Consider the following 144179-nt stretch of genomic DNA (forward strand, 5'->3'; position numbering starts at 1 on the left):
TGGTCAACTATTCAAAGCTCTCATTGATGGAAGGAGGTTTTGGCTCAAAATCTCACAATACATGGCCCCATTCATTCTTTCCTTAACACGGATCAATCGTCCTGTCCCCTTGGCAGAAAAACAGCCCCAAAGCATGATGTTTCCACCCCCATGCTTCACAGTAGGTGTGGTGTTCTTGGGATGCAACTCTGTATTCTTCTTCCTCCAAACACGCCGAGTTGACTTAATACCAACATGGATACATGGATGATACAGCAGAGGATTGGGAGAATGTCATGTGGTCAGATGAAACCAAAATAGAACTTTTTGTTATAAACTCAACTCATCGTGTTTGGAGGAAGAAGAATACTGATTTGCATCCCAAGAACACCAAACCTACTGTGAAGCATGGGGGTGGAAACATCATGCTTTGGGGCTGTTTTCTGTTAAATGGACAGGACGATTGATCCGTGTTATGGAAAGAATGAATGGGGCCATGTATCGTGAGATTTTGAGCAATAACCTCCTTCCATCAGTGAGAGCTTTGAATGGTTGACCAAATACTTATTTTCCACCATCATTTACAAATAAATTCTTTAAAATTCCTACAATGTGAATTCCTGGATGTTTTTTTCACATTCTGTCTTTCACAGTTGAAGTGTACCTATGATGAAAATTACAGACCTCTGTCATCATTTTAAGTGGGAGAACTTGCACAATCGGTGGCTGAATAAATACTTTTTTGCCCCACTGTACATCCAACAATACATTAGTACGCTGTACACTGTTGAGGCGATTCAATGGCCAGTAGTACACAAGTGTGTTTCAGTATAGCATTTCTCCAGCCGTGGTCATGTGGCAACATAAACTATGGTATTTTTAGGGGTATTTATTAAAGTTGGACTAAGTAGGACATCACCAAAAGCCTTAATGGGAAACGCACAGCCCGCCACTGTTAGATGATATTAAAGTTGAAAGGATATGCAACATGTATTTTATTTTTTTGTCAAAATGGAAATAATGCATTTAGTAATAAAATATGAAGTACTTTATTCACGCATTGATGATGTGGTAGGCTAGATCTGGCCCCCGGGCTTCGAGTTTGACATGTATTTTTCCTTTTAATATTCGCAAACGTTTTATTTTGAAATCCGGATGGAACACATCACACGCTTACATGTAGGGCAACTTGACAGCGCTGTTGAGAAGGCTCAGGAGGAGAATTGTTAGGAAGACGAAGGCTGCGGGGCGACACGTTCACGCCATCCTCGCGTAACTTGCCGCAGATGTTGATCGACTACTAAAAAAAAAAAAAAGGCGAATCGATCGAGCGGGAGGAGGAACGCTGCATGACCTTGCTCTGAATGTCACCATAAACTGACAAAAAAGAAGAGAAAAGATCGCCATCGTCAAGGTAATGAGCACCGTCACTGAGATGAGTGTCGCTATTATGTCAAGTGCTGCACCAGGTAATCATGTCGATATTGTAACGATGTTTTACACCACAATTGATGAAACAGCTGCTCTTAGAGCATACATTCGAGGTGAAGGCCGCGTATTGCTTATTAGTGTGGGTTGGTAAGAGTCACGTTGCCTCCATAGGATGTGAAACCGCATGAAATCGCTCTATAATGGAAATATCGGCCATTTGCGGTGCATTGTGGGTAATAGTTAAGGCGATGGACGGTGGATGCCGCAGCAGGAGAGACTGGTGGGTGTCACCTTCTTTTTAGCAACGTTCAATCCACTCCAGAGTTGTTCAATGGTAATAAGGCACCGACTCGACCCCATCTGAGTTAAGCACCATTGCATCTGCTGATAATAGTGGTGGTCGTTTTCTGTCCCCCACACCCCTCCCCAAAAAAAGTGCTGACACATGCACTGTGTCTGCACATGCTCCCTAGCTGCCATTGTGCGCATCCAAGCCCATGTAGAGCATCCATTCTGTGGCCGCACTCCGTCTCTTATGTGGCTTTCATGCGGCCCACTACCCTAAGATGTATTCTCAAGGAACAATATGGGTTATACTTGTATAGCGCTTTTCTACCTTCAAGGTACTCAAAGCGCTTTGACACTACTTCCACATTCACCCATTTACACACACATTCACACACTGATGGCGGGAGCTGCCATGCAAGGCCCTAACCACAACCCATCAGGAGAAAGGGTGAAGTGTCTTGCTCAAGGACACAACGGACGTGACAAGCTTGGGAGAAGGTGGGGATTGAACCAGGAACCCTCAGGTTGCACGGCCACTCTCCCAACCGCGCCACGCAATCCGCCCAATACTATGGGAATTAATCTTTGATATATTTTTAAAGGAGTGTGGTCCCCAACCACCGGTCCATGGACCGGTACCGGTCAGTGACGCATTTTCTACCGGGCCACAGAAAAACATTAAAATAAATAATAAAAAACTACTAAGTGACCTTGTGGTTAGAGTGTCCGCCCTGAGATCGGTAGGTTGTGAGTTCAAACCCCGGCCGAGTCGTACCAAAGACTACATAAATGGGACCCATTACCTCCCTGCTTCGCACTCAGCATCAAGGGTTGGAATTGGGGGTTAAATCACCAAAAATGATTCCCGGGTGTGCGACCACTGCTGCTCACTGCTCCCCTCGCCTCCCAGAGTGTGATCAAGGGTGATGGGTCAAATGCAGAGAATAATATTGGCACATCTAGTGTGTGTGTGACAATCATTGGTACTTTAACTTTATTTTCTCCACCTTAACTGTGGCCTGTCCCACTAGACCAGGGGTCGACAACCTTTACCACTCAAAGAGCCATTTTGACCCGTTTCACAAATTAAAAGAAAACAATGGGAGCCAAAAAACTCTTTTGAAATTTAAAATGAAATAAGACTGCATGCGGAGTTGTTGTTTTTTGCGTTGTGCTATGTATAAACCAGGGGTGTCAGACATGCGGCCCGCATCTTATTATTAAAATGTAATGTTAGAGTGGCCCGCGATATTTATATGGACGCCGCTTGACAACATCACACTTGCCAACCCTCCCAAATTTACCGGGAGGCTCCTGAATTTTGGAGCAATTATTTTTGCGAATGTCTACTGGGTTTCACCCAAACAATAATAATAAAGGAGTCCTATAAACTTGCTGCCTTTAATGCCCTCCACAACATTAACGAACAGTTTGCCAGCCCAATCACATGATGTATGTGGCTTCTGCAGACGCACTTGAACGACTGCAAGGCACACTTGTTCAACAGCCATACAGGTTACATTGAGAGTTGTGATATAAACAATTTTAACACTCTTACTAATATGCGCCACACTGTGAACCAACACCAAACAAGAATGACAAACACATTTCGGAAGAACATCTGCACTGTAACACAACATAAATACAACAGAATAAATACCCCAAATCCCATGCATCCCTAACTATTCCAGGCTACATTATACACCCCCGCTAGCACCAATCCCCCCTCCGTGCGTTGGTTGAGGTGGGCGGGGTTTGGTGCTAGCGGGGGTGTATAATGTTGCCCGGAAAAGTTAGGGATGCATGGGATTCTGGGTATTAGTTCTATTGTGTTTATGTTGTGTTATAGTGCAGATGTTTTCCAGAAATGTGTTTGTCATTCTTGTTTGGTGTGGGTTCACGGTGCGGCACATATTAGTAAGAGTATTAAAGTTGTTTGTATCACAACCCTCATTGAAACCTGTACGGCTGTTGAACAAGTATGCCTTACAATCACTTACTGTGTGTGAGATAACAGAGATTGCATACTACATGTCACCAGTCGGCACACAGATAGTATGGTGTAAAATCGGGCTCGATGAGATGTTTAGGAGGACATTAAAAGCATTGCCAACACGGCACCCCCTCAATATATTAACCCGGGTGAATGTCAGAGAATTTTTACCCTGAGTGATATCTGTGAGAGGCTCTAAAATCCGGAAATCTCCCGGAATAATCGGGGGAGTCGGCAATTATGCAACTGAGCCACATCAGAGTGATCAAAGAGCCGCATGCGGCTCAGGAGCCACAGGTTACCGACCCCAATTAGCTGGTTTATAGATGTACAATAAAACTCCTCATAGGAAGTTGTTATATTTCTTATAACTGTGTGACATGATACAATGCACATTAATGAACATATCAAATATAAAAGTGACAGATTGTAGCCAAAGGCTGATTTCCATCTGCATCTCATTGCAAGAAAACAATCTCCCACTAATTCAGCATTATAGTTACTTGTATTTTTCATGCACTTATTTTTGCTGTATTTATCTGGCACAAGTGGAAAGCTGGTCCCTGAAAATAATGCCTACATTAAACTGGTTCGTGGAGCGAAAAAAGGTTGGGGACCACTGCTTTAAAGTAGTCAGTGTACCGCTTGTATCGCAGTGTAGACTATTCAAATGAAACAGCCCAACACAAAGCCATTGCTGTTTGAATAGCATGGCAACACGATTGACTAATCAAGGTGATTTTTAAGTACTGAGAGTGCATGAGTGCTGCCGGCACTGGAGAGCTGTGGTTTATTGAGGCAAACATGTACTGTGACATATATGAAGCAGAACATGAAACCCTCCCTTTTGGAAATTAGGCCGCATGGTAGGGCTGGGCGATACATAGAGTTTGTTGGATATATTGATATATGTATAAAAAGATATGAATTAAGGAAATATCGTAATATCGATATAATTTATGTCATGTTAAAATGGCCAAACACCGTTTCTTTGTTGTGTTCCTTGTTCTCCCTTGATTCCCCCTCCCTCACGACATTCTATGGGCTACTAAACCCCTTCCGTCTCCTTCCAAGACGTGCTTGCACGTATAAGAACATTCATTGTTAAGTTGCTACTGGGGAAGGAGACGGCACGGCAACGGGATGTCAAGTTCAATAGGTTTATTAAATACTTGATGAATACGTGGAGTGTGTATGCTACTATGTGTCTGCATGAATGACTATGTGTTGAATTACCATATGGTTTGTTGAGGTGCGTGTTGGATGTTCAGCGTCCTAATCCGAGTGGGGAAGAAGCCAGGGGAAGTCCAAGGTCCAAGCGGGGGTCAAAGGCAGGAGAGGGGGTCCGAAAGTCCAAAGTTAGGTCGAGGATCCAGGAAGGCAAACAGGTCCAGGAGGGAAACAGCAGTGGTGATACGAGCACTGTGGGAAGAGCGGGAGAAACAGGGATCAGGAGAACAAAAAGGCAACAAGGAAAAACAGGCAACGAGCAGGATCAGGCGGTCTATCAGATACGTGCAGCTTACGGGTAGTAGATTACATTCCCACGTCAAAGAGTCAGCGTCGACCGTTCTTATACTGCCGTCCTTCATCCATGCCAGGTGTGTCAGTCGTTGATTGCCGCAAGCTGCGGCGGGGAGTGGGCGCGGTCTTCCTAATGAGCGTCGGGGCGTGTCTGGTGTCTCCAGAGGTGCTTCTGCGTGCTCCAACAGCAGAGGGCAGCACAGAGTGTGTGTGTGACACAACAGTGCCCCCCCCCCCCCTTATGCGAGGCCCCTGACGAGCGTCGAAGAGCTCCAGGGTTGGCCCGATAGAACTCCTTTAGAAATTCGGGGTCAGCAAGGTAGGAAGCAGGAACCCAAGACCTATCCTCGGGTCCATATCCCTCCCAGTCTACCAAATACACTAAACCCCTCCCCTGTCGGCGGACCCCGAGGATCTCCATTGTCCAACATTCTAGGAGGAGGAGGAATGGGGTTGGGGGATGAAAGTGGGGAACAAGCAACAGGTTTAATCTGAGATACGTGGACTACGGGGTGTCGTTTAACAGACGGTGGTAAAGATAATTTGACTGCAACGGGATTGATGATGGTCTCAATGGTGAAGGGTCCTACAAAACGAGGAGCGAGTTTCCGGGATGGTACCTGTAGGTGAAGGTCCTTGGTACGTAGAAGTACTCTTTGGCCCGGAGAGTAAACAGGGGCTGGAATGCGTCGCCGGTTGGCACTGTTGCACATCTTTTCAGATGATCTTAGAAGAGACGCCCGGGCAGCCTTCCACACCTGATGGTATTTCTTGATGTGTTTGCGAGAGGATGACCCAGATGCTTCAATCTCCTGTTGGGGAAACATAGGGGGTTGATACCCAAGGGAGCATTCAAATGGTGATAACCCTGTAGCTGAACTCTTCATGGAGTTATAGGCAAACTTGACCCAAGGAAGAAACTTGCTCCATGAAGAAGGTTGTCGAGCAGAAATGCAGCGCAGCATGGTCTCCACACTCTGGTTCGCTCTCTCAGCCTGACCATTACTCTGCGGATGATAGCCAGAAGTGAGACTGACTGTGGCCCCAATACCCTTGCAGAAGGTCTGCCACACCCTGGATGTGAACTGGGGTCCACGGTCCGAGACAATGTCCACCGGGATGCCATGTTGTTTTACTATATGGTTGGTCAGGAGGTCAGCAGTTTCAGAGGAAGATGGAAGTTTGGGAAGTGGGACAAAATGTGCAGCTTTTGAGAATCGTTCAATAAAGGTGAGTATTACGGTATTACCGTGGGATGAGGGAAAACCAGTAACGAAATCCAAAGAAATGTGAGACAATGGACGACGGGGGACGGGAAGAGGACACAGGACTCCTGCCGGTGGTCTGTGGGACGGTTTATTCCGTGCACAAGTATGGCATCGGCGATAAACTCACGAGTATCCTTGGCCATGGACAGCCACCAGAATCGCCGGCGGATGAAGGAAAGTGTGCGTTGAAAACCAGGATGGCAAGAGAACACACTGGAATGTCCCCACTCCAAAACTTGAGGACGTAGATCCCGATGGACGAAAAGTCTGTTGGGAGGTCCGCCACCTGGCCCCGGTTTCTTTATTAACGCGTCTTGCATAAGAGCCTCTACTTTCCAAGTGACCATGCCAATAATCCTGGAAGGAGGAAAGATGGTTTCTTCTTTAAGTGTCTTGTCAGTGGTTTCTTCCGAGAACTGGCGAGAGAGTGCATCAGCCTTGGTGTTAAGAGATCCAGGTCTAAAAGAGAGAACAAAGTTGAAGCGACCAAAAAACTGGGACCATCGGGCCTGACGATCATTAAGCCTCTTGGCGGCACGGACATGGAGAAGATTACGGTGATCAGTAAGAACTTGAAATTGAAATTTAGCACCCTCTAACCAATGTCTCCATTCCTTTAGAGCCTCGTAAACAGCAAGCAACTCCCGATTACCAGCATCGTAATTGCGCTCCGCAGGAGATAAGCGTCTCGAAAAGAATGCACAGGGGTGGATCTTGTTGTCCTGCTTGGAGCGTTGCGAAAGTACTGCGCCAACTCCCGAATCAGAAGCATCTACCTCAACTATGAATGGGCAGTCTTGATCAGGGTACACCAGGATGGGTGCAGAGCTGAAGCTCCTCTTCAGGCACCAGAATGCCATACCTGCTTCCTGGTTCCACTGAAAGGGTACATTGGTGGAAGTGAGTGCATGAAGTGGTGCGGCCAACTTACTGAAGTCCTTGATAAATCATCTGTAGAATCCAGCGAAGCCCAAAAACCGACTTAACTCGGTCCGGGTAGAGGCCACTCCACTACAGCCTTCAGCTTCTTGGGGTCAGCTTTGACATGTCCCTTTTCAATGACAAATCCAAGATATTCAACAGAAGACGAATGAAACTCAAATTTATCTGCTTTGACGAAGAGTCGGTTCTCTAGTAATCTTTGAAGAACAAGACAGACGTGTCGTTGATATTCCTGAAGGTCTTTTGAGAAAATTAATATGTCGTCAAGGTAAACCACAACAAATTTATCGATCATATCCCTGGGCTTCACGGTGGCAGAGGGGTTAGTGTGTCTGCCTCACAATACGAAGGTCCTGCAGTCCTGGGTTCAAATCCAGGCTGAGGATCTTTCTGTGTGGAGTTTGCATGTCCTCCCCGTGAATGCGTGGGTTCCCTCCGGGTACTCCGGCCTCCTCCCACTTCCAAAGACATGCACCTGGGGATAGGTTGATTGGAAACACTAAATTGGCCCTAGTGTGTGAATGTGAGTGTGAATGTTGTCTGTCTTTCTGTGTTGGCCCTGCGATGAGGTGGCGACTTGTCCAGGGTGTACCCCGCCTTCCGCCCGATTGTAGCTGAGATAGGCGCCAGCGCCCCCCGCAACCCCGTAAGGGAATAAGCGGTAGAAAATGGATGGATGGATATCCCTGAGAACATCGTTAATCAGGGTTTGGAAAACAGCGGGGGCATTGGTCAAACCAAAAGGCATCACCCTAGATTCAAAGTGTCCAAGGTGAGTGTTGAATGCCGTCTTCCACTCATCTCCCTCCCTGATGCGAACCAGATAAGCATTACGGAGATCTAATTTCGTGAAAATGGTGGCGGGAGTGAGTGGTTCGAAGGAAGAGTTAAGTAGAGGTAAGGGATATCTATTCCTAACAGTTATGCAATTTAGTTGACGGTAATCAATGCAAGGACGAAGTGACCCGTCCTTCTTGCTAACAAAAAAAAACCCAGCAGCAACCGGGGACTTAGGTCTCATGATTCCAGAGGCAAGGGATTCAGAAATGTAGTCCTCCATGGCCTGTTTTCAGGTAGAGATAAGTTGTACAATCGGCTGCCAGGAAGAACTGCATTAGGGATGAGATCCATAGAGCATTCATAAGGCCTGTGAGGAGGGAGAGACATTGCTTTGTCCTTGCTGAACACGGCTGCTAAGTCGTGGTATGCACTGGGAACTCGGGAAAGGTCCACCGGAAGTGACACTGGTCTTGGTTTATCAGGGTGAATGATTGCAGATTTGAGACAATTAGAGTAGCAGTGGTTGCTCCAGGCCAGAATTTTGCCCGTGGCCCAAGAGATGTGAGGGTCATGCTGGATTAGCCAAGACCGGGCTAGGACGAGAGGGGCTACCGGAGCGTCCAAAACTCAGAAGCTGATGATTTCTGTATGGTTGCCAGAGAGGGTGAGAGACAAAGGTTTAGTACGGTGCTTAATAGGCCCCAAAGGATGGCCATCAAGGGCTTGGGCGGACACAAAATTTTCAAGTGGTATTAATGGTATACCCTTTTCTTGGGCATACCCAAGGTCAATGAAGCTCTCGTCGGCTCCGGAGTTCAGATATGCGTCCACGAACAATGTCCTAACTTCCCAAGTCAGTCTTGCTGGAAACAGAATACTAGGCTTCTTACGAGAAGGAGTTGTGGGGACAGAAGTATGTCTCACCAAGATCCCCTTGACTGATGAGCCTGATCCTTCTGGCCAAAAGGTGCAGTTACGTATGTGATGATCTGCCCGGCCACAATAAAGGCAGAGGTGAAGTTGGAACCTCCGTTCCCGTTCCTCGAAGGTAAGTTGGGACCTGCCAATTTGCATAGGATCAGAAGGTGTGGTTAGAACTGGACCAACTGCGCCAGACTGTTTGTTGAGGGTTTGGTTGGAATAGCGAGAGTGTTTGGCTGAAGAAGGGCTGCCATAGTCGCTCCTCCTCTCTGATTCCCGTTCAAGAAGGTGTTGGTCAAATAACAAAGCTAGCTCAATGAGGTCCTGACAAGTAGGTCTGTCCCGTAACAAACCATCCTTAATGGTTTCATTAAGTCCCCTTCTATATGCGTTCAGAAGTGCCTTGTCCTCCCATCCACTCTCCGCTGCCAGGGTTCGAAACGCCAATGTATATGTAGCCACAGAGCGGAAGCCCTGTCGAATAGAATGGAGTTTGGAGGCCGCATCTCCGCCATCAGCGGGATGATCAAAGACCGCCAAAAATTATTTACGAAAAGCGGCGTAATTTGTGTTTAATCCCAAAGTTTTGCTGAGCGCTGACGTAGCCCATTTCAGCGCAGGCCCCGAGAGTAAAGAAAACAAAAAGGCAATTTTAGCACCATCGTTAGAATATCTTGAGGGTTGGTGTAAAAAAATTAACTCACACTGTACCAGGAAGCCACGACAAAGTTCAAAATTCCCCTCAAAGTTCTTAGGGTTGGCAATCCTAGGTTCACGGAGTGGTGTAGCTTCCCTAGTGGCGAGTGTAATGGGTGCACTAACAACTGGTGTGGAGGGTGTCACCTGACCACTGCTGAAGTTGTCCAATCTGGCCAATAGACTGGAAAATGCAACGTCCAACTTGTCTTCCAGTGTGGAAAAACGATCCTGATGTTGATGCAGGACAGTTTGGATGGTGGACAGGTCGGCAACTAGGGAGGTCCGGGCCCGAGGTCTGGCCGAAGAATTAGGGGTGCCGTCTGGTTCCATCTTGGTGGGAACGTACTGTTAAGTTGCTACTGGGGAAGGAGACGGCATGGCAACGGGATGTCAAGTTCAATAGGTTTATTAAATACGTGGAGTGTGTATGCTACTATGTGTCTGCATGAATGACTGTGCGGAATTACCATATGTAAATACCATGAGGTTTGTTGAGGTGCGTGTTGGATGTTCAGCGTCCTAATCCGAGTGGGGAAGAAGCCAGGGGAAGTCCAAGGTCCAAGCGGGGGTCAAAGGCAGGAGAGGGGGTCCGAAAGTCCAAAGTTAGGTCGAGGATCCAGGAAGGCAAACAGGTCCAGGAGGGAAACAGCAGTGGTGATACGAGCACTGTGGGAAGAGCGGGAGAAACAGGGATCAGGAGAACTAAAAGGCAACAAGGAAAAACAGGCAACGAGCAGGATCAGGCGGTCTATCAGATACGTGCAGTTTACGGGTAGTAGATTACGTTCCCACGTCGAAGAGTCAGCGTCGACCGTTCTTATACTGCCGTCCTTCATCCATGCCAGGTGTGTCAGTCGTTGATTGCCGCAAGCTGCGGCGGAGAGTGGGCGCGGTCTTCCTAACGAGCGTCGGGGCGTGTCTGGTGTCTCCAGAGGTGCTTCTGCGTGCTCCAACAGCAGAGGGCAGCACAGAGTGTGTGTGTGACACAACATTCATGATTGGTTGGTTGTTTACTATGATGAGTCATGATTGGTTGAGATTAAGGCAAAACATTAGGGACAGGCCAATCAGAGGCAAGATAAGGCGGGTCATGGAACCAAGAAGATAAATCACAACAGACTTCCCAAATAAGACAAGAGAGTCGTAGAAGACCAGGTGGTATATTCAAGCGGGCGATTTATATATTAAATAAACTATTGGAAGATGGCAGTGGGATTCTCTTCTTTATATTTTTCTTTATATTTTTCTTTTAGCGATGTAGACTATGTCCAGGAAACCCACAATGCGTCTACTTGGCCACATTTGGACAAATGTATGCGTCTGGATATTTGTTGTGATCAGCCATTTATACATTATTAGCCGTGTGGGGAAAATGAATCTAGGTGGATATGCAAGGTGTACACTGCATCCAGTGTGGTGCTGTCCCTTGAGAAGATACAATGAAATGGTTACTGAAATGTGAGGTGTACTCACTTTTGTGGGATATAGTTGTGAAATATTATATTCATATTAGGTATGCTCAACACAATAATAATAATAATAATACTTTAGCTGGATTGATTTAAAGGTCAGTCACAAAGCTGTTTTCTTTAATTCAGGTCACCGGACATGGAGATCGTCACACACTTGATTAATGACACAATAGAATTCTACAAGTGGACCTTAACCATCGCAGGTAAATACATTTGTGTGTTTGACATCCACATATATATTTTGTTTTTGTTTTCTGCTGTCACTGCTACTGCCAGTTAAGTACTCAAGACAGCAACAAACCCCAGAGGAGTGGTTCCCATAAGAAACAAAACAGAATACTCTTTCCCAGGGTCTCGGCACTGTCTTTACACTCACTTTCTTCCTTCTTCCCATGTTTAAAATACAAAGTTATGTCTATCTCTCGCTATAGGCTAGTGATAAATAAATGATAAATGGGTAATACTTGTAAAGCGCTTTTCTACCTTCAAGGTACTCAAAGTGCTTTGACATTATTTCCACATTCACCCATTTACACACACATTCACACACTGGTGGCGAGAGCTGCCATGCAAGGCCCTAACCACAACCCATCAGGAGCAAGGGTGAAGTGTCTAGCTCTAGGACACAGTGGACGTGACAAAGTTGGTAGAAGGCGGGGATTGAACCAAGAACCCTCAGGTTGCTGGCATGGCCACTCTCCCAACCGCACCATGCCGTGCAAGGGAGTAATACGGGATGTTTTGGTTGGATCTAACGGGGTTCACTGTGACATTCTGTACCACAACTAGCGGTGGGGAGGCTCGTAACTTAAATTTTTGCTCGCAACCTAAAGCATATATTATATACTGTGGTCGGCAGAATTGTCCATGAGCAGTTCGTCCAGTGTACTCCTGTCCCTCACTGACACAAACGCCTGTGCGTGTCAACAGTTTGGCCGGCTTTCCCGATCAGTTTGTCGATCCGGTTTTAGTCCTTTTTGCTGGTGCTGCTCCCCCAATAAACCACTGCAAAGTACAGGGCACTGGCCACAACAGAGTGAAAAAACGATCTCCTACAGCTTGCTGCACACATTAAAGGACCTAAGCTACCTCAGCAAAAAGAGTCTGCTCATGCTCATGCTCTTGTAGACAGCTTTGCTGTTGTTCTTCCAGTCCAGTCTGCTGTTCAAGTGGACTCCCAGGTACTTTCACTGATTACCATAATTTCAAATGTTCATATTTTTACTACCCTAGATGTAATGATAACTTTGTGGCAGTCAGTGGACAACCATTGAGGCTGATCTTTGGCTGTGATTTTTTTTTGTTAAATGACAGCACATCCCTGTCCATGTAAACAAGAAAGGGATGATATGGGTGTTGCAGGCCCTAGCAGTGACACATTTGATTGATTACACAGCTGAAGTGCGTATTAAAGCGCTGCTCTGCGAAAATGTGATTGTCAAAAATAACAATTTTGTTGCAGGGCTGCGCATAATGCGTTGGGACTTCTTGCGCATTTACATCGCAACATCCTGGAGGGTCCGCTAAATTTTTGATACATATAGTAAAGCTGGATTGTCACAACTTTTAATATGACAACAATCCATTGAAAGAGTACACCCATAGAACAAAACATCCACAGTTAATCATTTGATGCTTGTTGTTCTGAGGTCCTGTGAAGAACACTGAGATCTCAGGTCTTGCATGAAGGTCCAATGTCAGGGTTCGGCAACCTTTACCACCCAAAGAGCCATTTTGACCCGTTTCACAAAATAAAGAAAACAATGGGAGCCACAAAACTCTTTCGAAATTTAAAATGAAATAACACTGCATACAGAGTTTTTTTTTTGCTTTGTGCTATGTATTAACCAGGGGTCTCAGACTCGCGGCCCGTACCTTAATATGAAAATGTAATGTTAGTGCGGCCCGCGAGTTTTAAATTAATGCCGTCTGACAGCATCACACTTGCCAAACCTCCCAAACAATCCGGGAGACTCCCGGATTTCAGAGCAACTATTCTCACGAATGTCTGCTGATTTTCGCCCTTCCACATTAATACGGGGGTGATATGAAGGCGCTGCCTCTACATCATGTAAAAATATCTAGCACAGCCCAGCCACGAGTTGTATGTGGTTTCAATAGACAAACTTAGACGACTGTAATGCATACTTGTTTTAAAGGACTATAAAAGCTTTGCCATCAGGGCACGCCCTCTATATTATCGACAAGATGAAAATCGAAGAATGTTGGCCCCGGGTGATTTCTGAGAGAGGCATTAAACTCTGGAAATCTCTCTGGATAATCGGGGGGGGGGTCGGAAATTATGCAGCTGACCCACATTAGAGTGATCAAAGAGCCGCAAGCGGCTCCGGAGCCGCGGGTTGCCGACCCCTGTCCTATGTGATGTTACACATGACAGTGTTTCAATCTTAGTTCTGTGCAACCTTTGGCACATTCTTCTCTCCAAAATTTTAGTTGGGATTCCAAATAAAAACTGTAGTCTGCAGCTCAATACTTAAATTAGGCTATAACCGTGTTTCTGCAGGTCATTAATGGCCATGTAACATCTGTCCAACAGACAAACGAGTGGAGAAATGGCCGCTAATGGACAACCCCCTACCCACGTTGGCCATCAGTACATCTTACCTCCTGTTTCTCTGGCTGGGCCCCAAATACATGAAAAACAGGGAGCCTTTCCAGCTCCGCAAAACCCTCATTGTCTACAACTTCAGCATGGTCTTCCTTAATTTCTTCATCTTCAAAGAGGTAAAGGGGCCAGGTCTTCCTCCCATTGTGCACACTAATGTCATCATCTCCTTCAGTCCTGTGTTGGATGAATCTTATTTGAGTCTGTCCATCTGGATGTTGTGTCGTCACCTCATTTTGTATATCTGACATTTCCTGTTTTAATCATCCAGCAGATATGTACTCAACGTATACACCTTTTTTTTTTAGCTGTTTATGGCAGCCCGGGCGGCAAGATACAGTTACATCTGTCAATCAGTGGACTACTCGGATGACCCCAATGAAGTCAGAGTGAGTGCAAGAAGCAACTGAATTGTACGGGACTGATGTACTAAAGGTTTGCGCAGTTAAATAATGTGCAAACTTGATAATGAACGCATAGCCGATGTACTAAGCTCGTACGCAGAGGATTGCGTCTCTGAAATGAGCAGAATAGAGAGTGCAATCCATTTAGCGTGCCTGATTGTTAGAACGCCCACAATACTGGGAAGAGGAGATGCGAATATAATCATATAGCGCTTACAGTATTATTTATCAAGTTAAAAACTGTTTTGCGCCTATATTAGGTACTTCGGCATGTGAACATTAACTGGCTGTGAGAAAGGATGCGATCAAATTGCAAAGACAGACTATGGACAGAGAATCCTCCGTTCTTCATATGTCTGTCAGCATATTTGGACTTTTATAAATAAAAATTAGCAGACATCGTGTCTATTCAACAAAATCCTTTGAGAATTGTGTAGCTGCCGGTAGACTTAAGGGACCATTTAGGTAAAACCAACTTTTGTTACCTATTGGGGCCTATTTTTGTGTATTTGTTGTCTCGAAAATTTGAAATTAAACCATGGAGGCATGGTAGTTATATTTATAAACCAATCTCGCCTTCCTTCATAGTTCCTCGAAACGAGCTGTTCGGAATTTGAGTATCTAGTGAAGTATTTGTCGGCAGTTACGTCAGCAGATAACTCCATATATGGTAAAGTTTTACCCGAAAATCTTAGCGCCAGTTTGCCATTGTAGTCCAATAAAGTAGTCAATAGGTTCCTTCCTTTTCTCTATCCTCTCGTTGTGGGGCAGACTGGCTCGTACATGCACATGCATCTTCCGCTGTTGCCATTTCTAATACAAATTAGAAACAGTTCAAACGTATATCTGTCAATAAACTTCAAATAGAAGAGCTAAAAACTACAACATGGCTGGCGGGGAGAAGATGCAATCAAAATGGAGCCCAATATGATCTATCAAACATAATATATGCAACATTTTGACAAATAACCACCATTACATGTTATGTAGACCACAAGGAAGTGTTTTAAAATCATAATATGACCCCTCTACAGGGGAACTGCCATTTTTTGGAATATTGCCTATTGTTCACAACCATTATGAAACCCATGACGATGGATGGATTTAAAAAAAAAAAAGCATTCTAACTTGTCAACAAACGTAAATAAAAGTCTGCTTATAGCAGAGCCAATGAGAGGTCCTGTATTGTGCCCATAAAATCCAATAAATAACCAGTCAAAAATAACCAGCAATACTCCATTTACATTTCGTGACTTGAATATTAACCAAGTAATAGTGACATTGTTATTATAAGCGCTAACACAGACAAACTATTTATAGCATTGCTGTGATAACAAGCTTGTGTACAATTTCCACATGATCGACTGGCGAGGTGTTTCCTCGCTTCCTTGCTCCCTGGAAGTTCATTGTGGATCATAAATCATGCCTCTCACCTGGAAAGTAGTTGGCTGAGGATGTACTCCTACAAGTTGGTACACTTTGGCAGCGATTTAGGACCGGAACTGGCGAGAACGACACAAAAAGACACTTGGTCCCAGAGTGCACCGTCAGCGTGCTACAACTAGCTTCTGTTGTGTAGACCTCACTTCTACAGTATATTGCCCGGAAAAGGTGGTGTATGCTGCATATTCCAAAACATAACAGGTTGACCAGTGGGGCATATGATTTCATGAATGTGAAAGGAAATGAGTGTCTCCTTGGTCACAGCTGTTATAAATGCAAAGAATGTATTCAAATTGGGCAGTCTGCCCTACTTTTTTACTTGTTATCAATTGTACATGCAGTCTTAGTAGATCACCTGTATCAGACGCAATAGTACATAGGCCCTATGTGATGTAAAACAATGTATGGAACAAGTTCAGATAATGTCACTTAAGTTTGCTTCATAATTAGTATATCCGGTATCTCTGTTAAGTTCTCTCAGAGTGGTGTTGGCTTTTTCTCTCTATGCTTGTATTGGCATCTGGAATAGGCTCCAGCTCACCTGTGACCCCAATGAGGCAAGCAGTATGGAAAATGGATGAATGGATGTGGAAGATTTTCAACAAGTAAAAGTGGTTGTAACTGACTACTAAAAATAACAATATTTTAGAAACTCAATCTACTGTTCTTAGTTTTGACTCTATTGGGCTCCTGTCAGAAAGGTTCAAGAAGTGGTGTCGTATTACAATTTCCTGCTCCTTTATGTTGTCTGGTTCCATGACGTTATTTACACACCTGAAACCAAAGACACCAAGGGTCAGCTGGTCTCAGGTGATCTGGCTGTTAAGACTAAAGTTAAGACAGCATACATGTCGTAAAGGATACACTATAGAGATATTCGGGAAACCTAGATCAGAATGGTTATTCTACTCAATACTGAGCAAATAGTCTGAATACTTATGACCATGTGATATTTCAGTTGTTCTTTTTTAACAAATTTGCAAACATTTTTTCTGTTAAGATAGGGTGCTGAGTTTACATTATTGAGAAATAAAATGAACTTATTTGATTTTAGCAAATGGCTTGGAAGACAAGAGTCCAAAATGTCAGGGTTCAGTGCACACTCACCTGCCGCGAACAATCCATGAGTGAATAATTAACTGATGATTGAAAAGTGTCTCAAAATGTTTGTCAAATTACAAATATACACTTTAAACAAAGTCTTGTTGTGCTTGTGCAATGACAATAAAGACCTACCTACCATAAATATAAAGGATGTATCTGCACTATACCCCTGTCTTCAGGTTGCAGGAGCGTTGTGGTGGTATTTCGTCTCCAAAGGCATCGAGTACCTGGACACTGTATTCTTTATTCTGAGGAAAAAGTTCAACCAGGTCACTTTCCTGCACGTCTACCATCACTGCACCATGTTCACGCTCTGGTGGATCGGCATCAAATGGGTGGCAGGAGGACAGTGTGAGTGGCTCATGTTACAAAACACCTCATTTTGCCCCGTCTTTCTCGCCACAATATTTACACTTTCATATTTTGATAATTCTTTCTTGATTAAAAGAAAACAATTGTCATATCTAATGTCTGTATATTGGTTTTGCTTACAAAATTGCAGTCTGGCATTATGGAATACACAGTCAGAGACCAAACTAATATCAATTGTTTGATTCCCACAGCCTTCTTTGGTGCACACATGAACGCAGCAATCCACGTCTTAATGTACCTTTACTATGGCCTGGCTTCTTGTGGTCCCAAGATTCAAAAGTATCTGTGGTGGAAGAAGTACCTGACTATCATACAGATGGTAAATCAATTACTATTTTTACCTCAACCAAAGAAGTCTTAAGTTGTTTGTGCGTGTGCTTGCAAGGTAACTCATTCTCACAAAGGTTTGTGCAGAATTGATAAATGGACAGTTTTACATTTTAGGTTAGATCGTGTACCTTTTGTTCTACTTTGATTAGTGTTGATAACTCATCAGCCTTTATTTATATCTGTGTTGAGCTTTTTAGTAAGCCCTAGCCACTTTTAATTAGGGTTTTTGCACATTTTTCACGATCCAATTGAAATACTTTTAAGATCTAGTTAAGGCCCTTTAAATGGACAAAATAAAAATATATCTTGAATGCACACATTTAGGGAACAATAGAGTGCCTTAGCCAATTGTGCAAACTGCTTGGACAAACCATGTCTTGTGTTTTGGGCCTGCAGTTGCCCTCTGCACCTCAAATGAAAGGAACATGGGACCAGATAAATAGAGGGCAAAGAAATAAGTCACTGATTGGTCAAGGCAAAAAAAAATATTTGATAACCAAACACTGATTTATTCGCTGGCGAGGGTTACTATGATTGATGTACGGCTATTTTTAGCTCATTCATTTGTCTCATTGTGTTTTGGGACTTTAAAACCCATGTCAGTTAGCCTCATAGCAAAAAATAAGGTGCACAGAAATGTCCTATTTCTTCTTTTAATACAGTTAAACAATGTAATGCACATTTTATTCTTACTATTTGTAATATTGTTTCTCTATCAGTAAAAAGGGATTTCACCTGGAAGATATTCAGAGCCTGCAAAGTTTTATAAATTGTTATGATAATGGTAAATACTAAATTTTATTGTCACCAAAGCATGAAAATATGGCACTACCTGATGGAATAGTTACAATGAAAACAAAAGCCAAATTATAATAAAAACATGTACACAGTATTTCAGAATTATTTGTGTAAATTTGAAATATTCTGATCCAATCTAACTGCTGTCAGCGATTGTTTTCCAAGTTACCCCCGGTTGACTTCTAAAAAGTATATAGTATAATAAGCCAGAGGTAAGGCAAACAACACCGTTGGTCTGATGAGATGTGTGAGTGACAAGTGTGAGTAGGAGTGTGAAGGGGGGCTTGGGCTGCGCACCTGTCGTCTGATCTCGAAGCCGGTCCTGGCACACCCCGTTTCGATACAGGTCTGCAGGCCACGCCCCCCTTCACAGGGGTCTTTGTAGGTTCACAGAGCGGGTGGGATAACTAGGAAATTGGGGTGGAGAAAGCAAAACACTACCTACCACACAGACAGAAAAGCAAACCCAAATAAGCAACCACAGGTTGCAAAGCCACCACCCCGACAAAATTTGCATGCAATTTTGAAAAAAAAATAACAAGCCCACAATTGCTAATTGTAGAGGACTTTGCAGCACTGTTTGATGTATCTGTTTTTCACTCTAAAACCGCCACACCTCCGCTAGTCGCCTTCTAATTCACCCCAAAAAGGTCCTGTTGTGAATTCACTAGTATTATTGTTGGTTTAGTGCAGGAACTGTTCCGTTTAATATTTTTGCAACAGATACCTGGCCGGGCAGCTAATGGGTCCTTTGGAAGCCATATTGAGCCGTTTCCAGAAATCAGTTAATTACATTTTTCCTCAATACGTTACTGTCATTACCCGACAGGGACTGGAAGACGCAATCAATGCACACAGGCATAAAGTCTATGTCACATCCTGTCAACTTGTTTTATGGCAAATCTGTTCATTCACTTTTATCATGGTTTCTTTTTTTGTAGTCTTTATTTTAATAACAGTGTCATATTCACAACACTGATCATTTAAAAGTATACATTTAAAAAAGAAATGACGCAGTGGGATTCAGCTGAGATGGGCTGCAGCACATCCCGCGACCCCGTAAGGCAGTGGTTCTCAAATGGGGGTACGTGTACCCCTGGGGGTACTTGAAGGTATGCCAAGGGGTACCCGAGATTTTTTTTTATCCATCCATTTTCTACCGCTTATTCCCTTTCGGGGTCATGGGGGGCGCTGGCGCCTATCTCAGCTACAATCGGGCGGAAGGCGGGGTACAGATTTTTTAAATATTAAAAAAATGGCAACTATTCAAAAGTCCTTTATAAATATATTTATTGAATAATACTTCAACAAAATATGAATGTAAGTTCATAAACTGTGAAAAGAAATAAAACAATGCATTATTCAGTGTTGACAGCTAGATTTTTTTTGTGGACATGTTCCATAAATATTGATGTTAAAGATTTTTTTTTATGTGAATAAATGTTTAGAATTAAGTTCATGAATCAGATGGATCTCTATTACAATCCCCAAAGAGGGCACTTAAAGTTGATGATTACTTCTATGTGTAGAAATCTTTATTTATGATTGAATCACGTGTTTATTTTTCAACAAGTTTTTTGTTATTTTTATATCTTTTTTTCCAAATAGTTCAAGAAAGACCACCACAAATGAGCAATATTTTGCACTGTTATACAATTTAATAAATCAGAAACTGATGACATCGTGCTGCATTTTAGTTATTTCTCTTTTTTTCAACCAAAAATGCTTTGCTCTGATTAGGGGGTACTTGAATTAAAAACATGTTCACAGGGGGTAGATCACATGAAAAAGGTTGAGAACCACTGCCGTAAGGGATACGCGGTAGGAAATGGATGGATGGATGGAGTCAGTGGCGCCCCCATGTGTCATTCTTTGCAATGATAGAAGAGTGAAAGATTTTGTGGCGAAATACTACCTGATTTTTCTAACCCTTTTTCATTTGTATGTTGTCGTTCCCTTTTACTACTAGATAAAATTATTTTTATACAAAACATTGATAAAACAGCATGAGACATCGTGCTGTTTCGACAAATCTATTCTTAAAAGTAAGCAATCTTTGCACATGCGCGGACCAATCGAAGTCCTGCCAGTTACGTACAACTAATAAAATTGCGGTTACGAAAATACTAAAATACGGATGTAGACACATTACTACCTCGGTCCAACATCAAATTTCTGACATGCTTTTCGACATTCCGAGTAAGACTTTTTAAGGCTTTGATAACCAAAAGTTATTTTTAAAAGTTTAAAAAACGTTTTATTGATCTGCGGGGACCCTGTTAATTAGAGCTGTGAATCTTCTGGTGTCCCACGATTTGATTCAATATCGATTCTTGTGGTCGCGATTCGATTATATATCGATTTTTTCGATTCAACGCGATTCTCGATTCAAAAATGATATTTTTCCGATTCAAAACGATTCTGTATTCATTCAATACATAGGATTTCAGCAGGATCTACCCCAGTCTGCTGACATGCTAGCAGAGTAGTAGATTTTTTTTTTAAAAGCTTTTATAATTGTAAAGGACAATAATATATCAACTGATTGCAATAATGTAAATTTGTTTTAACTATTAAACAAACCAAAAATATGACTTGTTTTATCTTTATGAAAACATTGGAGACAGTGTGTTGTCAAGCTTATGTTTATTTTTATAAATGTCTAATGATAATGTCAATGAGTGATTTTTAATCACTGCTATGCTGAAATTATAACTAATATTGATACTGTTGTGAATAATATAAATTTTTGTTTCACTACTTTTGGTTTGTTTTGTATCGTGTTTGTGTCTCCTTTCAATTGCTCCGCTTATTGCAGTTCTGAGTGTTGCTGGGTCAGATTTGGTTTTGGAATTGGATTGCATTGTTATGGTATTGCTGTGTAGTGGTTTGCTGGATTGATTTTTAAAAAAAATAATTAAAAAATCGATTTAAAAAAATATGAGAATCGATTCTGAATCTGATTTTTTCCCACACCCCTACTGTTAATGTCGCCACATATACCCCGACTTGACTAAGTTGGACATACGTTTTCTGTAACCCTGCCAAGAGACATGGTTTTGTCCGTGTTTTCGCAGGACACTTTTATTTATTTGTTTATTCACATAATATAAACAGTACAAAAGGTAACATTGTAAAAAAACAACAGAAAATTAATGAGCAACGAAAAAAACGTACTAAGAAATAAGTGCAGGTGAGAAAAGAAACCCAAAAAGGCTTATGCAAGGTTCTCACCTAAAGCAGTAAATTAACAAAGAAAAGTAAACATAGTATATAGAAAAAATAAGATAACAAGTAGAGTACATTGTGTGGACTGAGTCCAGGTGTGTGTATGTGTGTGAGAGGAAGTATAGGGATACCTTATAAGGTAGAAACAGATGGAGAATGTTGATTCATCAGGCTTGCCCTTAATCTATGTTTAAAGTTAGTGAGTGAAGATGAGGAGTTAGCAATACATAGATGAGTATTCCAAAGTAAAGGACTTCTGTGTTTGATGGAAAACTGGCTAAGAGTGATACGGCTAAAGATAGGACAGAGATTGTCAGTTTGCCTAGTATTATGATAATGAACTTGCGAATTGGTCTTAAAATAATCTTTGAAAGGTGTAAGAGAATGCATCACTTCAAAGACGTAGTGCAAGCTGATGTTTTATGTGTGCGTGTGTATCCTAGGTCCAGTTTCATGTCACTATTGGCCACACCGCCCTGTCCCTTTACGTCAACTGCGACTTCCCCCACTGGATGCACTACTCCCTCATCTGCTACGCCATCACCTTCATCATCCTCTTCGGCAACTTCTATTACCAGACCTACCGCCGCCAGCAACCCAGGCGTGACACCTCCTTTTCCAAAGCCAGCAAGGCCATCTCTAACGGGGCCCTCAATGGACTCAGCAAGGCCGCCAACGGTGCAGTGACGGCGGGGAGCAAAGACGACAAAGCCCAGGAAAACAGCGCCAGGAGAAAGAGGAAAGGAAGAGCAAAAAGAGATTAAATGATGAAGGGTAACGTTGACGTGCTTTGATTTATTGGATTTTAGTAGAAGAGGAAGGATGGATGGGGTCGAGTACGATGTATTTATTTAAAGCCATGATCTGAGTTGATGTAGATATATGATGAGACCAACTGGTGTTTGAGAGAGCGTCACGCAGAGGTCACTCGGTTCACAAAAAAGGCCAATCTAAGAATTACTGCTTTTAATTGAGTTGCCAAGCGGTGTAAATCAGCTGAGAAATTAACATCAAATTCTCCAGATATTTCTGGAAAGGAAAAGATTTACTGAGACAGGAACACATACTGTATGTAAGCCAGGGTTTCCCAACCTTTACTGAACCGAGGCCCACATTTTACAGGAGAAAAATAGACCAAAATGGCAACAGATATCGGCTACACAGGAAGCGGAAGTGCATTTGGCCTATTACGATACTCGCTGGACTAGCCAGATGAACAAAAATACATTATTTGCAGTAAAAATATAGTAACTACTAATTCGGTGAAATAAAGCATTTTTCCGCGGCGCCCCTGATGATCTCGGTGCGGGGTTGCACGGTGGTTGGGAATCACTGCCAGAAACAAATAATCACGTCTCTTTAATTTCCAACTGGCTCATCCACATGTATTAAGCTGATCTTCTTGTTGTTTGTTAGTCATACAGTTGAGATTTTGTATGATAATCCTGGAGCAACAACAACCGCTCTTTACACGACATAGTTGTCAGTCCCTCCAGAAATTCTCTTGCCAATTCACGCAAACTATGCGCGGCCTGGCATTTTTGTCCAATGTTAGTAACTTCTCCCGCCCATTTTAGCCAATAAGTGTCATTTTGGCCAATAGAATTTGTGTCTGAGTGGTACGTCAACTGTCTTATCAAAACAAATATTGGTTTCTTGTGTAGACGAAGCCGGAACAGCAACCTGTAACAATATTTTAACTCTTTATTGCTTAACATAGTCCTTCACAAATAGAGGGGTGGAAAACATGCTTTTTTAGCCATACCAGAATAAGATGAAGCGTATATGTAACCACAGTGGAAGAGGGGGTGTGTTGTTTCCTTTAATGTTAATAAGCTTTCCATGTTATGCAGAGGTATAGCTATAACAATTTTAAAGACAAATTATACTATTTATAGTCGCGGTGGAGAGTGGTGGGGGGCGCAAAATATTTTCTTCTTCCAAAGGGGAGTGTAACAGAAAATAATTGAGAAACACTAACCAAATAATTGTTGTCCACCTACATAGCTAAGATCTAATTACGACTCCTGTCTACTGTGCTAAAGCAATGTAGTGTATACTGTAAACATTTTCTTCATAGATTACTTGTATTAGCTAAGGGTTTATTTCTCCAGGGAAAGACAATGAAGAACAGATTTTAATTTGAAAAGGTGACCGAGCAAAGAGGTCGCTTTTACATGTCAGAGATACTGAAGTGTGACGATGAAACGAGACAAACCCTTTTCAAGCATAAAACATTGAGACGATGACAGAGCAGACAGCGGCCAGTAATGAAGCCTTTGGTGGTGTTTATTTATGTATTTTATTCATGTTTCTTACTCTCATTATTAGTTATATTTAGTTAAAACAGTACAGTAATTTGACAATGAGCTCTGAGTGTTTGCTTTTACTACCATCTAGTGTACTTGTAAGTCAGTGTGGTATAAAACAAGTAAAGCATCAATAAATAATTTGTTTTCCAATTTTTGTAGAAGAGGACTACTTAACATTGATTATAGATTCATTAAAATCAAAGGTTGATTCAATATTATTGAAAAATACAGCTCAAAACAAGGTAACTTTCTAAAAAAAAGCTGCAGAGAATTCATGCATTTTAGGCCGCAACAATCAGAAAAAAACCCCGCAAAATCCTGGAGGGACTGATTTATGTTTTCAATGTGCTGTATGTCATCTCAATGTTTGTCTTTGCAATGATTCACTTAGTAGCAAAGATGAAGGAAAGCAGTTCAAAGTGGCGAGTTGTAAGTGACAATAGGAATCATTTCTAATCCTTTTGGACTTGGATGTGATTATTCCGGTAAATATGGACAGGTCACAAAGTGATATAACAGTGTAATATATTCTATTTCTGTATGCACTCTAGGTTTTGTATGTCTCTACTTGTGTGTCATGTTGCAATGTGGACCTGATATGTCATTCTCCAAATACCCCCATATGTCGACTGTAAAATATTTTTGTGCCTGTCTTTTTCTATTTCAATGAACATGATATTGTCCGAGGTCATCACTTGCCTCACACCCTGGTGAAAATGTGTGCTCAACCAAACTGTTATTGCTTTAAATGTATGCAAAGCTAGCTCACTATTTATTTTGAATCCACTCTTAAATTTCTACTTTTCTTATTTTTTTGTTTACAATCTTTGTCTATGTCTCGTGCTGCCTTGAATGTAAAGACGCCATGAAACCAATAACTGATTGAAAAAAATAATTGATATAAAACAAACAGGGCTGTTGAACCTGCTACAGTGTACAACTGCTTTGTCTGTAGTATATGAAATGTAAATCCATGTAATTATCCGATTTTTCACCCACAGCTGCATTTGTTTTGTTTTTTATTGGTTGTTTTGATATATTTTTGCTTGATAAACGCTTATCTTTTTTATGATCTGTTTTAGAATGCTTGTCGTGGATTTGTGTTGTACATATTACATTGTGATCTTTTGTACTCTAGCATTTAAGAGCGCTCCCGGCTTGTTGGCTTGGACATTTAAATGTCCACATTGCTTATGTGATTTTTAAAAAATATATCGTTGAATTGAAGTCTCTTAAAATTAAACTAAATGCCTGAATAAAGTTTGACTTCATTTTTTTTTTACAATGCATTGTATCATGTAATAAATGCATACCAACCCATTTAGAACAATAAGAAACTAATACAGTACATTATAGCCACATACTCATGGGACACTAGGGGGCGTCATTACCCACAATTTGTATTCATTATTTGAATTATGGAATTACTCCTCAAAATCAACAATTAAAATACAATCACATTAAAATCAATCAAGTGTTTTAATTCCATACAAAATGGTTACCTTCCTGAATAGTTTAGCAGAATCTTACTATACTCTACATGTTTAACCCTCTTAAATATACAACTTACTTGTTTTTAATAAATGTTCAAGGTGATTCTATGAGACAATAGAAGCAAAACCTTTAAAATATTAATGTTTAAAAGACTGGTCAATCCCTGTAAAAAAAATCTCCATCCAGTTTGACAGCTTTTTAACAAAGGTTTCCATGGTAACTATACACAGCAGCTGCTGAACCCTCCCACACCCTCACCCTGCCAACTCCTCCCATGACCACTCTTTCAGCCCCTTCCCCCCAATGTTTCATTGAACCAGCTGAGGTCTGCTTGTGTTTGTACGTGTACGTGTGTGTGTTTTTTAAGATTTCCTCATAATGAGTGGGAGGTATCCTTCAGCAGTGTTACAACATTAGTTTTTATGTTTTTCTTCAACTTTGGTTCATAGTGCCAGCTTTGTAACAATTTGACCACTGCACCCAACCCATCAAAGCAGTAAACACTGTAAGAACATCCATCCATTTTTCTACCGCCTGTCCCTCTCAAGTGGCGGGGGGTGCCGGAGCCTATCGCAGCTGCACTCGGGCGAAATGCGGGGTACACCCTGGACAAGTCGCCACCTCATCGCAGGGCCAACACAGATAGGGGGACGTCGGTAGAGTGGCTGTGCCAGCAATCTGAGGGTTACTGGTTCAATCCCCACCTTCTACCATCCTAGTCATGTCCGTTGTGTCCTTGGGCAAGACACTTCACCCTTGCTCCTGATGGGTGCTGGTTAGCGCCTTGCATGGCAGCTCCCGCCGTCAGTGTGTGAATATGCGCATGTGGAAATACTGTGAAAGCGCCTTGGGCTCCTTAAAAAGGGGTAGAAAAGTGCTATACAAGTACAACCCATTTACCATTTACCATGGACAGACAACATTTACACTCGTCATCGTAAAGATAACATTTGTCCACCAAGAAAAACAATATTTATGTCTCATGGCTGAATTATTGTGTAGCTAGAGCCAATAAGTGTGCAACCTTTGGCAGGTATCCAAGTAAAGGTCATGTGTAAATAAATAGCAGAATGCAGTGTTAGGTAATGAAAAATAGTCTTTTTGAAGAACTTTCTTTTTTTTAAGAGAAATCAAGGAAAGGAACACACTATTTATATATAGAGAACAAATAAATGGGATATAACTGCTATGATATCAAAAGGGGTAGGATTAAATAAGTTCTGCTTCTTCCTACTCTTTTTCAGATATGATGTGATGAAACAACTGGAAATATCTGATGCATTGGACTTGTATTTTATGCATGTTTGAAATAAACTGAAACTGAAATATACAGATATGGAAGACAGACATCTATCAGTGTTGTTACCTTGCATGGTTCTTAGAAGACTCCACAATGCAGACATCTGTCATCTATTATCAAGCAGCCCATGAGTGAATGGTCCTCGGGCTAAAATAGATTGGAAGGTTGAGGGGAGGGGCATCTATGGTTCTGTAAAAAAGGAGAGCACAAACTTTAAGAAAACACATCAATTCAGTTTATAGCTGAATGATTTCAACATTGTGTTGTCGAGTTTTTGTAATTGAAAGCAGGCTTTGTATTAGCTGAGACTGAGGCTTTTTGCAAGCTCATTCTCCTTCAGGAGATGGAACAATCATGGCCCTCTTTGTCATACAGTATTTTGGTTTGAAACTAAAGTACATTAGTTACAAAGCAAAATAGCTAGTCAGTTGGATATGTGTATGAAATAGTTCATGAAAGACAGGCCTTAGCTGCTCCTCTGGAACTATTCCCTAACAGATCAAGAAAATTCCTGCAAACAACATTTGGCAGGCTGAATCTCAAGTGACATGTCCCTATTATGAGTCTCCTGTTAAGGTTTATTCTGCACTGCATTGCTGTTGCATCAGGATTTTGTTGGACTGGAAAAGAATAGAATACAATCTCTCATAACTATTTCACAATCCAAATCCAGAATGCAAAACCAGTGAATTTGGCATGTTGTGTAAATGATTAATAAAAACAGAATACAATTATATGCAAATCATTTTCAACTTATATTCAATTGAATAGACTGCAAAGCATACTTGCCAACCCTCCTGTTTTTTCCGGGAGACTCCCGAAATTCAGGGCCTCTCTCGAAATCCTCCCGGGACAAATTTTCTCCCGAAAATCTCCCGAAATTCAGGCGGAGCCGCAGGCCACGCCCCCTCCAGCTACGTGCGGACCTGAGTGACGTGTGTAAAGAGCGTGTCTGCCCAATGACGTTATAGCTGTAGAATTATCGAGGGCGAGTTCTTGGTTTCTTCCATCCATCCATCTTCTTCCGCTTATCAGAGGTCGGGTCGCGGGGGCAGCAGCCTAAGCAGGGAAGGCCAGACTTCCCTCTCCCTAGCCACTTTGTCTAGCTCTTCCCGGGAGATCCCGAGCCGTTCCCTGGCCAGCCGGGAGACAAAGTCTTCCCAACGTGTCCTGGGTCTTCCCCGTGGCCTCCTACCGGTTGGATGTGCCCTAAACACCTCCCTGGGGTGGCGTTTGGGTGGCATCCTGACCAGATGCCCAAGCCACCTCATCTGGCTCCTCTCGATGTGGAGGAGCAGCGGCTTTACTTTGAATTCCTCCCGGATGGCAGAGCTTCTCACCCTATCTCCAAGGGAGAGCCCCGCCACCCGGCGGAGGAAACTCATTTCGGCCACTTGTACCCATGATCTTATTCTTTCGGTTATGACCCAAAGCACATGACCATAGGTGAGAATGGGAACGTAGATCGACCGGTAAATTGAGAGCTTTGCCTTCCGGCTCAGCTCCTTCTTCACCACAACGGATCGGTACAACGTCCGCATTACAAAATACGCCGCACCGATCCGCCAGTCGATCTCACGATTCACTGTTCCCCCACTCGTGAACAAGACTCGTAGGTACTTGAACTCTTCCACTTGGGGCAGAGTCTTGGTTTCTTATGTGGGTTTATTGTTAGGCAGTTTCATTACCGTCCTCCCAGCGCAGTAACAACACACAACAACAGCAGTCTACTGTAAGGCAGTTCATCTGCCGCAAACAGCATGTGACACTCTCAAACAGGACAATACTGCCATCTACTGTACATGCACCACAACACCTCCGGGCAACTTCAACTCTTTACTAATCCTCCTCCATTCACATCCCATCTCCCCGGATTGTAAATAACCTAATGTAAATAATCAAATGTATTTCTAACGTATATACTTGTTCTTATGCTATGTGAACTCACTATGTTCTCTGCTGGCTGTACATATCCTACTAAGTAAGACCTACACTGTTTCAATTTCCATTTCTCTGTTGATGCAATTGTTGATGACTGAAGTACTGATATCAACCACAGCTCCTCATCCCACCCCCTGGATTGTAAATAATTCAATGTATATACTATGATGATTAACTTGTGTGATGACTGTATTATGCTGATAGTATATATTTGTACCGTGAATTGATTAACGTGGACCCCGACGTAAACAAGTTGAAAAACTTATTGCGGTGTTACCATTTAGTGGTCAATTGTACAGAATATGTACTGTACTGTGCAATCTACTAATAAAAGTTTCAATCAATCAATCAATCAATCATGCATATGTAACAATATCACCTAAGGCTTTTAGAAAGTGCAGTGCACAACTGTGCACACAACAGCTGTAAATATACTCCTCCCCTCTTAACCAAGCCCCAAACCACGCCTTTGTTCCCAAAATGGTGACCTTCGCCCCATCCTTGTTTGTGAATGACTGAGCATTTCATGGTAGCTGCTTTCATACCCAATCATGGCACCCACCTGTTCCCAATGAGCCTGTTCACCTGTGGGATGTTCCAAATAAGTGTTTAACGAGAATTCCTCAACTTTGTCTGTCTTTTTTGCCACTTGTGCCAGCTTTTTGGAAACATGTTGCAGGCATCAAATACCAAAAGGGCTAATATTTGCAAAAAATAACAAAGTTTACCAGTTTGGACGTTCGGTATCTTGTCTTTGCAGTCTATTCAATTGAATATAGGTTGAAAAGGATTTGCAAATCATTGTATTCTGTTTTTATTTACGGTTTGCACAACGTGCCAACTTCACTGGTTTTGGGTTTTGTAGGAGAGAAAAGCAACATTTGCTAATTTTACTGTTTTCATCATGTTTGGTTTTGTTTAAATAGATATTTTTTTTGATCATACAATTTTAAGTAAAAATACCTGTACAGTCATAGTGCTGTTGAAAAAAGTATTACCAAAGCTCCTTATGTAAGACAAAAAAACATTTTCTTTTTTTTCCATACAAACTCACTCGTGAATAAAAACAAGCAAAAGTCAGTGAGCAATGGAGCCTATGGGAGTCGCTCCATTCTGCCAATAAAGTGCTCTAAAAACATCCAAAACCTCTATCAGTGTTTTATATACATGCTGTAAATATGTAATGTAGTAACAGGCACATAACATATCATCATACTATGTAAAAAGTAAAATAGTTTGCTCATTTTAAGCATATGGTGGCGCATTAATTTCAAAGACACATTACAACATTTGTTTTTCCCTTCAACAACAACAACAACACAACTACTACTCATGGGAGAATTTGTAAGAAAAATACAAAGACTACTTTGGGACAAATGTTGTTCTGGAACCTTATATGTTTGAGCCTAAGAAGGACGATCTATAAGTTTAACAAGCTTTGTGCTAAACAAATCCAGCTTTAGTGAAACACTATAGCGTCATGTAGCTGTATTGCTAAGTGCTAAACAAGAAATACAAACTACGAACAAAATAAAAACAATTAGGGCCTGATTCACTAAAGGTTTGCATGTACTAAAACACGTGCAAACTTGATAGCACACGCAACGCTGATTTACTAAACATGTGCAAAGTAAATTGCGTCTGTCAGGTGAGCAGAAATAGGCGTGCAATCCAATATATTAATATGCAAAATATATGCTGACCATCAAAATGCCCACAACACTGTGACGAGAAGATGCAAATATTATTTTTTAGCACGAGCACAGTGATTTATCAACAGCGATCACCATTTTACAAGCACTACTTCGATTTTTTTTTAGCACGTATCAGAGGCAAGTGCAAACTCACAGCTCCGCACACGGCTTCAGGATCACACGATTGACAGACGAGAATCTTCCATCCTACGTGTGTGTCAACATTTTGGATGGTCGGAAATGAAAACTATTAGACATATTGTCTATTCAGCAACATTGTTTTATATCTAATAGCTGCTGGAGGACTTAAGGGGATGATTAAAACACATTTAATAGATGCGTTTTGGTGTCCTTTAGTATTTTTCAATGACGTTTGTTTTTGTTTTTTTTAACATTGAATAGATATATATATTAATAAAATATGTATTTTATAAAAAAACAACTTATTTATTAAGTGTGTATTTTTTAAGTCTTTAGTAATGTACAGCCTCTCTCCAAAGAGGGCACTTTTAGCTGTAAAAAAAAAGGAGTAGTTTCTTAGTGGACGCACTGCAGGACTGCTTATTAAAGGTCCATAAAAAGTGGTACATGTCTACTGCATGTTTGAAAACATTCACAAAACGCCACAGTTAGGAGCATGATAACCTGAATGTGCAGTAATTGAGTGTCTCTGTCGTGATGTCCCGTATAGCACACGCAAAATCATCGTTTACAATTGTATACATACTGTGGTGTTAGTAAATCGCACGCAACAAGCCAATTAATAGTACACATTATTGTATAGATCGCAAACAAGGTATTTGGCTCTAATTAAATCAGGCCCTTACTGTAAAATGCTGACTGATGAGATATATACAACTTCCCGTTTGGATGAAGAATTAGTCATAATCCTCACGCAGGTTTAAAAATTTGCATCTTTTTGTGTCTTTCTCGCCATCTCCGGGTAGAAGTTAAATGTCAAAGTTGACCAACTTCTTGGATGATGGCCACATCCTCATGCTATCCAGGTGAGAAGCATGATTTATAATCCAGATTTAACTTTCACCAACTCAGAGGCGACGCAGCAACTCACCTGTTTAATATGTCAATATAGCAGCAAAGGATAGTTTGGCTCTCTGTGATCGCAGAGCCGCTAGAAATATTTTGTCTGCGTTAGCACTTATGACAACAATATTGCTAATACTTGGTTAATATGCAAGTCACGAGATGTGAATGAAGTATTGTTGGTGCTTTTTGGATGTCTTTTTAGAAGGCTTTATGGGTGGAATTAGCTGCACTGTTAGCCACCTCGTACTTGTTATATTTTTATGACTTAAAATGCAAAAAAAAGAAAGACCTATGTGTTCTTGTCTTACATAGGGATTGTGAGCAAAGTGCAGTTTGCCTTCAAGGGATCTCATTAAAATGCCTCATAAATTGATGAGGACTGCAGTCCTGACTGATAGATAGATCACTTCCACCTTGACAGTCACGATAGACACAAGGCAGTATTATGTATAAAAAATGAATGTCAAGTGTGATAAGATAACCGTCTGATTTTGGAGCAAAAATGTCCAGAAAGAGCGCATTAAAAGGGACAGACACAGTGTGTTTCCTGTACCCTTTTAGTCCAACCAATGAGAGCAGCCCTCGCAGCGATGATGTAATGTCATGAATATGCAAGAGTAGTGGAGAATGGGAGGCTGTGGAGTCGGCGCCCCCTCTTGCCTTCATCACCACCACCCTTCAGCATCCGACTATAAAGGTAAGAAAAGGACATTTAGATGCTGTTCATTATATCCTATGATGTCAAAGAGGGTGTGACAATTTCTAAAAGGAGATAGACTTAATATTATGATGGGCTGTATAGACTGTCTGGCCTCCAAGGTTGACTTACTGTTGCTTTTCACAATGGGTCATCTAAAAGACAGCCTATGGAACTGGCTGCTCTGTTTTTGCATGGAATTAGGTAGGGACAGTTATTAACATTGTGGTTGAAAAAATTGATTGTTGACACTTTATATATATATATTTATATATATATATACATATATATATAAATATAAAACAGTCATACTTTGATAGGTCATCTTTGAGTAACAATGAGTCATCATGCATGTAAGAAGAGAGATGGCTGACAGGAAATGGGTTCAGCTGGTATACTTGATATATAATGTAGTTTAGTTAGCATGTACGGTTTGAAGACAAGGGGACATATGTATTAGTATCAAGTGTTTAATTACTATTTTTGCTTATGGACACCTTTTTACGATAAGTGGTCTAATTGGCTGAGCTGCAGCTGATCCCACGCGCATCTCATCAAAGTGGGAATAACACTGGATGTAAAATATACCATTTGTCTGAGTCAGGTTTTGTCAAGAGATAAGACTGACTGTAAAGCTTACCTACACATTCAGCATGAAGCTGCAGGGTGATGTTGTGTTGCAGTTGCAGTTGCAGGGAGGGGATGATGATGTTGCCGAGGATGCGCTGATCCTCTGACACCATGATGCAGCCATCACCCACTGCCGACAATAGCAGCCGGAAGCAGCCGCGCTCCTCCTCCCCGGCCGGCCTCAAAGACGGCGGGTGTAAAGCGACACAGAAAGGGAGCAGCCCTTCAAAGCCTGTCGCCTCAAAGCAAGCAGCAGCGGGGGGAGGGGGAGGGAGAAGCAGCCAAGGACATTCTCCTGTGTCCACCGGCCGGGAGCGGCAGGCCGGGGCGGTTCCTGCAGCTAAAGGCGCGGCTGCTAACCAGGCTGCAGGTGCTGAAAGCCCCACGTTGAGCCGGGCGGCGGCAGACAGAAGCGCCGTCCAGACATCTGGTGACTCCCCACACCCTGATGCCTCCTCCCCCTCCAGGGGCGATCCAAACAGAGTAGTGTCAGACCAGCCCTGCGCATCCAAATCCCCGAAATTGAGGAGCAAAAACACAAGAGGAGGGGAAGCCTCTGCAGCGACGGGTGGGGGTAAGAAGAGCTCCAAGAGCACAGTCGGCTGCGGACCTGGTTTCTGGAAGGAGGGGTGCTTGCAATCAGAGCTGATTCAGTATCACCTGAATAAAAGCTTAGGGAAGAAAGGGACAAAGATGCAGACGACACCAGCCTCGCCCCCTGCCTTGGAGCTGTCTCCTGAGCCCCAGTGTCCACAACAAGCCCCCCAGCAGGACCAGACACTACTGGAGGAGATAGACCGACTTGAGGATGAAAATGACGATCTCAAGGTAAACTATTTACATTTTGCGATAATGACGCTTCCTGCATGTGACGTTACTGCACCTGTTAAAGTCGCAAAGGTTAGTCAATCATTTCCTTTGTTTCGCAAGACCGAAATCGAGGAGATGCGAGCAGAGATGGATGAGATGCGAGACACCTTCTACGAGGAGGACGCCTGCCAGCTACAAGATATGCGCAGGGAGCTGGAGAGGGCCAACAAGAACTGTAGAATACTCCAATATCGCCTGAAGAAGGCGGAAAGGAAAAGGATTCGCTTCACAGAGAGTGGCCAAGTGGATGGAGAGCTGCTCAGAAGTCTTGAGCAAGACCTAAAGGTGAACTTTATTACATACTGATTATTACTTGTTTAGGCTCCGATATGAATACCATTCTTTTAAATCGTCACACTTTAACCAGGTGGCAAAAGATGTGTCTGTGCGTTTGCACCATGAACTGGAGAACGTGGAGGAGAAGAGGACAAAGACAGAAGAGGAGAATGAGCAGTTGAGACAGAAGCTGATAGAAGTCGAAATCACCAAACAAGCTCTTCAAAATGAGCTAGAGAAAGCAAAAGAGGTGAGGGGGCTCAAGTACAGCAGGTGTAAATTCAAATAATGGCCTTCCTTCAACAGTCATGTTAAGGGAGTGATCATCTACGAGACAGTGCCTATTGTCATCGGGTATTAATCTACACTGAACAAATATATACAGTATGAGCAACACTTTTGTTCTTACTCCCATTGTTGATGAGTTGAACTCAATGATCTAAAACTTTTACTAAATACACAAAATACTTATTCCTCTCAAATATAGTTCACAAATTGGTCTAAACCTGTGTTAGTGAGCATTTCTTCTTTGCCAAGATAATCCATCCCACTTTACAGGTGTGGCATATCAAGATGCTAATTAAACTGCAGATTATTGCACAGGTGTGCCTTAGATTGCCCACAATAAAAGGCCACTCTGAAATGTGGAGTTTCATCACACAGCACAATGCCACAGATGTCGCACGTTTTGAGGGAGCGTGCAGATGGGATGTTGACCGCAGGAATGTCCACCGGAGCTGTTGCCCGTGAATTGAATGTTCTTTTCTCTATTATAAGCCGTCTTTAAAGGTGTTTCAGACAATTTGGCAGGACATTCAACAGGCCTTTCAACCTCTGACCATGTGTAACTACACCAGCCCAGGACCTTCACGTCGAACAAGTGCACCTCCATGATCGTCTGAGACCAGCCACCCAGACAGCTGCTGCAACAATTGGTTCGCATAACCAAAAAACCTCTGCACAAACAGTGAGAAATTGTCTCAGGGAAGCTCATCTGGATGCTCATCATCCTCATCGGGGTCTTAACCTGACTGCGGTTAGTTGTTGTAACCGACTTGAGTGGGTAAATGCTCACATTCAATGGCATCTGGTATGTCGAGAGGTGCTCTCTTCAAGGATGGATCCCGATTTTCACTGTTCAGATGGCAGACAGCGTGTGTGACATTGTGTGGGAGAGCGATTTGCTGATGTCAATGTTGGGAATTGAGTGGCCCATGGTGTTGGGTTTAGGGTATGGGCAGTCGTATGTTATGGACATCGAACATAAGTGCATTTTATTGATGGCATTTTGAATGCACAGAGATACTGCAACAAGATCCTGAGGCCCATTGTGGTGCCATTCCTGAGACCATCACCTCATGTTGCAGCATGACAATGCACGGCCCCATGTTGCAAGGATCTCTACAAAATACCTAGAAGCTGAAAACATCCCAGTTCTTGATTGATTGATACTTTTATTAGTAGATTGCACAGTACAGTACATATTCCGTACAATTGACCACTAAATGGTAACACCCGAATAAGTTTTTCAACTTGTTTAAGTCGGGGTCCACGTTAATCAATTCATGGTAAATTGCATGGCCAGCATTTTCACCAGACATGTCACCCATTGAGCATGTTTGGGATGCTGTGGATCGGCGTATAAGACAACGTGTTCCCTTTCCTGCCAATATCCTGTAACTTCAGCCATTGAAGAGGAGTGGTCCAACATTCCACAGGCCACAACAACCTGATCAACTCTATGCCAAGGAGATGTGTTGCACTGCGTGAGGCAAATGGTAGTCACACCAGATACTGACTACTTTTTTTACCCCTCCGGTCCCCTAATAAAGCAAAACTGCCCATTTCAGGGTGGCCTTTTATTGTGGGCAGCCTAAAGCTGCCCACAATAAATCAGCATCTTAATATGCCACACCTGTGAAATGGAATGGATTATTTTGGCAAAGAAGAAGTGCTCACTAACAGAGATATAGACAGACTTGTGAACAGTATTTGAGAGGAATAGGTCTTTTGTGTGTATAGTAAAAGTTTTAGATGTTTGAGTTCAACTCATGAAAAATAGGAGCAAAAAACAACAGTGGTGCGTTTATATTTTTGTTCCGTATAATTTTATTATTCATAAAGTCTAATTTCTTTAAGCTTGGTAATGTTTTTGTGTGTTTCTGCATATGAGTTATTCTGTTGTCCATTGAGTCCTTCATGGCAGCGAAAACAGCAATGATGATGAGGGTAATGATGATGGTATGGATGATGTACCCTCTTTTTATCTTTAGCTTTCACTGAAAAGAAAGGGAAGTAAAGACGGCCAGAAAGAGAAAAAGGCTCCGCAGACTCCATTTGAGGTGGGTCAATTAGTTGTTGGGTATCCGCAGGGAAAGTAAGACCATTATAATACAACCAAACACATATTAAGGTAAAACAAATTAAAGTAAAAGAACACCATCTTTCCCTGTTATAGGAAGAACATGAAGATCTGAAGTGTCAGCTTGCCTTCATCAAGGAGGAGGCTGTCTTGATGAGAAAAAAGATGGCAAAGATAGACAAGGAGAAGGATCGTCTTGAGCAAGAGTTGCAAAAGTACCGCTCATTCTACGGAGACGTGGACAGCCCTCTGCCCAAAGGTGAAGCAGGAGGTCCTCCCACCACGCGCGAGTCTGAACTGAAGCTTCGTTTGCGTTTGGTGGAGGAGGAAGCTAACATCCTGGGGAGGAAGATTGTGGAGCTAGAGGTAGAGAACAGGGGACTGAAGGCCGAGCTGGATGACATGAGAGAGGACAGGTGATTCATGTTCTAACGAAATGGCAAAGCATTACTAATCTATAAACAATTTTGAATGGGGCTGTGAGATGTAGGTCAATCCCAACAGTTTTGAGCACTTGCTTGTGTTTTCTTCCAGCATGGCGGCTGCAGGACTGAATGGGGATGGCAGTGGAGGTCAACAGTGCAGGGAGCAGGGTGAAGTTCTCTCGGAGCTGAGGCAGCAGCTGCAACTGGTGGAGGATGAAGCAGAACTTTTGCGCAGAAATTTAGCAGATGTGGAAGAGGAAAACAAAAAGGTAAATAATCATTTAGCAGTCCTACAAAGATTAACGTCAGCCGCTTTTTGCGCTGTTCATGGAGGGAATGAAAAATGTGCTGTAATATGTTATGTCTATGACAGTTTTGACAGTCAGCTGTTAATTTTGGTTGCAAGAGTTTGACTTTGAGTCACTACAATAACAGCTATTTGTGTCTCATAGATAAAGTATTTTAAACGATGCAAACTATTTATATTATCACCGTTAAGATGTGTCGTTTCACTGTCTGTGGCTATTGAACTGGTAGACCGGGGACCAAATCTGCCCTGGGCATGACACCAGACCGGCCCCGGAGTTCAATTCACATCTTGGGAGAAAATTTAACAGTTTTGCAGCAAATTCCTAAAAACAGTAGACTGCTCTTGTTGTATAAAAGAACATGGCCCAATGTAAACACTTTGGAAGATTTCTGCACTTACATTTTAACCTCCAAAAGGAGCGGAGGGCGCAGATGGTAGAGCTGATGTGCCAGCAACTTCAGGATTCCAGGTTTGATTGTAACTTCCGCCTTCCTTGTTGAGTCGTTGTGTCCTTGGGGAAGAAACTATACCCTTGCTCCTGATAGGTCATAATTAGGGCCTTGCATGTAGCTTCCACCATCAGTGAGTGAGTGTGAATGAGGAAATGTGATGTATTAATGTAAAGTGCTTTGGGTATCATTCCAGGTATAGTAAAGCGCTTTTATTTTTGCATAGTATAGTACAGTGGCGAATGCTGGTCTCTCAAGGAGGGGAAGCTCAATTTAGGCCTACATCATAAAATGTGTTGGTTTATTTATACATAAATTCTACCCTCCGTTCCTTTTTAAGAAAGTGATCTGTAACCCTTTCGTACCAAGAAGGCGTCTTTTCCTGGGATTTGACAAGTGTCCTCTCAATGACCAGCAGAGCTAGGCTGCTTAAACTGCCTCGGCCCATGGTGTTGTGGGTGTAAGACTTGAGCCGCTTTAAACAAGAGAAACTCCTCTCTACACCTACAGATGTAGCTCCAATCGTTGCCACTAATGACAATAGTTTGTGCATCTGTGTGCATTATAAATGTATGTTTGTTGTTCAATAAAAAAATAATTATAACATTCAAATTATCTGCAATTACGTTCAATGCTACGTAGCTAGCTCGGACTGGCGCGAGGCTAGTGCGAAGTGTGTCCGCCTGTTATTGCTTTGAGACGATGGAGGGGCTCAGCAGCCCCCGCTGCTTGGCAGGGACAGAAACTGCAGAGTGAAAGAAGTCAGTCTCCAAACATAAAAAAAACACCATAAATAGAAGCTCTATTTGTCCTTTGTCGTTTTTAACAACGGAAATGTCGCTAAGAGGATCAGGAAAGTCTCCGGTTCAACTCAGAACAACAGAATAAATATTGAAAAATGCTCCCATGGACGTTTACAATACAAGATCGTTGATTCGCTCATTACACTGTCAATCAAAAAGGGAATCAGCCTTAGACAGATCATCCCATCATCATGCAGAAGTTCAGCGTCCGGGCCAGCCGTGGCCAGCCCACTGCCCCATAGACCCCCAGAGATGCTGAGCGCCCGATGGGAGGGACAAAGCCCAGCATTTATCCAATGACTCGTCTCGTTTTGCTGCTGAACTCTGTGGACGACCAGTGTCTACACTGTTTAAAGCACTATTTAAAGCACTGTGAAGCTGTGGGAATGAGAGAGAGGAAAGCCACGTCGTTACCAGTGATAAGAAGCTGATTCTGGACAAAAGAGCGCATTGTAGCGCATATTTAGTAAATAACATGTACACACAAAACTTTATATTTAATCACTTATTTATTGCCATTTTAGGGGAAACTGAGCTTCCCTTGCATTCTTAGAGCAATCACCTCTTTCACGGTTATTTTTTCTGAAATGTGTAATTCTGACAAAGAAGATTTCGGTTCCCAAAATAAAGAATAATAATGATAATATAAGTCCAGACCCCAAGTCCTTAGCTTTCTGGAAATGTGGCCTCTAAAATAATTTAGGTGAATAGCTCTGCTATACGCAGATCACACACTGTGCCTCGGGCTCCACGATCCGTGGGTGGCCCAGTTTGTGGGAAGGAGCACATATAAAATGTCAATTATTGAATGATTGGACGCTTTATATTAAATTTACCGCAAACATATTCCTTGCCCCTTCCTGCTCTGTTACTGTTATGAATATAATGGCAAATTTCCAAATATGTTTTAAGTTCCTCTGTGGTGATTGATCATTGATAGTCCTTGCCTGGTAAAAAATCATGTATAAATTATTTAACTATATTTCTCATGAATTGGTTTTAGTACAGAACATGCATCAAATTGAATTCATGATATACAAAAATGGATACACATTAGAGATGCGCGGTTTGCGGTCTCATCCACGGAGTGGGGCGGGTGGCGGATGAACCATCCGGAAATATTTGATGAACATGGTTCTGGGATCGGTATCCTTTGCCATTCAAAGAGCCATTTAAGACCCGTGTCAAAAAGCGAAGAAGACAATAAGAGACCCTATTATTCTCTAGAATGACTGCCGGTAGTCACCCAGATAATAAGTATTAGGGCGTGCTGTGAAGCCATTGACTTTGTCGCCTTCTACAGCATATACGATCTGCTTGTCAGTCCAGCAACATGTTGTGTGTGGCTTCCGCGGCCACACGCACACGACTGCAAGGCATACTGGGTGACACAGAGTACACTAATGGTTGTGATATAAACAATTTTAACACTCTTAGTAATATGCGCCACGCTGTGGAGCCACACAATACAAGATTGACAAACACATTTCGGGAGAACATCCTCACAGTAACACAACATAAACGCAACACAACAAATACCCAGAATCCTTTGTATCTATGATGATTCTTGACTATTTTATACACCCCGCTAGCAGCAAAATGCAGTTTGGTGCCCCAATTTAGCCTGCTTGACTAAGGTTGTATGTCCTCTAACTAAACATGGACACTGCTGTTTGTGGTTAGGTGACAAATGAGCTGAACAAACTGAAGTACAAGGCTGGATCCCATGAAGCTGGCTCAAGACACGGAGGTTTGTTTTACCTTTTTGAAGTCACTTGAAAACAATGTTCATACATGTGTCAACTGATGAAAAGTGTGCCCTATAAGGAGTAGCGCATTAAAGTCTCATTTGCAGAGGTGTCCCACTTTTCACTTGTTTCAAAACCCCAGGAGGAGCTGACCTTGCTAAAGTGGAGGTCCTCCAGGAGGAGCTTAAGGCAGCCCGTCTGCAGATCAATGAGCTGAGTGGAAAAGTGTTGCAGCTCCAGTATGAGAATCGAGTGCTGCTATCCAACATGCAGCGCTACGACCTGGCTTCCCACCTGGGCATCCGAGGCAGCCCGCGAGACAGTGATGCGGAAAGTGATGGAGGGCGGGACGATGACACCCCCTCAGCCTCGGCCTCCTCTCCTCGCTTGCTTCCGCCCCACCGTAAAAGGGAGGGCCCAATTGGAGGTGAGAGTGACCCGGATGAAGTGAGGAACATCCGTTGCCTTACTCCAACACGCTCCCTTTACTCGCCTGTGGAGAGCCGTTTTTTATCCAGAAGCCTGAAGGAACGGCAGCAAATGATAGACATCCGAATCGAGGCCGAAAGGCTGTGCCGGACCATCGACAGGCTCATCGCTGACACCAGCACCATCATTGCCGAGGCTCGGGTTTATGTTACGAATGGTGAGCTGTATGCCAGGCTGGATGATGACGAGGAAGGCGGCAGGTATGTAAGAGGTGAAGGTGGCTATAAGTGACCCCACAGGGTGACTCCGACTGTTAAAAACTTACCATTTGTTTCTCAGAATCCGAGAACATGAGCTGCTCTATCGCATTAACGCACAGATGAAAGCCTTTAGAAAGGAGCTACAGGGCTTCATTGACCGGCTTGATGTTCCCAAACAAGATGACAAACAACCAGAGGAACCTCTATCTGTAAGTTTGTTCCCACCCATGAAGCACTGTGCAAAGGTCCTAGGTCATCATTACTTTGGTTGATTTAGCAAAGTCAATAATCACATACTGGGGTACTTCAGTTTATCTGCCCAACATACTGTGTATGGTTTGGTCAAAAAGGTCATAACGGTCTCCAAAAAGTCTCAGTTTTAATGCAGTTAAACAAGCTTTGAGCATTTTTCTTTTTAATAAAGCTGTAAAAGATTCCAATATGGAACCAGATAAAGTTGCTGTCTACAGTAATAATCCAATTAAAGTCAACAAGAACCTAATAATCCATTTTACCAGAGTGTCACTAAACACACCACACTGCCAAACATCAATCCATCCATCTTCTACCGCTTGTCGCTTTCGGTGTCGCGGGGGGTGCTGGAGCCAATCAAACAGTCAAGGGTTCACTGCAAAAAGTGAAATCTAAGTAAGATGAAATATCTCAAATAAGGGTGATATTTGCTTATTTTCTGTCCGATAAGAAAATTCTTCTCACTAAGCAGATTTTATGTTAGAGTGTTTTACTTGTTTTAAGGGTTTTGGTCCTAAATGATCTCAGTAAGATATTACAGCTTGTTGCTGAGATTTTATGACCTATATTGAGTAAAACATGTTTGAAACGAGAATATCAACTGTTGCAAAGCTGTGTCATCAACACTATCAAGTTTATAACTATACTTTTTAAAAGTAACAATTTCTTACTTCACGCATAAAAAAAATAAATCATGATGGGATGAGCGCATATCATTATGTCAAGATATTTTTCAACATCCATGCAACCATCCATTTTCTACCACTTATTCCCTTCGGGGTCGCGGAGCCTATTGAGCAAAAAGGTCTCTCTTTTTTTTTTTCTTACCAAGAAAAGTGCACTTGTTATTAGTGAGAATGTACTTATTTTAAGGTATTTTTGGATTCATTGAGGTTAGCTAATTTTACTTGTTTTGCAAAGTCTTAAACAAGCCGAATTTTCTTGTTCTATTGGCAGATAATTTTGCTTGGTTCAAATATAATACCCCCAATTTTTTTTTCTTTGTTTTTGAACACTGACTTTTTGCAGTCCTTGATTGATTGAAACTTTTTATAGTAGATTGCACAGTACAGTACATATTCTGTGCAACTGACCACTAAATGGTAACACCCGAATAAGTTTTTCAACTTGTTTAAGTCGGGGTCCACGTAAATCAATTCACCGTAATATTTAGCTTGCCGGCTATCCTTCATAGTTTTGTAGAGAGTCTGATCACCTTGATGGTGCTAAGAGAGCTACAAGCAAGACAAAAGCATGACGTTTTGTGCTGTAAGAAATATCACGCATGTCTGTGATTGCATCTATCCATGTAAACAAAGTCATGTGAGAACACAGCTGTGTGTTCTTGGATATACTGGAACAGGCTATATTTCCATGAACTAAGGGGAAAAATCTAACTAATCGACAAAGCAGTTTTCCGTCGGTCAAAATCTCTAAGTAAAAATAGAGCACCAAAAGTAGATGTTAGTTTTTAGTCAAAAAAAGGGACTGAAAGGATTGGAGGTATCTAAAAAAAATAAAACATTCTCAACAACAATTTAAAGATAGAACAAAAACGATATTATTTAAGAAAAATATATACAGTATTGTAATACTATACTTATTAATAACAGATAACAGATTTGTTGTAAATGTATGTTCACATCCTTTTTTAAAGAATATATACATCATAGCAAATCATGCGATGACATCATATCAACCACACCCCTAACCACGACCCCACCGCCACAGGTATTTTGCCAATTTAGGGGGAACCCTGGCATTAACAAAGTAAAAATTACATTAAAAATTACATCTAACATTATGATCATGGTTTGTCAGAGATGTTTTGTAATGTTATTCTGTGATATTTGCACTTAAAGAAATGCTAGTCTATCAGTTGAGGAATATGGGGGCGGGTGGATTTTTCTGGCTGGCAGAAATATTGTCTAAATAATTCTAAAACATGCTCTGGTGGAGTCCTCAATTACAGAATGTTTAGCGGGCTCAATATCAAATGTTATTATTAATAGAGAAGGTTGAAACATTGACTTGCAGCAAAATGAAGCCACTCCCCCCTAAAAATAATCTGTCTCGGGTACACTTATTACTGTTGAAAAATTAGACCTATTTGCGATTAATCGCGATTAATTTGGAGTTAACTATAAACAATTAAGTGAATAATCGCGATACATTGTAATTGTTTGACAGCCCTGGTATGTATACATTATAGTGTGAAGCCCACTTCACATAAGTAGCACTTTATTTTATTGATCAACAGCAGCCCTTTTCAATTCTTTGTTTGTCATGAAGGCATCAGGGACATAATTGTTTTTTCTTTTTATTTCTGTTACAAACTTCTTAATCTCTTTGCCTTCAGTAGCTCAGTGCACGTGAATCCTACATACTTACTACTTCAACTGGGTGCAACAGGGAGCCTGTTGATTAGATTAAGTGCTGAGGCCACCAAGCTACAGGCTTGTATATCGTTCTAACAGGAATACTAGAGCGTGGAGACAAATGATAAACATCTCTCCTGCTGCTCCCGACCCACTAATTGGGAAACATTGACCTATGGAGTAAATTAAATGGAGTCAAAATAGTTTATTTAAAAAATGTCATTGAAACAGGAAACCTAGAGGTGGCCTATGACTTTAGCACAGTATTGTTCATCATTTTTGTTGTATGTCTTATGCTAACTACTTGTCAATTTGCTCCTTCTACCCATTTTATTTCACTCATCAAGATGTTTCAGCCCATTATTTTGCTGATCCTCATTCTCGTTCTGTTCTCCTCACTCTCCTATGCCACCATTTTTAAACTTGTGTTTCTTTTCACCCTTTTCTTTGTTCTGTAGGGCTCAAAATGTATACGTTGTGCATCTTTTTTACCCCCCATTTATTCAATCATTTTATTATTATTTTGAACATATTACACAAGGTCACTCAAGGTACAAAACATGATCATTTATCAAGTACGACACAGTCCCCTCATCAATTCAGATGCTTTCACCTTACGCTGGGGCACAACTACCTTTGGGAGAAAGTAAAACGCCAGGTGAGTATATCCTGAATTGTCATTAACTTTAAACATAAGATAGCATGTGTAGGTGTGGGGAAAATCACAAGACTACTTCATCTCTACAGAACTGTTTCATGAGGGGTTCCCTCAATCATCAAATTTAAAATCTCCTGATGATTGAGGGAACCCCTCATGAAACAGTTCTGTAGAGATGAAGTAGTCTTGCGATTTTTCCCACGCCTATATATTGCGCTCTACCACGGTATCGAGCAATATTCTCTGGATAATCCCATCAAGACATAAGATAGCATGTGTATACTTTGACAAATTATCCATGCCTATGATCTGATGTGCCACAGTAAATTATTCTAACTCACCTGCATTGTCCGAAAATGATTATCCATCTTTTTACGACGGATGTATTTTTCTTATTAATCTATGCCAATGGTGTATAGTTACAGAGCGAATAATTAAGTGTTTGAGATCAGGGGGAAAAAATCCCACATCACCACATACTACGAAACACAAAACTCTAGACTTGCAACGGGGAAGAGCGTGCGGGCATCCGGTCCGAAGCTGCAGCTGCCAGGGGCGCTGCTTTGTTGTCATTCATACCGCACGGGGTGAAGGGGCGAAGGTTTGACATGTGGAGGGTGGGGTACGTGGTGTGTGGCATGTATTTTCTGTGGATGCGCGTGTGTGTACCTAAACCTGAAGAATCGCATAACAACAAAAGTCAAGAAACAACAGCTGTACGTCCATGAAAGATGAGGGAGAAATTTAGAGCTTCTTCTCTGCGCTGTCCCTTGTGGGAGTCTCATAGCAATGACTTTGGCAAGCCGTTCCAGCAAGAAACATAATCCAAATTAAAATGCTTGTGTTTGAGCAAGCAAAAACAAATTAAAACGTTTAATTTTTTGGGGTCCTCAAATTGATCATAACTTTGCCTTGTAAAGCAGTCAGCTTGTCCAGGATGTTATCCAGTTTGCGATTTGTTTTAGAAAACACCAAAGTCTGAGTGTCCACTGCTCTGCCCATCTTTCATTCATTTGTGGCAGCTTTGGGGTACCTTGACTGGCTGGTAACATCTTCCGAATATGTAGCTACACCAAGGCAACGCTTACTCTAATCATCAGATGTCCTGTTATCATGATTCCAAATAGGTAGATGTCTTCAACATCCTTGACTGAAAGAATCGACAGGCACACAACCCTTCACTTCTCCCAATAGTCAAACGTTACGCCAGGACAGGCGGGTTCCCCCTAACCCAAACTTTTCGTTGAGAAGATCTTGTCAATTTCATTGAGACATCAGTTGATCAATTCCATTATTTATATTTTGTAGAGTAGTGCAAAATCATCATTATCCTTCATTTTAATTTAATTTGATTATTTTTTTGGGTTTCAAGATGGCGGCGCCTTGACGGGCTGCGGCTTACAGACGCTCATGGTAGAAAAAGGACATTAAGCAAAAATACCGGAAAAATCTGAAAATTTCATGGCTGGCTTACAGCGTGAACACCACGACCGCCAGACAATTCTGGATGTGGATGGATCGGGCCGTTTTGGACTGAAAGATGCGTGTACGTTGGACCACCTCGCTAGCATGGGAATACTTCGCCGGCTGCGTCCAGCGGCCTTTGACGCAGCGGAGTATAGTACCAGCGGGGACCGTCAACGGAAGACACGTAAGCGGTGTGATCGGAAACAGAAGCGGGGATGCCGAGCGGGGCTAACAACAAAGCAAAAGGCTAATCCCCACAGAACGCCGCTTCTTTCCATCCTGCTTTCAAACGTCCGCTCCCTGGAGAACAAACTGGACTACCTGAAGCTGGATTTAAATGGAAGACGCGAGCCTGCTAATCTGGGTGAGGAGTCAGTTAAATTAGAACTAGCCAGCGCCAGGCTGGATAATCCCTGCACACATATGCGGTCCTCTCCAAGGTTTCTCATAGTCATCATTGTCACTGTCACTGACGTCCCACTGGGGTGAGTTTTCCTTGCCCTTAATGCGGGCTCTACCAAGGATGTCGTTGTGGTTTGTGTAGTCCTTTGAGACACTTGTGATTTAGGTCTATATTAATAAACATTGATTGATGATTAATATTTATATTTTACATGCGCTAATTCACGTAAAACAGGGCCCCCCCACGTATCACACAGCATGTGATCTGCATAAACTGAGGGCCGGCCTTGCATGACATTTCCGCTTAAAAAGTTACCTGAGCTGATACTTGTGGATGCAGGAGTCAGAAGTGAGAACAGGCTTGGATGGAGCTGTTAACCCATCCACAGGCAGGCAATTGTGGGGAGAAAAGGAGACAATTAGACCTTCAACATCTGAGTTGTTTAAATCTGACATTTAAAGTCACAGGGGGCAAATACACAACTAAATCAATGTTTGACTATTCGATTAACAACAAGAAATTATAGAACAAAAGTGTCTTCAGTCCTCCAGACACACTATTGCACATTACTGCAGATTTAATCATGTTGCAATATCAAAACTCACTTTTCCAACTTCACACTGCCAAGAATATGAGAGAAAATGTGGAGACGTGGAGCAAGAATGAAACATTTGATCTTCAGAATTCACTCTGTGCTACTCGACACTCATTGGTTTTGTTTCTTATTTAGGCAAAAACTATTCAATCAATTGTACACATGCACAATGAAAACATGATTTCTTGAAAAAAAAAATGGAAAAATAATGTTTGGTTAGTTGCTCAGAAAAGGACAGACAGGGAGAAGGACGGAGAGAGAGAGAGAGACTTTTTTTTTTACTTAATGACACGAGTCCAGCTGTGGGAAGTCCCTCTTCAGTTATTTTTTTGACAGAAATGCAACATTCAATACTGTACTTCTCTGCTTGACTTTAGTAGTCTCCTTGAAATACATGAATAATCAAGACTACATTGGACTTCGAGGTAAGGGTCTATTTGGACACATTTCTGATGGTGCCAGTAACTTGTGATACATTTTGGAAACATGGCATGTAAAAGCAAAGGAACATTTTATAGATTATTGACACATGTTTTGTGTACCATATGTTTTTTATATATTTTGTCACTTTTACCCTTAGCCAAAATAATAAGTAATATTTTGATTGCTTAAGGCAGGCGTGTCTAACTCGTTTTAATCTTGGGCACAGTTAAGTGTGTGTTTGTGTGTGTGTATCTGTGTGTATGCAGTACTCAACATTTTCGGTGTGAATGTGGCAATGTGCAATTTAGAACAACGTTCACAATTGTAATTTTTGGTCCTTTTAAAATGTACCAGAGTCCAATTGCTCTGCCAGTATAGTTTGTTTGATCAAGTGTAAACATGGCCGAGGAACAAAAAGATGATATAATCTAAACGGGGAACACAAGTCTTGTCCTGAAAGATATAAACATCTCGCCAGTCGTCATCCCAGTGAGAGTAGACATAATAGATTAATGTATTGTTTTATTATGTTCGTATTTGTTGTTTAGCACTTAGCACTACTGTTACATGTTTAATATTTCACGATAGAATGGAATGATCTTATTGTCATTGCACAAGTACAACAACATTTTGCTTTCAGCTCAAATCCGTTCAAGATTAGACAAGCATTGTACAGGTTTACAGAACAGGACTGCTGATGGGTCACCACTCACTAGACGCTCGGTGGAAGATGAGTAAAATAAAGATGATCTCAAACTGGGCTACTATTGAGGGGGCCCTGTGAGAAAAAAAACTTGATCGAAAAGCACATATACATATTACAACATACAACTGGAGACTTGCAACGAGGGCTACGGAGGCGGGCATTCGGCCTGAATCTACCAGCCACTCGGGGGCTGCTTCCTGTACCACCATATCACGTAGGGTGAGGGGAAGGCGTGGGGTGTGTGTGTGTGCATATGCCGATTGTTCAGAGTGTAGTGTTGTTGTGTCTATAGGCCTGCGGTCTCCCTCTGTAGGCGTTAAGAGCAAAGTTCAACTTCCAAGTGTTATTGGAGGAGGGAAGGATGTCAGAGCGGCTATCACTGTGATGTCCTTCAGGGAGACTTTCAGAACACCATTCGTCTGTTGAGAGAAGGGTCAAGGCCATTTGAGGGGGTCAAATTGTGGATAAGGATTGTTGTTTTCCAAGCATTTAAATGGCTTGTTTCTCAAGTTGATACATTTTTGCATTTTAATAAGCCTTTCAGTTTAGAAATTGCCTGAGCTTGTGTTCCCCACAGCCCGACCCATGCCTTCCAAAGCAACGGGCAGCCTTTGGGCTTCTTGAACGGCTGCTATTGTCTTCCAAATTTGATGATACGCCTAAGCAATGACCAGCCCAATCAGCAGATGCCCTGCGATCACAGTTCCAAATAGATAGATGTCTTCAATGTCCTTGACGGAATGCACCGAGAGGCACGTGTTTCTCCATCTCTCCCATGAGTCTCTCACGTACCCTGCAGCGATCATTTCATCAGGGCAGCCAGGCTCGCCCGAACCTCTTTTCCTCGTCGAGAAAATATTGTCAATTGATTCGAGAGTCCAGGATATCAATTACATGTTTAGATGTCTTGATTTCAGAGGACAGTGCAAAAAGAGGCTCTTGAAAGTATAGACAAGACAAGACATAGAGACAAGCGGGCAGAAACAGAGAGGGAGAGAATGTGACCGTCCTCACCAATTGCCAAGAGAGAAAAAATATATAGCTCAATCTGCTTGCCAGTAGGCCTCTTATCCTTATCTCCTCCTCCTTATATTCAGGCTCAAAAATATAAAGTTCTGTATCATAATTTGTCCCAAAGTGACTCTCATGAAGCCTGCCATGATTAGTAACATTTGCTATATTTAGCTACTGTTGTGATATGCTCTGTGAAAACAATGTGCCACCATAATGATTAACATGCCCAAAATACGTAAATATGACATGTTCTCATGAATGTACCTGTTACAACATTTCATATATACTTACAGCATGTTTACAAAACATTGATGGAAGTTTTTGAATATATTTTTAGAGCTATTTATCAGTGGAATAGATCTAATCCCCTTTAACTGCATTGTTTCTACATACAAAAAGGGGGTCGTGGCGTTTATTAAAGTCCTGCGGAGTTATTAGAAACACGGTCTCTTTGCAACACATCTCTAGCAAAACTTACTGGTGTGATTGCTACAAAAACAAATGATAAAATCCAAAAACTAGCACCCATTTCACTTAGACAAACCGGTCCATGCTGGTTGTGCGTATTATGTGGGCATTTCCAACTCTTTACATTTCCATGGCGCAACATCAATAAACTATGCTATTAATAACCTACTCTATTTATATCCGATTATATTTAAATTATTATGTACATACTATCGTTATTGTGGTACTCATTGGGCTAAATTTAGGACCTGGAGCACTAAATTCCGTGCCATCCCATGTGTGTCATGATATGACAATAAAGTTCCTTGAAAACATTACACAACTATTTTTATTGCTAAAATGTATGAAAGTATAAAAAAAATGATTCCAGTCAGTTTATTAAATTATTATTTAAAACCATGGAAACTACTTTACGGACTCGGTTTCGCTACACGATCGGTACCGAAAGACATGATCGGTCCACACATGCGCAAACACAACGCCACAACCTGTAGACCTGTTTTATGGCAGTTATACTGCAGTTACTGTACGTTGGTGCACGCTGTCACAGCGTTTAAATAATCTTTATTTATGTACAGTGATATAAAATATTACATACAAAACAAACATATGTATATGACGGATACACTCTTTCAAAACGGTCACTGTCACCAGAGTGACAATTGACTGTCACTACCTATCTGATCTGTAAAGAAACTGCCTGGAATGCCTCGACATTCGATAGGGCCTTGCTGTGAATTCAACAAATGACAAAGTTATTGATCTTTGAACTACTTTATTTCCATCAAAGAAATCAATTAACAATATTGATGAATTCCAAGTGTACGTTTTGTGTTCGACCGCAGATAGATTTAAGAGGTCATATTGTATTATTTTTATACATTTAAAACATAATCCTTGTGGTCTACATAGAATTTAATGGCTGTTCTTTGGTCAAATTTTTAGCATAAATTATGTTTCACAGACCATCTTCAAGCCACTTTCTGACCGTCTTTTCAGGATGCACCGTTTTTGGGGCGGTCTTATTCACTTGCTGAAGCCCTCCTCATTCCAAGCCTCCTTTGATTCGTCTGCACCCTGTCAGCCATGTTGTAGTTTTTAAGCGCTTCCATTGTCGCTACCCGATCGGTACCGAAAGATCTGATCGCTCTACGGATTGTCACTTCTTTTTAACAATTTATTTCGACTGAGATTCTGCAACGTCACGTTCTGTGATATTTGAATGTTTTATTGTTTTGTACAAACAATATAGCTTAAACTAGAACAAGGATATAATAAATTAACAAAGGGGTTGATTTAAAAACTAAATGGAGTTTTATCGCCTCAATTTCAACCACTATTACTCTTCTGTCTTTGCACACAAACATATTGCACATGCAGGGTCTCCAATGACTTCCACCGAGTAGTTTCTTTTTTTAAAGTTGATTTTTTTTTAATAAACTAGGCACTTAATTTAAATCTATATCTGCAGCCTAACAAAAAGTAGATAATTAAATTGCCAGTATTGTAAAATTGATGTATTTGATGTAACTAAAGTAGTGCAAAAAAAGGCCAATTTCTTTGCCCTTTAGGGCTACTGAACACTTCGTATGGGTTTCTGTAAGGATCTGTACGAAATAAATACAGTTTACTCTTTTATATGACATTATTATTGAAATTAAGATTACAAAAACATTTAAATAACAACATCTTAAAAACATAACGAAAGTGACAGCGGACTTGAATCTGAAATACACTGACCCAATGCCCAAGGATGTAGTGAATGAAGTTGGAAACATAAGTTTTCGTGTGACCATTTTTTCAGTTATAAATAACTTTTTGAAATTTTCAATAACACTAATATACTGTGAGTGTTTACTACATTGCTTTGTCCCAAGAAGGTCTGTCGTTGAACCTGCTCCGCGGTCGCTATCATTGTGTCTTTTGCATATTTTGTGGTTTAAAGGGGAACTGCACTTTTTTTTTTAAATGTTGCCTATTGTTCACAATCATTACGAGAGACAAGAAGACAAATGTTTTTTTGTTTTTTTTCCCGCTTACTAACATAAAAATCAGCTCGTTCTAGGTGGCGAGCAATGCAGCTAATAGGAGCAATCGATTCTACCTCTAAATCACCTTAACAATGCATTAAAAAATTATCAACAATACTTAATTTACGTTCTGCAACCTGTATAATAACCAAACTCTAGCAACATTTTTATTGTAAGATTGAACACTGACTAACTCTTTTTGGAGCGTACTAGCACATCACCATGATACGGTAGAAGCCGTAAAAGCCAACTACAGCTAGAGATAAGCTAGCTCCTATGACAACACGAAACACGTTTGAGTTTGTAATGCACAACACAATGCGATACACCAACTTGTAATAATTGAAAAACATGAACAATCATATTACAGTATCTGTAAAGTATTATCCCACATTTCATGTTTTATTTGTACACAGCCAACCAAACAGTGTATGTACTGTAGTTGTACTAACACGCATGGCATGCTACGTGTATCATGATCGATATTAAAGTGACTCAGTCGATGGACAGTTGTTAGTCTGGTTCACCTGTCCGGGGACGTTTCTTGTTGATTTTAGGGCAGCAATCCATTTTTTTCAAAATAGCTCGGCTCAAAGTTCCATATTTATAGGGTCAACATCGCTTTCATCTCACTCTCCCTTTGTGCTCGCTTATACAAGCAGCAGCATATTCAGCTTCAAAAGCATAAGGTTGTGAATCCTCATTTGTCCAGAAATAGTTATTACCAAGTCTGCCATGGTTAGAAAACACACTCCTGTTTGATGCTCGAATTAGGAACACACAGATGATGCCAGAAGTCAGACATGCGTTGCTGTTGAAACAGAAATGAATGCATGGAAGAAATCAGTCCAGGAAATTATCAAAATGATCTAAATACGGTAAATATTGAAAATATTAAATGTTGTTATGAAGGTGTCTGTTACTACTTTATATATAGACTTGCACTGTGTAGATAAAATGTTGCTGTAAGGTTTTGAAGTTGTTCTAGAGGGTTTTAAAGCCATCTTTCAAGTGTTTATTATCATTAAAAAAAAAACATAAAACGTGTTCTTGTCCCTCATAATAATTTTGGACGACAGACAAAATTCCAAAAAAAAGTGAAGTTCCCCTTTAAAGTTGTGGCTTTACAATTTTGTGATTTGTCGTTTTTATTTGTTGTGGTCTTTACAATAGTGCTGTAGCTTAAAGTTTTTGTGTTGTAATAATTGATATTGTCTTGTGGCTTTTGCATTTGGTATGACCTTTCTTGACCATTTTTGTTTTGATGACGCCACAGACAAGCACAGACTTAAAGTTGACAACCTTCTCATTAAAATTGCTAAACTACATAGAAAGTATTTTACAAAGTCTCTTCTTTTTGTAGTATAGAAAAAAAATCTCTATATTGCCTTTCAAATCAATGCTTGATCGATGCCTATTTTCGAGCAAAGATCGATATACTTTAAATCTAGGAATGTAAATTGATATATAGATCAATTGTTACAACCCTACAAAACAAAAATTAAAACGTTTAAATATGACAGCAGAGACATTGACTCCGTAAAAGTGAGTGTAGGAAGTGACATAGTAAGAGGTGTGGCGCGGTCTGATCGTGACTTCCGGTACCGATGTGTAGTATGATCTGTCCAAGCCTTTTTAGATTGCTTAGATAGCTCTACACCCTGTCAGCAGTGTTGTAGTTTTTAAGCACTTCCATTGTCGTTGCTCGTTCGGTAAAGAAAGACCTGCTTGGTCTACGCATTGGCGAAGACTATGTCACTTCTTTTTAACAATTTATTGCGACGTAGCTTCTACAACAGGGGTCGGGAACCTTTTTGGCTGAGAGCCAAGAAGCCAAATATTTGAAAATGTATTTCCGTAAGAGCCATATAATATTTTTTTTAACACTGAACACAAATGAACGCGTACATTTTTAAGTAAGACCAACATTTCATGTCTCTTATTCTTTCTAAAAACATTGTTATTCTGAAGCTAAATGTGGAGGGGGCGTGGCCTGCGGGCCGGCAGCGAAGCAGGGTGTTGCCAGGACCGGCCTCGAAATCAGCGACAGGTGCGTAGATGGCCCAGCTGGGCCTGGTTACCTAATCACCTGTCGCTCTGTTTATAAGCAGCAGCTAGGAGGAGAGACGGGGTCGGGGCTGGACCCAGAGCGCGAGTGAGAACGAAAGAGAAAAAGACAAATGCTGGAAAGCAACTGAGAGACTTACTGAAAAATAAAACAATATTGTAACCCTGAAACAGGCTCTTATGTCGGTGCCTAGTGGTCTGAAGAACCCCCAGGAGGGCAAGCCCCACACTAACCAATAATGAATAACTTACTTCTTACCATTAACGCAACTTCTTGAACATAAAAATGCATCAGAATGTTTCATATTTTGAACGTTATTTTTCATTACAAGTCGAACTATTCATTACTTATCATAAAAAGCAGCGTCAGCTGAGATTCATCCGAGAGCCGGATGCGGTCATCAAAAGAGCCACATCTGGCTTGCGAGCCATAGGTTCCCTACCCCTGTTCTACAACATCACGTGCTGTGATGTTTGAATGTTTTATTGTTTTGTATAAAAAAAATATAGCTTAAACTAGAAAAAGGATATAATAAATGCACATGAGGTAGATTTAAAAACAAAATTGAGTATTATCGCCAAAATTTCAACCACTTTTACTCTTCTGTCATTGCACACAAATATATTGCACATGCACGGGTCACCAATCACCACCACAAAGTAGTTTGTTTTTTAACTGTTGATTTTTTTTAACTAGGCACTTAACTTAAATCTATATCTGGAGCCTAACAAAAAGTAGACATTTAAATTGCCTGTATAATATAACATATGAAGTATTTTATATAGTCTCTTCTTTTTTGTAGTATATAAAACAATCTATATATTGCCTTTCAAATAGATTTTTGATCAATGCCGATCTTCTGGAAGGCCAACTTGTCGAGCGCAGATCGATATACTTTGAATGTAAGAATACAAATTGCTTAATCCAGTGTTTTTCAACCACTGTGCCGCGGCACACTAAGGATACAGCCTGGTGTGCCGTGGGAGATTATCTAATTTCACCTATTTGGGTTAAAAATATTTTTTGCCAACGAGTAATTATAGTCTGCAAATTATGTGTTGTTGTTGAGTGTTGGTGCTGTCTAGAGCTCGGCAGAGTAACCGTGTAATACTCTTCCATATCAGTAGGTGGCAGTCGGTAGCTAATTGCTTTGTAGATGTCGGAAACAGCGGGAGTCAGTGTGCAGGTAAAAAGGTGTCTAATGCTTAAACCAAAAATTACCAAAAGGTGAGTGCCCCTAAGAAAAGGTATTGAAGCTTAGGGAAGGCTATGCAGAACAAAACTAAGATTGAACTGGCTAAAAAGCAAAACAAAACTAGAATGCTGGAGGACAGCAAAGACTTACTGTGGAGCAAAGACGGCGTCCAGAATGTACATCCGAACATGACATGACCATGAACAATGTCCCCACAAAGAAGGATAAAAACAACTGAAATATTCCTGGTTGCTAAAACAAAGTAGATGCGGGAAATATCTCTCAAAGGAAGACATGAAACTGCTACAGGAAAATACCAAAATAGGAGTGCAAGACAAGAACTAAAACACTGCACACAGGAAAACAGCAAAAAACTCAAAATAAGTCACGCGAGATATGTGTCAGGTCGTGACAGTACACCTACTTTGAGACAATAGCTATAGTGATACATGCTTGGTTTTGGTTTAAAGTCTTATCCAACAATTGGGACAACGACTTTTTACTGTCAACTGAGTTTCGTTTTTTTAATTATTTCTGCAGGTGGAGTGCCTCCGGATTTTTTCTACGCAAAAAATGTGCCTTGGCTTAAACAAGGTTGAAAAACACTGGCTTAATCGACATATAGATCAATCGTTACAACCCCGCAAAACAACAATTAAAACATTCTGACATCACAGCAGACATTGATTCCATAAAACTTAGTGAGTGTAGGAAGTGACGTATTCAGGTGCATGCGCGGTCCGATCGTGTGTTCCGGTTTATCATTTGTCATATTTACAGGTGAGACAAATGACTGTAAAGGCCTGCTGAAATGAGATTTTCTTATTTAAACGGGGGGTCCATTCTATGTGTCATACTTGATCATTTCGCGATATTGCCATATTTTTGCTGAAATAATTTAGTAGACAACATCCACAATAAAGTTCGCATCTTTTGGTGCTAAGAGAAATGTCCTGCCTCTCTATGACGTCACATGTTTCATGGCTCCTCACATATTCACATTGTTTTTAATAGAAGCCTCCAACAAAAAGTGCTACCCGGACGGAGAAAACGACAATTTCCCCATTAATTTGAGCGAGGATGAAAGATTTGTGTTTGAGGATATTGATAGCGACGGACTAGAAAAAAAATAAATAAATAAAAATAAAGTAAAAAAAATAAATTGGGACAGATTCCGATGTTTTTAGACACATTTACTAGGTTATTTCTGGGAAATCCCTTATCTTTCTATTTTGTTGCTAGTGTTTTAGTGAGTTTAATATTACCTGATAGTCCCTTGGAAGGGTGTCTCCACGGGTGTCTTGACGCCAGTGTCTCAGGGGAGTCGACGGCAGCTATGGACGGCACAAGCTTAGCTTTTCTCCGGTAAGAACTGACTTTTTAACCTCAATTTTCTCACCGAAACCTGCTGGTTGACATGTGGTCGGGATCCATGTTCTCTTGACCGCGCTCTGATCCATAGAACATTTTCACCTCCGGGAATCTTAAACAAGGAATCACCGTGTGTTTGTGTGGCTAAAGGCTAAAGCTTCCCAACTCCATCTTTCTACTGTGATTTCTCCAATATTAATTGACCAAATTGCAAAAGATTAAGCAACACAGATGTCCAAAAAACTGTATAATTATGCCGTTAAAGCAGACGACTATTAGCTGTGTGTGCGCAGCGCTCATACTTCCTAAAAACCCGTGACGTCTTGCATACACGTCATCATTATGCGACGTTTCGAAGACAAAACTCCCAGGAAATTTAAAATTATAATTTAGTAAACTAAAAAGGCCGTATTGGCATGTGTTGCAATGTTAATATTTCATCTTTGATATATAAACGATCAGACTGCGTGGTGGGTAGTAGTGGCTTTCAGTAGGCCTTAAAATATGAATGTAGGAAGTGATGTCTTTAGGTGCATTCGCGATCCGATCGTGACTTCCGGTACCGATAGTGTTACACATCGCCGACCTCCCTCTTCAGCTCGGTGTCGTGACGCAAAATACGTCACAAATGTTGACCAATCACGCATGGCCTTAGAACAACCGTCTCGTTAACTTCAAAGAACCAGCTCTTACCCGTCCACTTCAAAGACTTCACTCTAATGTCATTCATGACACGTTTCTACTTTTGTTCTGCTATCTGGCGTTTGGAAAGTAATGTCATAGTTACGTTGGTAAAAATACTCTTGCATACTTACAGGAGTGGACTCTGTGATATTTTTGGCACCTTCTCCTGTTCGAGCGGTGTAGTGGTTACTGGGCGTCTGTCATCGCACGTCCGTTCAGAGTGACATTGCTTGCAAAGTGGAGAGAAAATCGCACGTTTTTAGCCGGAAGTGGTAACAGGATTAATCTTGATTATTTTATGATGGAATATCGCATGAGGGCTGATGCTTGGCCCTCGGGAGTGGACAATTTGGACCCTTTTTCATATTGATGCGTTCAAGGACTTTAGATTTGTTGTAAATATGAGATAGTTAGTTTCGTCTGTTTGAGATATGTGGAACGCGCTTCTTAACGGAACGGGGCTGCACGCTGTGGGCGGTGGAGGCGGGGGCTACGTCCCGGTTCAAGGATGGGAGTTTGTGCCTGGCACCCGAATGGAGAAGACAGAACGAGGCAGAGGCAAGCGGCACAGCCCGCAGAGGAGGGTCTCCTCTCCGCCCACCGTCTTCAGCCACGTCTATGAGCCGCATTGCAGCGCCTCGTCTGGGGGAGGTGAAGGTGCTACGGGGATAACGCTGGAAGTCCTCAAGGGACAAATGTCTTCTGGTCCCGATGCTACGCAGCAACAACATACAAAGCTAAAAAAGAAACTTGAGGATCTAAAAAAGAAGCATGTGCAGGACAAAGCGGAATGGATTCGAGAGAAGGAGTTGCTGCTAAGAGAAGTGGCTGACATACAAGTAACTACATAATGACATTTTAAATGAGCATCACTTATACTCTGCATTACAGCTTTGTTAGTGTGTGCTAGATAACTTCATGGGACACTGAATGGAGTCCCATTTGTATATCTAATGCACTTTTTGTTGTGTGCAGGGTGGGGAGAACCGTCGAATTTTGCTGGACTTAAAGACAGTTTTGGATGAAGTGCAGGTGGAGGTGAAGCGGGAGGAAGAGAAGAGGAGTGAGCTCCAGTTGCAGTATACCAGAGACAGATGTGGCTGGGAGGTGGAGAGGGCTGAGCTCAAGTGCAGGATTGCACAGGTAAAACACACATTTTTTTTTTTACCTTCTGCATGCATGTAGAATAGAGATGCGCGGATAGGCAATTATATCATCTGCAACCGCATCACCAAAGTCGTCATCCACCCGCCGTCCACCCGAACCAACATTTTATCGGAACCGTACCCGCCCGCCAACCGCCCGCTGAAATACATCAGAGGTTGGCCGCCTTTACCACTGACAGAGCTATTTAAACCTGTTTCACAGAGTAATGAAGACAATTGGAGCCACTAACGTTCTCGCGACTATCCAATAGTGTTCATCATGATGACAAGAATATGGGCGTGCTGTGAAGCCATTGTCTTTGACACCTTCAACAACATGTTCGAACCAATTGTTAGTCCGGCAACATGTTGTGTGCAGCTTCCGCAATCACACGTACAAGATTGAAAGGCATACTTGGTGATACAGAGTACACTGATGGTTGTGATATAAACAACTTTAACACTTACTAATATGCGCCACACTGTGAAGCCACACCAAACAAGATTGACAAACACATTTCGGGAGAACATCCTTACAGTAACACAACATAAACGAAACACAACAAATACCCAGAATCCTTTGTATCCGTGATATGTTCTGAATATATTTTACACCCCTGCGCCCCCAACCCCGCCCACCTTACAGACGCACGAGGGGTGGTGGTGGGGGTGGCGGGGTTTGCTGCTAGCGGGGTGTATACAATAGTCAGGAAGTTTCACGGATACAAAGGATTCTGGGTATTTGTTGTGTTGCGTTTATGTTGTGTTACTGTGAGGATGTTCTCCCGAAATGTGTTTGTCAATCTTGTTTGGTGTGGCTTCACAGCATGGCGCATATTAATAAGAGTGTTAAAATTGTTTATATCACAACCATTAGTGTACTCTGTGTCACCCAGTATGCCTTGCAGTCGTGTGCGTGTTGCCGCGGAAGCCACACACAACATGTTGCTGGACTGACAAGCAGATCGTACATGCTGTAGAAGGCGACAAAGCCAATGGCTTCATAGCACGCCCTAATACTTATCTGGGTGACTGCCGGCAGTCATTCTAGAGAATAATAGCGTCTCCTATTGTCTTCTTTGCTTTATGACACGGGTCTTAAATGGCTCTTTGAATGGCAAAGGATATCGATCCCAGAACCATGTATATCAAATATTTCCGGATGGTTCAACCGCCACCCGCCCGGATCTAATTCAAATCTATTTTTTCGTCATGTCCCCTTCCAACCCGCACCAAGCCAGCATGGAAGGTGTAGGCTAACAACCAGCATGAAAAGTACGCCAAATGTCAGAAACATGCTGAGGCTTTCATCCAGCAGTGGACTGACAACGGCTGATGATGATGATGATGAGGATTTTCATCATGTCACCCGCCCGACCCGCGGTTTATCCGCGGACTCCGCGAATGGGACCGCAAACCGCGCATTTTTAATGTAGAATAATTCAACAAACCAAATGTTACATTAACAAACGTTTTTGTATTCTATTCTGATATAAATGATAAATGGGTTGTACTTGTATAGCGCTTTTCTACCTTCAAGGTACTCAAAGCGCTTTGACACTACTTCCACATTTACCCATTCACACACACATTCACACACTGATGGAGGGAGCTGCCATGCAAGGCGCTAACCAGCACCCATCAGGAGCAAGGGTGAAGTGTCTTGCTCAGGACACAACGGACATGACGAGGTTGGTACTGGGTGGGGATTGAACCAGGGACACTCGGGTTGCGCACGGCCACTCTCCCACTTTTAAATTGCCTTTCAAATGTCTATTCTTGGTGTTGGGTTTTATCAAATAAATTTCCCCTAAAAATGCGACTTATACCCCAGTGCGAGTTATATGTTTTTCCCCTTCTTTATTATGCCTTTTCGGCAGGTGCGACTTATACTCCGGAGCGACTTATACTCCGAAAAATACAGTAAACAAGTTTTTGCATTTGAATTTTTCCATTTTCTACCGCTTATTCCCTTTTGGGGTCGCGGGGGGCGCTGGCGCCTATCTCAGCTACAATCGGGCGGAAGGCGGGGTACACCCTGGAAAAGTCGCCGAATTACATCACATAATTCTAAATAGAAATTCAGTGTAAAACAATCAGTGTAAAAAAAGTATGTGTATAAAAATTCAGTGGAAAAATAATCAACGTATAAAAATTTTGTGTGAAATAAATCAGCGCAGAAAAATTCAGTGTAAAAAAAATCAGTACAGAAATAAATGTTGCTTCAAAACTCAAAACACACTTCCAGTAATTTAAGACAAAAGCACCATATTGGCTTGTTTTGAAACAGGATTGATTGCTTTAGTCTTAATTTACTGAAAGTTAGTCTTTGAGTTTTGAAGCAATAATTATTTTTGCATTGAATTTTTATACTCAATTTTTTTACTCTGAATTTTTACACAGTATATATTAAAAGACTGTATTTTGACAAACTAAATTTTCAAACTCATACATTTTGCTCACAAATTTGTATTCAATGAAATAGTCAGTGGGAAGCACAGTGGGACAGGGTTTAGTGTGTTTGCCTCACAATATGAAGGTCATGGGTTCGATCCTGGGCTTGGGATCTTTCTGTGTTTGTGGAGTTTGCATGTTCTCCTCGTCTTTGCGTGGGTTCCCTTCGGGTACACCGGCTTCCTCCCACCTCCAAAGACATGCACCTGGGGATAGGTTGATTGGCAACACTAAATTGTCCCTACTGTGTGAATGAGAGTGTGAATGTTGTCTGTCTATGTGTGTTGGCCCTGCGTTGAGGTGGCGACTTGTACAGGGTGTACACCGCCTACTGCCCAAATGCAGCTGAGATAGGCTCCAGCGACCCTGAAAGGGACAAGCGGTAGAAAAAGGTTGGATGGATGTATTTTAACAAACTGAATTTTCAAACTCACACATTTTGCTCACAAATTTGTATTCAATTAAATAGTCAGTGGGCAGCACAGTGAGACATGGTTTAGTGTGTTTGCCTCACAATATGTAGGTCCTGGGTTCGATCCTGTGCTTGGGATCTTTCTGTGTGTGGAGTTTGCATGTTCTCCCCGTGATTGCGTGGGTTCCCTCCGGGTGCTCCGGCTTCTTCCCACCTCGAAAGACATGCACCTGGGGATAGGTTGATTGGCAACACTAAATTGTCCCTACTGTATGAATGTGAGTATGAATGTTGTCTGTTTATCTGTGTTGGCCCTGCGTTGAGATGGCGACTTGTCCAGGGTGTACGCCGCCTTCCGCCTGAATGCAGCTGAGATACATTACAGCACCCCCCGCGACTCCGAAAGGGACAAAGGGTAGAAAATGGATGGATGCATGGAAATGGCCAGCATAATTGGATGTAAAAAAAAAAAAGATTTGGCAAAATTCAAACACATAAAAATCAATGACATAAATTCAGTGATAAAGACATAAAATAAACTGCCATGCCAAGTTGCCACCCACATGACAAAGTTATATATCACCATGGACCCTGTCCAACTGTTACCCGTAATTTAAGAAAGAAGATTTGCATCCCATGGAGACAAACCCTGTTATCCCAGCCCAGCCCAAACACACACAGCCGACTTACTTAAAACATCAAGTTCATAAATCATCAACCTTCATTACTGTCAGCCACTGTCAACATGACATGGCTTAAGAATACTGGAGAGTAAAGTTTGCATGCCACTGCGACAGTATCTGAGATATTGCTTGTATTACTTGGCAGACTATATAGTCGCTCTCAACCTGTGTAATTTTATGGGTGTTAAAGGTATGATGATGATGATCACTGAGAGATCTGATTGGTCATGCAATTGTCACTCCTTTTGAAGGTTTGGAGTAGTAGGTTAAAGTGATGATGCTGCTACTAACATGAGACACGACCAAAGAGGTTGCACTATATTAGCAGCCTACTTAACTCAGGACTGCCATTTTTAATAGATAAGGCACGTGGTTGCTCTGTCTCTTTCCCATATTGATCGTTCAGAGCGACCAAAGGAAATATGACTTGGAGCAAAGTTATGCTGGGTGGGGTTTGCGCCATTGTCTAAATGGTACATCCTGCCACACTAGTGCCTGTTTACAATGTTTAAAGCATGCACACTACCTAAAAGTCCTCATTAGGATCAGACTGCAGCAGCATGTAAGTGAGGATGACTTACAATGTTCTATGTTGCTGCGAGTTTGATCAGCTCAAGCAGAGTGATGCCAAATGAAATAATATTGACTTATATTTGCAATATGAGATTCTGCAAGCCTGCCATATTGTAGCGTCTCATTGTTTTAATGATTGAAAAACAAACTAAAGCAATCTGCGTGTTGGCAAATTGCTATCATATTCAACAATGGGCTTATAAGTCAGCACATTCTTTGCACTTGTAGCCAAAATGAGCTATATATTTAAGACAATATTCTGAGCATTGTTTTCATGCTGTTTGCCCTTTCACCACCAAATGTTGAACAAGCATCCAACAGGAGGTCCTCGGCCAGATATTTCCGGGCAGATTTGTCTGTGTGATGCTGATTTATTAAAGCTGCCAGCAGCGTGGAGACATTGCACTGTCTCAGCAGCCAGATCCCCCCGTCTTTTCTAGTCTCCCCGCCACCCCTAAGAATGTGACATTAGTGTCCACTATAAATAGTGGGTCACCGTGGTGACACAGTTACCGTTATATATTCTGTGCCGTACAGTCACAGGCAGGGTGGTCACAGAGTGCAGTTTCAGACTAAACCTAAGTTGCTTGTGCATTCATGACTTTGTTTTCTTTCAACTGGCTGAAATTTGGCAAACCCGTGTTCCTGTTTGCATGTACAGCTTCTTCAGGATTTCCTTTCAGGGGAAAGTTTGATTCTGCTGTTAATTGGCTGCTCATCGACCTTAGACATTCAACATACTTGTTTTTGCACTTTTACCATTTGTTTACATTTTGATGTTTGAAAACACCCTGGTGTGGACGGCACCCATTGTCTGCAAATCAAGACAACTTTAAGACGAGCTTCAGGGCAGACAGAAAATGGGGTGACTTGTTTTTCTGGACTATAATTTTCTAACCCCAGGCCACAGGCAAAAATAGCACCACAACTCAGGCTTGTAAGAGGGTTTCGAGACTCCGCACTGAAATAACACACTTAGACTCACTTGCATGCATTCTCTCCCTCTTTTCTCATTCTACACACATTAAGATGTACACAAGCATTGCCACGGTACTATTCCAGTTATAGGACAGCATTCTTTGCACATACTGTCTTAACCACAGGGCACATTCACATATTTTACTATTTGAAACAAGGATTGCATTTCCAATATCATCATCTTATCTGATGAACAAAGTTTAGGACTTTGATGCAGTCTAACTGTCTGCTGCCTTAGAGACAGACTCTCAATACTTAAAACCAAGGCTAATTAGTGTCATAATGTTTTTGGCCTTTACAAATCAAATTAATGAGGGACAACATCATTTTGTGTAGTCCATTGGCTCATAACCTTCTGTAGTCATAATCCAATTTTGGAAGAAACAACTACATTGCTGTCTTACACAGAAATGTTCTGCTATGTGATTGTACACGTATAAGCAAGATCATTGCTGTGTGACTCAGATCATGAGTTTTTGTCAGGCTCTAAACTGTATCCTGTGTTGGTGAAGTACCACAGACAAGAGGTCTGTTCTCTGAACCGCTAACCCTGTGTGTGACTTCTCACAGGATATTTTCATTTTTCAATCTTCCCTCCTCTGAACCCACTAGCATTCATCCCTCCACCTTCCTTTCCTGCCGCTCCTTCATTCTCTTCATTCCTTTGCTTTTTTTTAACAATCCCCCGCTCACATCTGGCTCTCATGCTTCTTTTTACTGTAATCCACCCCAAACCATTTACCACTGTGTCTTTCTTTCTACATCTGCTGTCTTTGCTTGTCTTCAGCTGGAAGCCAAAGAAGATTGCAGGTCAACAAGTGGAAGTGTCAAATTAGCACCAGGTCCTCACTCATCAACATCAACGCTCTGTCGGGAAAAAGAGGAGCAGCGGAGGCTCCTGGCAGACACGCGCTCAACTACCATGGAGCTGCGCTGTCGTCTGGAGCACAACGAGAAAGACTGGTTGAAGGAGAAAGCCGACTTACTGGGGAGGTTTGATGTGGAAAGACAGGAATGGGAAAGCCAACTAAAGGATATGCAACGGAAAATAGAAGAGGTATGTTGAATATTTGCTAAGAATTAATGCTGTCTCTCATTTGAGGGTCGCATGAAAGACCGAACACATTTTTAAGTAGAAAAAGAAGAAAGTTTGGATACAAAGGACTAATAATTTGTGTTTAACATACATGGCTTTCTCTGTACTTTGTTTTTTCTTCACATTCTGTAAAATGGTGATACTGTCAAAACAATATTCCCGAACCGTGCAGCTGCAAAGTATGAGGAGAGGATGTAGTGGAAGGAAAAGAGCAACCGTTGTTTTGCTCGTTACCTAGGATGAGTGTGTTTGTAACTAGTGTCAACAGGGAATGTGGCATTTTAGAAAATGTGACGGACTGAACCTAATGTGGGTGATTTCATTTGTAGTCTGTGAGGTTATTTATTTATTTCCCATCTGTGTGCCAAAATGGTTATATGTTTTTGCTGTTTGTTTGATGGTTTGGATCAATAATGTAAAACTTGAATTGTTTCAAGAAGAGAAGTAATGAAAAGGAAGTGGGAGGAATTTATTATTTATTGTACTTTTTTGTTCAATTTTGAATTCCGAAAGGCAAATTCTCAGAAATTCTTCTGCATAGTCCATTTTTGTTACACGCAGCCTTTTAAGAGATGCCGAAGTGATAGGGCACGCAAACGATCACTGCAACGCTAAGTTGTCTTCAGCAGTGCATTCAAACACTAACCATGAGGAAGAAAAGCATTTTTAATACCAAACTCAGATCATGACTGCCCGGTTCCAAAGTTCAAGTCCTTATGGATGAGTTCCTGACGCCCCAATTAGGTAATAACATAGCCGAAGAGAGACTTGAGCTCAAGATAATTTAATATGCCCAAAAAATGTAATTAATATTTAAATTATATAATTTTGTTTGGGGGAACTGCCCAGGACTGAAACATAACAACACATGGCTGTCATTTGTCCTTCTAGACCAAAAAATAAGATAGTAAAACAGCCCCCAAAAAAGAAAGGAAGACAGCCAAAAAAACAAAGCAGAGCTAATGTTTGTGCTAAGTATACACTGATTGATGGGCAGTGTTTAACAAAGTTTGCATTAAATACAGAAGTTGCTATTTTGGTATTCTGTGGTTGGAGACCAACGCTATCCTACTTTATCATTTTTTTCCGTGATTTAATTTGTTCACATTTATTTGTTCAAATAGCATAATTACTGACTTTGTGTATTCATTTTGCATTTGTCTGAGTGTATTATACAAACCCCGTTTCCATATGAGTTGGGAAATTGTGTTACATGTAAATATAAACGGAATACAATGATTTGCAAATCCTTTTCAACCCATATCCAGTTGAATATGCTACAAAGACAACATATTTGATGTTCGAACTGATAAACCTTTTTTTTTTGCAAATAATCATTAACTTTAGAATTTGATGCCAGCAACACGTGACAAAGAAGTTGGGAAAGGTGGCAATAAATACTGATAAAGTTGAGGAATGCTCATCAAACACTTATTTGGAACATCCCACAGGTGTGCAGGCTAATTGGGAACAGGTGGGTGCCATGATTGGGTATGAAAACAGCTTCCCAAAAAATGCTCAGTCTTTCACAAGAAAGGATGGGGCGAGGTACACCACTTTGTCCACAACTGCGTTAGCAAATAGTCAAACAGTTTAAGAACAACGTTTCTCAAAGTGCAATTGCAAGAAATTTAGGAATTTCAACATCTACGCTCCATAATATCATCAAAAGGTTCAGAGAATCTTGAGAAATCACTCCACGTAAGCGGCATGGCCGGAAACCAACATTGAGTGACCGTGACTTTCGATCCCTCAGACGGCTCTGTATCAAAAACCGACATCAATCTCTAAAGGATATCACCACATGGGCTCAGGAACACTTCAGAAAACCACTGTCACTAAATACAGTTCATCACTACATCTGTAGGTGTAAGTTAAAGCTCTACTCTGCAAAGCAAAAGCCATTTATCAACAACATCCAGAAACGCTGCCGGCTTCTCTGGGCCTGAGATCATCTAAGATGGACTGGTGCAAAGTGAAAAAATGTTCTGTGGTCTGACGAGTCCACATTTCAAATTGTTTTTGGAAATATTCGACATCGTGTCATCCGGACCAAAGGGGAAGCGAACCATCCTCGCAAAGTTCAAAAGCCAACATCTGTGATGGTATGGGGGTGCATTTGTGCCCAGGGCATGGGTAACTTACACATCTGTGAAGGCACCATTAATGTTGAAAGGTACATACAGGTTTTGGAACAACACATGCTGCCATCTAAGCGCCGTCTTTTTCATGGACGCCCCTGCTTGTTTCAGCAAGACAATGCCAAGCCACATTCAGCACGTGTTACAACAGCATGGCTTCATAAAAAAAAGAGTGCATGTACTTTCCTGGCCTGCCTGCAGTCCACACCTGTCTCCCATCGAAAATTTGTGGCGCATTATGAAGTGTAAAATACGACAGCGGAGACCTAGGACTGTTGAACGACTGAAGCGCTACATAAAACAAGAATGGTAAAAAGTTTCACTTTCAAAGCTTCAACAATTAGTTTCCTCAGTTCCCAAACGTTTATCGAGTGTTGTTAAAAGAAAAGGTGATGTAACACAGTGGTGAACATGCCCTTTCCCAACTACTTTGGCACGTCTTGCAGCCATGAAATTCTAAGTAAATGATTATTTGCAAAAAAAAATAAAGTTTATGAGTTTGAACATCAAATATCTAGTCTTTGTTTTGCATTCAACTGAATATGGGTTGAAAAGGATTTGCAAATCATTGTATTCCGTTTATATTTACACCTAACACAATTTCCCAACTCATATGGAAACGGGGTTTGTATATCAAAGTATATTGTAGCCACTATAATGGCAAGTATTTACATTGGTTTTCTTCTTCCTATTTGTAGTTGTACAGTGAGGTGAGGGCCAAGAGAGAGGAGACCGGATTGGCTGGTGGCAGGCGGGGTGAGGAAGAAGAGCATCACCTCAGTGTAAATTCCCTCAGCACTGGTTCTAGTGTGCTGAGTGACATTTCACAGCCGCACAGCAGCTGCAGCCTTTCAGAGCCCTTACCTGGCTTTAGCCACGACAACATTATCAGTAGAGGGGAGAGTGCCATTTATTCCACCACCTGTTGTCAAGTAGACCGCCTACATGAACTGAATGGAGGTGGTCAATTTGCACGGAATGAGGATGCAGTTCCTGAATTGAAATCTAGAGACTCTCTTCTTAAAAGGAAAGAAGCTATAGACACCTCAGAGCTTGAAGCTATTGTCCTTAAATCACCTGAATGTGGAAGGGCACCGAAAAATATCTCCATTGGAAATGCAAATAATGTTGATCGTAGCCTTCAAGCAAGTTCTGTGTTGCCAGAGATGTCTTACGCCAGTGAGAAGAAGGAGAGCACCACTGCTTTAAATGCTGTAAGTTGTTTTTTTCTTAGCTCAACATGAAGTCATTTATGAACAATAGTACTGGGACACAAAGCTGTTCAACAACATTACCGGAAAGTAGAAGAACATATGGAGTTGGTCTCATTTTTGCAGCTAGCATGATTTAATGGATTTTTTTTTTTTGCACACGAATAAAATCATACTGAAATAGAAAACTACCTTCTCCAAACAGTTCCCAAATATTTAGAAGCAAACAATTTAAATGGCAGCTATGGTTTATCTCAATACATTTTCCCATATGGTTAGATTTTTTTTTTTTTAATATCTGTGGAAAAATATCTACATTACTCTTGTGGTAATTAATATTCAGACATCTGTCCATCTCCTTTGTCTGTTTGTTACAGGCTCTGAAAGAGATAGCACGAGTAAGTGAAGAGCTCTGCAGCTACCAGGATAAAATTAAAAAGAACAGTGAGGAAAAAAGGTAAATACATCTTTGTAGCTACAGTAAACTTACTGTAGTACGCCAGCTCCGAACTATTAAAAGGGGAACTGCACTTTTTGAGGAATTTTGCCTATCACTTAAAATCCCTATGTGAGACACGAAGACATGTGTCTTTCGTAAAAACAAAAAGCTAGCAAGAAGTGGCTAACCATGCAGCAAGTGGAATTCATGTGTTTTGCCAATAAGCCAAAAACCGGCAACAGTACTCTATTTACATGCTGTGACCTGCATACTAACCAAGTACTAGTGACATTGTTATTATGAGACCTAACGCCAAGGAACTATTTTTTAGTAACATAGCGTCTAGATCAGAGAGACAACTACCGCTGCAAGTAACATACTGAGCTGCTGCATCGCCTCTGAGTTAGTAAAGGTTTGTGCTAGATTATAAACCATCCCTCCCACTTGTATAACTGAATGTTCTAGAAGGGCATAAGCTGAGAAGTTGGTCAACTTTGAAATTCAATTTAGACTTGTGAACCTCGCTAGGAAGATGTGACAAGATGCTTGTTTGCTGCCACTTTTTTTTTTTTTTTACCAGAATGGGTGAGGATTATGACAAAACATAATTCAAACAGAGAACACAATTATCATGCTGAAAGATATAAACAGTACATGAGTCAGCTTGCCAGTGAGAGTGGAAATTGTACAGTAAGTAATTGTTTGTAGTTTATAATTCTTGTTTAGCGCTTAGCAATGCTACTACATGATGCTTAGTGTTTCCCTAGAGCTCGATCAGCTTATCAGTCAGCTTGTAAAACTTGTATCTCATCTTCCTTATATTCAGGTTAAAACATAGATGGTTGTGGATCATTGTTAGTCCCAAAGTAATTCGTTTTGGCTTTCATGAAGTCTGTCATGAATAGTAGTAGTACTTGAAGGAAATAGCAAACGTTGCGATGCGCTCTGTAAAATCATTGTTTCGGTAAGGCTCAAAATGACTAAAATACGGTAAATATTACTTGGTATTATTAATGTGCCTGTTACTACATTACATACAGTACTTGCAGCATGGATTTAAAATGTTGATGGTGGTTTTTAATTTTTTTAGAGAGCTTTATCGACGGAATCAGAAAGAAAAAGTTAAAAACATTTAAATGTTAGAACACTAGTAATATGAACTGCATTGTTTGAATTTGTTTCAGAAATCAATCTGAACTCCTGTGCCTCTCAGAAGAGAAGAACATTCCATTGGCCATGGATAAAATTGGATTTAACTCAAATCAGACACCATCTGACCTTAGCCAAATTTACTACCAACTTAAGGAATTGGAGAAAGAAAACTGGATCACCTTGTCGCCAGATCACACCTGGCGGGCCCAAAGAGGGTCACACAATTCCTGGGGAAAGAATTCCACTGACAGCTGCAGAGATGTACAGACAAGCCTGGGAGCAGTCTTTGATACGGATACAGTACCCCCTCCTCTGCCTACCCGTAGCTTATCCCGGAATTTGAGCTCACCCTCCCAACGAGATATAGAACTCCACATCCCTGAATCCCCCATGACAACAATGACAAAGTGTCACAGCCCATGTGCTGTCGTTGACAAAAAGTATAGCCCATGTGCTGTCGTAGACAAAACGGGTAGCAGCCCATCAATTGTTAGGAAGTTTGAGGCAATGCTGCAAGCAAATGAAGGAAAAGTTTTCAAAGATGGTGTGGTAGCATCCTGGTCCGTTCCTACAAATTCCAACTGTAACAGTGGCTGCTCCCACAACCGTTGGTCTTGTGATGCAAGCAAGTGTACTAGCAGTAAGTTGTCCACATCTGGGACTGTCCAGAAAAGCTTCTCTGAGGCCAACATATTGACTTCAACAAAAGACTGCTCACATTACGCCCTTGGTGTTGGAAATGTACAGAACCGTCAGCCACAAATGGCCCCAATTGTTAAAGAATTACCTGTAGATCTGATTTTGTCCCCACTGGAAACAACCAGCCCCAAACTACAAGGCTCCAGGAGAAACATTACGCTGGAACAAAAAACCGCAGAGTTCAACAGGACTTTGTTTCAAGCAGTGATGGGCCGTGGGGTAGAGCACCAAGACTGTGTTCCAGAAGCAAATACACACTCTTGTAAACCAGCCCTGTTAGTAGACTCTGTGTCCAATGAGTTTTTATTTCCCAGGTGTCAACTTGATGAAATCCCGGACATCATGGATGTGAATACTGAAGTTGAATTACGTATTTCCACCCCAGATCAAATCAAATGTAGCCCTGAAGTTCAAGAGGTCAGAAAGAAGCATGGCAGCATTTCTGTCGCTGTACCTGAACAATTAAATGTTGCAGTCAGGGAGGAAAACCCAACAACCACTCACAGTCCTGAGCAACTTTCTGACATTAAGAAAAAGGTTTGCACAGTGAGCAGTCCTACCAGGAGAACGCAATACAGGGCAACCACACACACTCCCCTTTCGAAGCCTGTATTGGCTGCAAATATTAATTCAGAACATATTGGAGAGGACATCAACTTTAAGAAGGACAATTTCTCAGGAGTGAAGCCTCAGCCGGCTGAGATCGAAAGATCACTCCAGCAGCCCTCTGCACAGAGCAAAGAGAGACTCCAGGCACAAAACTCAAAACTTGGTTTTGTTTCTCCCTCCCAGTCGGATGGCTGCAAACCTGGGCCTCGAATATTGAATGACCATCCCTGGAAACCCCTTACTCTCGCTGCGTACCCGCGCCCTGAGGGTTCACGTTCCAACTATGGCGCAGTAGAGATCATTTTGAAACACTATGAGAGTGCATCTCAGGCTCTACAGCACCAAAGCCAACACATTGAGACCGCTTCAAGTCCTAACTCCTGCCTCCAGAAAGACACCATGGAGTTAAACAAGCGCAATATGCACCCTCCTCTGAAGCAGTCGTCACTCACAAAGTCAGACGCCAGTCTGAACAGCCCGGTGGCACAAATAAAGCTTTCCGTGCAGGTGAGTCAAGTCAAATGCAAGCGTATTTTCAAATTATACATTTTAAAGCATGGTATAAAATAGTAAAAATTTTGTTTGATGGAAATATTTGCAGCACGGTGGAACAGGGGTTAGTGCATGTGCCTCACAATACGAAGGTCCTGAGTCGTCCAAGGTTAAGTCGCGGGCTCGGGATCTTTCTGTGTGGAGTTTGCATGTTCTCCCTGTGACTGGGTGGGTTCCCTCCGGGTACTCCGGCTTCCTCCCACCTCCAAGGGCATGCACCTGGGGATAGGTTGATTGGCAACACTATTTGGGCCCTCGTGTGTGAATGTGAGTGTGAATGTTGTCTAACTATCTGTGTTGGCCCTGCGATGAGGTGGTGTCTTGTCCAGGGTGTACGATGCCTTCCGCCCGAATGCAGCTGAGATAGGTTCCGAAAGGGACAAGCGGTAAAAAATGGATGGATGGAAATATTTCAAAGTCAATTATAATATCGTGCAATCTAACAAACCTGTATGATTAACTAAGTCTCTCTAATATATTGTTTATTCCATATGTGCAAAAAGAACAGAAGCAGGTTGAAGCCTTCATTATAATCTGGGGTGTTCTGTTGCTTAAATAAAGGCTGTTTATAAGTGGAACACATTTAGAAAACACACTTAACTTGGCACAAAGCTACCACTTATGCCTTTTCCTTTAGAAACAGTGTAACTTTTTTGAGTGTTTTTGTTTTTGTTGTGCCCATGTGGTCATGGCCTTTGTTATAGATGCATGCAGGCGTTGAAGAAGGGATAGATATCTTACAACAACCCACGATTCGATTCTCATTCCTTAGGTGAAGATTAGATTCCGAATTGACTTTTGATACAACACGATTCTTGATTCAAACCGATTCTCGTAATGTATTATTTTGTGTAAAAATTATAGTAAAACATTTTTAAAATAAGTTACAAGTTACAAAAGCTTTTCTTCACTGCTGACGAATGACGTGCAGCAAGCAAGTGCTGAGATAGCCCATAAAACAACTTGAAAATGTATTGTTAAAAAAATGAGTATCGATTCTTAAAAATGATTAATCATACAATCGGTTTATATTAGGAATCACGATGCGATTTTTTGGACACCCCTAGTAGTTACTGGCTACTGTATGTACTGTACACTGAATATGACATTGATCCATCCATCCATCTTCCTCCGCTTATCTGAGGTCGGGTCGCGGGGGCAGCAGCCTAAGCAAGGAAGCCTAGACTTCCATCTCCCCAGCCACTTCATACAGCTCCTCCCGGGGGATCCCAAGGCATTCCCTGGCCAGCCAGGAGTCATAGTCTTCCCAACGTGTCCTGGGTCTTCCACGTGGCATCTTACTGGTCGGACGTGCCCGAAACACCTCCCCAGGGAGGCGCTCGGGTGGCATCCTGGCAAGATGCCGGAATCTCCTCATCTGGCTCCTCTCGTTGTGAAAATGGTGAAAATATGAAATATTTATGTTCCTTTTCAGTTGCATTTGTCTGCAACATAGAAGATGTGTGTTTGTCATGTTGTTTTCACAGGACAAGGCTGAAATTATTAATGTTGTTCGAAATGTGACTTGTTGTTTTCCCCAGGGCCAAGACAACTACAGATGGAAAACATGACTTCATGTAAAGTATTTTTGTGACTGGATTTAACTGTTGATAGGATGGTGTTGTCATCCTTAATGTTAATATGTCTTCACAGGAGAAAGAAGAGTCCTGCTTCCCCTTTAACCAGAATGCTTTCACAAAGACCGCACGTCCAGCCAATCGACGCCTGCCCTCCCGCTGGGCCAGCCTGTCCCTAACTTCCTCCTCGACTGCCTTCACATCTCTTTGGATCACACCTGTTGTACCTCCATCAATTCCCTCTCATAAACGCACTCCCTCCTTCCCTTACTCACATGCCTTTCACATGGAGAATGTCATTATTTGATCTCCAACAAGATTCCTTCCATGAATGAACCCTGAACACTTCAATCTCCACCACTGTTTGTTGTACACCATAAAACCAAACCTTCTCTCTCACACACTTTGAAGTGCTTTAGTTGTGAGTTTTCCCAACTCACCTTAGAATGTATTTGGCATTCACTGGAGCCAAGATGACTAATTAGAAAAGGTTCCAAAACAGCTTCTTTTGTGCAACGGCGTGCTCACACTGACCTGCCATGCATTGTTCATGCCTGAGAAGGCAGTGAAAACGTGATTTACTACGCTCAGGTCTGTATTCTAGCCTTGACTACAGAAGCTTGCAGATCTACTAACCTTCCACTATATGTATCTCCATACCGCATTAACACCAAAATATGATTAATGTTTGTAATCAAAAGGAACTGTATAGTGGTTTGTATTTTCTTGAAAACAATGCTTATGCTGCTTCAGCATCAGATTGTCAAATTTCTGCCTTGAAAATAACTGAATACATGGACTGTACCTCTGCTGTGACTTTTTTGCTTTAAATGTATCACTGACTTCTTCCACTGGTTATACTTGTTTGATATTGACAAATAAAATGCGAGTTCACTTTTATAACTTTGTATTAATGGCTGGTTGTGTTTTGTCAAAGGTATTATTTGGCAAGGCATCTTGCAAACTTTTCTGTATTGAATATTTTTTTCTTGGCGTGGTTACTCACTGACATTCTTTTTTCCTATGTGTACAGAAACATTGTCACATATTCGGACACAACTTAGTAGAACAGCCTGTTGGGTCAAAGTATTGAGCCCAATTATCATAAAAAGTGATGCTTTTGCTGATCTATTTTGTGAAATAAACATGGACTAAGAAGTTAAATCCTGATTAGTGCTCTTCTATTTATGAATTTTCTTTTCACATGGCAGACCTGAGTGCCTGCTGTACATTTGTCACATAATTTGCAGCCTCTTTAGCTTACATTCGATATTTGTGAAGGAGCTTGTTCACTGTATGACAAATGTATTTCACTTACATTCCTACTGTTAATCTTAACAATTGTATACCTGTATACGGAAACGTAGGCCAAGAACCATTAATTTGGAAACAGCGAATTAAAAATTAAGTTATTCCATTGAGAGGAATCTGAATCAATAGCTCTAGAGCGGCGGTGTCAAACTCAAATACAGAGTGGGCCAAAATGTAAAACTGAACAAAGCCGCGGGCCAAGGTTTAACAAATGAACCTTTTAATAGGGACCCAAACAAGTTTTGCATTAAATATTGAACAAGCAAGGCTTATATAACTTTAGTGACATGCAAAATCCAGTTTCAAATAATAATTAAAAAAAAAGATCAATGGCATGTCAAATAAAATTTAAATAAAAATGTTATGCCTTTTTTTCTATTTGCAATCTTCTGAGGTAAATATCAATTGTTTTCCACAGGCTAATAATGAATTTGAAAATAAAATAACAATAATAAATGAACCAAACATTCAAGCCTTGAAGTAGCAAGAGAAAATGCATGAATAAAACGTTAATTATTGGTCAGTTTGCTGGAAGTTTCCTGGAAGAGTTATTGCTGCAAGGGGTTCTGGGTAATTGTTCTGTTGTGTTACGGTGCGGATGTTCACCCGAAATGTGTTTGTCATTCTTGATTGGTCTGGGTTCACAGTGTGGCGCATATTTGAAACAGTGCTAAAGTTGTTTATATGGCCACCCTCAGTGTGACCTGTATGGCTGTTGACCAAGTATGCAAGTCATTCACTTGTGCGTGTGCGTGTGTGTGTGCGTGTGCGTGTGTGTGTGTGTGTGTAAAAGCCACAAATATTATATGACAAGCTGTTAGTAGGGAGGAAAAGCGGACGTGATGACAGGTTGTAGAGAACGCTAAAGGCATTGCCTTAAATGCACACCCCCAATATAGTTGTCCGCGTGGAAATCGGTAGAAATTTGGTTGAATGGTTGCCCCGGGAGATTTTTGGGAGGGGCACTGAACTTCGGGAGTCTACCGAGAAAATTAGGAGGGTTGGCAAGTATGAGTATTAGCGGTGAATGCGGTGTTACAGTGGCACCGACGCTGTATAACACCGGCGGGCCAGCTCTAATGCTAAATTGATATTGCCTCAAGAGCCAAATTGAATTACACGGCGGGCCATATTTGGCCCGCGGGCCAGAGTTTGACACCCATGCTCTAGAGGCAAGGGACTGCATGGTGTCTTCAATTTAACCGGCATCTTAGGTGACACTCGGGTGTCTTGTCCTCAGGGATGACTGTGGTGCAATGAAACCGGAAGTGAGTCTGCAGTTTTTCTATATGCTTGTGCAATGCAGAAATGGCTTTTTGCATGCATATCCACTCACAATTGTTTGCTTATGAATAGCATGCAGGGGGTAACTGCAACCCATTTGTTTATACAAACAGAAAATAAATCCCTCCTATATCCTGAAACCCAGCACCCGCGACTGATATAACTACAGCTACAATGTTATGGTGCCAGTAATCCTACCCCAGTCGTGACGCCATATAGATATAAATATTGTCATCCTTTCCTGAGGCTCAGCCTGGTTGGCCCTTAGATGAATCTCACTTGTGTTATGCTTGGGGAGGTTGAATAATACGTCAAAGCTGTTGCACTCTCTTCAGAATTAACTGTACCACTGTTGTTTCAGTGCAAAAAAGTACACTGGGCTAATTGAAAACCCTACATTGTTTTTAGGCCTGAATATGAATGATAGCCCTTCGTTGTTCTGTACGATTGATCTGCCTTCACTCCAAAGAAAACACCCATCCTCCTGAGAGGCACCGGCCAACTTGCCATTCTTGTTGCCCTGAAATAAACTATTGTGCTTACTGACAGCTGTAAAGTCATGCAGAGAAATAGACATTCAGTAAATGTCTGTATGCAGCCCTTTCTTTGTCGCTTTCTATACTGAATTGAAAGTTTTCTATCTACTGGATCTATACATGAAAGCTTTATCTACAATCATGGGGAAAAGGCGAAGAAAATTGTTTCAAGGTCCCAAAAAGTGTCCGCCCTATAAAAATTGGACCCATTACCTCTCTGCTTGACACTGAGCATCAAGGGTTGGAATTGGGGGTTAAATCACCAACATAATTCCCGAACGCGGCCACCGCTGCTGCTCACTGCTCCCCTCATTTCCCAGGAGGTGGAACAAGGGGATGAGTCAAATGCAGAGGGTAATTTTACCACACGTAGTGTGTGTGACAATCAGTAGTACTTTTAAAAGCAAAACAGCAAGAGTTGACCACAGGTGGTGGAACAGTATATTTTTGGCGGCATCCCAATAGATTAGATTAGATTAGATAGTACTCTTTTTATTCCTCCAGGAGAGTTCCTTTAGGAAAATTAAAATTTTCAGCACAATCCCATTCAAGATCAGACAAACATTACAGGGAGACAGAACAGGATGGCTGACGGGTCTGCAGGCTTCCAGCGCCCCTTACAAAAAAGGTGAGATACAGGTAAACAAGTGGGGGGGAATGGGAGAAAAAAAAATAGAAGATTAAAATAAAATAAAAAAATCGGTCTAAGCCTGAACCCTGGAGAGGGGGTCCAGACTGAGGCCAAGGGGGAAAAAAACAAAAACTCATAGCCATAGTACACATCCCAATACAGCATGTTAAAGGTACTATTCATATATCACACGTCTGTGAAGGCTAGCATTCAATATGAGAGATTTGGCCTACATTTTACAATATCTTGTAATGACATAATCTTATCCTGAGTAGTCCTGAGTTCAATTCATGCTCGGGATCTTTCCGTGTGGCGTTTGTATGTTCTCCCCATGACTGCGTGGGTTCCCTCCGGGTACTCCGGCTTCCTCCCACCGCCAAAAACCACCTGGGGATAGGTTGATTGGCAACTTAAAATGTGTCCTAACATGTGAATGTGAGTGTAAATGTTGTCTGTCTATCTGTGTTGGCCTTGCGATGAGGGACATCCATCCATCCATCCATCCATCCATCTTCTTCCGCTTATCCGAGGTCGGGTCGCGGGGGCAACAGCCTAAGCAGGGAAACCCAGACTTCCCTCTTCCCAGCCACTTCGTCTAGCTCTTCCCGGGGGATCCCGAGGCGTTCCCAGGCCTGCCGGGAGACATAGTCTTCCCAACGTGTCCTGGGTCTTTCCCGTGGCCTCCTACCGGTTGGACGTGCCCTAAACACCTCCCTAGGGAGGCGTTCGGGTGGCATCCCTATCAGATGCCCGAACCACCTCATCTGGCTCCTCTCGATGTGGAGAAGCAGGGGATTTATTTTGAGCTCCTCCCGGATGGCAGAGTTTCTCACCCTATCTCTAAGGGAGAGCCCCGCCACCCGGCGGAGGAAACTCATTTCGGCCGCTTGTACCCGTGATCTTATCCTTCCGGTCATGACCCAAAGCTCATGACCATAGGTGAGGATGGGAACGTAGATCGACCGGTAAATTGAGAGCTTTGCCTTCCGGCTCAGCTCCTTCTTCACCACGACGGATCGGTACAACGTCCGCATTACTGAAGACGCCGCACCGATCCGCCTGTCGATCTCACGATCCACTCTTCCCTCACTTGAGAACAAGACTCATAGGTACTTGAACTCCTCCACTTGGGGCAGGGTCTCCTCCCCAACCCGGAGATGGCTTTCCACCCTTTTCCGGGCGAGAACCATGGACTCGGACTTGGAGGTGCTGATTCTCATTCCGGTCGCTTCACACTCGGCTGCGAACCTATCCAGTGAGATCTGAAGATCCCGGTCGGATAAAGCCATCAGGACCACATAATCTGCAAAAAGCAGAGACCTAATCCTGCGGTCACCAAACCGGAACCCCTCAACGCCTTGACTGCGCCTAGAAATTCTGTCCATCAAAGTTATGAACAGAATCGGTGACAAAGGACAGCCTTGGCGGAGTCCAACCCTCACTGGAAATGTGTTCGACTTACTGCCGGCAATGCGGACCAAGCTCTGGCACTGATCGTACAGGGAGCGGACCGCCACAATAAGACAGTCCGATACCCCATACTCTCTGAGCACTCCCCACAGGACTTCCCGAGGGACACAGTCGAATGCCTTCTCCAAGTCCACAAAGCACATGTAGACTGGTTGGGCAAACTCCCATGCACCCTCAAGAACCCTGCCGAGAGTATAAAGTTGGTCCACAGTTCCACGACCAGGACGAAAACCACACTATTCCTCCTGAATCCGAGGTTCGACTATCCGGCGTAGCTTCCTCTCCAGTACACCTGAATAAACCTTACCGGGAAGGCTGAGGATGAGGCGACAAGCGGTAGAAAATGAATGGATGAATGGAGATAATCTTGTTCATTTTGTAATGTGAACTACGATTACTTAACTATTGATTAATTCCATATTTATTGTTTTTTTAAAAATGTTTTTAATAACTATTAATGTAGTCCTTGTTTAATCATTAATGTATTTCCTCATTTAATTATGTATTCACTGTTGCGTTACAAATTGAGTAAAAACAATTATGAAAACAAACAAATGTTAAAATCTTGAAAAGGGGTATGTTAAACAAACTCCGCGTCCTCCTGCTTCTTTGTAATGAAAAGCTGCAAATCTGTTTTGTTATGTACGCATATTCCAAACAATATTTTCAAATCCCGCATGGCGAATGGATAAGGCAGGGGTCACCAACGTCCGCTGGCCTGTTCTAAAAATAGCTCAAATAGCAACACTTACCAGTGAGCTGCCTCTATTTTTTAAAATTGTATTTATTTACTAGCAAGCTGGTCTCGCTTTGCTCGACATTTTGAATTCTAAGAGAGACAAAACTCAAATAGAATTTGAAAATCCAAGAAAATATTTTAAAGACTTGGTCTTCACTTGTTTAAATAAATTAATTTATTTTTTTACTTTGCTTATTATAACTTTCAGAAAGACAATTTTAGAGAAAAAATACAACCTTAAAAATTATTTTAGGATTTTTAAACACATTTTACTTTTTAAATTCCTTCCTCTTCTTTCCTGACAATTTAAATCAATGTTCAAATATTTTTTTTTATTGTAACGAATAATAAATTAATTTCAATTTAATTCTTCATTTTAGCTTCTGTTTTTTTCGACAAAGAATATTTGTGAAATATTTCTTCAAACTTATTATGATTAAAATTAAAAAAAAATATTTGTCTTTGTTAGAAATATAGCTTGGTCCAATTTGTTGTATATTCTAACAAAGTGCAGATTGGATTTTAACCTATTTAAAACATGTCATCAACTTTCTAAAATTAATCTTAATCAGGAAAAAATTACTAAAGATGTTCCATAAATTCTTTTTTTAATTTTTTCAAAAAGATTCGAATCAGCTAGTTTTTCCCTTCTTTTTTTCGGTTGAATTTTCAATTTTAAAGAGTCGAAATATATTTATAAAAATCCATTCATCCATCCATATTCTACCGCTTATTCCCTTTGGGGTTGAGGGGGGTGCTGCTGCCTATCTCAGCTACAATCGGGCGGAAGGCGGGGTACACCCTGGACAAGACGCCAACTCATCGCAGGACTATTTATGAAAATATTTATCTGTTTCTATATATATTTATTGTGAGAAATCATTAAGATGATCAGTGTTTCCACAAAGATAAATATCATTAATTATTAATAATAACAAAGAGTTAAAGGTAAATTGAGCAAATTGGCTATTTCTAGCAATTTATTTAAGTGTGTATCAAACTGGTAGCCCTTCGCCTTAATCAGTACCCAAGAAGTAGCTCTTAGTTTCAAAAAGGTTGGTGACCCCTGGGATAAGGTAACTCACAAATGAAGACTATAGCGCTCACTTGTGGTGTAAATTAAGAACTCACCGCCCGAGCTATCCTCTGTTGGCTTTAGCTTGCTTTGTTCGAGTCTGAATAAAATGACACCTGATTGGTTGAGAACGATCATTGGCCAATAAAATAGCGAATTACTCACACGCCGTTTTTGCCGCCACTTCCGTAGCCACGGACACTTCATTTTTCGGGGGAAGTATTTTGCAGTGACACATTTGAACTGTCAAGGTTGGCGCTTCTTTTTGTCCTTATTTCTCATTTATTATATTATTTACCATTGTATTACATATGCTTCAAACTTAGATCAGCTTTTTGTATACGATACCTGTGCGGAGGCAGATGTTTACGCCTTTTAACTTTTAACATCTGTTGTGGCCCGCTGTGTAGCCTACTGTAGAAATGACATTTTTATAAAAATGTATTTTCTTATTTGCTCAGTTCACATGTTGGTGTTTATTCAGTTAACAGCTTGTTGGGGTGCGAAAAAAGTTTCTAAAACACGTGTGCTCCAGTTGTTGCACAGATGTTTTTTAGTCAGGCGGACAGATCCGATGCTCCACGTGACGTCACTAGTGACGTCCTATTTTACGATTTTTTTTCCGATCGATTGATTGATTGATACTTTTATTAGCAGCTTGCACAGTTCAGTACATATTCCGTACAATTGACCACTAAATGGTAACACCCGAATAAGTTTTTCAACTTGTTTAAGTCGGGGTCCACGTTAATTCCGAACCGATTCAAATTCAGGGTGGTATCGGCGATTCCGATCCAATACCGACACTTTGTGCAAATGTACCTAATGTGTATGCTAAAATGTTTAAAGTTGTGTGTACAAAGCACATACATATCTAAAAAAACAACAGTGAAATAAAAAAAAGGAGTAAAAATTGGAATACAATGAGAAAAAGATGAGACTGTTAAACTAATAATTAGTCAGCTATAACGCAAAGTTTTGTCTTTAAATATACCGTATTTCCTTGAATTGCCGCAGGACATATAGTATGCGCCTGCCTTAAATTACTGAAACTCGCTTCGCAAAATAATTAGCGCATGCTTAGTAATACCGTGACGTCACGAGTGACACTTCCCCTGTCATTATTTTCAAAATGGAGTGAGAAGAGGTTTTAAAATAATTAGCGCATGCTTACTTTTACCACATGCCTTTGGTAAGCGCAGGAGTGAGAAGAGGTTTTAAATTAATTAGCGCCCCGGCGGCAATTCAAGGAAATACGGTGTATAGAATCTGTTTATAGCATTTTTAAATAAAACATAAAAATGCCCCCAACCCCCGTACTTGACTTTTCTGTATGAAGTTTTGGTGGAAAAAGTTTAGACACTATCTCTGATCTGAAAAATTGGAAGGTCTCAACATAAAAATAAAATACACTTGAATATAAAGAAAGTTAACCTAGTTAGTTAATTAAAAGACAAAACATTACTAACTTATGAATTCCATCCATCCATTTTCTACTGCTTATTCCTTTTGGGGTCGCGGGGGGCGCTGGTGCCTATCTCAGTTACAATCAGGCGGAAGGCGGCGTACACCCTGGACAAGTCGCCACCTCATTGCAGGGCCAACACAGATAGACAGACAACATTCACATTCACACACTAGGGCCAATTTAGTGTTGCCAATCAACCTATCCCCAGGTGCATGTTTCTGGAAGTGGGAGGAAGCCGGAATACCCAAAGGGAATCTACGCATTCAAGGGGAGGACATGCAAACTCCACACAGAAAGATCCCGAGCCCGGGATTGAACCCTGACTACTCAGGACCTTCGTATTGTGAGGCAAACGCACTAACCCCTCCTCCACCGTGAATTGATAATGTTAAATTTTTAACTGAACAAAAAAAAAATGTTTACAGGCAGAATTTTTGACACACACTAGGTTATGCAATCATAGTATTTCTTTCTATTTTCACACGGGAAAATCAGTATAAATGTAAGAACAAAGAGCAAACAAATCGGTATGTAATGAGAAAAAGCTCAAATGTTCTAGCTAATTATTAATAATATAAATAGTCACCTATAACACAAAGCTGACACAAAGTTGTATAAATAAATAAATAAATAAATAAATAACTTGGATTTATATCGCACTTTTCTAAACACTCAAAGCGCTCACAGAGAAGTAGGACTCAACATTCATTCACACCTGGTATAAAATATCTGTTTTTAGAATTGCTTTGAATTAAAAAAAATATCAACATGGCCCCCGCATACTTTGACTTGTTACTGTACGGCCCTTGGTGGAAAAAGTTTGGACACCCCTGAACAAAGGTATAAAAAGTATCAATATTTTGATGAGAGAATTGACATTAAAGCATTAAGATCTGGTATCTGCGGTATTGATGATTCAGTATCGCTCCGCACATCACGAGACGTCACCCTATCATAACATGGGTCGGTCGTAAAAGTACTTTATTTTATAGTCTGTTAAAAAAACTGCATGTGCAAGTCCACTGAAATACATAAAAAAAGATGCATACATCAGGCTAAAAGTTATATAAAACACTATCAATAAAATGTGTTTGATTGGTTAGATTTCTTCTTGGTATGAGTAGTTAATGATGACCTTTTGTTACACCTCTATATGATCACAACTTAGTAATGTAAACATGTATGTTTTTCTCTTATTTCCCCATGCTGCAGTTAATCATGTTTATCTGTACAGCGAGGCATCATTTCCTGAGGAGCAGCTATATCTGTGGCAACTGGGCAAGGTAGGACGGGACATTAGGGTCAATACTGTACTTAGAATGAACCCTGTTTTCCTTTAGTTGTGCATGACAAATACTGTATAAACTTAAATTAGTTCTGCAGTGGTACGTCAACTTAGGAGTGCCACGTCTTAAAATGTTTTGAGATAAGAGTTGTTTCTCGGCTAATAATTGTGCCCTAAGTTACAAGCTAAAATTTGAGTTTCAAGCACCGACACCATCAGTTGGCATAGCAAATGTCAGAGTGAACCCCGAAAGATCTGACCAAAACATCTGCTCTCATTTGCTAGCATTAGTTTATAGCTAAAGATTGACATTACCGGTACTTTTTGTTTTCCAACCATGGGAAGAAAGAAGGTGAGTGTGAAGAACAGAGGTCGATGATATTCTTCGAATTAAAGAAAAGAAGTCGGCAAAAACATGACACGTCTCCAACTTGGTGAAGTAATTTGAGCGTATTACTGCTTAGTCTGCACCACACTGAAGCATACTGTGTCTAACGCTAGCCAAGAAAATTGAAATAATATTTAAACGGCAGACATTTATCCATGAAAATACAGAAAATTTACTGTATGACGGCGAAGCAAAGGGAAGGATATACGTAGAAGTCCACCCTCCAAGGTAAATGCTGTATATTATTATTACATTTCTTGTTTTTGATACATTCTAATGTATTTGTTTGTATTACTAAAAGGCATGCAACATGTTAAAATTGTATTTTGCGGGGTTGTGGGCTGGGAGAAAGCGGCATTTGAATATATTTTAATCAATTTCAATTGGAGACATTGATTTTGGATACAAGTGTTTTGATTTAAGAGCACAATCACAGAACTAATTAAGCTTGTGAGTTAAGGTACTATACTGTATGTAAATTAACTAAACACATTACATACTGCACTGCTGTATTTTCCACTCCAAATCAATTTTGTTTACATTTCAGACCAACTAACTTTACATCGTGTTGCAACACCTTTGTCAAAATATGTTTTACTGTGACCTGTACTCCAAGGGCGTGGCAGAGACGGACCAGTGGTTGTGTTTACACTGAGAAAGACTTCAATCAGGCGGAGATCATGGAGAAGCTGCAGGCCTTCTCTGGTGGATCTATAGATCTTTCCAAACAAGACTCTGGCATAGCTGTTCTCACCATCAACAACCCTTCCCGCATGAATGCCTTTTCTGGTAACTTGACTCAAGAACAACTCTGGATCTCGTCTTTAAAATGTTATTATCACTACTATTAAAACTGTCTATTGTTGTATGATGTCCCAGGTACTATGATGGTGGAACTGGAAGAGAAGGTGAGCCAACTGGAGCAGTGGACACATGGAAAAGGCCTCATAGTCCAGGGTGCTTCCGGTACCTTCTGCTCTGGCTCAGACCTTAATGCTGTCAAAGCAATTTCTAAGGCCCAAGTATGACCGAGAAGTTCTAAGCATGCACTGTAAAAGTAAACAAGTGTATTAAATGACAATTATTTGAAGGGCAAAATGTTATCTTATCTTATAGGATGGCATGAAGATGTGCATGTTCATGCAAAATACTCTCACTAGACTACTCAGGTAAGATAGATATGTTCCCCCATAAAGTTAATGAGTTTATACAGTCCATTCATTTAATTTGGATTGTTACTGTCACACATGCACAACAATATTTGGTGTTCTTAATGCAGGCTCTCTCTGATCTCTGTTGCTCTTGTGGAGGGGAGAGCCTTAGGAGGAGGAGCAGAGCTTACTACTGCCTGTGATTTCAGGTAATTTTTCCTTCTATCGATATAAGATTAGATCAATTTAGAGCAGTGGTTCTTAACCTGGGTTCGATCGAACCCTAGGGGTTCGGTGAGTCGGCCTCAGGGGTTCGGCGGAGCCTCCGCCACAGAGGTAAAGACACATCCGACTTTTCGTGTAAATAAAAACTTCTCTCTATCAGCGAATTATGGATACCCCCAAACAATGTTACCTCTAATTTTCCATCTGATTTGCAGGTTAAAATTTTTACTAGCAGATTGCAAAGGAAGAGTTTACACAGTACAGTACATATTCCGTACAATTGACCACTAAATGGTAACACCCCAATAAGTTTTTCAACGTGTTTAAGTACGGGTCCACGTTAATCAATTCATGGTAATGTGTGTAAGGTGTGTAATTTGTTGTGAGATCATGCACTGTGTTGGTTTTCTTCTTTGAACAAGGTGATGTCCATGCACTGTTCATTTTGTGCACAAGTAAAAAAACATGATTTTTTTCTTGAATTTGAAAAAAGAACATTTTATTTTTCACTAAAGAAGGGTTCGGTGAATGCGCATATGAAACTGGTGGGGTTAAGTACCTCCAACAAGGTTTAGAACCACTGATTTAGAGTAAGGTCACTCAAGTGTGATGTCTGTATTTTAGGTTGATGGCACCTGGCAGTGTGATCCAGTTTGTCCACAAACACATGGGTCTGGTCCCAGGCTGGGGTGGGGCTGCTCGACTAATCCAACTGGTTGGCAGCCAGAATTCCCTGAAGCTGCTTGGCGGCGCTTCAAAAGTAGACCCCGAATTTGGCCTCCAGATAAGACTGGCAGATGGAGTTCTTCAGGACCCGCGAGATGAAGAAAGTGCAGGGACTCTCCTGCAGCAGGCTGAAAAGTGGCTAAGTCATTGCACCAACGGGCCACCGGCAGTGATCCAGGCTGTGAAGAAGGTAGTGCTGTCAGGAAGGGAGCTCCCTCTAGCTGACGCTTTAAGGACTGAGAAGGATGTGTTTGGGACAGTGTGGGGTGGTCCAGCTAACCTGCAGGCACTAGCACGCCAATCCAAACACAAATGAGTACATCAAAGGCGGTAGAATTGTCTCAATTTTATTTATGCTCCATTTTTCTACTTTGTTATTTCCAGTATGGAATAAAACCAGACAGCTAAGATGAAGAACGTTCTTGCCATTGAAGGAAATAAAAGTTGCCTTGTGGGGTGGTATTGCTTGGTTGGTAGAGCGGCTGTGCCAGCAACTTGAGGGTTGCAAGTTCGATCCCCGCTTCCGCCATCCTAGTCACTGCCGTTGTGTCCTTGGGCAAGACACTTTACCCACCTGCTCCCAGTGCCACCCACACTGGTTTAAATGTAACTTGGATATTGGGTTTCACTATGTAAAGCGCTTTGAGTCACTAGAGAATAAGTGCTATATAAATATAATTCACTTCACTTCACTATGCGGTAGTTCACCAGCTAAAGGTCCTGTGTTACCGATGCTGTGAGGATGTGGCCACTCGAGAATCAGCAGCACTTAGATCCAGATACTGATAAGGCTTATCACCTTCAAGTGTATCTCCACGAAAATATATTTCCGCTATTTCTTTTTCTCAGCCAAAATTAAGGACAGAAAACCTACCAAATAATAAGTTATAAACAATGCTTGCCTATTGCATATTTAATAAGACAAGGCTTTGGCTCCACTCGTGTTCTCTGTAGAAATCTGGTCAAACATACAAGGATGTGGTCAAGATGCTATATGTCCATCCATCAATTTTCTATCTCTTCTCCCTCTTGGAGTCGAGGGGGTGCTGGAGCCTATCCCAGCTGCACTTGGGCAGAAGGCAGTGTACACCCTGGACAAGTGGTCACCTCATTGTAGATAAGACAACATTCACACACTAGGGCCAATTTAGCGTTGCCAATCCACCTATCTCAAGTTTTTGGAGATGAAAGGAAGACAAAGGGAACCCACGCAGACATGGAGAGAACATGCAAGCTCTACACTTGGCCCCGGGGATCGAAGCCAGGATCTTCGTTTTGTAAGACAAATGCACTAACCCCTGTTCCACAGTGTTGCCCTATGCCAAACATCGTAAAATAAATTGGGAATGGAGGTGAATTCAAGGTTTGAAAGTTTCCAATGTATACATGTTCTAAGAAAGCTAACATTTACATTTGTGAACGCTGCATCATATTTACATGCATACACATTACCTTAATTTACAGGTGCCAAACTCTTGGCCAAGGGATCCTCTTCCATCTGCCACATTATTGTATATGGTCCATGCTATGCGATTTCTGAGTTGAATCGCAAAATGGATCTCATCTTGGAAAAGTTTGCAGAGAAGGAATTATTAATTGGAATGAAGAAAATCCAGCATGGACAACAGAGAGATAAGTCACTATTTTTGTCTCCTCGAAGAAAAAACAACTTCTTAATCTACGATTTGGACTCCCTTGAATGGCCTTGGCATGGGAACGGGCTGTTCTGAAGATAATCTCCCGAGGCCTCTTCAAAGATGGACGCTTTTGACTTTCCTTTTTGTCAACAACACCTGTAGCTGAACTTTATCGGCCTCAGGCATACAAAAACATTCATCATCTCTCCCAAAGTTATTTGGGTATATACGCACACACATGACCCCCACCCTTCAAATCAACGCCTTCACCACTGCTTAATTCCTCTGGGGCTGTGGATGGCTGAGCAGCGCTATACAGCGGCAGTGAGTCTCTTCAGACCCACCCCCTCCCTCGTATACGTACTATGTCTGTGTGCCATGCTATGTGAGTTTTTTTCCTTGGACTTAGTCTGGACCCCTCCTGAGGGTCTAGCCTTGGACTGATATTTTTTTACTCCCTCTCCTCTCACCCAATGTTACCCTTTTCTCACCTTTTTAAGGAGCGCCATAAAAATGGCTGATCCGTTGGCGGTCCCGTCTTGTCTCCCTGTAATGTATGTCTGCTCTTAGCGGGACTTGTACCAAAAAAATCAATCTCGTTGTACTTGTGCAATGACAATAAAGATCTATTCTATTCTATGCTAATACCTGTGAATAATATACGTCAATAAAGTACCTTATCTTTTCTGAGTAGATGTATTCATTCTTTCCCAAAAATATATGTAGTGCATGAAAATGCATGATTTAAACTTTATTATCCAATAGTGCAACAAATATATTATCTTACTTTTATTTGTAATTAGAAGTAAATACCTAAATATTGGCATCTCTTATGATTTCAAAGCATGTTATTCATCTAATTGGAAAAATTTCAATATATTTTAATATCTGGTTTATGCATATTACAGTAAAGTGAAAAAAAAACCCCTCCCAGTTCTTTACAGTAAAAAGACTAGCGACTGAGCTGCCAGTTTACTGTAAAATGTATGCTTATTTTTACAATGTATTACTGCAAGTGGAAAAACAGCACCCCTTTTTTTCCTAGCTAACATTGGCAGCTCAGTTGCTAGTATTAAAAACGTGAAGTTTTTCAAATTCCAGGAATATGTTGGAAAAACAAATTATATATATATATACATATATATATATATATATATACATACACACGGCATAGCTCGGTTGGTAGAGTGGCCGTGCCAGCAACTTGAGAGTTGCAGGTTCGATTCCCGCTTGTGCCGTCCTAGTTACTGCCGTTGTGTCCTTGGGCAAGACACTTTACCCACCTGCTCCCAGTGCCACCCACACTGGTTTAAATGTAACTTAGGTATTGGGTTTCACTATGTAAAGCGCTTTGAGTCACTTGAGAAAAGCGCCATATAAATATAATTCACTAATTCACACACATACAGTGGGGCAAAAAAGTATTTAGTCAGCCACCGATTGTGCAAGTTCTCCCACTTAAAATTATGAGAGGTCTGTAATTTTCATCATAGGTACACTTCAACTGTGAGAGACAGAACGTGAAAAAAGAATCACAGTGTAGGAATTTTAAATAATTTATTCGTAAATTACGGTGGAAAATAAGTATTTGGTCAACCATTCAAAGCTCTCACCGATGGAAGGTTTTGGCTCAAAATCTCACGATACATGGCCCCATTCATTTTTTCCTTAACACGGATCAATCGTCCTGTCCCCTTAGCAGAAAAACAGCCCCAAAGCAAGATGTCTCCACCTCCATGCTTCACAGTAGGTGTGGTGTTCTTGGGATGCAACTCAGTATTCTTCTTCCTCAGAACACGAGTTGAGTTTATACCAAAAAGTTCTATTTTGGTTTCATCTGACCACATGACATTCTCCCAATCCTCTGCTGTATCATCCATGTATCCATTTTTGTATAAACTTGTTTGGAGCAAGAAGAATACTAAGTTACATCCCAAGAACACCACACCTACTGTGAAGCATGGGGGTGGAAACATCATACTTTGGGGCTGTTTTTCTGCTAAGGGGACAGGACGATTGATCCTTGTTAAGGAAAGAATGAATGGGGCCATGCATCGTTAGATTTTGAGCCAAAACCTCCTTCCATCAGTGAGAGCTTTGAATGGGTGATCAAATACTTATTTTCCACCATAATTTACAAATAAATTCTTCAAAATTCCTAAAATGTGAATTCCTGGATTTTTCCCCCCATTCTGTCTCTCACAGTTGAAGTGTACCTATGATGAAAATTACAGACCTCTGTCATCATTTTAAGTGGGAGAACTTGCACACTCGGTGGCTGACTAAATACTTTTTTTGCCCCACAGTACATTTTATAGTAAAAATTCTGGCGACTGTGCCATTTTTATTGTAGTACACTTTCAATTTACAGTAATATGCTGTCACTATGAACTGGACTTTCGCGTTATTTACTGTATCCACTCGGCCTTCATTGCACCGGTCACCTAGGGGAGGGGTGTCCCCACATCTGCGGTTAGTTTGAAGGTCTCTCGTCGCTCCATTTGTTTGTTCTTTCTTGCCCTGATGTGGGGTCTGCGCTGAGGATGTCGTCATTGCTTGTGCTGCTCTTTGAGACATTTGTGATTAACGGCTATATAAGTAAACGTTGATAGTTTCAATGTTAAAAAAAAAAAAAAGCTAAACAAATGCATGGGCAAATTCATATATTATTTGCTGCTACAGTCAGAGGTCCTCAATGAAATCAAGTTTAACACACCTGCGTTAATTGATCCCTTTGATGCAAATCAAAACTAACTGGAACTTATCAAAGGTTGATGACAAAGATTTCTGATTAAGAGTGGGTGAATCTCAAACGAGTGTATTCTGCAACATGTTTCAATACTTGGAAGATTAATTATGACAAAGACCAATTAAAACTCAAGAAGAGAATGAGCTAGTAGCAGACTATATTGAGATTGTTTCTTTTTTTTCCAAATACAAATCTATAATTTTAAAACAAAGCAATGACTACATTAACACATTTCACTGTATTATGACTCTTATACAAAATAGTTTTACTTTTTGAAAATGTACTCCTAAAATACATTTGCTTTCTAAAATATTTTAATTAGGATGGGCCTATACTCACTATTCCACATACTGACTCAAGTCAATAGTAAAGGACACCCGAGTAAATCAATCACATTCAAAAAGATGACCAAAGCCCAGATTTTAGACTGATGAAATGACAATTTATTCTTAAATTACAAAGTAAAAAATTGCCAAGCGAAGACAGTTACAAAAATTTAATTATTCAGAATAGAAAGTTTAGGCAAATAAACTAGACAGAGAAAACAAAACGACTCCGTTTTGGAATGACATGTCGTCTCATTCTGTCTTGCACGTAATTTAAAAATGAAAACCAATGTCAAACAAAAGGAAAACCAGAACATTTATCCACACTAAACCCAAAATATCAATAGTATCTTACCAACCTGTAGCATTAACTCTCTCTTCAAACATGCACTATTCTTATATCTTTAGTGGCACACTTGAGTGAACAGAGGCAATGACAACTTTTAAAAGGACAACACCAATACTTCACATTTATTTTTCAATTACCTCAAAAGTTAAAACCATGTTATATTTAGTTTATTTTTTTAATGTTAAAAACTATTACCTTTAATATTTCGCTGCATTCAGAAACCTGCGATCCAACCTCATTGGGCAGCAATATTCTCTTGTAAGCTCCACACAATGACTATGTAGTAAAACATTACATGTTAATTAGGTTCCTAATGGGGACATTGAGCAAACAGCCTGCCTCAAGATGATTTCAAATGTTAGCACTAAGAATTTTGATCGAAACTTCGTTATTTGTTGAATCTGAGTCAACAGTAGGACGGGAGTTAGTCAAAATGAGCCACATAGTAAGTAAGTTTCATGGGTTCTATGGGTGTCATGTTAGCGGAGAGAGTTAAAGATGATGAGAATGCAACCGCTCATGTTGATGACAAGGATGCAGTTCCATTTATGGAAGTGAACGAGCCATTCTTGCTCTTCACTCTCATGTCACAGGTCTTTATTACACATCCGATGGTGTTTAGGCTTAGAATTTTACTAATCAAATGACTCTTTACAGGCAGCAGTCAGTCAGAGCTGCTCAAAAAGAAAAGTTTGAGCTGTGACAGTGAATGTGTGTACAAAGTATATAATAAATTAATGGAACGGAACACGGCAGTTATTGATTAAGGAACAAATACACTGATAACTTCACACTTCTGTTACTGTACACTGACCATCGGGCATTCTGGACCTTCCACTTCTAGATGACAAAGGGGGAGAGGTGGACTCCGCACCAGGGAGAGCTCGGTCCTCTGGGTTCAGTCTTTGTCGCCGAGGCTGACCCTCCCATGGCTCCACATGTTCTTCATTTCCACCCCCACCCTCCTCGTCGTTAGCCTCTTCCTCATCGTCACTCCAGTCTCCAGAGCCAGATTCATCAACGGAGGTGTGAGGATCAGAAGACCTGGAGGGTGAAGCCTCTTCTTCCTCCTCATCTTCTTCCACTCCTTCGCCTGCGCTAGATCGTTCATAAGATGGAGTGGCTCTGTGGCTGATTTGTAGTTGTGAAAGGGCGTCCTCCAGAGAGGGGCTGCTGTTGTCAGGCTGACCACCCAAGGAAGTAGGTGGTCTTGAAGAGGGTGGAGGTGCTACAACAGGCGGAGGGATGCCAGGGACCTGCTGCTGTACGCCTGCTGCTGTGGTATCAGCTCCATCAGCAGAGTTTTCCCTACCTGCTGCCGCAATTGCCGCGGTGACGCTCTCAGTGTCCAGACGCAGTCCAGCTACTCCCTTCTTGGGAATATCCAAAATGTCTCGCTTCATCTTGCGTCTACGTCCATGTTCATTGCGCCTGTACTGTACCATGTTCTCCAAGTCAGCTACATACAAAAACCCGGCAATGAGCATCTCTGCAGTCTTCTTGCCCTTCGAAAAAGCGTCCTCCAGCTCTCGACTGGTTCGCACATCATACTGCCACCAGCCATTGCGGCCCTCGTAATACCAGGCATGATCGCTCGCTGCCCCACCACGACCCCCTGCTGATGCTTTGAGCTCTTCTGGAGAGAGAAGTGTGGGCCTTTCCAGGAAGTCATCTGGCACTTCCTGTCTGCAAAGAGCACAGCGCTTGCTTTGCCAGGATGCTCCTTTTACACAGAGGAAACAGAAAACGTGGTGGCATGGCAGTTGCACAGGGTGGACGCAGCTCTGCAGGCAGATAGCACATTCTGGTACAGACAGGGCCGGCGATGTGTTGCTGGAACCAGATGATTCGGCACTGTTCCCACTTCCGGCAGCACCGCTGTTGCTGCTCCCTTTCTTACTTGGGGGAATTGAGCTAACAGAGTGATCTATCTCCCCACAACTAGCCATCCTTCACAAGTACTGGGGAGAGAAATAAGTGGAGGATAATTGTTAATAAAAAAAGAAAACTAAACTTAAAAGATTTAAACGTTTTGAACGGGCGGCATAGCTCGGTTGGTAGAGCGGCCGTGCCAGCAACTTGAGGGTTGCAGGTTCGATTCCCGCTTCCGCCATCCTAGTCACTGCCGTTGGGTCCTTGGGCAAGACACTTTACCCACCTGCTCCCAGTGCCACCCACACTGGTTTAAATGTAACTTAGATATTGGGTTTCACTATGTAGAAGCGCTTTGAGTCACTAGAGAAAAGCGCTATATAAATATAATTCACAATTCACAATTTACATGCCTCAAGGACGCTAACGTTCCAATGCATTTTAAGCGTTATATACCGCCCTCTCACGGCTTCTCGTATTTAATGACGTAATTACGTAAGATGAACTAGGGATGTAAATCCCTTTGTGATGGACAGTTTGCTTCGCATCTCGATACGTGGGTTACGATGCGATTCAAAAACGTTTAATTAATAAAACAGAAAATGTTGATGCAATTTAATTTAGTGTATGAACGATTCGATTAAATTGGATACAAAGTTTGCACTATTTGACTATGATTAGCATCAACACACAGTTCTAGACATTATTTTTTACACAACAAAAGCATACATTTCTGTACATCCTCTTCATGTTAGAGAATAAATAGTTAGGACCTTGGCAACAAGCGCTCAGGCTAGATCTGCCCAAGTTAAGTTTATGAGCATGAACTGATGAAAACTGCTCGGATGGGTGCCAACCCTCTTAAGAAAACTGATCAGTTGAATTCCATTAGAATAACAAACTGATAATTGAGAACAGCTATATGCATGTTCATCTTCAAATATTAAAAAAGTACATTCTATAAATGTGACAAACTTCCAGTAATACCTCATTTTTAAAACATATGAAATATGTTTTATAAAAGTAAAAAGGCAAACATGTGAAAAATATATCTTTTCATAGAGTCAAGTCAGGTTAGCGTCGTCACAGACGCCTACGGGTTCTAACCGACAAAAATGAGAAATGACGTGTGTTGCGGAGTTGTAAGGGGAAAGGAACATTGGCGGTAAAGAGGGCAAGACACGTAGATTGAGCCTGTTGTACGAGAACGTTGCATTTTGTGAAATAACGAAAGACTAACTTGGAATCTGTCTTTTTGTCTATTACTTGGGATGTTATAATATTGAAAGACGGCACAGCATGGCGACAGTCCATGGTGTTGATGTTAGGAGTCTTGTGGGTCATTATTTGGCAGGCAGCCGTGACGAGCATTGTTTTAAAGATAAACTGTTTGATCGCTAGTCTTGTGCGTCTCCCGGTCCATGTATTTACGTTTGTTCTTGTCTCCAGTTAGGAAGCGTGTGACAATTTTTTTTTTTACAGACAGCCCTTCCTAGCATGTTGTTTTAAAGACAAAAACTGTCAACTGATTTATAATTTGGCGTGATAACCGGTTTATGTGTCTAAGATTCACAACTCAACCTCATTGATCGAGGGGGCTGTGACCGGCGCAGCCGAACCAGCCACTTCTCGAACCGGATATCCAGTCACATTGGTTTAACGTTAAAAACCCTAAAATGCATGTGAATTAGCTTTAGGTGTTGTTAGCTAATAAGAGCAATTTGGATAGCTAGCGTTAGCTGTCATTGAGTGTTTATTCTATCATAACAACCACATGACTGCAACTTGTTCCTTGCTTCTCTTTGACTGCTTTTGAGGGTGTGCATGCACTGTCTGTGTTGATGAGACTGGGTGCGTGACCGCTGTAAACACTGTTCATTTTATTCAGGCTGTTACAATAATTTATTACATAAACTTAGTATTAGTGAAATATATCATGTCCTGCTCCGCAGCCTCTGTAGAAGAACCTCCAGGTTCTGTAACAGCTTCTTCCCTCAGGCCATAAGACTCTTGAACGCATCATAATAATCCCCTCAATTCCCCCTCAAAAACGGATTAACTCGCTGGAATATAAAGACAATATAACATACATCCATAAACACGGATGCATATGTAAAAGTGCAATATATTCATCGGTACAGTAATCTATTTATGTCTGCACCATATTCCTCTTTTATCCACCACTACAACGAGCTAATGCAACAAAATTTTGTTACCTGTACTGTAAAGTTCAAATTTTAATGACAGTAAAATAAAGTCTAAGTCATGCAACGAAATTTCGTTCTTATCTGTACTGTAAAGTTCAAATTTGAATGACAGTAAAATGAAGTCTAAGTCTAATACATAGACAATTAACACATGTGTTCTGTTAAACCACTAATGGTAACATAAGCGAGCCGGTGGTGTTTTTGTTGTACCTTTTACTTTGAAAAATGTTCTTGTGTGGAATTTGCATACTGCACCTTTAACTGGTTTGGTACCATTGTCAAAATTGTATATTTGGCAGCTGAAAACAGTTTTAATAAGCTGCTTGAAATTGAAATCCACCTACACTAATTGTCATCCATCCGTTTTCTACCGCTTGTCCCAATCAGAGTCGCGGGGGGTGCTGGAGCCTATTTCACTGCATTTGGGCGGAAGGCGGGGTACACCCTGGTCAAGCCACCACCTTATCGCAGGGCCAACACAGATAGAGAGACAACATTCACACACTAGGGCCAATCTAGTGTTGCCAATCAACCTATCCCCAGGGGCATGTTTTTGGAGGTGGGAGGAAGCCGGAGTATCCGAAGGGAACCCACACAGCCCCGGGAAGAACATGCAAACTCCACACAGAAAGATCCCGAGCCAAGGATTTAACCCAGGACCTTCGTATTGTGATGCACATGCACTAACGCCTGGTCTACCGTGCTGCCCTACACTAAATGCAAAAACTATAAATACATTGGGGGACAAATGTATCTTTATAACTATATCATCATTGAAAATAAAATGTAAATGAGTTCCAATTAAAATTAAGATATGTATATTCTGCATATCCACACACCTGGAGATGGATGACTATTAGGGCTGGGTATCGTTTGAAAATGTTCGATACCAGTACCAATACCAGTACCCTTAAAACGATACAGATACCAACTGAGTACTTCATTCGATATTAATAATGTGAAAAGAATGCAATGGGTTGCGTAATTTACACCACTCCTCCCCATTCAAGATTTTTTACACAAATACATTTTGAAAGTGCTCAAATATTTGTTAAATAACTGTACAAACATGTACAACAAAGTATTATTTCGGCCGTGAAATTAGCGAGCAAGCTAACCCTAACCCCTCACATGCCTGCGACATGCCCAAAATGATTTACTTGACGATACATGTTTTGACGTACAAAGGATGAGTATTGTTAACATTGTAACCATTTATGTATTACCTGAAGTTATCGACAGTTGAGCAGTGTCCTGTTGAGACGACGAGGACGACTGGTGTTGTAGAAGCCAACTTTTTAAACAGTACAGTTCGCCGTCCTTAAGTTTGCTCTGTGCTCAATGAGGTGTTTAATCATATTGCTAGTATTCCCCGTTTTCCCTGAAAAAATCTAGCCGCATTGTATGCATTTATTTGCACACGGCACCACAGGCGCGTAGTACAACCATAACTTTGACCGTTTTGCTGCCAGCATCTCGGAATGATGACCAGCCAATTATGCACTGCTTCAACTCGCTTTACTGCCATACAAAGTATTGTTGTTGCGTTGGTGGACCAATCACATGGCGTATTGAATCGAAGCCCGCTTGCAGCGATTGGCTGGGAGCAAAACCATAGAAACTGTATTTTTTTCTTGATCTGGGTACAAAAAGAACCAATTGCAGGTATCGTTTGACAGACACAGTTTCGATACTACTTGGTATCGGTCGATACCTTTCAGGTACGTATAAAGTACCGATACCCAGCCCCAATGACTGCATTAGATGTATGCTGTAGGACAGTGTTTCTCAACCTTTTTTCAGTGATGTACCCCTTGTGAACATTGTTTAAATTCAAGTACCCCCTAATCAGAGCAGAGCATTTTTGGTTGAAAAAAAGAGATACAAAAGTAAAACACAGCACTATGTCATCAGTGTCTGATTTATTAAATTGTATAACAGTGCAAAATATTACTCATTGGTAGTGGTCTTTCTTGAACTATTTGGAAAAAAAGAACCACTGTCCTACAGTAGTGGTTCTCAAACGGGGGTACGTGTACCCCTGGGGGTACTTGAAGGTATGCCAAGGGGTACATGAGATTTTTTTTAAATATTCTAAAAATAGCAACAATTCAAAAATCCTTTATAAATACGTTTATTGAATACTCAGTGGCCTAGTGGTTAGAGTGTCTGCCCTGAGATCGGTAGGTTGTGAGTTCAAACCCTGGCCGAGTCATACCAAACACTATAAAAAAGATGAGACCCATTGCCTCCCTGCTTGGCACTCAGCATCAAGGGTTGGAATTGGGGGTTAAATCACCATAAATGATTCCCTGGCGCGGCACCGCTGCTGCCCACTGCTCCCCACTGCTTCCCTCACTTCCCAGGGGGTGATCAGGGGGATGGGTCAAATGCAGAGGACAAATTTCACCACACCTAGTGTGTGTGTGACAATCATTGGTACTTTAACTTTAATTTAATACTTCCAACAAAATATGAATGTAAGTTCATAAACTGTGAAAAGAAATGCAACAATGCAATATTCAGTGTTGACAGCTAGATTTTTCGTGGACATGTTCCATAAATATTGATGTTAAAGATTTCTTTTTTTGTGAAGAAATGTTTAGAATTAAGTTCATAAATCCAGATGGATCTCTATTAAAATCCCCAAAGAGGGCACTTTAAGTTGATGATTACTTCGATGTGTAAAAATCTTTATTTGTAATTAAATCACTTGTTTATTTTTCAACAAGTTTGTTATTTTTATATCTTTTTTTTCCAAATAGTTCAAGAAATACCACTACAAATTAGCAATATTTTGCGCTGTTATACAATTTAATAAATCAGAAACTGATGACATAGTGCTGTATTACTTCATCTTTTTTTTTCAACAAAAAATGCTTTGCTCTGATTAAGGGGTACTTGAATTAAAAAAAATGTTCACGGGGTACATCACTGAAAAAGGGTTGAGAACCACAGCAGTAGGATAATTCACGATAAATCAAAGGACTTAGACCAGTAGTTCTCAACCTTTTTTCAGTGATGTACCCCCTGTGAACATTTTTTTAAATTCAAGTACCCCCTAATCAGAGCAAAGCATTTTTGGTTGAAAAAAAAAAAAAAGAGATAAAGAAGTAAAATACAGCACTATGTCATCAGTGTCTGATTAATTAAATTGTATAGCAGTGCAAAATATTGCTCATTTGTAGTAGTCTTTGTTGAACTATTTGGAAAAAAAGATATACAAATACCTAAAAACATTTTGAAAAATAAACAGGTGATTCAATATTTCTACACATAGAAGTAATCAACTTAAAGTGCCCTCTTTGGGGATTGCAATAGAGATCCATCTTGATTCATGAACTTAATTCTAAACATTTCTTCACAAAAAAAATAAATGGTAAATGGGTTGTACTTGCGCTTTTCTACCCCTTTTTGAGGAGCCCAAAGTGCTTTGACAGTATTTCCACATTCGCCCATTCACACACACATTTACACCCTGACGGCGGGAGCTGCCATGCAAGGCGCTCACCAGGACCTTTAACATCAATATATAAGGAACATGTCCACAAAAAATCTAGCTGTAAACACTGAATATTGCATTGTTTCATTTATTTTCACAGTTTATGAACTTACATTCATAATTTTGTCGGAAGTATTAAATTAAAGTTAAAGTAGCAATGATTGTTACACACACACACACTAGGTGTGGTGAAATTTGTCCTCTGCATTTGACCCATCCCCTTGATCACCCCCTGGGAGGTGAGGGGAGCAGTGGGCAGCAGCGGTGCCGCACCCAGGAATCCTTTAAAGTGATTTAACCCCAATTCCAACCCTTGATGCTGAGTGCCAAGCAGGTAGGCAATGGGTCCCATTTTTTTTTTTTATAGTCTTTGGTATGACTCGGCCAGAGTTTGAACTCAGTTTACCAATCTCAGGGCGGACACTGTAACCACTAGGCCACTGAGTATTCAATAAACATATTTATAAAGGATTTTTGAATTGTTCCTATTTTTAGAATCCATCCATTTTCTACCACTTATTCCCTTTGGGGTCGCAGGGGGCACCGGTGCCTATCTAAGCTACAATCGGACGGAAGGCGGGGTACACCGTGGACAAGTCACCACCTCATCGCAGGGCCAACACAGATAGACAGACAACATTCATACTCACATTCACATTTTTTAAAATCTCACGTACCGCTTGGCAAGTACCCCCAGGTAAAGAAGTAAAATACATGACTATGTCATCAGTTTATAATTTATTAAATTGTATAACAGTGCAAAATATTGCTCATTTGTAGTGGTCTTTCTTGAACTATTTGGGGAAAAAAAAGGCTAAAAACTTGAAAAATAAACAAGTGATTAAATTATAAATAAAAATATCTACACATAGAAGTAATCATCAACTTAAAGTGCCCTCTTTGGGGATTGTAATAGAGATCCAACTGGATTCATGAACTTAATTCTAAACATTTCTTCACAAAAAAGAAATATTTAACAACAATTTTTGTGGAACATCTCCACAAAAAATCTAGCTGTCAACACTGAATATTGCATTGTTGCATTTCTTTTCACAGTTTAGGAACTTACATTCATATTTTATTGAAGTATTATTCAATAAATATATTCATAAAGGATTTTTGAATTGTTGCTATTTTTAGAATATGTGTTAAAAATCTCACGTAAACCTTCAAGTTCCCCCTAGGGCAGTGGTTCTCAAATGGGGGTAAGCGTACCCCTGGGGGTACTTGAAGGTATGCCAAGGGGTACGTGAGATTTTTTTTTTAATCCTAAAAATAGCAACAATTTAAAAATCCTTTATAAATATATTTATTGAATAATAGAAAATATGAATGAAGTTCATAAACTGTGAAAAGAAATGCAACAATGCAATATTCAGTGTTGACAGCTAGATTTTTTGTGGACATGTTCCTTAAATATTGATGTTAAAGATTTATTTTTTTGTGAGGAAATGTTTAGAATGAAGTTCATGAATCCAGATGGATCTCTATTACAATCCCCAGAAAGGGCACTTTAAGTGGATGATTACCTCTATATGTAGACATCTTTATTTATAATTGAATCACTTGTTTATTTTTCAAGACATTTTTTGTTGTTTTTATATCTTTTTTCCAAACAGTTCAAGAAAGATCACTACAAATGAGCAATATTTTGCACTGTTATACAATTTAATAAATCAGAATCTGATGACATAGTGCTGTATTTTACCGCTTTATCTCTTTTTTTCAACCAAAAATGCTTTGCTCTGATTAGGGGGTACTTGAGTTAAAAAAAAATGTTCACAAGGGGTACATAACTGACAAAAGGTTGAGAACCACTGCCCTAGGGGTACGCGTACCCCCATTTGACAACCACTGACTTAGACTGTAATTGCATACTCACTGAAAGTAGACTTAATGATGATGTATCATGAGGAATGCTGATGGATCATCGAAATTGCCGCTGTAAAAAGATAAAAGAAGATTGTAGTATTAAAACAACTGCACTTATCAAGACAACCCACACATCCAGACACGGTGTAAACATTTGGAGAAAAAAAAACAAGCAATGCTCTGTGTGGATTTGAAAGCTTCACAATACAAAGCATTTTGACACTTTGAAGGTTCACATACAAAGCATTTTCACACAAATCGCCTGTCGTGAACACAGCTGTGACTGGCATTGATGATTGGACGAGTGTTCCAAACAAAGGGCAGCTCTGCTAATTGTCTTAACTGCATGCAAGCCAGTGTGTGCTGATGGCCTCCGAGCACAGCCATTGCAACAACTGCTAATCTTAGCAAACACAGCAAAGACTGACCTGGCCAACAATGTAATATTTACAGGAACCTTACAGGCGAATGACAGCTCGAACACGAATTAACAAGTATTCTTAAAATGAGCTAAGGGGGTAGGCGTCAACATAGCGTATATAACGGCCATCAAGTAAATATTTACCAAAAAGCGGACTTAATAATGGAACATCTTGAAGCCAGTGCTGTAGCAGCTACTAGTGGCGCGGCTAAAGGGCAGTAATGTGACGCCAGTAAATAGACGGGGTTCATGTGACGCTGCTAGCTTATTTTAGGTCGACATTACCGAAGCGAACCCTTTTTTTTGTGTCACAGCTTCTACGCACATACCGTACTGATATATGTCGTCGTCCAGCTCCCGTAGATGGCTACATTTAAAAAAACGTCTCCCAAACAAATTCCAATGTTATCGGCCTTTGTTTTCCTTCGTATCGAGAAAGCGGTTCAGAGTGAGACATTTAAGTAACTTGGGAAATTGGAATTGTCTGTGACGTCACATCCGAGTTGTGGTCTCTGTCTATAAAAGGCAAATGTAAAAAGACTGTGATGGTTAGATACAAGAAGGACATTGATGTGACCTGCACCTTATGCAACATGCATCCAGAGACTGTTTACCACCTGTTTTAGACTTGTGAAAGCACTCAACCGCTGTAATAATAATAATAATAACAACAATAATAATAATACATTTGATTTGGTAAAGCGCTCTTCAGAGTACTCAAAGTTCCTTTACAGGATAAAACGATTAAAATATAAAACAGTTCAAAGTAACAATATAAAATACAGGAAATATAAAGGATAGGTTGATTGGCAACACTAAATTGGTCCTAGTGTGTTAATGTGAGTGTGTCTGTCTATTTGTGTTGGCCCTGCGATGAGGTGGCGACTTGTCCAGGGTGTACAACACCTTCCGCACCATTGTAGCTGAGATAGACGCCAGCGCCCCCCGCGACCCCAAAAGGGAATAAGCGGTAGAAAATGGATGGATGGAAGGAAATATAAAGGCAATACATTATAAACAGGGCAGGGCATCTGTCGTTTCATGCTGGACATTAATCATGACAAAATTGTGCTTTGGGTTTTAAAGATCTGCTATTTGGATTTACATTGTATGAAAAAACAAAAAAAAGTTTTTTTTTTTACCTTTGCAGCATTATTATACTATTGGCTTAGTTTTATATTCATAAATGTTTTTTGTGCCTTTAAGAAATAATTAGAACTGTACTTTAAAACGCTCTCTACCTCTAACAACCAAAAATGCTGGGAAAATGATGATACTGTGTTCCAAATTTGGATTATTTACGGAACTTGTATGGGTTTATGGCTTTACATTTTATTAGATATATATATATATATATATATATATATATATATAAAATGGATGGATATATATATATATATATATATATACCTATATCCATCCATCCATCCATTTTCTGCCGCTTATTCCCCTATAGGGTCGCGGGGGCGCTGGTGCCTATCTCAGCTACAACATATATATATATATATATATATATATATATATATCTATATATCTATATATATATATGCATATATGTATATATATGTATATATATATATGTGTGTATATATATATATATATATATATATATATATATATATATATATATATATATATATTATATCCGACCTCGGATAAGCGGAAGAAGATGGATGGATATATATATATGTATATATATATATATATATATATATGCATTTTTTTTAGTTCATTAAATTTTTTGAACTATTTCTGTACTTATTTTGATATTTTTTGATTGTATTTAAATGTTGCATGTTGTAAATAAAGGTTTATAAAATTCACAAAATATTGATAAAATAAAATACGGAAGCCTCGGTTTGGTTGTATAGTATTAATATGTTTTTTTTAATTGATTGATTGCATTTTTTATCAGTAGTTTGCAGAGGAAGAGAATACATTATATAAAACAGTAGTTCACACGTACAGTAAAATACATATTCCGTAAAACTGACCACTAAATGGTAACACCGTAATACCATTTTCAACTTGTTTAATGGTACACATTTTAATGTATCCCTTGCTGATACATGTTACGATTGTTATAATTTTCCAAATTATTCATCACCAACATTAGTTTGCCTGGTGCAGTGGTTCTCAAATGGGGGTACGCGTACACCTGGGGGTACTTGAAGGTATGCCAAGGGGTACGTGAGATTTAAAAAAAAAAACTTTCTAAAAATAGCAACAATTTAAAAATCCTTTATAAATATATTTACCCAATAATAACCTAACAAATTTTGAATGTAAGTTCATAAACTGTGAAAAGAAATGAAACAATGCAATATTCAGTGTTGACAGCTAGATTTTTTGTGGAATTGTCCCATAAATATTGATGTTAAATATTTCTTTTTTTGTGAAGAAATGTTTAGAATTAAGTTGATGAATCCAGATGGATCTCCATTACAATCCCCAAAGAGGGCACTTTAAGTTGATGATTACTTCTATGTGTAGAAATCTTTATTTATAAATGAATCACTTTTCAACAAGTTTTTAGTTATTTTTATATCTTTTTTTTCCCAAATAGTTCAAGAAAGACCACTACAAATGAGCAATATTTTGCACTATTATACAATTTAATAAATCAGAAACTGATGACATAGTGCTGTATTTTACTTCTTTATCTCTTTTTTTCAACCAAAAATGCTTTGCTCTGATTAGAGCAGGGGTCGGGAACCTTTTTGGCTGAGAGAGCCATACAAGGCAAACATTTTAAAAAGTATTTCCGTGAGAGCCATATACTTTTTTTTTTTTTAAGACTGAATACAACTAAATGCGTGCATTTTTAAGCAAGACCAACATTTTTAGAGTGTAATAAGTCTCTTATTCTTTTTAATAACATTGTTATTCTGAAGCTAACCAACAATAAATAAAATATTTCTTACCATTAATGCGACTTCTTGAACAGGTGCGGTAGAAACCTGATGGATGGATTAAAATGCATGAGAATGTTTTATATTTTGAATGTTATTTTTGACAATGATTACCAGTGGAATTATTCATTACTTACCGTGTTAAGCAATGTAAACTAAGATTTATCCGAGAGACAGGTGCAGTCATCAAAAGAGCCACATCTGGCTCTAGAGCCATAGGTTCCCTACCCCTGGATTAGGGGGTACTTGATTTACAAAAAATGTTCACAAAAGGTTGAGAACCACTGGTCTAGTGGGATGTTAAATCAAACAAGAACATTTTGTTCGTGGCAAATTAATTGAGGTATTGATATGGAGTAATCAACTTTTAACATTACACAATACAATTCAGCCGAGGGTCTAGTTCCAAATGTTTACCGTTGTTCCAGTTTCTTTGTTGTTCTCTTCTCGTGGAAGAAGGGGAAAATTCCGACGCTCGGCATCACCCGAACGCAGCAACTTCGACGTCGCTGTGCGTGATTACGCAACATCACGTCGGACAACGCGAGTTTTATGTGCGACGTGGGCGGCTCAAGTGTCTTCCTGTTCGGTCGTTGCTAGAGGACGTTGGTGTCACAGAGAACAGGGGCTGCTTGTATTTATTGTACAATTTACCAAGAAAGGACAACAGAACAAAAACAGAATGTTTTCCCGTGCCGTGAGACCTACCGTCAGCCTGGCCAGGAGTTTGTCCACCTCGTCGCAGAGCAACGCTAAGGTGGCGGTGCTCGGAGCGTCGGGCGGGATAGGCCAACCTCTCTCCCTGCTGTTGAAGAACAGCCCTCTGGTGAGCCAACTCTCCCTCTATGACATCGCACACACGCCCGGGGTGGCCGCGGACCTGAGCCACATTGAAACCAGGGCCCAGGTCACGGGCCACATGGGCCCCGATCAGCTCGGCGCTGCCCTGCAAGGCTGCGAAGTCGTGGTCATTCCCGCTGGTGTACCCAGGAAGCCCGGGATGACCCGCGATGACCTTTTCAACACCAACGCTACCATCGTCGCCACCTTGGCTGACGCCTGCGCCCGCCACTGCCCGGAGGCCGTGATCTGTGTCATTGCCAACCCTGTCAACTCCACCATCCCCATTACATCAGAGGTCATGAAGAAGCATGGCGTGTACAATCCTAATAAAGTGTTTGGAGTCACCACCTTGGACATCGTCCGAGCCAACGCCTTCGTGGCGGAGCTCAAAGGCCTGGACCCGGCCCGTGTCAGCGTGCCCGTCATCGGGGGTCACGCCGGGAAGACCATCATCCCCCTCATTTCTCAGTGCACGCCCAAAGTGGAGTTCCCTCCTGACCAGTTGTCTGCACTGACCGGCAGAATCCAGGAGGCCGGCACGGAGGTGGTGAAGGCCAAGGCCGGAGCCGGTTCAGCTACCCTCTCCATGGCGTACGCCGGCGCCCGCTTCACCTTCTCCGTCCTGGACGCCATGAACGGAAAGGAGGGCGTGGTGGAGTGCGCCTTCGTCAGGTCCGAAGAGACGGAGTGCAAGTACTTCTCCACCCCTCTCCTCCTGGGCAAGAATGGCATTGAGAAGAATTTGGGGCTCGGCAAGCTTACCGCCTTTGAGGAGAAGCTGGTGGCTGATGCCATAGGCGAGCTGAAGGGGTCCATCAAGAAGGGGGAGGATTTTGTGGCTAATATGAAGTGAAGGGAGGACACTTAAAATATAGCTTGAACCTGCAGCTGTCATTGATACATTGTCTTAAATTAAAAGGCACAAATCTATCAGATGTGTCTGTGTTCCCTCTACTGGTTTTCTTTTACCTGTGTAAATTTTGACCTTTTGTGCTCCCTCATCACGAAATATGATCCTTACAGAAGTGTGCAGCTCATTCACGGCCTGTTTTGCAAATATCAAATTCATTATTTTCATATTAAGTCAGTCACTGTACAGCCAAGAGGGGATACTGTCATCATACTTATTCATGCACTCAAATGTTACTAGTGAGTAAATCATTGGAGGTCATCAATAAAAGTCCTAGCGTAAAAACAAAAATCACCCTAGACTTGGATATTTATTTTCTTGCGGTATGCAATTGCGTTACTGAAATGTAACTACATGTGTGACTTGTAAAAAGAACGTGCAGTTAAAATCAGTTGACAGAAGTATATAGGAGTATATTTACATTTTGGTTTGTGAAGCCCTTTGAGGCACCTGTAATTTTTTGGCTATATAATTCATTTGATTGATTGATTGATCGTTGATTGACTTAATGCATGGATACATTAACTGGAAATGACACAAAGTGTAAAATATTACAAATAAATAAAACAATCCCATATAAATACATATAATAAATACTTCCAAAGCTTTTAATTCATAAAACATTTGTTTTAAAAGATTCACACACTCTCAAAATGCTCGATTGATCTTATTTCAATAACACAGCATTGTTAGAAGTTAGAACCCTTTCTGGCGGCATGGCGTAGTGGGTAGAGCGGCCGTGCCAGAAACCTGAGGGTTGCAGGTTCGCTTCCCACCTATGGACATCAAAGTCGCTACCATTGTGTCCTTGGGCAGGACACTTCACCCTTTGCCCCCGGTCCCGCTCACACCGGCGAATGAATGATTGGTGGTGGTCGGAGGGGCCGTAGGCGCAAACTGGCAGCCACGCTTCCGTCAGTCTACCCAGGGCAGCTGTGGCTACAGATGTAGCTTACCACCACCAGGTGTGAATGAATGATGGGTTCCCACTTCTCTGTGAGCGCTTTGAGTATATAACAATAGAAAAGCGCGATATAAGTCTAATCCATTATTATTATTATTATTATTCTGAATGGTTTCAAAATACTCCATTTCCTCAGCAAAATGTCAGGGAATAATCTGCATTAATAAAGGAAAAATGACTAATCTATTCTTTTATCTAATACCTTTAACTGTATCATATCAACTCAAAGACTCTAAAACACCAATTGATATGCTCCAATAAATGGCTGGCATATAAATAATTTTGTTCTTAAAGGAGTACTGCAATTTGTGGGGGAAATTCACAATCTTTACGTGAGACCAAAACATCTCTTTTCTGTGCACTCTGACATCTTATTCACACTATCAAAGGGGAATTGCATTTCTTTGTATTTTGTCTATAATCCACAATACATATGTGAGAAAAGAACACACTTTTTTTTTTTTTTTCTGTGAAAAACAAAACTAGTAGTAGTATAATAATAGTAAAAAATCTGCTTGCAAGAGACAGCTAACACTACAGGTAATGGTGTGTCATCTATTCTGCCTGTCAAGTGATTGTAGCAATTGTTGCTATGCGCCCTGTGAAACCAATGCACCCAGGAAAGAAGTTCCGATAATGTTTTAAATGAGAAATACTGTAAATATTACATGTTATCATGAAGGTGCCTGTTACTACATGACATACTTACAGCGTACGTAAAAGGTTATTGTAAGTTTTTGGAGGCTTTTTAGAGGGCTTTATTGGCGGAATGTGGTAATCCCCATTACCTGCATTGTTAGCTGCCTCTTGCTATCAGTTTTACTATAGCCTACTACAACTGTTTCTGTAGAAAAGAGAAAGAAGTGTGGATAAGCGACTAAAAGTTTCAATTCCCCTTTATTATTGTAAACAAGATCAGGTCAGACTCATTTGTGACCATTACCAGATATTGTCCTTTGCTAAAATAGTGAATACAGATACTTCAAAACTTTTGTCCATAAAGACAAAATAATCCAAACAGTTCTTAATCAGTCAGAAGTCTACACTATTTTCCCCAAAATGAATAATAATCAGTTCTTAATCTTAGTAATATTTTTTGGACAATTGTAAGCTTTGAACTTTTTTGTAAACAGCTTGGGGAGGGGGGAGGAAAAGCAAAGAGGCACCCACTATATTATCTTACACATGTAGCAGGGGGAAAAAATAATACATCACATATTGATTTGCATTTTGAAAAAATAAGTAACCTTGCTTCACTATATGAACTCAGTTGAAGACATTTGAGAGTAAAACATATATCATATTAATTTTGATTTTGTGCAATTCTCTCCCTAAAAGTATAAAGAGAGAAGAGATAAGAGCCAAAGCTACAAATCCATTATAGTTTTATTTGACATACAGATGTTTGGATGCTTTGTTGAGCACTTTTACTGGGAGAACATGTTCCATTTACACAAACAGAAAAAAAATTGTGCTTGGTGAATTAGATTTATTCTCCGTTTCTGGATCAGAGCATGCGGTTTTAGGTGACTCTTGGACCAAGCATGATACACATCAATCAATCTGACAGTCAAACAGTGGAATTGTCACAGGTCGGCAAGATCAAACCCTTTTAAAAAAAATGTTTGTCCTTATAAATTCTGCACCAAATAAAATAAAATAGATGCTTCTAAAATCATGACCAAGAATAAACATATGTTCTACATAATGTTGCAAAATCTACATTCAAAATCCAAGAGCGCATCTTTGTACCACGGCTCTATTAAATAACCATATCGACAAACATGAAGAGAGTGCCTCCTGCTCCTGCACTCTTCATCTTCTTCAGTACCAGCAGCGTCTCTTGTCTTTTTTTTTTATTTTTTTTTTTAAATGAGACACAAGAGTCAGGGGTGGAAGTTAATAGTTGCTACACAAAAAAATAAAAACACTTTTAAAGTCCATATTGGCCTGAGCCTGTAGGCCCCATGTGCGCCTATCCCACTTGTGCATCAACAGTTTATTCAAATTGTACCGGTAGCAGCGACACCCCTGGAGTTGAGAGGGGCAGACAGTGGGGGTAACAGGAAGAGGAAGGCTTGGAGTTTGGGACATTAGACTTCAAACGTGTTCACAGAGCTACTGCACAAGGCCTCCAGGGGAGGTGGGGTCCGGGTCATGACCCCGGCGATGTCTGTGCTCTGTTTTGTTCCTGCTTTCTTCACGGCCCCCCGTGTCTCGAGCCCTGGGTCGCTCTCGGTTCTTCTCCCGTCTCACCTCTGGGTTCTCTTTGCAGTTGTTTTTTCTTCTCTCTTTTCGGTCACCCTTCCTTCGTCCTGCTGGTTGATGAGAAGATCAAATTTATGAATATGGGTATGCATTTACACATTGATTGTACTGGATTTTCTTCTATAACAGGGGTGTACAAATTGCGGTCTGGAGGGCCATATTTAGTCTGGACCCCGCTTTTTACTAACCCGCAGCATATTGATCAAATAAAATAATTCCGTATTTATGATGTATATATATATATATATATGTATATATATCAGGGGTGTGGGAATTTTTTTATTCGAATCGAATACGTTGTGCGATTCAGAATCGATTCTCATTCTCATTTCTTCTTCTTATTTTTTTTTTTATCAATCCAACAAACCACTACACAGCAATACCGTACCAATGCAATCCAATTCCAAAACCAAACCTGACCCAGCAACACTCAGAACTGCAACAAACAGAGCAATTGAGAGGAGACACAAACACGACACAGAACAAATCAAAAGTAGTGAAACAAAAATTAATATTTTCAACAACAATATCAATATTAGTTATAATTTCAGCATAGCAGTGATTAAAAATCCCTCATTGACATTATCATTAGACATTTATAAAAAAAAAACAAAAAAAAACAATAGTGTCACAGTGACTTACACTTGCTTCGCATCTCATAAGCTTGACAACACACTGTCCAATGTTTTCACAAAGATAAAATAGGTCATATTTTTGGTTCGTTTAATAGTTAAAACAAATTGACATTATTGCAATCAGTTAAGACATTGTCCTTTACAATTATAAAAGCTATTTAAAAAAAAAAATCTACTACTCTGCTTGCATGTCAGCAGACTGGGGTAGATCCTGCTGAAATCCTATGTATTGAATGAATACAGAATTGTTTTGAATCGGAAAAATATTGTTTTTGAATCGAGAATCGAATTGAATCGACAAAAAAATCGATAAATTATCGAATCCAGACCCCAATAATCGATATTGAATTGATAGATAGATTCGCAGCCTTAATATATATATATATATATATATATATATATATATATATATATATATATATATATATATATATATGTCTTGATTGGATTATCCAGAGAATAGGGCTCGATACCGTGGTAGAGCGCAATATGTAGGTGTGGGAAAAAATCACAAGACTACTTCATCTCTACAGAACTGTTCTGTAGAGATGAAGTAGTCTTGTGATTTTTTCCCACACCTACATATATATATATTATTTTTTTTCACACATATACAGCATATATATATACACAGTACAGGCCAAAAGTTTGGACACACCTTATCATTCAATGCGTTTTCTATATTTTCATGACTATACACATTGTAGATATTTACTGAAGGCATCAAAACAATGAATGTGTGGAGTTATGTACAAACATGTTTTATATTCTCGTTTCTTCAAAATAGCCACCCTTTGATCTGATTACTGCTTGGCACACTCTTGGCATTCTCTCGATGAGCTTCATGAGGTAGTCGCCTGAAATGGTATTTGCAACAGTCTTGAAGGAGAGAATCGAGAGAATGCCAAGAGTGTGCAAAGCAGTAGTCAGAGCAAAGGGGGGTTATTTAAAAAAATACTAGAAGATAAAACGTGTTCAGTTATTTCACCTTTTTGTGTTAAGTACATTACTCCACATGTGTTCATTCATAGTTTTAATTCCTTCTAAATTAAAGTTAAAGTACCAATGATTGTCACACACACACTAGGTGTGGTGAAATGTGTCCTCTGCATTTGACCCATCCCCTTGGTCACCCCCTGGGAGGTGAGGGGAGCAGTGGGCAGCAGCTGTGTCGCGCCCGGGAATATCTTTTAGTGATTTAACACCCATTTCCAACCCTTGATGCTGAGTGCCAAGCAGGGAGGTAATGGGTCCCATTTTTATAGTCTTTGGTATGACTCGGCCGGGATTTGAACTCACAACCAACCAATCTCAGGGCGGACACTCTAACCACTAGGCCACTGAGTAGGTCATGAAAATATGAAAATAGTAATAAAAATAATGAAAGCGCATTTAATGGGAAGGTGTGTCGGAACTTTTGGCCTGTACTGTGTGTGTGTGATATATATAAACTACCAAAAACATTTTCCCCACACTTTTTATGGATTTTTCCGGGTTCACAAGTTGCAAAAGCCGCCAATAAATTTTGCCTCGTCACATCAGACCATAGAAATTGCGTAACGGGTCACTGCCGACCAATGAAATTGTATGCATTAAATAAAACACAATTACAAAATCTTTTTGTCAGCTATTTAGCGCCGTATGGACTCACCCTAGTCATGGAAAGGTGACAACAAAATGCACACAACATAGCCCCAAAACCGAAAACAATTGACCTGATGTTTAAAAAAAGAAAAGGTCACCGTGCGGGACGGAAATCCACCACAACAAACTGGTCCCGGAAGGCTGGACCGTAGGAAGGGGAGAAGTACAAAGACTGTGCTCAATGACTTTTTCAGTGGGCTATTGTATGCTTTGTTGTAGGTACTGTCTTTTGTTGAATATGTGAATCTGTGTAGATAGTTCATGTTTCTATGTGTACATCTGCGGCTAAAATGCGGCCAATATATGTACACAAATTTAGGTGGGTGCAGCTCATATTTAGATGTGCTCTACAGGCCGGAAATGATGGTACATACTGTAGTACACTACTTTGCTTCATCACCTACACAAAGCTGAGATGGATGTTTTGCGCAGATAACTTAGCATATATTGACCAGCATGTAGTTGCTTTCAGCAGTTTTAATTTTTCTGTATTTGACCTCCAGTGTATAAACTTTGGACACCTGTGTTCTTGAATGTCATCCATCCATCCATCCATCCATCCATCCATTTCCTACCGCTTATTCCCTTCGGGGTCGCGGGGGGCGCTGGAGCCTATCTCAGCTACAATTGGGTGGAAGGCGGAGTACACCCTGGACAAGTCGCCCCTCATCGCAGGGCCAACACAGATAGACAGACAACATTCACACTCACATTCACACACTAGGGCCAATTTAGTGTTGCCAATCAACCTATCCCCAGGTGCATGTCTATGGAGCAGGGAGGAAGCCGGAGTACCCGGAGGGAACCCACACAGGCACGGGGAGAACATGCAAACTCCACACAGAAAGATCCCGACCCCGGGATTGAACCCAGGACAACTCAGAGCCTTCGTATTGTAAGGCAGACGCACTAGCCCTTCTTCCACCGTGCTGCCTTTCTTGAAGGTAAGTCTACTCTAAAACAAGAAAACATTTTAAAAACATTTGTATTTGGTTCTAAAACCTACACCAAGATACAAAACAGCATTAGAAAATATGAAAAAAAGTATTTAAACGAGTAAGTATTGAATTATAGAATCTTCCGTTCACGAAATAACACAAAACTGGTTTGTGCCACGAACTAAAACAATACCTTTTAATGAACAAATCATTCAAGGTCCTGAGTCCTATGTAATATTGGAATGATTTTAAAGCAGGGGCAGATGAGTAGCCCGCTGGCCTTTTCTAAAAATAGCTAAAATAGCAGCACTTACCAGTGAGCTGCCTCTATTTTTTACATTTTATTTATTTACTAGAAAGCTGGTCTCACTTTGCTCGACATTTTTAATTCCAAGAGACAAAATTCAAATAGAATTTGAAAATCCAAGAAAATATTTTAAAGACTTGGTCTTCACTTGTTTAAATACATTTGTTTATTATTTTACTTTGGTTCTTATAACTTTCAGAAAGACAATTTTAGAGAAAAAAATACAACCTTAAAAATTATTTTAGGATTTTTAAACACATTTACCTTTTTACCTTTTAAATTCCTTCCTCTTCTTTCCTGACAATTTAAATCAATGTTCAAGCACTTTTTTTGTTGTTGTAAAGAATAATAAATACATTTTATTTTAATTCTTAATTTTAGCTTCTTTGTTTCGACGAAGATTATTCGTGAAATATTTCTTTAAACCTATTATGATTAAAATTAAAAAAAAATATTCTGGCAAATCTAGAAAATCTGTAGAATCAAATTTAAATCTTATTTCAAAGTCTTTCGAATTTCTTTTAAAATTATGGTTCTGGAAAATCTAGAATAAATAATGATTTGTCTTTGTTTGAAATATAGCTTGGTCCAATTTTTTATATATTCTAACAAAGTGCAGATTAGATTTTAACCTATTTAAAACATGTCATCAAAATTCTAAAATGAATCTCAATCAGGAAAAATTACTAAAGATGTTCCGTAAATTCTTTTTTAAATTTTTTCAAAAAGATTTAAATTAGCTAGTTTGTCTCAAATTTTTTCGGTTGAATTTTGAAATTTAAAGAGTCGAAATTGAAGATAAACTATGTTTCAAAATTTAATTTTCATTTTTTTCGTGTTTTCTCCTCTTTTAAACCGTAATGTTTTTTTCATCATTTATTCTCTACAAAAAACCTTCCGTAAAAGGAAAAAAATGTACGACGGAATGACAGACAGAAATATCCTTTTTCTTATATATATATATATATATATATATATATATATATATATATATATATATATATGTATAGATTTATTTATCAAAGGTAAATTGAGCAACATGGCTATTTCCGACAATTTATTTAAGTGTGTATCAAACTGGTAGCTCTTCGCGTTAATCAGAACCCAAGAAGTACAGAACCCAAGAAGTAGCTCTTGGTTTCAAAAAGGTTGGTGACTCCTGCTTTAAAGGATCTCAACAGAGGCGCTTCAGTGGGCTTCCAAAAGAAGTTTCACAGGACCTCCATTGAGCGTGTCCCATAGTTTTTTTTTTGCATTCTCTGTAGCTAAGAGTATTACTTCTGTAATCTTCTTGCAAAGATTCCAAGAGCTCTACAGTTAAGCTTAAGTTGACTCTCTGGCCACAACATTAGTACATTTGCATAGTGTAATTTACCAAGATAATACTAATAAATGTTAATTAACTCTTAATATACTTATTTTTCCATTCAAAGTATTTTAGGGATGGTATTTATGGTTCTTTGAAAGGAGCCAGAACTTCCATCCATCCATGTATTCTCTACCGCTTATCCCTTTTGGGGTCGCGGTGGGTGCTGCAGCCTATCTTAAAGATTTGTTCTTGTTTTCAAAGAGCAGTTCAAAATATATATTTTCTTTTTTTTAAGTAATTTCCTTTTATCAAGTTAACAAGTACTGGTACCAGCTATAAGATCCAATTCGATCAGAATAATTATTAAGTATTTATTGATGGGAATTATTTTGAAATATTTCATTTAAGTTGGTTTACCGTCAGCCCTGGCCACATCGTGGTTTAAATATTGCTTAAACAAACAGATGTTCTTCCTTTTCCTTTTTATTTTTATTTCACGAAAGCGTATTCTATTACATTTCTGGTTTAAATTAGGTACATTCAAGCATATGAAAAGATAAATAATACACATTTAGGTCCGTGTAAATTAGGTATGTTCAAGCATATAAAAAAATAAATAATACACATTTAGATCCGTGTACCTTCTGTTCATTCTATTTCGAATTCTTAAATACAAATCAAAAAACACATTTCGGGCTATTTTTTAAATTTTCATTTCTGAAACAAAAGTTGGAAAACTATTTAATGACAACTTTTTAAAATGACAATAGGACTCCTGCTGAACAAACATGCTAAAAACATGCTAAACGCAAAGGAAAAGCTAAAATACTGCTTCCGGTTCAACTTGTCATCACACACATAACCACACATTTTTGCAATTTGGATGAACATGAATTGGACTTTTGTGTTTATCTGGAAAAATAAAAATCCATAAAAGGAAAACAGCACAAAATCCAATTTTATGGTGATATTTTAATGAAAAATCAACCCCTTCTTATTTGTTTTAAAATCTGCCATATATAAGAAACATTGAAAAACGCCTCTGATTTTGTTTGTTGATTTGCATTTCTTGATTTGGAAATAGAATGAACGGAAGGTACACGGACCCATTTAGAAGGTCGTAAACAGTTTATTCTTTGGCTATAAAAAATGAGTTTTAATATACGATTCCTACTTCGTGAAAATTTGCTTATTGGGGTCATGTTTAGTGTGAAGCGACTGGGATGAGTATCAGCATCTCCAAGTCCGAGTCCATGGTTCTCGCCTGGAAAAGGGTGGAGTGCCATCTCCGGGTTGGGGAGGAAACCCTTCCCCAAGTTGAGGAGTTCAAGTACCTCTGAGTCTTGTTCACGAGTGAGGGAAGAGTGGATCATGAGATCGACAGGCGGATCGGTGCGGCTTATTCAGTAATGCGGACGCTGTATTGATCTGTTGTGGTGAAGAAGGAGCTGAGCCGGATGGCAGAGCTCTCAATTTACCGGTCGATCTGCGTTCCCATCCTCACCTATGTAATGAGCTTTGGGTTATGAGCGAAAGGACGAGATCACGGGTACAAGCAGCAGAAATAAGTTTCCTTTGCCGGGTGGCAGGGCTCTCCCTTAGAGATAGGGTGAGAAGCTCTGCCATCCGGGAGGAGTTCGAAGTAAAGCCGCTGATGCTCCAGATCGAGAGGAGCCAGATGAGGTAGTTCGGGCATCTGGTCAGGATGCCACCCGAACGTCTCCCTATGTAGGTCTTAAGGGCATGTCCGACCTATAGGAGGCCAAGGGGAAGACCCAGGACACACTGGGAAAACTATATGTCTCCCGGCTGGCCTGGGAACGCCTCGGGATCCCCCGGGAAGAGCTGGACGAAGTGGCTGGGGAGAAGGAAGTCTGGGATTCCATGCTTAGGCTGCTGCCCCCGCGACCTGACCTCGAATAAGCGGAAGAAGAGGGATGGATGGATAGGTCATGTTTAGGGATACATGAGGGATGATTGTAAATGTTTTCATTGTAAACATTCCATAAGGTGGTGCAATATCCCTTATGTGCATTGACAATGGGCTTTTCCTTTACATAAAAACATTGATTTATTTCGACAAATAATACATTCAAAAACATGTTTATAATTGTATAAACCTACAATAAAAATTAGGACAGAATACAAATCTAAATCCAAAATTGTAGGACCCATCTTGGTTTATGTACACCTGGACTATTTTACACCATACTTGCCAACCCTCCCGGATTTTCTGAGAGACTCCCGAAATTCAGCGCCTCTCCCAAAAAACCTCCCGGAATAAATTTTCCCCCGAAAATCTCCCGAAATTCACGCCCCCTCCAGCTCCATGCAGACATGAGTGGGGGCAGCCTATTTTCACGTCCGCTTTCCTGTTATATAAACAGCTTGCCTTCCCAATCACGTTACAACATCTACGGATTTTAATAAAAAACTACACACACAAGGAGACAAAGCAGAAGAACGAGGACGTTACAGCCATGGCGACGCCGTCTGTAATAGAGTGATTCTATGTTGTCTGTCGCCATCTCCTGGGGAATGTTGGCTATAGCGTTATGGGGTTGCTTTTTGATTGGCCAACAATTTACGTGGTGTTGGGCACCTGACGGCAAGTGACTCTCGCCAGCACGCAAATGGCAGAACAAAGGTTACTCAAATAGTTAAAGGTAAGTGTTGTTTTTCTTTTTTAAGTAACCAGCAAGCACAGTATAGTTAGTAGAACAACTGTGTTTTTATTACTGTGTATCTGATAGGTGCCGTCTGAAATTCAACTATTTATTTTATTTATATATATAATAAAATAAATATAAATAGCTAGAATTCAATGAAAGTCAATTATTTCATGCATATATATATATATATATATATATATATATATATATATATATATATATATATATATATATATATATATATATATATGAAATATATATGAAATACTCAAGTTGGTGAATTATACTCGTCCCCTCTTAACCACGCCCCCGCCCAAACCACGCCCCCTCCCGGAGGTCTCAAGGTTGGCAAGTATGTTTTACACAACCACAGCAGAACAATTAACCTTAGCTGCTAATGGAAAGACTGCTACGTTTCCTTTGATTCCAACTCAAAGTCGTTCACGTAACTTCTCTAAATTATTTTCAGACAAGTGAACACATGCCTGCCTGCCTGTATGTTGCAACAGCGCAGCTTTCAGGTCATTACACACAATGACCACTAGATGTCAGTGTTTAGCAGCAAACATCCCATTCCCTTCCCAGCACTCATCAGCTGTTGCTGCCCTCCCAGTGGGGATGAGCAGAGCATTGTCCAAAATAGAAAACCTTTAAATAAACCCTCCCCAAGTATCTGTTCTTGCAACACATCATAAACCATACCAATAGTTTTGGTATGCTGAAGGTTTATCTCTGCTTGAGCTACAGTTCTTCATGATAATAACAAGATCCACCCTCAGGGAGCTTGGAGACGGGACCTGCGAAGCAAACGCGGAGGCCCTTTCCCCCCTGCTGTTGTGCTGCTGCCGTTCGTGTGTGAGCGGAATCGAGAAACCACTGCCTGCCGGGCCGCTTTGGGGATTGTGAAACTGCTGAAGTCGGCAGTAGGCACGGCAGACGCAGAGGAGAGAGAGAAAGAGAGATAAAGGGAGAGACAGAATGAGATTTTTCTCTGTCTGTTGACCCCCTACGCACTTCCACTCCTCTCTGCCTGCTCATTAATCAGCTCTGTCCTCTTGCTGGACCAGGGAGGGCTCACCTTATGACCCTCCTTCAAGGCGCCCATCACACACTCAAACTGGACTTTTGCAACATTTGCTACCTGTGTAAATCTTTATTCGCTACATAGCAATAACCTGGGGAGCATGCAACCAATAGGATGATTTTTTGGCTGCACTGTGGCTTGTATTGGTTTGCATGTCCTCCCACGTCCCTAAAACTTGCATGTGTCCAATTTGCAAAAGGTGTCCATACTGAAAAAACATAAGAGCACTCTAAAAACAAAGTCTCCATGAAATGTCTGCCATGACAAAGATAGCATGATTGTTTGATGTATCATACATGCTTTAATAAGAGAGCTGACTCTTTCCGAGGCTCCCCACTAGCAAAATTGAGGAAGGAGGCTGACCTCAACAACCCCGCCCAAAAACACAGTTTGAAGAAAGAAAAAACTGGTTTCACGTGACAGAACAGCCATGCAAAAATATCACACGTCTGTGCAAGAAACAGCCTGTGTTTTAGCTCAGTAGTAGTATGCTGCTTTCTCCCGCAGGTGATGTGAGTTCGAGCCCCAGTTGGAGCAGTAGGGAAAAACATAGCAGCTGAGAGAGAAAAAGTACACAATCACCTAAATCAGTGTATCTCAAATTTTTTTCACAAAAAAAACACCTCAGAAAAAAACTTGTCTCTCCATGTACCTACATAATGACCGGCATTAAAATACGGTAGCATGGTAGGCTTAGGTATGAATTAAAAACAAGTATATTTATTATTTTTGGCCACAGTAACATTACACACTGTGTTTAAATATAGGAAAATAAAACACTACTTTAATCAAGCGATTCTTTGTCGTACTACTAGATGGAACCTGCGTACAACTAGTGGTACATTTACCACAGTTTGAGAACCACTGGCTTAAACGAAGCAAAGCTGTTTGTAATTGACAGCTATGAACACCAATCATTGCATTCCGCCATCAAAATCAGGGGCCTCTGATCAGGAGGGCCCCCTTGGCCCGTACAATAATGAGGCCTTGCATACTGTAGTACCTTGACTTAGGATCTTAAATAGTCCTGTAAAGGCGCTCTTCACTCAAAACACTTGCATCTCAAATCAACACCTCCCACTGAAATCAATTTACCGGTGCTTGGTTCTCTAAAAAAAGCACAATTTATCATCATCATCATCATCATCATTTATTTTTATTCCTTTCATGAAAATGCATATTTACAAGCCACGTACAATTGACACTATCATTGTTTTTTTTTGTTTTTCTTTCTTATACATTTCCATGATCAGAAAGGAGCAGATGGAAGAATAATATTCTTATATTTATCTGCCCCCTTTTTAACACCAATTATTTTTGATGACTTTATAACCGTTCCCTCCACCAACACCCAAACTCCAACATACTTTTGCATTTTCCTTTAAGCACTTTCACAATGACACGTCCAATCTAAATCAAAACTCAGTTTGATATAATTTCAGTTTTCTCTTTTTGTAACTCTTTTTAAAAACAAATATATTCTTACAGCTTTTTAAGTCTTTGTTTAGAGAATTCCATGCTTTCACACCAACAACAGACAAGCACATTTGTTTCAAATTTGTTCGCACTCTTGGATGTAGAAGATGTAACAAGCCATTAAAAACAATACAATAGAATGTTCTGAAAACAAGTACAGCAGTGCCACCCAGACTGGTTTGAATGTTACTCAGATAGTCACTAGAGAAGAGCACTATATAAAATGTAACTCACTTCACTTTTATGAAGTAATGTAATAATGTTTCCCATTACTATCATGTTCTATTTAAGCTCATGCCTCCCCTTGTCCTGTGCCAGATCGTCTCAAGCTTTCGTGTCAATCTAGCGTCCATGTCCATGTTTGTATCCATGCCTTGCTTCGTCCCACGTTTACTTCCTTGGAACAAGAATTCTCTTGCTGTAATTTTGAATTGTACTTTTTTCCTCCTTTGAGCAACCTTTGTTATTCTAGCCTTCGTCCAACCTATATGGTGAGTTTTTGTAATTTTTCTAAATTCCTTTTCTTCCTCAAAGATTGAGTGATTTATTGTTTATCTTTACTAAGTATTAGGTTATAGCCCTTTTTGTTCTTCCTCCTGTTGGAGCGCTTTATGTTATTTTTTATAGTAGATACGACTTTAATAATAGTTCGTCCTTTTGTTAGATTTTTCCTCCTATTTTTGGAGTGAATTTTGGTTTATCTATTTCCGAAATTATTTCCGAGGACTTTTTTGTTAATTATTAAGTGTGTAATACCCTGGCTCTGGAGGTTTAAAAAGTGGTTTCAAAATAAAAAATTTATTACAACCTCATCTCTGCATCTGAGTCCATTCCTTATTCCAAGTCCTGACAGGATCAGGTCATTACATACACGGTTTATTTTGAAAAAAATTGGCAAGAAGTACACCAGTCGTAGTCTCTTCACTTATCTTAGCACTGACTGGGTTTTTAGCAAGTTTTGAGCAAATAAAGGACATACGTTCAAGTAATATATTGAGAAAATTTTCCTGCATGACATTCTGACAATACAATTGCATTTGTGTCAGTATACTGGGATCTTTTTTAAGTTAAATTAAATTAGGCAAGCAAGTAAAAACCCATAAATAATCATGATTCATCCAAATTCAAATGTGTGATTAATCTGATAAAAAAATGTAATAATTTTCCAGGACTAGTGAAGATAGAATAAATATAATGTTTTTTTTGTTTAGGGCTGAAGTTGAGCAAAGAAAGTAAAATAAAAATTATAAAAATCCAAAATCGTTTTATACACTTATGTCCTGTGTGAGTTTGGGGTTCCACTGTATTGTACACCTGTGAAAGAATTGAACATTTGAATTTAAAAATGTAACGAAAAACAAACCCTCTTAAGAAAAATTATGCCCAAAATGTCAACGAAAATTTCAACAAAGTCCGCCTTTCTTCCCTGGGGGTTAAATAATGATTTAAAATAAGTTGTGCAGCAACGATTTGGTCTATATTCCAATTTATTATTACAGTTACATAACGACAAAATATTTCCACACTATACCTGTATATCCATGTTGAATCATTTCCCGTTACTCATTTACTGAACAAGGAAATTTGAAAAAAATGCTATGTATGAAAAGGAGTATGATTAAATGAGCCCTGCTTTTTCCTACTCTTTTTCGGACTTGCTGTAATGAAACAACTAGAAATGTGTGATGGATTACATTCTATCATATGCATGTTCGAACTAAACTGAAACTGAACTGAACTGAACATATTTCCACTTTCTCATTACATGTCTAAAAGGGGCTCTGTGATGAGTTGGCGACTTGTCCAGGGTGTACACCGCTTTCCGCCAAAATACAGCTGAGATAGGCTTCAGCACCCCCCGCGACCCCAAAAAGGGGACAAGCGGTAGCAAATGAATGGATGTCGAAAAGGAGTAGAAAAGAAGCAGAGCTCATTTTACCCCAATTAATATATAAATATTCTCATAAATAAATCGATTAGTATGTCGTGGATCATGGAAATACATCTGGTACCCTCTTTGTTTAATCCATTCCATTATTTAATTTCCCATACTGACATAATAAATGATCGGTTTAATTGAGTTAATATTTTATTGTCATGTTATTATGCCTCAGTAAAGGACAACACATGAGTGCTTGGATGGATGGATGGATGGAAGCACTTTAATCGGGTGCACTGACTCATTCAGGGTCTGCCCGCGGTCCTCTATAAACACAGGAAGTCCCCTTCGCTCTTATTGTTTTTCCTCTCCTTACACCATAACTATTTACAAGTTGGCTGGATTAGTCATACTGTGGACCCCATGCTTTTTTGGAGCCAGAGGAGAAACCTAAGCTATGCCGGGTTGAGATGATTAGGAGAGTGTTTATCAAAAGCAACATGTATTTGCTTTGTTGGAAACCATTTCGGATGAGCTTTTTCTAAACTGTGTTTTGACAAGTTTGTAATGGGCCTACAACGACACATCTCTAGGGGGTTTTGCTACGCTGTCAACAGATACTCAGCACAGTTCCCCCAGGCCGGGTTTTAATATGTCACGCTGTCAAGGCTGTGAGTGAGCTGATACGGCTGACGACACAATATCACAGTGATATTCTGTTCAGTTCATATATTTATTTCAGTCATAAAAATTAAATAAATCAATGAAATAAAAGGGATATTATGAACTTGACTTCTTTCGCAGCTCCATTGGAATTGAAAGGTTATTGGATAGCTGTATAAACTTGGATGCATATGAAAAAGTGCAATATATTTATCTGTACAGTAATCCATTTATATTTATCTGCACCTTATTGCTCTTTTATCCTGCAACACCACAAGCTAATGCAATGAAATTTGGTTCTTATTTGTACTGTCAAGTTCACATTTGAATGACAATAAAAGGAAGTCTAGGTCTGTATTGTGGACATAATGTCAATAAAGTGATCAAACAGTGATTCTTCAGTAATATTTACTGTAAAGGTGAGTGCTATAAATTTGACGATATCAATGCGGATCATTGTACAAACCCCGTTTCCATATGAGTTGGTAAATTGTGTTGGATGTAAATATAAACGGATTACAATGATTTGCAAATCCTTTTCAACCCATATTCAATTGAATGCACTACAAAGACAAGATATTTGAGGTTCAAACTCATAAACGTTATTTTTTTTTGCAAATAATAATTGACTTATAATTTCATGGCTGCAACACGTGTCAAGGTAGTTGGGAAAGAGCATGTTCACCACTGTGTTACATCACATTTTCTTTTTACAACACTCAATAAATGTTTGGGAACTGAGGGAACTAATTGTTGAAGCTTTGAAAGTGGAATTATTTACCATTCTTGCTTGATGTACAGCTTAAGTTGTTCAACAGTCCGGGGTCTTGTTGTCGTATTTTGCGCTTCATAATGCGCCACACATTTTCAATGGGAGACATGTCTGGACTGCGGGTGGGCCAGGAAAGTACCCGCACCCTGTTACTACAAAGCCACGCTGTTGTAACACATGGCTTGGCATTGTTTTGCTGAAATAAGCATGGGCGTCCATGATAACGTTGCTTAGATGACAACATATGTTGCTCCAAAACCTGTATGGACCATTCAGCATTAATGGTGCCTTCACAGATGTGTAAGTTTCCCATGCCTTGGGCACTAATACACCCCCATACCATCACAGATGCTGGCTTTTGAACTTTGCGCCTATAACAATCCGAATGGTTATTTTCCTCTTTGTTTCGGAGGACACCACGTCCTCTGTTTCCAAATATAATTTGAAATTTGGACTCGTCAGACCACAGAACACTTTTCCACTTTGCATCAGTCCATCTTAAATGAGCTCGGGCCAAGCAAAGGCGGTGGCGTTCCTTGGTGTTGTTTATAAATGGCTTTTGCTTTACATAGTAGAGTTTTAACTTGCACTTACAGATGTAGCGACCAACTGTAGTTACTGACAGTGGTTTTATGAAGTGTTCCTGAACCCATGTGGTGATATTCTATACACTGATGTCGGTTTTTGATGCAGTACCGCCTAAGGGATCAAAGATCCGTAATATCATCGCTTATGTGCAGTGATTTTTCAAGATTCTCTGAACCTTTTGATGATTTTACGGACCGTAGATGGTAAAATCTCTAAATTCCTTGCAATAGCTCGTTGAGAAATGTTGTTCTAAAACTGTTCGACAATTTGCTTACAAATTGGTGACCTTCGCCCCATCCTTGTTTGCGAATGACTTAGCATTTCATGGAAGCTGCTTTTACACCCAATCATGGCACCCACCTGTTCCCAATTAGCTTGCACACCTTTGGGATGTTCCAAATTAGTGTTTGATGAGCATTCTTCAACTTTATCAGTATTTATTGCCACCTTTCCCAACTTTTTTGTCACGTGTTGCTGGCATCAAATTCTAAAGTTAATGATTATTTGCAAAAAAAAAAAATGTTTATCAGTTTTAAGATCAAATATGTTGTCTTCGTAGCATATTCAACTGAATATGGGTTGAAAATGATTTGCAAATCATTGTATTCCATTTATATTTACATCTAACACAATTTCCCAACTCATATGGAAACGGGGTTTATACATACTTTAATTATTTTGTTGTGTGGAATATTTTAAAAGTTTTGATCAAGTGAAATTACGTAGAGAACAATGGTTGGTATGAAAAACTAACACTATAACAGACTGATGATGTCTTTAAATTTAAGTGGGTGGTCATTTGTGTTTTGGTTGTCACATTAATTAATCCGGTTAAACCCATGATGCAGTAACTGAAATGATCCAGACACGTTTGTTAATGGAAACTTTGTAATAAGCTTCTGCCTTAGAGTCTTTTTGTAAGTAAGTAATAAATAAAATGCAACAATAATTATCTAATACTTGTTTATATTGACAAATGAAGGTCACTTATTACGTATGTCCAGCCTGTGTGCTATTGTGTGCTTAGCTGCTTTGAAACTGTTAGCTTTTATTAGTCTTTCCCCAAATGCTTACCTTTTGTGAATGACTTGACTAAATAGAAAACAAGATCAACCTTGTGTGCTTATTGAAGGACATTTAGATGTTACCTGGCTGAGTAGCTTTGCACACAGATTTTAGATGCAAGTGGATTTCGTACGATATGTTTTTTTTTGCTGATATTTGACCGATATTCATAACAGATCAGGACACCCCTACTTTTAATTCTCTATAGGTGGGAATGTGACCTGTTAGTTGTCTATGTTTGACCTGTGATGAGTAATCACCAGTTTAGGGTTTTACACACCTATCGCCCAAAGTCAGTTGGTTTCATGAGCTGGCATCTCTGCTGCCTCCTGTCTGCATTTTGTTGCAGTGCCTAGTTTTCGGGCGACAGGGCATAACCATGTTTGCGCACATCTGATACCCATTTCCTCCTGACTACATACGCTCTCCAGTCCATTCACTCGGCGCCAAGTGATTCTGAATGCTTCACTCTTCGAGTCATGTTAATCACTTCTGCTCTGGCTCCACTCACGCTCCTTGTTACTGTGGCGCTGCCGAGTAGTGTTAACTGTTTCTTCTCCACCTTTTGTATGTGACCTGAATTTTTTCCATTTAGAACCTTTTGAGTACGCTATTTGTTATTATTTTTATTATTTTTTCTTTGTGTTGGCGTACTACTCTGGCAAAGCGAATTGTGACAGCTGGGATAGGCTCCAGCACTGAAGAAAAGCCTACAGGTATGGATATATTTTCTGACCAATTAACTTATGTGGCCATACTGAGTCACCAAATTGCTTTTCAACTTTAAAAAAACACACATTTTCAAGAGTTTTTAGTTAAACCTATTGGGACTGAACTAAAAAAAAATGTCAACATTTTTTGATAGGAATTAATTGGTTACCAAAATATACTAAAACCTCATTCAGAATGATAGTCTATAGTAAGGATTTACATGATTTTATTTTGGAGGCCTTTTAGATTCCTTGCTAGGAATTAGTTGTCCAGTAATAATTTTTTGTCTTTAACATTATCTTAGCATATTCTAAATACTACAACTATACAGCTCAGCTAAGTTACTAGTGCTCCCCCTCACAAGGTTTTTTTAGATATGAGTTGTCTCAGCCAATTTTTTTGTAAACGGCGTAGGACAAGCCAAACATTCTGTGTCTCACTCGCTAACATTAACTATCACATGACTAGCAGTAGCGGGATAGCTAGACAGACAAAACGTTGTTTTTTTTTAACAAAGGGTTCGCAAAAAATGTGTGAAGGACAACGCTGAAAAAAAAGAAAAGCGGATGATGTTCATTGACTTAAAGAAATCATCCAAAAATATGACAGGTGTGGTTGACGAACCTATCACTTTCCAATCTGCATCATGCTTGATAAAAAAAAACAAAAAACTATAATAACCAAAAAGCCAAGAACATTAGATAATTTTCAAATAATTTCATGTATCTATTAAAATATGGAGGAGCTTTTGATGGTGTGTTTGACAGCGAAGCAGCTCGCAGGAAATAATGTAGGAGTCCAGTCTCCAGGGAAAAAAGTATACTATTATTAGAATACTTTGTAAAGCTACTGTAGTTGTCTGTAGTACATTCCATTGTATTGTATTGCTTTTTTTCCAACCATGCTTCATTCTTTATTTAAAGATTCATTTTCAAAAAGCAAAAATAAAATTGTTGTTTTATGGGGGCCCCAGAACAGATTAATGGAATTTTAATGAATTTCAATAGGGAACAATGACCTGAGAATGAACTACTTTAAGTTAGGATCTCTGTCAAGAAACAAATTAAACACCTATTTCAAGGTATTACTGTATTATGTATTGTAGGTATTTTGATTAATAATACAATCATTTGTTTTAAATGGTCATATTAAAATGTTTTTCTACATTTCAAACCCTTCCTTGTGGTCTACATAACATATCATGGTGTTTTTTTGGTGAAAATTTTGCATGGATTATGTTTTACAGACAGTTTTAGAATCACTTTTTGACCATCTCCTCAGATGCACTTTTTAGTGGGAGGTCTTCAAGCTCTTCTACAGTCAAAGCCCCTTTTTTGTAAACTTTTCTTAGGTTTATAGTTTTTAGTACTTCAGATCAATTTTACTGACACATAAGTTAGAGCTATACGCTGCTTTGTATTAGAAATTGCAACAGCGGAGAATTTTAGCATGCATGTGCATGCATGAGCCAGTATACCCCACAACAAGTGGATAGACAAAAATAAGGAACTTATACCGACTTCAACAAAATATGTCACAAAAGTCTCAAATTCCAAACAGGTCGTTTGGAGCAATTCTTGAAAAAGGCCTATGTGTTGATATATCTGCCACACATCAATTGTTTGATTTTAACATTTCAGGACTTGTGGGGATCCTAAATACACAAAAACAGCCGCAAATAGGTAAAAAAATATTTTTTTTTGCTTAATAGGTACCCTTTGTGAGTTTCAATCACATTATCTTTTTATGTTGTGCAATAGGATGACTATATCAATGGGGTTGTTTCAACTTCTTCAAAGTTATATTTTTAAAAGCAACAATCATAACAAGAACACCAAAACAACAGGCTATATGTTATGTTGCCATTAGTTGTTTAACAGAACACAAAATATCCATCGATCAACCCATTCAACTCTTCTTCCGCTCACTCAAGGTCGGTTGGCAGGGGCAGCAGCTTAAGCAGGGAAGCACAGACTTCCCTCTCCCCAGCCACCTTGTCCAGGTCCTCCGGGGGTGATCCCAAAGTGTTTCTAGGTCATCTGGGAGATATAGTGTCCCCAACCTGTCCTGGGTCTTCCCCGTGGCTTCCTACTGGTCGGACATGCCCTAAACACCCCCCCCGGGAGGCATCCTGGAACCATGGACTCGGATCTGGAGGTGCTGATTTTTATCCCAGTCGGTTCACACTCATCTGCGAACCACTCCAGTGAGAGTTAAAGATTCTGGCCAGATAAAGCCAGCAGGACCACATCGTCTGCAAAAAGCAGAGACCTAATTCTCCAGCCATCAAATTGGATCCCCTCTACACCCTGACTGCGCCTAGAGATTCTGTATATAAATGTTATGAACAGTATCTGTGACAAAGGGCGACCCTCACTGAAAACAGGTCCGACTTACTGTCGGCAACGCGGCAGTAAGTCGGACCCGATCATACAGGGAACAGACCGCCACAATCAAGGGGTCTGGTACCCCATACTCAGTGTTCAGAGAGTATGAGTATGGACTTCTTGAGGGACACGGTCGAATACCTTCTCCAAGTCCACAAAGCACATTTGGAAAAGTTGGGAAAACTCCCATGCACAGTTAAGGATCCTTCTGACAGTGAAGAGCTGGTCCACATTTCCAAAACCAAGACAGAAACCACACTGCTCCTCCTCAAGCCAAGTTTTGACTATGTGGGGTAGTATCCTCTCTAGTACTCGACCTTTCCGGGAAGGCTGAGGAGTGTGATTCTACGATAGTTGGAGCACACCTCCGGTTCCCCTTCTTAAAGATGGTTGGTGCCAAAACCCCAAATATTTATACTCCAAAGACCATGAGGGTGTGCATGGGCAAGGATGGTTTTGCCCTATCGTGTTGATAAAAACAACTGTTTTAATGCAAAGGAACTGATGAAGCCTACTCAGATGAGCGGTGAAAAGTCTTTTAAGACAAACCAAGCAGTCCAGTTGCCAACGAATGAACGCCCTGAGATGACAATGACCTGGATGAATGAAAACCTTCATCATATAAATAATTAAGGACACCGTTTTCCCTTGCCCTTACACGGGTTACCGGGGCCTTCCTCCGGAGCCAGGTTTTGAGGTGGGGCTTGATGGCGAGCGCCTGGTTGCCAGGCCTGTTCCCATGGGGCCCGGCAGGGCACACCCTGAAGAGGCAACATTGGTCCTCCCTCCAACGGGCTCACCCCTCATAGGAGTATACAAATTGCCCCACGGTTTAGAGCCCCGTACGTTGGTGTTCAACCCTTAAGACGAAAGAGTAGCTTCCCTGCGCCTTTGGGCGAATGAGTCGGGCCCTGACAGTTGAACATATAATTAGTAATTGTGAAAAATGTATTCTATTAAATACATATTGGGGCAGCACGGTGAAAGAGGGGTTAGTGCGTCTGCCTCACAATACGAAGGTCCAGTAGTCCTGGGCAGAGGTGGGTAGTAACGCGCTACATTTACTCCGTTACATCTACTTGAGTAACTTTTGGGATAAATTGTACTTCTAAGAATAGTTTTTATTCAACATACTTTTACTTTTACTTGAGTATATTTATAGAGAAGAAACGCTACTTTTACTCCGCTCTATTTATCTACATTCAGCTTGCTACTCGCTACTTTTTTTTAGCGATCTATTAATGTTTGTTTGGGTTTTTCAAAGTAGGATCTACGCATGCCTGCGTTTCACCAATCACATGCAGTGACGTTGGACCAATCAAACAGAGCCAGGCGGTCACGTGACCGTCACACGTCGAATCCGACTTAAAAAAGTTGAAAAACTTATTGGGGTGTTACCATTTAGTGGTCAATTGTTTGAAATATGTACTGTACTGTGCAATTTACTAATAAAAGTTTCATTCAATCAATCAAAAGTGTAAAGGAAAAAAGACACTTTTTATTTAAACCGTACTTCCCGTCACAAGCCTAAAGACTGATCGCACAGTTCCTGTCTTCACAATAAAAGTGCCGCTCAATCGCGCCTGCGCTAACAAAATAAGAGTCTCCGAAAGCCAAGCGAGCAAGCTATGGAATTTGCTGCCAATGTATTTATTGTAAAGTGTATAGAAACGAATATAGAAGCTGGATACGATACGATGGTATATACGGCGGATACTGCCCTCCAAAATAGTTTCTCTCGTTTTGAGGAAATAACATTAGAGGAATTGTTACAACGTGTAAATGGAATAAAACAGACAACATGCTTACTTGACCCTCTTCCTGGGAAACTGATCAAGGAGCTCTTTGTATTATTAGGTCCATCAGTGCTAAATATTATAAACTTATCACTCTCCTCGGGCACTGTTCCCCTAGCATTCAAAAAAGAGGTTATTCATCCTCTTCTTAAAAGACCTAACCTCGATCCTGACCTCATGGTAAACTACCGACCGGTGTCTCACCTTCCCTTTATTTCAAAAATCCTTGAAAAAATTGTTGCGGAGCAGTTAAATGAACACTTAGCGTCTAACAATCTATGTGAAACCTTTCAATCCGGTTTCAGGGCAAATCACTCCACGGAGACAGCCCTCGCAAAAATGACTAATGATCTATTGCTAACGATGGATTCTGATGCGTCATCTATGTTGCTGCTCCTCGATCTTAGCGCTGCTTTCGATACCGTCGATCATAATATTTTATTAGAACGTATCAAAACACGAATTGGTATGTCAGACTTAGCCCTGTCTTGGTTTAACTCTTATCTTACTGATAGGATGCAGTGTGTCTCCCATAACAATGTGACCTCGGACTACGTTAAGGTAACGTGTGGAGTTCCCCAGGGTTCGGTCCTTGGCCCTGCACTCTTCAGCATCTACATGCTGCCGCTAGGTGACATCATACGCAAATACGGTGTTAGCTTTCACTGTTATGCTGATGACACCCAACTCTACATGCCCCTAAAGCTGACCAACACGCCGGATTGTAGTCAGCTGGAGGCGTGTCTTAATGAAATTAAACAATGGATGTCCGCTAACTTTTTGCAACTCAACGCCAAAAAAACGGAAATGCTGATTATCGGTCCTGCTAGACACCGAACTCTATTTAATAATACAACTCTAACATTTGACAACCAAACAATTAAACAAGGCGACACGGTAAAGAATCTGGGTATTATCTTCGACCCAACTCTCTCCTTTGAGGCACACATTAAAAGCGTTACTAAAACGGCCTTCTTTCATCTCCGTAATATCGCTAAAATTTGCTCCATTCTGTCCACTAAAGACGCTGAGATCATTATCCATGCGTTTGTTACGTCTCGCCTCGACTACTGTAACGTATTATTTTCGGGTCTCCCCATGTCTAGCATTAAAAGATTACAGTTGGTACAAAATGCGGCTGCTAGACTTTTGACAAGAACAAGAAAGTTTGATCACATTACGCCTGTACTGGCTCACCTGCACTGGCTTCCTGTGCACTTAAGATGTGACTTTAAGGTTTTACTACTTACGTATAAAATACTACACGGTCTAGCTCCATCCTATCTTGCCGATTGTATTGTACCATATGTCCCGGCAAGAAATCTGCGTTCAAAGGACTCCGGCTTGTTAGTGATTCCCAAAGCCCAAAAAAAGTCTGCGGGCTATAGAGCGTTTTCCGTTCGGGCTCCAGTACTCTGGAATGCCCTCCCGGTAACAGTTCGAGATGCCACCTCAGTAGAAGCATTTAAGTCTCACCTTAAAACTCATTTGTATACTCTAGCCTTTAAATAGACTCCCTTTTTAGACCAGTTGATCTGCCGTTTCTTTTCTTTTTCTTCTATGGCCCACTCTCCCTTGTGGAGGGGGTCCGGTCCGATCCGGTGGCCATGTACTGCTTGCAGGTGTATCGGCTGGGGACATCTCTGCGCTGCATATCCGCCTCCGCTTGGGATGGTTTCCTGCTGGCTCCGCTGTGAACGGGACTCTCGCTGCTGTGTTGGATCCGCTTTGGACTGGACTCTCGCGACTGTGTTGGATCCATTGTGGATTGAACTTTCACAGTATCATGTTAGACCCGCTCGACATCCATTGCTTTCCTCCTCTCTAAGGTTCTCATAGTCATTATTGTCACCGACGTCCCACTGGGTCATTATTGTCACCGATGTCCCACTGGGTGTGAGTTTTCCTTGCCCTTATGTGGGCCTACCGAGGATGTCGTGGTGGTTTGTGCAGCCCTTTGAGACACTAGTGATTTAGGGCTATATAAGTAAACATTGATTGATTGATTGATTGACAAATAAGATGCCAAAAACCAACGACTTTAATGTGGTATTAGACAGAAAGGAAGAACTTTTTTTCTCCTCCATTTGAAAACGTGCACGTTTTCAGCACTACTGATTTCAATCAATGCAAGTCATCACAATCAGGTAATACACCAACTTATATTCTTGTCTTCATGAAAGATAGGAATCTATGTTTTAAACATGCATGTATATTCATTAAAACACCTTTAACATGTAAACAAAAACGGCAAAATAATACATGTAAATTATATACTGTATATATATGTATATATATATATATCTATATATATATATATATATATATATATATATATATATATATTCATCCATCCATCCATCCATTTCCTACCGCTTATACCCTTTTGAGGTCGTGGGGGGCGCTGGCACCTATCTCGGCTACAATCGAGCGGAAGGCGTTGTACACCCTGGACTTATTAATATATATGATATGTGTGTGTATGTATATGATACGTGTGTGTATGTACATATGAGGTAGATCGCCTCGACTTGGTCCTTTATTAAATAATTAATTGTTGTTGAAAAACTTATTGGGGTGTTACCATTTAGTGGTCAATTGTACGGAAGATGTACTGTACTGTGCAATCTACTAATACAAGTTTCAGTCAATCAATCAATGAATGCCTACTGAGCCTATGGTGCTGCTAAGTTATTGTGGCTTAATTTGCCTTTTTTTTATTTTATTTTAATGTATTATTATTTAATATATATTATTGTTTTAGTTGCTTAAGAGATATTTCTGGCTCTGAATTTGCTCATTGCTATTTTTATGTTTTTTTGCTTTATTTGTTGCCGTAATGATGTTACTCATCAGTTACTCAGTACTTGAGTAGTTTTTTCACAACATACTTTTTACTTTTACTCAAGTAAATATTTGGGTGACTACTCCTTACTTTTACTTGAGTAATAAATCTCTAAAGTAACAGTACTCTTACTTGAGTACAGTTTTTGGCTACTCTACCCACCTCTGGTCCTGGGTTCAATCCCGGGCTCGGGATCTTTCTGTGTGGAGTTTGAATGTCCTTCCCGTGACTGCGTGGGTTCCCTCCGGGTACTCTGGCTTCCTCCCACTTCCAAAGACATGCACCTGGGGATAGGTTGATTGGCAACACTAAATTGGCCCCAGTGTGTGAATGTGAGTGTGAATGTTGTCTGTCTATCTGCGTTGGCCCTGCGATGAGGTGGCGACTTGTCCAGGGTGTACCCCACCTTCCGCCCGATTGTAGCTGAGATAGGCACCAGCGCCCCCCGCGACCCCAAAGGGAATAAGTGATATAAAATGGATGGATGGAAGCCTACTAACCGTTGTATCGAGGCCCATTCTCCCTGGTGGAGGGGGCACCAGAAACACAAAACAAGAGTCAATAGCAACAGTAATATAAGCTGTTTGGCACTGAGAGATGATGGCGTTTTCATGGCCGCAACCCAGATACTCAGCTCTGTATTACCAGGAAGCATTGTTAGAACAAATAAATGAATTGATTAACGTGGCGTTCAGGGTTGTCTCTCATCAATTTGTCACCAAACGCACATGCAGGGAGAGTGTGCACATACACACACGCAGTCCCAGAGAAGCAAATGACAATTTGCAGTCATGTTCTTATTACAATAATACTATACTGTATATTCAATGATAGTGATTTGGAAGAGTTTATTAGTTGACAACAAAACTAATGTACGTTTGTGTGTGTTACGTGGAGTGTAATTTACATGCTCAAAGCCGGTAGTGTGCGAGATTATCGGATATAATTCTTACAACACTTTCGAAAGTTAGCACCCTCTATTCTAGGAAGCCGTTTGACTCCAGATGACATATCTAAGGTGGTGTCAGTTACATTAGTCATAGTGTGTATTGTTCCTGTAAATAACATACTGAACTGCTGTGCAGTACTTATGTAATGAAGTTCTAAACCAGGGGTCGGGAACCTTTTTGGCTGCGAGAGCCAAGAATCCAAATATTTTAAAATGTATTTCCGTAAGAGCAATAAAATATTTTTTAGCACTGAACACAACTAAACGTGTGTATTTTTAAGTAAGACCAACATAGAGTATAACAGGTCTCTTATTCTTTGTAATAACATTGTTATTCTGAAGCTAACTGTGGGGGGAGGGGTGTAGCCTGCGGGCCTGCAGCGAAGCAGGCTGTTGCCAGGACCAGCCTCAAAATCAGCAAAACGTGCGTAGATGGCCCACCTGGGCCTTGTTATCTCATCCCCTGTCGCTCTGTTTGTAAGCAGCAGCCAGGAGTAGAGATGGGGTTGGAGCTGGAGCCAGAGCGCGAGCGAGAACGAAAGAAAAAGACAATTGCTGGAAACCAACTGAGAGACTTATTGAAAAATAAAAAAATATTGTAACCCTGAAACAGCCCGCGACCCCGAAAGGGAATAAGCGGTACAAAATGGATGGATGGATGAACCCTGAAACAGGCTCTCATGTCGGTGGTTGGTGGTCTGAGGAACCCCCAGGAGAGCAAGCCCTAAACTAACCCATAATAAATAAAGCACTTCTTACCCTTAATGCAACTTCTTGAACAAGTGCGGTAGAAAAAAGGATGGACGGATTCAAATGCATGAGCATGTTTTCTATTTTTTATCGTTATTTTTAACACTTTGATTACAAGTGAAATTATTCATTACTTATTGTGTTAAGCAGTGTCACCTCAGATTTATCCGAGAGCCAGATGCAGTCATCGACAGAGCCACATCTGGCTCTAGAGCCATAGGTTCCCTACCCCTGTTCTAAACCCAAGAGTTTACAGTATACAAGTACAAAAATCTAAATACAGCATGTCGACAAAGGTTACAGCGACTTTGGAAACAGATGTACTCGTACAGTTTGACTGATTAAGTTCTTATGTATGTATGTACAGTATGTAAAGGTGCAAAGTGTCTTTGGTGGCATATCCACTCTGGCAGGCATTCTGACATACGGGAAGCTTTTGGCAGGAGTTATGTTGGGATTAAAAGTTATGTGCTACCCAACAAGTGGAATGCCCACTCCATTGCTGCCAAAATGTTGTGATGAAGTAGTGTGTGCATGTGTGTCCTGATTGGTTTAAACGTACAGTGTGAGTATGTGTGCGTATAAACTTGTAATCTCACCTGGCAATCGCGTGGGTATATTATATTTGCACAAACAATTTAGATCAACATATATCTAAAAAAGGGATTACAGAGACATTAATATCCAAGATGCATTTGTTTATAAGGGACGGGGACCGGACTTTTCCTTTCACTATTAGTTTTATTTTGTATATTTTGGAGAACAAGTGTCCTCTACAGCAGACATTTTATTCTGGTTTATTTATTTTGGCAGATTTACAGGAACACTCCGCTGTTATTAAAGACATTTTGTAAAAAAGCTTATGATAGCACTCTAGAATCTGCTCAAAAATAGCCCAAATGATGAAAAAAAAAGAGGATCTTAAATGGAACCTTGAGGAACACCACTAATGTAATTCAATATGTTTAACACGTGACTAGTGACTGCATCTGATATAAACAAGCTATAGTACCACCTTAAGTACAGCAGGAAGGGGATTCATATGGCCCCATTTGTTGCATTTTACCTGACATATGAAACGTGACACATTTAGGGCGTGGGTGGTGGGTGGATTGAATGTCTTAAGATGGGTTTTATGGTAATTCCAACTCTGACCATAGCGTCAGTTGTATTGTAGAGTAGCGCTTTCCATCGTTAGTAAAATGCATTTAAAAATGAATAACACCCCCCACGCCCACCCTTTCCCCTCACGTGAGAGCCATAAATACCATTACAAAAAATAAACTGTAGTTGCCAAAAAGAAGAGGACTAAAAGCCAGACCTGAAAAAAATGACTCAGTAATGTAAATCACAAGTTAGGACCTTACCCAGCAGGTTCAAGACATTAAACAACATAGAGAACTTGTTGAATTATGTTTGAGTTGTTCAACGTCAGGAACTGACATTGAGCTAACATGCTTTTTGACGACGTTTAATTGATGTTGGATGTTGACGTTGATTTGACCTTTGAATTTTGGTCATTTCCCAACTAACATTCTACAACACTAATATAAGATTGAAACAACATTCTTTTTGGCTGTGTTTATTCAATGTCAGGTTATGACTTTGATGTGACCATTGAAATTTGGTCATTTCACAACCAACAACGTGGCGCTTATTTTGGACATCAACATTGTTTCAATTTACAACTACAACTATTTTGCAACGTTTTTTAAAAGTCAGTTTTGTATGACATGCATGTATAATCAACGTTGTATCAATGTCTTATGCACGCTGGGTAGTGTTCTATGTTTGCTATCAAGGTGAATGTGCCAATGCAAGGATCTGTCAATGTGAAGTGAATTTTTGTGTGAAATTAATTATATTTATATAGCGCTTTTTCTGTAGGGACTCAAAGCGCTTTACATAGTGAAACCCAATATCAAATTTTTACATTTAAACCAGTGTGGGTGGCACTGGGAGCAGGTGGGTAAAAAGTCTTGCCCATGGACACAACGGGAGTGACTAAGATGGCGGAAGCGGGGATCGAACCTGCAACCCTCAAGTTGCTGGCACTGCCGCTCTACCAACCGAGCTATACCGCCCCACAATGTGTTTACAACCCCCAACAGGAAGGAATCACCAGTCTTGGAGGAGCTTCATTATAGATTTTAATTTTGTAGAAAGGAAAGCAGCTAACAGATAAGATGACACAAAACTATAGTAATTTGAAAAGTCATTTTTCTGGCTTTAAATAACTAAAATAAATCAAGAAAATAAACTGTGGTAGTCAGTTTAATTTTTAGATCAAGCAGAGTAAAAAAGTTATGAAATCGCTCGATTTGTGAGGGAAAACAATTATGGAATAATGAAAAAAACAGAACAACATTACAACAAAAATATTAGTACTTTGTTGCACCACCTCTGGCTTTTGTAACAGCTTGAAGTCTCTAAGGGATATACTTGATGAGCGAGAAACAATACTCTACACCAATCTCGCTCCAACTTTCAGATCAGCTTTGCAGGTCGGTGTCTTGTCGTGGACTTTTTTTCTTCAATTTCCATCACAGGCCATGACATTGACCTTTTGAATTTTTATTCAATTGGCAGAATTACATGCTTTCTATTGATGCAATAAAAGAAGGGTCCAAAATAGCAACAAAAGCTTCGGCATTTATTGAAGACGTACTAAAAGCCATCTATCTACCCAGTGCCATTACCTGACATGCAGCCCATATCATCTTTTGTGGAAATGTGCATGGTTTCTTCAGGCAGTCATCTTCATAAATCTCTTTGGAATGCCACCAAACAAAAGTTCCAACATCACCACCTTGCCAAATGCAGATTTGCAATTCATTATTGAATATGACATTCATCCAGTCATACATAGTCCACGATTGCTTTTCCTTAGCCCATTTCTGACAACTTTTGTTTAGATTTTCTGGATTTAAATCCCTTTTCCTCAAGGCAATTTCTTACAGTTCGGTCACAAGCAGTGACACCAGTTTCCGACCGTTTGTTCTTCATATGTTTTATTGTGCATTTTCTGCTTACAAGACATATTACTTTAAGTTTTCTGTCTTGACGCTTTGATGTTTTCCTTGGTCCACCATTATGCTTGCCTTTCACAACCATCCCATGTTGTTTGTACTTGGTCAAGATTTTACACAGAGCTGACCGTAAACAATCAACATCTTGTGCAACATTGCGTGATGATTTACCTTCTTGAGGAAGTTTGATAATCCGTTCCTTATGTTTCAATTGACATTGAAACGTGTTGCCATGAGGCGTGAGAATTCACCTGGTGCAACGGCTCTTCGAAAAGAGAACACTCCTTTTTAACTGCAGACTAATTAAACAGATTTAATCTGAAGAAGGCGTTAGCTTTGGCAAAAATAATAAAAAAAATACAATTGTTACTACCACAATATATATTATTGATTTATTATAGTGTGTGTTAAATCCAGAAAGACGCCATTTGAAATTAATATCGTTTTGTGTTATGTCTGTTATCTGCTTCTTTTCTACAAAATTAAACAACTGAATGAAAATCTTCCATGGGGATTACAGTTTTTGCCAGGGGTTGTAGAGTGGTCCTAGTTCCTCTATACCAGTGATTCTCATATGGGGGTACGGGTACCCCTGGGGGTACTTGAAGGTATGCCAAGGGGTATGTGAGATTTTTTTTTAAATATTCTAAAAATAGTAACAATTCAAAAATCCTTCATAAATATTTTTATTGAATAATACTTCAACAAAATTTGAATGTAAATTCATAAACTGTGAAAAGGAATGCAACACTGCAAGATTCAGTGTTGACAGCTGGATTTTTTGTGGACATGTTCCATAAATATTGATGTTAAAGATTTATTTTTTTGTGAAGAAATGTTTATAATTAAGTTCATGAGTTCAGATGGATCTCTATTACAATCCCCAAAGAGGGCACTTTAAGTTGATGATTACTTCTCTGTGTAGAAATCTTTATTTTTAATTGAATTTCTTGTTTATTTTCAAAAAGTTTTTAGTTATTTTTTTTTTCAAATAGTTCAAGAAAAACCACTACAAATTTAATAAATCAGAAACTGATGACATAGTGCTGTATTTTACTTCTTTTTGTCTTTTTTTCAACAAAATATGCGTTGCTTTGATTAGGGCGTACTTGAATTAAAAAAATGTTCACGGGGGTACATCACTGAAAAAAGGTTGAGAACCCCCGCTCTATACAACAGGAGCACTCTTGTGTTTTTCGGAATTTTGTCCAAGTTTGAACTGAACTCCGTATCCAGTATTGTATCATTTCCAGTTTAAGGATATGTTTATCATTGAAAGTGTATTGGTGCAGAACTGCACTATGTCTTATTGACGATGTTTCTACAATTGTGGACACTTCATTTAGCTGCATGAGAAGGCTGTAATTGTGTATGTGTGGTTGGAGTTAAGATGTTAAAGAGGACAGGCACACAGTCTCTCTGACTACAGAGATACAGAAGGGTGAACATCAGGTCGATGGAAGGACAAATTAGCCTGCATTAACTTGAGAGGGATGGCAGCGGATGAGGAAGTGTATGTAAACATTCACAATCTTGAGTGTGGATAACACCAAGGCAGAGCCAAGTTTCTCTCTCGTTCCTAATGTGATAGCTGTAATACTGTACAAAAACAACAGTCATTCACATGGAACTGGATGCATGGCTTCGTAGCAGTTTGACTTCATTTGAACAGTAGAACAGTCTACAGGGGTACTTCGGTTCTTGTTATTACAGTAATGGGTTTTTAAAGAAACCAGTTTATTGTAGGGTTAATTAAAGGGTGATTAGGTTGATAACCTTAAACAAAGAAAACATTGCATTATTTTGAGTTTAAACTAATAAACAAGTCATCACAACAATGCTTTAAGTTGAACTAAGTTCATTAATCACATACCGGTGCATGTACCAGTAAATATGTAGCTTAAGTAACCAAATAAAAAGTAAATAGGCAACTTAACTGGGTGTTTAAACATAAGCATAAGCCAAACATAAGCATCCACTTTGCCTTTGTTAATACCTCAAATTGATAGAGCCACTCAAAGTTCAGGTAAACACAAAGAACACACCTTGTAGCTCAAACCAAACATTTCAAACAAAGCATTAACCAAATTTAGAGCTACAGCATCCAAGTTCATTTCCTACCAGTTGCGTAGGACCAGGAACTGAGGAGTCTCTTTGTTTTTTTTTTCTAGTTGCTTGCTTTGTTTAAGCTTTTGTTTCTTTTACTCTAACAGGCTTTTCCTTTTTTGTTCTCCAAACCCACATGCTGGTCTGTAGGCAAAATGACCATCTCTGCCACCTGACAGGAAGTTTGGTGAATTGTTCAGGTCAGACACAAATTGTTGTTGTTCTTCTGTCAATGTGTGCCTGCTTAGGTTTGACTTTGATGTTGTGTCTGTCTCAGCATTTCCAGGGTCTCCTCCCTGGCACAGGAAGAAGTGACGGTCTCTCCGATAGTCCTGCTTTCTGCACAGGTAAGTGTCTTTGCATTCACTCTCTTCTTCATGATACTCTAGGCCCTTTGTGCAGGCTCCCAGTCTTTGCACAGCACTCAACTTGTCTTTTGGCTTCAGTTCTTTGATTTTTTTGCAAAATAAACATTTTTCTTTTTGCCTCTCAGCTCCACAGACGCATCCACCTTTACTCGTGGACCTGGTCGAGGCGTATTTCTTGGAGTCAGTTGACTTTATTTCTTGGAGTCAGCTGAATTTTTGTCCGGCCATTCCAAGCTGCTCGAGCCTCTCCAAGACCTCTTCTGGAGTTTCAGGTAGTTTAGGAGGCTATCAAAGTGGTCGTCTGGAGTGACTGCTTTAGCTGGAATGACCATGAAAACTATCCAGTCCTTCATTGTATCTGGCAGTTTGCTCTCTATTGATTTGATTACAAGCGGATTTTTAATGGCTCCAGTATTGCCAAGCTCTGTGAGGTCGTTAAGGGCTTTTTCAACATATTGAATTATTTTAATCATTATCCTGGGCTGGTGAGACTTCAGAGGGGGAATTTTCTTCAGGTCCTCAATGATCTCCAGAGCTATGGTTGTTTTGTTTCCGAATCTGGTTTTAAGCACCTTGAACATGTCCCCCGCGGTCTTTTAGGTGGACAGTCGTAAGTTTCTGCGGATCTTCTCTTCAACACTGTCAAGGAGCTGGAACTTTTTGGCTTCCGCCGAGCCAGTCGGTTCACCTTTCCTCTGGAGACTCTCCCAGTCCCTTTTCCACTGATGGAAGTCTCTTTCGGAGCTGTGGAATCTGGGTAAACTGATGGGTTTAATCTTAAGAATAGGCTGCTGGACTGGCTGTGCTGCTGGCTGTACCTGAAGAGCTCTTCTTCTCCTTTACTCCTCAACAATACTTTGTACTTCCAGGAATTTTGTCTTTTGGCTTTGAGGCGGTTGTTTAGTTTCTTCAAGTCTTTCACACTGCCATCCAGAAGGGTCTTTTCTGCTCCTGGGATCCCATATTCCCATTCCATGAAGCCTGCCATCACATCATTGATGAGTTTATTTGCACCATCCACCTGATGTTCATGGAGGTCTTTGTTCACCATGGACACAGGAAACGCATGAGCCCCTTCGCAAGCCCATCCTGCCTCCTTAATTGCAAACATCAGCTCGCCTTCCCCACACCTGGACCAGAGGTTGGACTGCACTGTTCGCTTCACCTCATCAAAGTCTGGTAGTGCAGTCCTCTATGGTCTTAGCCAGGTCCATCTGTTGCTGCTTATCAAACATCACTTCTCCGTCTTCCTCATCGACTCCCGGTTCAACCAGTAGACAGAGTTCATAGCTATCGTTGGTGTCGTTCACATCCCGTGCAAGTGAAGTGAGTATTCTGAATTCCTTTTGCAATTCTGACTTTGTCAGGTATCCAACAGCTCTGTTTAGGTAGTTGGCCTGTTTGGTGAAAGCACTCTTTGCTGAAGTTCTCTCCTGCTTCATCTGCTTGATTGTTTTACCAGTGGCTTCTTCCGCCATACTTGCAGTTGTTCTTTGCGTTGACTGCGTCGACAGTTGATAACCACCATGGCAGCAACGGCCTTAAGTCATTAATCTGGGTTTCAAACTTGATATTGCTACTCTTAATTTTTTCTCAATGTTTAACTAGGATCTTTACTTTGTTTTCATTGCAGCCACAGTTGGAAAACACATGCTTTTGTAAGTGGAGATGTGGAAGGTGCACGCCACGCTGCAGGATGGCAACGTCGGGAGTTGGACACCTCCGAATGTGGACATTCATCAGGTCGTGTACTAACTAGAAACACACCAACGGGAGGTGATAGACGCCAATATGAGTGCATGTAAGTACGAGAAGCAAGAAACCTCTCTCCAAGTTATGAAGGAGATTCTAGACTTAAAATTGGAGTTGCTGCGGGCAAATTGAGAGCATCAATTGAGTTTGCAGAATTTAAGAAAAAGCTTGGAAAATGCGGACAGTCGCCCCCTCAAGTTCCTGCAGAGGGTGAGGAAGATGGTGGTGAAGGAACCAGCCAGGACCTGGAGGGTGAGATATCATAGGCATCCGTCCGTCAGTAGTGATGATGGGTTGCGTCTGGGGGAGTACATTCTTTCTTGCTGCAGCGACTGTGGCCGTACAGCCCCACTCTGGAGTGACAGTCTCTGGTGAAGTTGGCGCAGACGTATGGGGAGGGTTCTGACACAGGAGCGGGTGCTGCGTCACAAAGTTTCCGCTTTTGTCTCGTCTCCTGCAACAAGGAGATGATGTGCTTCTCCTTGGCACGGCAGGTCCCTGTGTGAACAATCTGCCTCCAAACGTTGCAGTCTTTTGCAGCTTCCTCCCAGTTGTTGTGGTCAATGCCTACCTGTTTCATGGTACATGTCCTTGAAACACAGTCGAGGGCATATAGGACAGCTATGGGGAGCCGGCTGGGGTCCATCCTGTGGACATGGCCAAGCCATCTAAGGCGGTGTTGGCTGAGCATGATGAACAGGCTGGTGAAGTGAGCACGGTCCAGGACTTTGGTGTTGGGAACTTTGTCCTGCCATGAGATTCCCAGAATGCGGCAAAGACAGCGCAGGTAAAAGCTGTTTAGCTGTTTCTCATGTCTGGTGTAGATGTCCAGGCCTTGCTGCCATACATCAGTGTGCTAATGACGCAGGCTTGGTAGATCTAGAGTTTAGTGCGCGTGGATAGCTGGTTGTTTGATCATACTCTTTTGGACAGCCTGGCCATCACTGTGGCGGCTCTCGCAAGACGGGTGGCACGTTCTGTGTCGAGTGACAAATTGCCGGAGATAGCTGATCCAAGGTATGTAAAGGTGTTGACACATTCCAGAGTCTGATTGTCGACGGAGATGGAGAGTGGAGTTTCAGCATCTTGGCCTATGACATTGGTCTTTTTAGGCTGATGGTGAGACCAAACTCTTTACAAGCAAATGAAAGCCTGTCCTTCTGCCTCTGGAGCCTGGACTCGGTGTGGGATTCTAAAGGTGCATCGTCAGCAAAAAGCGTTTCCCTCAGGAGGACACTGGTCTTGGATCGCAAACGGGCAAGGTTGAAAAGTTTCCCATCAGCTCTTGGAGACACCTTCAGAACCTGTGCCGAAAGCAGTAGACAGAACGAGGGAGAAGAAAATTCCAAAGAGGGTTGGCGCAAGAACGCAGCCCTGTTTTAGGCCACTGCGGGTTGGAAAGGCCTCTGATGTTCCTCCTTCCCAACAACCGGAACCCTGTGTGTTTTCGTAAAATGATTTTATGATGGCGAGGAGTTTTGGGCGGCAGCCGATTTTTGCAGACAAGGTCAAATGCTTTAGTGAGATCGACAAAGGCGGGATACAAGGGTCTCCTGTTCCCGGCACTTCTCCTGCAGCTGCCGAAGGGTGAAAAATATGTCCACTGTGGATCTTGCTGCCCTAAAACCACAGGGTAGACATGTTCTGGAAGGAAGTGGAGTCTAGCAAGGGCGACACGAGCTAAGACTTTTCCCACAATGTTAAGCAGGTAGATGCTGCGGTAATTATTACAGTCACTACGGTCTCCCTTGTTCTTGTACCGTGTGACAATCTTGGAGTCATGGAGAGCCTGGGGGACGGCTCCATTCTTCCAACAGAGGCAGAGGACATTGTGAAGGTGCGGCAGAATGAAAGGTTTCCCCAAGTTTTATGACATCAGCACCTGGGGCCTTGCCCCCATGCGAGGTTGTCAATATCTTTACTGAGCGCTTCCTGCGTGGGTTCCTTGTCAAGTTCCTTCATAACAGGCAGGTTTGCAACTCCATTCAGACCCTCCTCTGATACAATGCTCTCAGTGGCATATAACTCTGTGTAGTGTTTGGCCAATCTTCCCATCTGCTTGTTGCGGTCAGTGATGACTTCACCAGACTTGGCTTTGAGTGGCGCTGTTTTTTTGATGGATCGGCCAGTTGCTTGCTTTATCCCCTCATACATGCCCCTGATATCTCCTGTGTCCGAAGCCCTTTGTATGTTTGAGGAGAGCACAAGCCAGCAGTTGTTGGCACAGCTACGTTCCATTTGCTGGGCTTCGGTCTTGGCCTTTCTCAAGGCGTCAAGGTTCGTCTGTAAGGTGTTTCCCCTATGCTTGAGGAAAGCAGTACGCGTTGCCTCTATAACTGGCATCAAATTGAGTTTGCAGAACTCAAGAAAAAGCTTGGAAAATGCGGACAGCCGCCCCCTCAAGGAAGATGGTGGTGAAGGTACCAGCCAGGACCTGGACGGTGAGATACTGGCAACCAAAAAGGCAAAAAATAAGTCCGAATAAGGCCCGGTACCATGGGCTCAGTGCTGCTGAGAAGAAATACTTTTTCCCACATTTTCTTGAATAAAAAAATATTGACATATGTAAAAAAAAAAAAAAAAATACAATGAAATAAAGAAGTTAATACATAAAAACATAAATAAAGAAATAAAGAAAACCAAAATAACAGAAACTGGAGTAATTTTCAAAATAATACTACAAAAAAATTACAAAAACTAAAAACATTTCACACAAAATACCTAATATGAAACAAATATAATTTTACATGCAGTAAACAATGTGAAATGCACACATAAATGACGTATGAAAGTGACATGAACATCTAAAACGAAGGTATCACTGTATTTGTCATAGTGAAAGCGACGACCAATAATTTACTAGATCAGGGAACTGAAATATACTTATATATTGTTTTAAATAACTAAGAAATAAATTATATTTTTTTAATAAAGTTGTTATGGTTTGGTATGCGAAGATTCATTAAACAGAAGAGTGGCTAAATTCCCTTTGTAGCGCCTTCAATACAGTTAGAAAAAATACAGCCCCTGCCACCAGTTTGACGGATTGTCACGGAATTTGGCAGAGATGTCCATTATGTCAGGACATACAAAAAAGCATCAAGATCCCATGCCTAAAAACAAACAAGGAGTCAGCCCTTTTAGTTTTAGAGGTTTTACTACAACAAACTCCTCCTCTGGACTTTGACCAAATCAAAATCACAGATACTATACAGATGGTAGTTTATTTATTTCCAATACATTCAGCTTGTGTGATTGGATGTGGGCGGGCATGGTAACAATCTTTGATGGCCGTTTTGTCGAGTCACAACGTCAATAACTTGGTTCCACAAGGTCGGATCGTCATCTTCATCATTCAGAATTGAACAAACCCCATGCTAAGTGTACAAAGTATAAAGGGAGGCTGTGTATTATAAAGTATGTAATACAGTGTAGTATTCGTCTTATTTCGTATTAGTATGAGGTTATGGTGATCGATAAAGATTTACCATGTAGCACTACTTCCGTTTTCGGGTTATGGGTTGGCCTACACTAACAAAAATAGGTGACTAATCTTGGCGCGACTGTATCTTCATTGCCGCAATCTCAAATTCATTTTTGACGGAACAACTATTTAGTGGAATTAATCTTCAATTCCTGTGTTATGAATAACACATATCAACAGCTGAAAGTAGCATCGGACATTTGGCGCAGCCCCTTAGGCCAACAAGACTACTATAAACTATCAGCTATCAACAAGTGTCCAGCCAAAGTGGAGACGAACTCTTTGATGCACTTCATCTTTAACATCTATAACACACACACCTGAGTAATGTGGAACGATAATGCAGTAACTCAATGCTAACATGGAATGCTAAGATCCAAGCTAACTATCGTAGCTACGACTGTCAAGTTGACCACAGTTTGGCTGAACAACACTCACCCATGGTTTTAGCACATGGAAGCCAAGTTCTAACTCAGAGGGATTATTTAGAGGGTTTTTAATAATGTAAATAAACATCATTAGAAGTTTGTAACATTTTTTTATGCCCTAACTATCAAAAGATTACATTTATTGATAATGATCCTACTTTGCAGAAATCCGTTTACCAAAAACCCAATTAACTGCGATAAACAAAGGACAACAGTATTGTGCAAGTGACGTCCTGTAAGTAATGCAGTTTCAACTTGTTCTGGAATCGCTACTCATTTTTTGGCCAGATGGTATCCAACCAAATTTTAGGGGAAGATCGAAACTAGCTGCCAACATACAGCATGCAATTCACTCAAAACCACACTGACAGTTGTTTGTATTCCCATCCCTCTTCTGTACTTCTTCTCCTATCACTGGTTGTATGAAGCAACAACAAGCAACAAGTCCATTCACGAGCTCCGCCTGCCGGCTGCACCTTAAGACACACTCCACATACTGAAACTTCTCAACAAAAAAGCCAAATACATTTTGATATGGCTAATGACAGACTGAGATAACAACTTCGTCAACACAATTAACAACTGCCAATTTTACACAGAATAAATAAATAAATGGGTTGTACTTGTATAGCGCTTTTCTACCTTCAAGGTACTCAAATCGCTTTGACACTACTTCCACATTAACACGTTCACACATTCACACACTGATGGAGGGAGCTGCCATGCAAGGCGCTAACCAGCACCCATCAGGAGCAAGGGTGAAGTGTCTTGCTCAGGACACAACGGTCGTGACGAGGTTGGTACTGGGTGGGGATTGAACCAGGGACCCTCGGGTTGCGCACGGCCACTCTTCCGCTGCGCCACGCCACCCCTATATACTAAATAGGTCTTACCATTGTTGCAACTTCTTGAACAGCTGCGGTAGTAAATGGATGGATGGAATAAAATGCATGCGAATGTTTTATATTTTGAACGTTATGTTTAACACTGCGATTACCAGCGGTATTATTCATTACTTATTGTGTTAAGCAATGTCAGCTAAGATTTATCTGAGAGCCAAATGTAGTCATCAAAAGAGCCACATCTGGCTCAAGAGGTTCCCTACCTCTGGTATGGATACTGGCCGTCCACAGAGTTCAATGGGAAAGCGAAAGGAAACGAGGCGAGTTATTGGATAAATGCTGGGCTTTGTCCCGCCCATCAGACGCTCAGCTTCTCTTTGAAGTTTATGGGGCAGTGGGCTGGCCTCGGCCGGCCCGTACGCTCAACTACTGCATAATGATTGGATGATTTATCTAAAGCTGATTCCCTTTTTGATTGTCGGCGAAATGAGCGAATC

At 40.7% G+C, this 144179-nt stretch overlaps 6 protein-coding genes and 1 long non-coding RNA gene across 13 annotated transcripts in view; 4 read left to right on the forward strand and 3 right to left on the reverse strand.

Annotated features, from left to right (window-relative positions):
• The first annotated feature begins 1146 nt into the window (after positions 1–1146).
• LOC133562252 (elongation of very long chain fatty acids protein 4-like) lies at positions 1147–25174 on the forward strand. The gene is made up of 7 exons (XM_061916264.1): positions 1147–1393; positions 11424–11500; positions 13855–14042; positions 14232–14312; positions 17054–17225; positions 17438–17565; positions 22046–25174. Exons 2-7 carry the CDS (start codon positions 11434–11436, stop codon positions 22364–22366), a joined length of 957 nt encoding a protein of 318 aa, XP_061772248.1. The 5' UTR covers positions 1147–1393; positions 11424–11433; the 3' UTR covers positions 22367–25174.
• A 6827-nt stretch (positions 25175–32001) lies between these two features.
• LOC133562251 (protein SOGA3-like) lies at positions 32002–73246 on the forward strand. Of its 3 annotated transcripts, XM_061916262.1 has the most exons (16): positions 32771–33545; positions 33648–33872; positions 33955–34113; positions 36137–36205; positions 36322–36641; positions 36760–36919; positions 39896–39962; positions 40103–40649; positions 40729–40858; positions 57337–57504; positions 63394–63663; positions 66542–67057; positions 67432–67511; positions 68678–70460; positions 72047–72082; positions 72159–72306. In XM_061916262.1, the coding sequence occupies exons 1-15, from the start codon at positions 32829–32831 to the stop codon at positions 72074–72076; spliced, it is 5241 nt and encodes a 1746-aa protein (XP_061772246.1). In that variant the 5' UTR covers positions 32771–32828; the 3' UTR covers positions 72077–72082; positions 72159–72306. The 3 variants fall into 3 exon arrangements, with proteins under 3 accessions (XP_061772247.1, XP_061772246.1, XP_061772245.1); XM_061916261.1 differs by lacking the exon at positions 72047–72082 and having other exon boundaries at positions 72159–73246; XM_061916263.1 differs by lacking the exons at positions 66542–67057; positions 67432–67511; positions 72047–72082; positions 72159–72306 and adding an exon at positions 32002–32087 and having other exon boundaries at positions 68678–68829.
• Positions 41038–56922, reverse strand: LOC133562254 (uncharacterized). Its single transcript, XR_009808869.1, has 5 exons — positions 56493–56922; positions 55706–55789; positions 55572–55640; positions 46123–46177; positions 41038–41277 (listed from the first exon to the last, which is right to left on the reverse strand). It is a non-coding gene; the product is annotated as an uncharacterized LOC133562254 (long non-coding RNA).
• Positions 73247–79271: 6025 nt separating the features above from the next.
• On the forward strand, positions 79272–86694 carry echdc1 (enoyl CoA hydratase domain containing 1). Of its 2 annotated transcripts, none has more exons than XM_061916265.1 (7): positions 79272–79379; positions 81809–81879; positions 82817–83058; positions 83149–83291; positions 83386–83438; positions 83549–83629; positions 84270–86694. In XM_061916265.1, exons 2-7 carry the CDS (start codon positions 81815–81817, stop codon positions 84685–84687), a joined length of 1002 nt encoding a protein of 333 aa, XP_061772249.1. In that variant the 5' UTR covers positions 79272–79379; positions 81809–81814; the 3' UTR covers positions 84688–86694. The 2 variants fall into 2 exon arrangements, with proteins under 2 accessions (XP_061772249.1, XP_061772250.1); XM_061916266.1 differs by having other exon boundaries at positions 82886–83058.
• A 2483-nt stretch (positions 86695–89177) lies between these two features.
• rnf146 (ring finger protein 146) lies at positions 89178–99797 on the reverse strand. 3 transcript variants are annotated; one of them, XM_061916267.1, is made up of 3 exons: positions 99636–99797; positions 98896–98955; positions 89178–91393 (listed from the first exon to the last, which is right to left on the reverse strand). In XM_061916267.1, the coding sequence occupies exon 3, from the start codon at positions 91379–91381 to the stop codon at positions 90221–90223; it is 1161 nt and encodes a 386-aa protein (XP_061772251.1). In that variant the 5' UTR covers positions 91382–91393; positions 98896–98955; positions 99636–99797; the 3' UTR covers positions 89178–90220. The 3 variants fall into 3 exon arrangements, with proteins under 3 accessions (XP_061772251.1, XP_061772253.1, XP_061772254.1); XM_061916269.1 differs by lacking the exon at positions 99636–99797 and adding an exon at positions 99451–99607; XM_061916270.1 differs by lacking the exon at positions 99636–99797 and adding an exon at positions 99126–99229.
• A 2964-nt stretch (positions 99798–102761) lies between these two features.
• On the forward strand, positions 102762–103991 carry mdh2 (malate dehydrogenase 2, NAD (mitochondrial)). The gene has a single exon (XM_061916271.1). It carries the CDS (start codon positions 102901–102903, stop codon positions 103912–103914), a length of 1014 nt encoding a protein of 337 aa, XP_061772255.1. The 5' UTR covers positions 102762–102900; the 3' UTR covers positions 103915–103991.
• A 2312-nt stretch (positions 103992–106303) lies between these two features.
• Positions 106304–144179, reverse strand: part of rspo3 (R-spondin 3) — a 67981-nt gene continuing 30105 nt past the window's right edge. Inside the window, exon 6 of one of the 2 annotated variants that reach the window (XM_061916273.1) lies at positions 106304–107250. In XM_061916273.1, the coding sequence (XP_061772257.1) occupies positions 107054–107250 (197 nt within the window). In that variant the 3' untranslated portion in view covers positions 106304–107053. Of the gene's footprint in view, positions 107254–144179 lie in introns of both variants that reach the window. The other variant, XM_061916272.1, reaches the window with a different exon arrangement.

This window comes from Nerophis ophidion, linkage group LG11, assembly GCF_033978795.1.
Source record: "Nerophis ophidion isolate RoL-2023_Sa linkage group LG11, RoL_Noph_v1.0, whole genome shotgun sequence".
In the NCBI taxonomy this organism is placed as follows: Eukaryota; Metazoa; Chordata; class Actinopteri; order Syngnathiformes; family Syngnathidae; genus Nerophis; species Nerophis ophidion.

Excerpts from the sequence above, each read along its gene's own strand:
- LOC133562252 (XM_061916264.1), top strand. The coding sequence starts at position 11,434 with ATGGAGATCGTCACACACTTGATTAATGACACAATAGAATTCTACAAG. Across the intron at positions 14,313-17,053 it reads ATGACCCCAATGAAGTCAGA|GTTGCAGGAGCGTTGTGGTG; the intron begins GTGAGTGCAAGA and ends CCCTGTCTTCAG. Across the intron at positions 17,566-22,045 it reads ACCTGACTATCATACAGATG|GTCCAGTTTCATGTCACTAT; the intron begins GTAAATCAATTA and ends TGTGTATCCTAG.
- LOC133562251 (XM_061916261.1), top strand. The coding sequence starts at position 32,829 with ATGATGCAGCCATCACCCACTGCCGACAATAGCAGCCGGAAGCAGCCG. Across the intron at positions 36,206-36,321 it reads CTCCGCAGACTCCATTTGAG|GAAGAACATGAAGATCTGAA; the intron begins GTGGGTCAATTA and ends TCCCTGTTATAG. Across the intron at positions 39,963-40,102 it reads AGCTGGCTCAAGACACGGAG|GAGGAGCTGACCTTGCTAAA; the intron begins GTTTGTTTTACC and ends TCAAAACCCCAG.
- echdc1 (XM_061916265.1), top strand. The coding sequence starts at position 81,815 with ATGTTTATCTGTACAGCGAGGCATCATTTCCTGAGGAGCAGCTATATC. Across the intron at positions 83,292-83,385 it reads AAGCAATTTCTAAGGCCCAA|GATGGCATGAAGATGTGCAT; the intron begins GTATGACCGAGA and ends CTTATCTTATAG. Across the intron at positions 83,630-84,269 it reads ACTACTGCCTGTGATTTCAG|GTTGATGGCACCTGGCAGTG; the intron begins GTAATTTTTCCT and ends TCTGTATTTTAG.
- rnf146 (XM_061916267.1), bottom strand. The coding sequence starts at position 91,381 with ATGGCTAGTTGTGGGGAGATAGATCACTCTGTTAGCTCAATTCCCCCA.
- mdh2 (XM_061916271.1), top strand. The coding sequence starts at position 102,901 with ATGTTTTCCCGTGCCGTGAGACCTACCGTCAGCCTGGCCAGGAGTTTG.